Source organism: Micrasema longulum, unplaced genomic scaffold (genome assembly GCF_059751315.1).
Source record: "Micrasema longulum isolate JH-2025_06_02 unplaced genomic scaffold, ASM5975131v1 h1tg001579l, whole genome shotgun sequence".
In the NCBI taxonomy this organism is placed as follows: Eukaryota; Metazoa; Arthropoda; class Insecta; order Trichoptera; family Brachycentridae; genus Micrasema; species Micrasema longulum.
In genome coordinates, this window is record NW_028278762.1 from 48,289 (window position 1) to 192,467 (window position 144,179).

General features: G+C 31.2%; 1 protein-coding gene across 1 annotated transcript; it reads left to right on the forward strand.

Annotated features, from left to right (window-relative positions):
• The first annotated feature begins 18,458 nt into the window (after nucleotides 1-18,458).
• On the forward strand, nucleotides 18,459-74,943 carry LOC148274793 (putative G protein-coupled receptor No18). The gene is made up of 4 exons (XM_088236596.1): nucleotides 18,459-18,999; nucleotides 55,731-55,959; nucleotides 60,797-60,974; nucleotides 74,317-74,943. Exons 1-4 carry the CDS (start codon nucleotides 18,459-18,461, stop codon nucleotides 74,941-74,943), a joined length of 1,575 nt encoding a protein of 524 aa, XP_088092722.1.
• Nucleotides 74,944-144,179: the final 69,236 nt, after the last annotated feature.

Sequence of the window (144,179 nt, forward strand, 5' to 3'; positions counted from 1 at the left end):
CAATTTAATAATATGTATGATTTTTATTTAGAAACTTCGCTGGTCTGTCTTTAAGCCGTATTAAAAAAAAAATGTTATTGTATCATTGTAGACCGTTTGTTTCTTTAAAATAAATAAATAAAGAACACATGAGATGTATAAATAAAAATATTTTTTTAGGGTTTGCTAATCATCTCCTCAATTCAAATCACGATTATAATAAAGATCCGGGAGTTAAAATTTTACATTCAAATAATAAAAAAAGGACTGAAATTAAATAACATGGAAGTATTTCACATTAACAAAGTATTAAAAAATAATATATCTCTATTTAATTCCTTGCGATTGCCTTTAGTACTTTCATCTATGACGTTCTAAGCGGTTATTTGATTTTTCTATTTAGTTTTTTTATTTATTTTTTCTACTTGGTTTGTCGTATTTTTTATTTTCTCTCTATCTATCCTCACCTCTATTGTATACACCATGATCGGTTTGACACACGTTTTGTTTATCCAAATTATGTTTCCAATAATCATGCGTTCATTGTACTATACGACATATCTCAGGCATCCAGATGTTTACTAACTGAGATGGATATGTTCTCATCATCACTATGGCAGCATCATCTGCATGGCATGTGATGTGAATGACCTTATCTCTTTTAGTGGATTTACTACTTTTTTTTTTTCTTAAAAGCGTTTTTTTATATATTTATTCGGTTTGTGTAAGAAAAAGTTTTTGGCTTACATATTGTTGTGTTATATTTAATTATAAAGGTGCTAAACTTGCTTTGTTTTTTTATTGTTCTCAATATGTGTTATTTTTTAAATGTTTATATTATTTATGTCTCGAATTGAGTTGTTGTAACTCCTGGGAATGTAATTCAACGTATTATACTTGTAAAATACTTTGTGTAATATGATTTACAAATAAAAAATATTTAAAAATAATAATAATCAACCGTGTGACATTTAATCCCTTAACTCCGCACTTTCCTTATCTAATAGAAATATAAGTTATTACATCATTACAATGGAATTCCATCAAGAATTGTCAATAAATAATTTAAATGAAATATTTACTTACATTAATTAAAAAGAAGCATTCCTTAAATCTTGTACATATTATATATTTTAATTGTACATCTATTTAAAGAGCTTTAATTAATAAATATGAACATAGTGGAAGCGAGGTCTGTTTGCAAAGACGTAGTGATGTGGCTTTCTCTTTTATCTTCTTAACTCCACGGGGAAACAGCGAGACGGTTTATTGCATTGAAGATGCCATTTTAAAGGCAAAAAGCTTTAAAACAGCTTTCTCTAAATTTTTCGGTATTTCACTGCCATTGTTTGAAAATAAAGAAATAATAAAAACGATATCCGGCGAAGACACGTCTTGAGAAAATTTAACGAACTGTTTTGATTAAATGAAAACATTTATCTTTTGAGCAAAAAGTTAAAAAACGGGGCTGAGTTATTGTTACAAAACAGGAAAACACATTCAAATACTCATTTAGTCTTTGTAAATGTTCGCAAACTTAATTTCCTTAAAAGTTGAGTATAAAAATATAATACAGTACAGCCATTCATATTTAAACCCATTTAAACAGTTTTTTTTACTAAGAGACAAAAGCGTCAAATTTAGAAAGTTAATTTGAATTCTAAAAACTTGAGCGAGATACTAAGAGTTTTTTTGTTGTTTCCTTTCATCAAAAGCAATCTTAAAAATACTTTAATTAGAATTTATTACAATACAATTTTCGAAACATAAAAAGTTTTCATTGTTAGAAGGCCATTTTTAATTACTGGATACAAAAAAATTGAAACTCTTTCTTGAAAATCATTTTTTTTTTATTATTAGACATGTAGGTTTTTTGCTTGTTCATAAATGCTCCTACCCCAGTTAGAGATGACAGAAAAAAATGACGTTTAGCATCGATGTTTATTTACTATCGAGTATTTTGAATAAATATAATACAGGATAGGTATAGGTGAAAGATGAAATATCCTCAACAGATATCCACACTGTAGTTAAAAGTAGTTATAACGCGCCATTGTTCTTGAACTTTGTAACAATGGTGATTGGACTCATAAAGGTAATAAACCAAAATCAGTGATCGAACATCCCATTTCCAAGACAAACAAAAACTTTTTTTTTCCGAGTACCTTAGCCTTGTACATGACACGTAAGGCTACTAAATACAGGGGTCCAAATATATATAAAAAAAATTACAAAATACAGGATAGGTAATAGTGCTATCTGAAGTGATGAACTCAACTCTACTGAATTACTAGTCCCTTAAGGTGCTACTGCTTTTAGAATATGGCATATTTTATAGGCCCAAATTTTTTTAATTCCATTTTTACTGATAATATTTCATTGATTACAAACTTGCAATATCCTGGATTCAAACTAAAGATACGAACTCTTTTTTTCTATGATTTTTTTTGTTGCCCTTTAGTAATAAGGAATATTTTTTAAATATGTTTTATTACCTTTTTTAATTAGAATAAAAAAAACCATGTCATCTTTTACAGAATATCTGATTTTTTCTTTCTTATGTTACACAAAAATATTACAACTGTCCATTATTTATTATAGGAGCAAAAATCAGTAACAATATCTTGTATACCCACGAACAGGCCATGCCTTTGTGGGATTTTTTTGTTTCCTTTTTTTATTATTAATATGAATTTCATTATTATGTAATTTTGCTATATTTTTTTAATACTCTGCTTTATCATTTATGTTTATTGTAAAAAAACAAAAAAAATTCATTCAAAAAAAAATAATATAAAAATAGCATTCTCTTTACATCCGAATTGGGAATAAAGGAAATTTTATATTTCCCTTACTGTCAAGGATTTAACATCCGCGCTAGTTAGTTAGTATTTCGGATGTTTCGATTTATTTTTTGTTTACGTACAGGAAGCGTTGGTTTCCGGGTGAGTTCCACAGACGCATGTTTGCTTTTTTCTCTAAAAATTGATTCTAAATGTTGTTAATTTTTACAAATATATTACTTTAAATTAATAATCTTAAATTACAATAATTCCGTATTTTTTTTTCTTTAATAATATTCGTCTCCCTTCAGTGCGCAGTAATTAACTTATTTATTTATTTAAATATGTATTTATTGTTCCTTTGTCTACACTTGATGGTGTATAGAGCACTGTACTGGTATACCATTTTGTGTATTTCAATTGAAATTTAAATGAAGGTACGATTCTTCACCTTTGTGCCAGTCCAGAGGCAATGAAATATTACATTGTTAAACCAGCCCAAAAAATAATATTTTATATCGTCCCTCCCAGGAATCGAACTCAGGACCTTCAGCTTGGTAGGAGGACTTTTCTCCCCTTGATTTTCCTGTACAGGATTTTTATCTGAGAGTAGCGATGGAGTCAAAAATACCAGTCCAGGATTCTGGTTTTATTTCATCATCATCATCATTCCCATTCCGCACCTAATGGTGCATACGGCAAGGCTTGGCACTCCAATCGCAGTGTATTTTAATCATTTTTTGTTACATGAAAGTAAGAGATCACTCTTACGCTTCAGATACCAGTCCAGGGACTATAAAATATTCCAGCGTGAAAACACCTATAGATCTATTTCATACACATATATATAGAGAATAACACAAAAATAATTTCCATCAAAAATAAAGGTCTGCTTATTTATGTATATATAAGTGTAAGGATTTGAGTTCGCCATTTTCAAAATGAACCAAGTCCGTTAATCAATAAATAAATAAAAATAAAATAAACAAAAAAATTATGTTCATTTATTGTTAGAATAAAGTTGTATGAAAATTAACAAATTACAACAGAGATGGAGAATACCTTAAATAAGGTAATATGGAAGTCTAGGCATTTACGGGGCTTATGACCTGTCATTGGCTGGTTTAAGTGGCCACTTTACACACTGTGTAACATTCACCATTTTGCCTATGTTTGAACTTCCAGTCTTTTGTCTACGAACATTTGGACAAACTCAAATATTGTATGAAAATGTTTCACAATTTTGTAAATAATTTGCCTACTTTGCCATCAAGTTCACTTGTCGTCAACCGACTTCTTCTTAACGAACTTTGAAATATTACATCGTCTCTATCATTTCCCTTACTTTAATTACATTTCTAATTAATTACATTTGTTTCAGAATGATAATTAAAATTCCGCTAAAACCTAAAACAATTTTAATTTACCTTTGAGTGGTAAACGGACGCATATTTAAGTAATTAAACGTTAATCAACTCGTATCTCACACTAAAACCGGATTTATTTATTTATTTTGTTGAAAATGGCATAAATTGCCTTCAACATATACTTTTTTCATTTAAATTATTTATTGACAATTCTTGTCCTGGTTCATATATAGGACAAAGCGGGAGAGCTATTAAATATAGAGTGAAAGAACATTTAGCTTCACATAGATTAAATAACGACTTATCAAACTATGCATAACATTTAAATGAATTAAAACATACTTTTGACAAAGCGAAAAACATAAAAATTTTACATATAGGACATAAAGGTCAAAAGTTAGATAGATTGGAAATTTTAGAAATAAATAGGATAAAAATTAATAGCGATAGAATTTTAATAAATCAGCAGATAAAATTTAAAAACTCACCCTTATTAGCCCCCTTAGTTGGATCCTGTACACTTTAATAAAACAATAAATATTTTTCATGTAGTAAAATATTCTCTTAAAGTACACCGCCGACACATGTTTCAATAATTTGTCTCACTCTGTTTCATTGAAATATTGCGTATTGTATCTTTTTCAACTTATTTTTAAATGTACCTACACTTGAGATAATATTTAGTTTTAAATAAATTATCCTTACACTGTATAATATTCACCAGTCTGAAGATGCCCATTAGAGGGTGAAAGCGCTAATTGGTCAAAATAAATAAGTGGAAGTGTACCAAGTACTTTTTAAATTATAACTTATATGTAAGTATAAGTTATTACATCATTTAACATATACATTGAATATAAATATGAAGAAAAAAAAACATGTGTGCATGTACATATTCACATATATCAAGACATACTGAAAATGATAAAATTGCAGCTATAATAGTAACAAGTAAATCCACATAAATAACCAAAAATGTTAACTAAATATATACATGAATATTAAAAAGCAAAATGGAACAACATTTTTCAATATACGTTAAAGTTTGAGAACTACCTTGCAAGAGAAGAAAAGAAATCAGATTCGTTTTATATATAACTATCAAGTCCAGAACTAAATATATCTGATATTGTTCATGAAATCGGCATTCACTTCGTAACACTTCGGGAGAGACTCCTCCTATCGACGGGTGATATAAAACTGTAGTAGAGTTCTTGTAAAAGAATAAAAATAGTGTAACAGTAATGACAAAGTTTCATTTTCATAATAATTTAAAATATATCTGCCTTATCCTCATACTGATTACCGTTTCTGTGAATCCTAGGGATAGTCAAATGCATGTGATAGTTGGTCCTAGAACATGCAGAACAAAAAGGAGATCTGTGGCGGGTATGTCGACCAGGGTCACGGAAACACATCAACTCCAGAAAATCTGGAAAGTCAATGAATTGATAGATCACTTTATAAAGTAATATAATATTAATAACCAAGAAATGTCAGTAGAAAAACTCACTTTTAAAGAGTCATAATAGGTCGGTTAGAATCCTTCAATGGAAAAGTCATAAAAGATTTGCTGATAGCAACTGATTATAATTGAATAAAGCAGGATCTGAAAAGGCGTGAAACAGGGATTTGGTATGTCGCCACGGTTGTTTAATCTATACATGGACAACTGTATGAAAGAGATAGAATGTATGGGTATTGGAGCAAAAATTGATAATTTTTCAGTAAGCTGCTTGTTGCATACTGATGATGCAGTTCTGTTAGCAAGCAGCAAGGCTGATTTGCAGCAAATAGTCTCTAGAATGTATGATGTATGCCTGGAGAGCAAATTGGCGATGAACGAAAGTAAGTCAAAAATGATGGTATAGTGAGGTTACTGACTGCATAATAAATGTAAACAAAGAATATCTCGAGCAAGTAGAAGAATTTGTGTATCTGGAAAGCATGTTTTCAAGAGATGGAGAGTAGAAAAAGATGTTGAAAGAAGAGTGAATGCGGGCAACAAAATGAACGGAGCACTAAGTAATTGCTTTTAAAAATATGGCAATCGAAGCTAAACTGGCAGTGCACAACGGAGTTTTAGTCCCAACACTTATGTATGGAAGTGAAACATGGAACTGGCAGAGGAAGGATGAAAGCCGAGTGAACGCTCGTTCTTAGACCAATGTGTGGGAAATCAATGTATGACAGGGTTACGAATGATAAAATCAAGCGAGAGTGTAATTCTGTGTCAAGTATAATTGATAAGATTAAGAAAGGGTCTCTGAGATGATTTGGTCACGTAGAACGAATGAACGACGAAAGAATGGTAAAACAAATATATATGGCGAAAATTAACGGCAACGTGAGACGAAGACGACCGAGGAAGACTTGGCATGATCAGATAAACCAAAATCTTAAGTCTGGTCATGTCAAAATCAGACAGAACCGAAGGGCATGTATGACAAGATGTATGAATGTGGAAGAAGCTAGGATTGTATGCCAGGATAGACGTGTGTGGCGGTCCATTCTCTCTGCCTACCCCTACGAGGAAATGGTTTGATGGTAATAGAAGTAGTAGTAGCTGGAATATGTAGCTTGAAAATGCTCCAATAATTATAACAAGCAATTTTAAATTATTCCCATGTTTTCTGCATTCGAAGGTTGATGCCTCAGTATTCAAATTAAAATTATTTAGAAAATGCTGCCATTTTATCAAATTCAAAGATAAAATAATTCTTACAATATTATTCGAGACTTTACAGTAGAGGGGTTATATTGTCTTGCTAACCATTTACTCCAAAAAATTATTTTTTTTTTAAATTCAATGATTGCACATCTAATCAAAACGCATACATCACTAGAAAATTAAGTACAATATATTAAATGAGAAAATTCAATTATTTATAAAAAGATATGTTTTTATATACTATTGAACTTATCCGATTATTTTTTTCACTTTGATATTTTATGGTTTGTAAATTACCACCAACCGACTTTTCTAAGTCTACCGCTTTCGAGACGTACCCGTTTTTTCCTCAAGACACTGATTACACTTACATGCAGATCCTACCATGGTAGTTACACAAAAATATAAAAGCAACTTGCTGATAGGATGCGGGCTATCGCAAGCTTACACATTATATTTTTACAACCTCCTCTACCGTTAACTGTTTTCTGAGTTGTTATGTATAACAAACGAGACGTTTCGAAAAACATCGAAATTTCCGTCACCTAAGTTAATTTTGAAATATCTTCATAAATAAGATATGTGTTTTAGCTATTTAAACTATAAAAATAAATACGCAACAAGTTGAAATTCAAAATTTACAGACTTGAAAAAGGATATTAAAGTAAAGTTTATTGTGTACTCTCATTTAAAATTACATAAATCTTATTTGTGCATTTATTTATATAAACTTTAATGATTATATCACACTTACATAGTAAATATAACAGCTCAGCTTTAAGAGCTTTGACAAAGTTCTGCGAATACTAAGTTTTAGCAAAAGCAGAGCTTCAAAGTTCAAGCTTTAAGCTTGTTTTTCATCCACATGACTAAAATTTCGGAAGAAAACGTATTGTCTGAAAGCATTGTTCTTGTTATTAATGTGTTCTTTCACACACCTATTAATGTGTATTAAACTCGATATATTATCTGAAAAATTAAATGTTCATTTGAATTAAAATAATAAGAATAATGATGAACTTGGATTTTAAAAATATTTTTAACGGGTGTTTGCAGGAAGGTTTTTATAAAATATTTTTTATTAAAAATAAACAACAGTTGAATATAAAATATAAAAAAAATAGTACACGTCAAGTTAAAGTTTTTCACAAATATAATAAGAGAACATGTTGCACAGTAAAAATACATTGTATTAGACAAATGCTTCATTTTATTAAAAATTATTAAAAATTAATGCTTCATTTATTTAAGTAATTCATGTTTTTACCAATTTAAATGCAATTCTTGTCCTTCTGTTAACGTTGAAAGAACATCCATAAATTTTTATATTCATGTTAAAGAACATATGAGGTGTCTTCACAACAACAATTTCTCCAAATTCGCAAATCACCTTATCAATTTAAATCATAATTTTAATAAATATAAAGGAATTAGAATCTTATTTACAAATAATAAAGGGTTAAAACTAAAGAATATGAAAATATTTCACATTAGGAAAGCTTGAAAAAATAATGTTCCTTTGATAAATAATCAAACAACCTTTGAATTTAGCCCGTTAAACGATGTTTCATTGCAATGGTTATCCTAAAATAAAACTCTTCCTTCCTTCCCCTCTCCTTTTTTTCAACTATTTCTCAAACAACATAAAGTATTTTCATAAAATAATCCGTGCGTGGTTGTCCTATTCGGTGCATGTGCTTATTAAAATCCATGTCGTGTTGATTTAATATTTTTGTGCAACAACTATGGTGAAGATGTAAAGTGGGTTTTGCATGTTGATTTAATCGGGTACGTCTCAAAAACGGTAGACATAGAAATGTCGTTCAGTGGTAATATACAAATATTTTATAATATTTGGTAATTAGTATATAGTTTAATGACAATAAGATATAAGTTAATATTAGGACATTCATATACTATTTTTGTACTTTTTTAAGACTAAACGAATTGTAATTCAGCTACTAATAGTTAAGCGTCATTGGAAACCAGGAACTAAAATCCTAGCAGCCTATGCGCTCTGCTCTGTAGCTGCAAGATGGTTATTATGCAGCGCACTTGAAGTGTTTTTCACAAAAATCTTAATCAGAACAAAAAAATAACATAAAATTTGCAATTAGTTTTTTTACGAAACGTCTAGCGTAGTTTTTTCAGCAACTTTTTTAATCTCGTTTTGTAGCTTTTCCAATATTTTCTTATAACTAGCATATCGTGAGCATACAAGGAAAACTGGTTAAGTTTTTTTTTGCAATTTTGAGATTTTTTCTAGTTAATGAACTTGAAAAAAAGTCTACTTATTTATTTATTAATTTTTCCAATATAAAATACAAATACATAGTTTACAAAATAAAATGTTTATTCAATAGGTACATTCAGTATAATTTTATTTTTATTTATGAATGTAGCTACTCCACTGGCCCACAGACACGTTCCAGAGTGACAGTGTATTATCTATTTTATACATAATTGTAAATACTTTCACATCAATTGTTGTGTAAAAATTTTTAAAAAATTTAAAAAAAGATTCTAAAACATACCTACATCAATAAAACGAGAAAGGACTTACAAGAAACTAAAATTATATTCTGATATATAAAACATATTCCTTAGCTTCCTGTCTAGTCTTTTTAGTAATCCATTCATGGACTCAAGCTTTGAAAATTTTGTTTTTCATTTTGTTCACCAATATGTCTTTGTTTAAAAAGTTGTATAGCTTAGGGGCCAGAAAAGTTTAATGCCTTTGTCCGTAATTTGTTTTTTTCTTTTAGAGCAGAAGTATTGTTTTTTGTCTTTGCCTAGTGTCATAAATTTGTTGTTCGTCATTATATCTGTCAGGATTTTGATGTAAATGTCTTAAAATTGTCTTGATGTATATTTGTCTTATGTCTAGTACTGAAAATTCTCAAAAAAGTATGTCTGTAGAGTGTTGGTAAGGTTTTTTGTTGGCTTCTCTTAATAAGGCTTTTTGTGCTTTCATTAATGGCACTAATCTGGTTTTACTTGTTCTTCCCCATCCTATTATACCGTAACTGATAATTGATACTTATGTCTCAAAGTTTTTTACAACACTGATTGCTGTTTATTGATCAAGTAAGTCTATGAATATGTGCCACAGGAAAAATTTACCATATCAAACCACTTCCATACCAGCACAATACATTGCTTACCCTTTGTAAAGCAAAAGAAATTAAAAATAAAAGTGCATTAAATATCGAAATAATTAGTTAGTGACTATGTAAAAAACATCAATCGGGCAGTTTGTCTTCAACGCTTTGTGGTCAAACGTTTTAATTACTGTAAGTAAATTTTAGTATTTAACCACTTACCGACAGACCAGTTTTGAGACGTTCACGTCTCTAAATTAACCAATCGTTTAATGTTCAACAACTTAGCCCCTCCCCTTTATGACTCCCCCCCCCTCACACACATTCTGCGACATATCACTTAATATTGTTAACCTAATTTTAGTCCACGTTTGGACATGGTGGTGTTTGCATTCCTTTTAACTATGCATGTAATTAATGTATTTTTTCGTTAACACTACGTATACTATGGTGACGGTAAAAGTGAGAGTGTATTTTAGTATTTGCACATTGGTGTAGTGAGTGTCCTGACAAAGAGATAGGTACGTCTCGAAACCGGTAGACATAAAAAGTCGGTAAGTCGTTTAACACCAATATTTACAAACATTAACATCAATCTTGATTTGCGAACAAACAAGAATTCTGACTTAGCCAGTTTTCCTCGTCTACTCACGATATTTTGAAGGTGACTTTTTGTATTTTTCATAAACCGATCTAATTTATTTACTGTCTTTATAAAATATGTATCGAGATCAAAAAATGAATTTACATAATTTGAAGACTATCAAATAAAAGAGTGACATAAAATAATTTGTTTTTTAGGCGTAAAAATCTCCAGACATATTTTAGGTGCTACAATTTTTCTTATTCCCATTTGCCGACTTTTTGCATAGGTTGCTTAAAGCCTCTTTTTATATAATACTCATTTGCGTTTTTAAATTGTTGCATTTTATTGCCAAAATAAATTACCATAATTTAACACTGCTCCCTGACTCTAAAGATTTGTTCTGATACGAAATGACTTGTATGTCTCTTACATGAGAATAATTTTAATGTAACTAATCACTAACATATTACAACAGAGATGAAGAACATTTAAGAGAAGGTAATAAAGAAGTCTAGGCATCTACAGGGCTTATGACCTGTCAATGGCTGGTTTAAGTGGCCACTTTACACATCCCTAAACATAGATATGTATGATTAGGTTGTAAAGGGTTGGTGGAACTCCTACTCCAGTTAGAAATTAACAGAAGGTGAATAAATGGTGAATTGTGTTGCTCGACAAAACTGATCTCTAAAAGTCATTTTTTAAATTAATTACTTTAAAAAGGTCGTAACTAGTCACAAATGTACCAACAGTGATTAGTTAACAATATTTTGAGTTTGTCCAAATTTTTGTAGACAGGGTGAATTTCCTTCCTAGAGAGTTATTTAAATCTAAATTTGTTGCAACAGAGATGGAAAACATTTTTTATTTTAGAGCTCTTTTACTTCACAAATTTCAACAGATAGAAGAGTTGAGGAAATGTGTTAAATGTTACACAGTGTGTAAAGTAGCCACTCATACCAGCTTACTACAGGTCTTAAGCCCTGTAAATGACTAGATTTATTCCCTTCTCAATTTTTTTCCTCTCTGTTATTACAAATTTACATAATAATTATTCATCATCATCATCATCATTGGCTTTCTGCACCTAATCGTGCCTAGGGCGCTGTAGTGGTACACCAATCGAAGCGCATCTTGATCATTTTCGTAACATGAAGGTAGGATGACCTGTCTTACGCTTCAGGTACCAGTCCAGGGACTATAAAATATTCTAATGTGAAAACACCCTTTTGAATAAATTTTTCATTTGACACATGTCGGGAATCAAACCCGAGACCACTTGCATGTCAGGCAAACTCTCCGTCCATTACCCCACGAGGCCTACAATAAATATTACTTTAAAATTAAAATACATTAAAGTACCCACCGCACAACCATCTTGTTATTTTTTTTCTAGACAATATGTTGTTTTAGTCTTGCCGTTATTACTTTCTTTGATGTTTGAGTAAAATATTTATGTAAATTCAAATCATGAAATAAAGGGGAAAATTAAAAGTCTGGCTTGCGGATCTTTCGAAAATAAATTGTTTTTTTTCTTCTGATTTTTCATCAGAAACAATCTGGAAGTTTATTATGTTCGCGTTCTACTAATGTCTTATAACCGTATCACACAGATCAGAAAAGAGAAAAGAAATTGATCTGAAATTTTAACCATTGTAATAAAAAAAGATGATGCAAGCCCTTATAATAGAAAAATGTTGATACCAATAAAGGCAAGTAAGCAAGTCATAAAAACGTTAAAAAGATATTGTTATAAATTGAATATTACAACCAAAATAAGCTTTATTTTTAAGAAGAAAAAAATACAATTCTATTAATATAGGTTTAAACTAAAATATTTTAATAAATGTATTTTTTTGAAGTATTACCGAAGGCATAATTTAATGTAAAAATAAAGGGAAATGTCAAAGAATGTATGATTTAAAATGCTTGTATTTCTTTTCAAAAATTAAAAATCAAAATTATGATCCTGCCACTTTCATCTTCAATTTATTACTCGTACCTTAAAATTATTACGACAAATTTTAGTTCGAAACTTAGTATTTATTGAAATCCCAAATACCTAAGTTAAGTCTTAATATAAAATGGCGTAATCTGCCTGTAAAAGTAATTATATTTACATAAAACTAAGTATATTTTTTAATAGAAATACATTTAAAAAAAATGTTTTTATCTTATTTACGTTTTTTAATTTTTTTATTATTGCGCAATTTAAAAAAACCTTCGTTTTAAAATGGCAAAATCGTATTATTTTCTCATTTTGCGTGCGTTTTTCAGACTACAGCCTTAAGTGATATCCTTAGTAGCATGGTTATAAAATGTATTAATAAAATAAAAGTGGATAGGCGTTTCATATTCACGAGCTTAGCTCAAACAAGAGATAAGGTATTTAAAAAATATATACAATAATCAGTTCAATTTTTTATCATTTTGAAGTTTAAAATGCAGAAATAAACGCAAAGAGGTGAATACGTGAACTAAACACCAAAGTTCACTTTTATTATAAAAATGCTTATTAAAATTATTAAAGTCCATTTTGTTTTCATGCAAAAAATATCAGTTTTCCCGGATAAGCTATTTAATAATTATTTTTTTTCGATTGTTTTTTACTTTGCGGTGTCGCAGCAGTCCATCTCAGTAAGGAAGTTTAGCAGCAGCAAACATCTCCCACTCGCGCTACAATGTAAGGAAAGCTGGGTTCTTTTTTTTTCTTTTTTTGTTAATTTTTTTTTTTTTGTTTTTTTTTACAATATACATAAAAGGTAAAACAGACTTTAAAAAAATAAAGGTTAATTACAAAGCAATGAAATACATATGAACAGTAAAAATAGTAAACAAAAAATCCCACAAAGGCGTGGCCTGTTCGTGGGTATACGAGAAATGTTTATAAATTTTGCTCCTATGACAGTTATAATGTTTTTGTGTAACATAAGAAAGAGAAAAGAAAATATTCTGAGAGAAATTAAAAGCTATTTATTTTTATAGTAATTAAAAAGGATTTTTTTTTTTTTTTAATTCTATAACCATTGTTTAAGTAATATTTTCCCCAACTCTTCGTGGGTTGTATGCACACCACAGCTTACTGGTGTATTTCTGCATACGCAGAACTTGAAAAAATCTGTTTTTCACCCCCACGGAATAAAATATGTCAAGGTTTATTTATTTATTTTTTTAATAGAAAGAAACATTTGTGTTTTTATAATTAACCCTAATATTTCAATTTTGGTAACCATTTTCATCGAGTTGTAAATAACTCACTATTAGAACATGAAAATCAAGGAATAGAGTTGGGTTCAAACCTCAAACCTCTGATTCGTGATTTCGCAACACTAGCCACGACCGATTCAAAGTAATAATACGCAAATAAGTAGAAAAGGAGAAAAGGTCTCAATTTTTTTTCAATTTTCTTTTCGTTTCCTTTTTATGTTGTTTTTACGTGTATAATAATTAGATATTTATCACTGTGCATGATTTAACTAATTTTTATTTAACGTGGCAATATACTAATAAAATAAGTAATTCTCTGATCCTTGTAATACGTCCATTACACGAAAAACAATTCAATATCACTCTTAAAGTCGGAGGCTTGAGGAATATAATCGTCATAATTGTGATTTCATTTTTATTGTGAAGACAATATTCAAAATGGAAACGAAATTAGATTAAGCTACTCAGACATAATCTTTTTAACGAAATAAAACCATTGAAAAATGCATAAAAAACGTCATGTTTTATATGTTTATTTGTTCCGCCGTAAACAGAAACATTCCTAGTTCTCATTGATTTTGCCATGCACGATTTTCATATGAATTTATAGATGAATAATATTATTTTCTGTCCAATACAAACTTCTCTTTAAAAAAATTGTCTCAGATTAACATTGGAACCGGATGGACGTCGAGTCTTTTTCTTTACAAAATCGTATTTTCGTGGATCGTACAAAATATCTGACTCGCGCTTTCTGGCGAGCCTATTTCCTCTCTTTCAATCATAGTATACAATTTTTACGTTAACTGTTATAATGAAAGAATAAAAATCACGCTAAAATCACACATAAAAGTCGATTAAACTATTATTCAAAACAAAAAAATAAAAGCTAAGCTTCGCTACATTTCTTTTAAACTCCATTTATATCTTCCTCTTTTATTTTTATTTTTACCGGGTCTCAGCACGTAAACGAATTAGGCTACACGGGAGTAATCCGCTAGGAGTTTTTACCTCCTTTCAAGTATGCAATAAATTTTCTTAAGTGTAATATGTGCCGCGAAAATGTATAAACCATATATATTATAAGGAGTTGAACGTTCTTGTGTTTAACGTAAAGCCTTTGCTCTCTCGGAAATAAAGCCTTTTTGTTTGTCTTTTATAAGAGCCTAGGACAAATTTTTAGATAAATAATGAAGTACGCTTAAATATTTAAGGTTGAATTTAATTCTTTGTAATCAAATAAGGTTAAATAATGTCTGAATCAGATAAAAGTTATGATAAAAGTTTTAGAAGCGGAAAGAAAATTAATGTTAATGCTTACGTTTTCTATTTGGTGGAATTATGGAAAAAAACATCATAATAAAAAAACAAAAAACAAATCATCAAGCCGCTTCCCCGTAAGAGTAGGCAGAGAGAATAAAACCCCACATCACTCTATATTCTCATACAGAGCTCGCTTTCTCTACATCTTCTCATGCACATAATTAAACATAAACGTATAATTAATTATTAATTTGTTTACATTACTGTTACTGTTGTAACGTAAACTGAATCAAACCGTTTCGGTTATACGATATATCAGCGCACATTCAATGGCGGCCTTCGCAGCGTTGTGGTTAAGACGCTTGACTCATACACGTAAAAATTTCGGGTTGGATTCCCGGTGAGGATACAAAAAAATTAATTTAATTTTTCTTAACCCTGAAAATTCTGTGATGTAATTCACTCTTGTAATTGGGCTCCTTATTGTGCCTGTAGTGATGCAATTTTTTTAAATTAATAAACACAAAAAAAAAACATTTAAATTAAGTAAAAATTATATTTGAAGCACTAAGTTTGTGGTTATTCTTTATAATAAGATAAAAAGACTTTAAAAAATCAACTTTGTTTTAACGACTTATTTTTTTTTCTACAGACCGGCTTCAAAGCTTCTCTTTATCAAGGTTTACTTAACTAATGAATTCTTTCCTATTTTTATTTTACAGTGATAACTAAATATGACATTATTGTGTAGTATGTATGAAGTTACATGAATACCACACACACTTTCCGTCATTAAAAGAACAACATAAAAAAAAACACTTGATTTATTAGGTTCATAATATCAACAACAATGTTTTATTTAGTTATTACTGTAAAAATAAAATAGGACAAAATTTGTAACTTAAGTACATCTCGATAAAGAAGCTTGTGTAGCTTTGAAACAGTTTGGTGGAAAAAAAAAGTGGTCAAAAACAAAATTGTTTTTCATTTATTTTACCATTTAAATTACTATTACTAATAGCTATTTAAAAATGATAGTGAAAAAAATATTTGATATATACGGATTACATTCTTTTACAAAATAATTTTTCTTTTTTAATTAATATTTTATTTTATTTTATTTTTATTTTTAAGGAATAACCCGCTAAGCCTCTATTTCAGAGGCTTGTCAGCAGATAGGACAGAGAGGATTTTAAGGAAGCGATGAAAATACAGCACAACACCCAGACCGATTGAGAAAAAAATCTTTCTTGGGTTTTTTTTGCAACTGGCGGGAATCGAATCCGCGATGATAATATTTTTAACATCTTTTGTAAACGTGTTTTGTTGAGTTTTGTCTAATAGTTTATTGTATAATTTCAGTTCTCGACTGTCCACGGTTAGTTTTAGAATGTTGTATGTGATGTTTGTCTGAATTTTTTTATTTTGTAATAGTAATAATAATTTATTAACTAAATTACAATATTTTTATCTATTTTATTTTTTGCGGTAAAAGATATCCCTAAAATATGTGCTTAACTAGGTTCAACCAGGTATTTACTTTGAGGAATAACATTTTAAATACAAACTTAAAACAGTTAATATTTTTATGTCACACGTGAGTTTGTAGAGGTATGTTATTATACTCTACTAGATAGTAGCTATTTGTTAGTTTGTGTAAAACATTATGATTGAATGGATTTAAACTCAAGGAATAAATCAAATAATTTCAGTTACTTACAATTGTTGGTTTATCACACACAAAAATAAAGAGATTAAACAAAGAATACTTTCAAGTGAATTTGAATACTGTTAAAGGCAGAGAAGAACAAGTGACGTGTTACGTGCCCTTCTATAGGTCCATTGGGCACTGCGGCCATAGACAACAACACATCCTCGTCTCTCATTCTCTGGTCCCCACAAGTTTAATATTTAATTAGAACACAAATTTCGGATATTCAGAATGACTCATCATCCGTGTAAATGATATTCATAACATGTAAAATGTATACATACAGTAAAAAGAGTTAAGGGAAAAATGTAATTAGATGGCTGATTTTTCGAAAGAAAACTTTCCGACAGGGCAATCTCTCAGTGATAAATATTTCCTTGAATATTTTGTTTTTATATTATGTTATCAACAAAATGTAACCTTGTTGCAGTATATGAAGGCACTAATATTAGACAATATTTTGAAGAAAGAGTCATTTACACATTTCTGGTCATGTGGTTTTAAAAGGAGATCCCAGCAGAATGCTCGTACGTGGTTTTCCTGTAATTTGAATTATTTAATACCAAAAATAGGTACGACTTTCGATCAGAGAATTTTTTTTTTGTGACCTCAAGAGTGATCAATGTCCTGGATGAAAATATTGAATTTTCCAAAATAAAAGCTTTTTTCAGGAGAAGTGTACAAATTTTGATTTTGTCTAAGGGAAGAGACCATTGCAGGAGACTGCTGCGAGGCATTTCATCGATTTATATGGTACTTGATAAAACAGCAAAAAATATTTTTTTCAAAAATGGAATACATTAAAATATATATAAATGTACAACAATCCGAAATAGATACACAGAATAGTACTTGGGTAAAGTCGTCGATAGATAAGAATGCCTACGTTCACATAGTGACCGCAAGCGCAGTGTAAAAGTATTGCCATAGCAGCTTTGACATTCTTATCTGGCGACGACTATACCGGTATGGTTGAGTAAAGTGAGTAGCAATGTGGTTTAAATATTTGTTTAGAATATTGAAAGCTGAAGTTAAGAATAATAGAAAACAGTATTCTGAATATTTTTTTTTTTAATTTTATTTATCTGTGTTTTTAAATTATTATTCTTTATGTCGTTATACACGGTTTTTCAGGCCCAGACTACAAAACTTCAAAGGAACATTCTTTATGGTTAGCTTTAAAAAAAATCCTAATATAAAAAAATCAAAAAAGTAAATTAAAAAAAAAACAATTTATTTTTGATCTCAAAATGGAGTAAATCTTTAATTTCTTGGACCAGCATCCCTTCCGTGAACTCCTACCCCTCTCCGACAAAAAAAATTGCGATAAAAACGTATTTGACCAACGAAGCGATACGCACCAGACGCGGACAAGGGAAGCGATTAGGTAGGAGAGGGGTAGGGGTTTGCGGAGGGACTACTTGTCCGAGAAATTAAAGACTTACTACATTTCGAGATTATATATATATATGTTTTTTTTAAATGACTATGGAAAAATTTTAAAGGATTTTTTAAAAGCTTACCATGAGGAATGTTCCTCTGAAGTTTTGCGGTCTGGCCTTGAAAAACCATGTATGTAACATAATGTAAAAGTTTACATTGATAACTGAATTTGCAAAACACATTAAAAATGCAAGTTTTAATTTTCATTCGCATAAAATTAATCTTGTCTATAAAAAATTAATAAATCTAAATGATGAAGTGATAATTTTAAAAATAAAGTCATTTAAAAATATATAAACTTCAATTATGTTTTGTTGTTCACAGGAAATGAGCCTTGAGACATCAAAATGGACCCTCCAGAAAGTGACGAGCTTCCACAAGAAGATATGTTTTCAATATCAAAAGAGATCTCTGATTTCGAAGACAATTATTACAATCCACTCCAAGAAGCAGTGCTCCAAAACACCCAGAAGCTTCCAGAAGAAACCGTCTTTAACCATGAAGAAACTATCTACATCCCAGAAGAGACTATTTTCGGTGCAAGAGATACAAACTTGGCTTACACCTTGTACAATCTATCAACATCCACAGCCGACACTACCAAAGTGGAATTTTTTGATAATTCAACTAAAGATTTTGGATTTAATTTGAACTACACTAGACTCAATGAAGAGCCAGAGACTTTGGCTTTTAGTGACGTGAGTCTTGTGGGGTTGTTCTGTATTCTGATTGTCGTGACTGTCATCGGAAATACGCTGGTGATTTTAGCAGTTTTGACAACCAGGCGGCTACGGACTGTGACGAATTGTTTCGTCACGAGTTTGGCGGTTGCTGATTGGCTAGTTGGAATTTGCGTCATGCCACCCGCTGTTGCTTTGCATCTTATGGGTAAGTGAAACTAATTTTATTTATTTATCATCATTTCCTTTCCGCACCTAATGGTGAATAGGGCATTGTATTAGTTCACCAATCGCGACGTATCTTGATCATTTTTGTTACATTAAAGTAAGATGATCAGTCTTATGCTTCAGGTACCAGTCCAGGGACTATGGAATATTTTGGAGTAAAAACACTTCATTATTTATTCAGCGTTTTATTTATAAAAAATAAACTTGATTTGGTCAAAACGTATTCCTCACTGGGAAATTCCGTGCCGAGAAATAAATTTTACAAGTTGTACAAATTTCACTGTATTTGCATTATATTTTTAAATAACTGTATTTGCACATCAATAACTAATATTTTTGCAACCTTCTTAATATGTGCAGTATAAGCTTACCAGCATAGATGTTTATCCAGTGGTACTGTTAAGTAAATAACAGCATTTTTATCGATACTATTCCTGGACGATTACCTTTCTTTCCCATCCTTCCCTTGACCCATCTTTATGGTACCTACCTAACATCAAGATAGAAGATATTCAAAATTAGAAGATTTGAATTTAGAACGAAAACAAAACAACATATTTTACTTCACAAAAAATTGCATAAAAAGTGGTTGGATTCGTCGCGTGTCGTTGAATACATTGTTAAATTATAAAGTTCATTTTGTCATCCAGTGCCCAAAATTGAAGAATATTCACATCATATTAAAGGTAGGTATCCATTCCATGTTCTTTTCCTTTTTTCAAATATTTCCCTATAACAAAACTGAATAAATTCGTTTTTCATTTTCAGTCCGCCTTTTTGTTAACAAGTACTCCTAGATTTTTTTTAGATTTTCTGTATTTAATATTGGTGCCATAGAAATTAAAGGGATTTTGTGAAGATACGTCTAACTTCCTAAGTAATCTTTGACTACCCGCAAACATAATTTGTGTTATTAGGGTTTATAAGTAAACCATACTCTTGTTCATCTTGAAAAGAAAGTAAGTGTATGAAACATCGATTCTATTGCTTCGCTAGTACTTTCAGGTTTGTTGTAAGGATAAAGTTGAAAATCATCTGCATAGAGATGATATATCAAGTAATCCATTATATAGCTCCTGTGACATTTTAGCCACACAAAGGTTAAAGTTAATACTAAATACTACTACTAAAAAAAGACTAAAATTCACTGTTATTTTTTTTTTTTTAATTAAATATAAAAAAAATAAACCAATTAATTTAAAACTAAATTTAAAATATAAAACAAATTATCATTATTAGCAAAATAAAACATGCTAAAAATATACAATTTAATCCTCAACCCTCTATTCGGCAAAAAAATGTATTTTACTTCTTGTGAAAGCAAATAATACTTTCTCTTTCATTTCTGTTTGTCTTGCGGTCAAATTAACTGAGGGGAAGTTGACCCTTAAAATAGAATTGAGGCTCTACCCTTATCCTTAAAGGGCTAAGTCCCAGATATGTCACAGATCCTTAGGAAATGTAGCATATTTTAGAATATTATATTCTTAATAGTCCTTCAGGGAGCAACCACGTGCCTTTCCATTAAAAAACTCGAAGTTTTTTGTTTGGTAATTCAAATATAAATATAGAAAAAAATACATTTTTGCATCGAAATACCCCGTAAATTCAATTACAGTGAGTTATTAAATATTTTTGGTATTGTGCAGTAGCAATAAAGCGAAAATATTTTACTTTTTATTTGTGTTAAATAGTTTTCTATTGCCCACTATGACCTGCGTTTAAAAGTCCAGAAGGCATTCCACTAATCTGTAGCACATTACTTTTTTTTTTAATACAAGAAGGCAAAGTTATCAATCTTTCGCATCATTAAACAAAACAGTCATTGGCACTTATTGCAACAGAGAGGGAAAACAATGTGCAAGTCCACGTATTTAAGTGGCTAACGACCCGTCATTGGCCGGTTTAAGTGTCTACTTTGAACACTGTGTAACATACACCATTCTGCCTATAAGAAAAAAATGTAGAATCTACTACATATTTTGATTTTTCCGGTTCAAATAGTGACCAATTCTTTTTCGTAAAAAGGTCATGTTTTTAAATAGGATAATATCTATTTTGGTTTAACTGCACTTAAGTCAAATAAAATAAAATGCCACAAAATACTTCGCAATTATTTATCAAAGTTTATATTAAAGTGAAGTTGGTTGATTAATTATTATATTTTATTACAAGATATGTAAAAATTTTGTCACTTTTTCTAATTATATGTGTATAATATTTCATTTGTCTTATGAAATGTTTATTATAATGTACCAATTACTTATGTTTTAATTGCTTCCCTGATAAAAAAAAAACCCCCACCGCATGCCCCTGCAATCGAGATTTGGGATTGGTAATATACATCTTTAACTGTGGATAAGTAAATTTAGATTAAATCAGTACCACTATATAGTTTTAAGCTCTAAACTTCTTCATTAAATAAATGACTGAAATTACTCTTTAGAATGGGAGACTTTAGGTCACACACCAAATGTCTTAAGGCTAACGTTTGTCATTTTGGACCCTTAACAAAACCAGAACGATTTGTGGCCAAATAGATTGCTGATTCTTAATCATGAGAAAAGTATATTTTTTTAAGTAAATTGTAACCCTAATGATAACTCACTCGATCTAAGGACCAAAGGCATACTAACCCTCATACTCATATTATCCACTACTTATACAAATAGCTTCTTGAATGTCCTTTAGCATTCATATACTTACTCTTACTGTTCGTAATGAGATATTATGTAAAATTGATGGTTTTTTTTTGCAGACATTTCTAAGAAGTTACTTGGGAAATTCTTCGCGAATTCTTAACATTGGCTTTGATTCTTTTTTGATTCTCATTTGATTGAATAAGTTTTGTTGGTTAGCAACAATAATTCTTTTGACGGAATGAGAAATTCCAGCACAACCCGGAATAAATGTTTTAAAATATTTTCGTGTACACGTGAATATTTAAAAAATTTAGACTAGGATGAAATATCTTAAAAACACACGCAAAAATAAATACAGAATGTTAAAAAAAGTATTCATTTTAAAATCGTAAATAATGACGTCACTCCTAATATCTACGTGTAGTATTTCCGGTTTCCGTTTTAAAGCCCCCGCACCTTGTAAGGAACGTTTTGACCAAAGAAAAAAAGTATAATTTGACATTTCAACCAGAGATTATGTCAACTTTCTAGGTTTTTCTAAATCGAAACGTTCGTAAAAACAACCATAGCATAGAAATGAGCAAATTACGATCAACCAAATGAAGTTATCAAAGCAATATTCCATAGATTATTGTCAGGTCAGTGAAATTAAGAACGCCAACCGTTTCATGACGTCACTACTGAAAAGTGACACACTGATTACAGTCATTTGGCGCGGTATTTGATAAATGTAACTTTAAAAAATCATATCTTTGTAAATAACGCACAAAAAAAAAAAAAATATTTTTGCTTAGTTAAATAGTACGCTAATAGAAAAAAAAAATTAGAAAACAGTGGAATTCCCCATTATGAATACAATAAAAATTAAACTGTATCGATTGCCAGTCTTCTAACAACGCCTATACAAAAAATACGATAGTCCATTAGTCTATCTATGGCGACGTAGCATCGCTATTCTGTTTTAATATCAATTAATTTTTTCACAAAGGATTCTTTTTCCTGAAGTAACGAGATGACTTTTCGGGATAAATGTAACACTTATGAAACCACATTGACTGGTCGCTCCATTGAAAGTAACACAAAAAAACGCACTTCGGCATTTATAATATTTGAGTAGAAGTATGGACAATTTAATAAGAAAAATTTCAAACATTCAATGCGCTTTTATTTATCAATGTTAATTTGTATTGAGAAGTAAAACCGCTGGATTTTTTTTTAAATTACAAAACATACAGATTCACTAACATCTGAAAACAAAAGAACAATCAGCAATTTTTGTGACTTATAGGTTTTCATTTTGTATTTCATATTTGTTTTAATAAACATAAATTTTCAAACAACCTAGTACCGAAATGTATTAAAAGTACGCATTTCCTTGTTATTTATGTATCACATTGCATCATTCATCACCTTACCATTAACTCTTAAAAGACTGTGGCAAACAATTCCTTTGCGCGCCGTGATGTAACACCGTGTTACCACAACCAAAATACAGAATATTCTGAAGTTCAAACACACATATTAAGCCGTGTTGTAGCAAAATAAATTTTAAAAAATCGTAAATGCGCTGGACATCTTGCATGCGCGCACCTCCACTCACTGCCAATAACCAACTGAATTTCTTTCACATAAACACATCTCAAGCAGCCTTTCTGTCTTGAAGAAGTTTATATTATAATTGTTACTTTTAGTGATCTTTAATAATATGCATGTTTCCGCTTTCCATGATGTTGTCTCCCAACTCAACACTGGGCTCTTGGCCTCTTAGAGTACATTAGTTTTACGTTAGTTTTTTTTGTAATATGTTTATTTGTCTGAATAAATAAATAAATAATAACCATCATTTATGAAAAATAGTAAATAAATTAAAAATCTTATAAACAATTTACAACTCTTGGAGATGCATAAAGTAATAAATTTAAACCATATAATTTAATTATGTTTTCTTTAATTTAATTATTAATTTATTCATTAACGGTTCTAGGAACCTTTTACAAAAAAATGTTTTACGGAAATAATAATGGCAGAGAACAATTTAAGATGTAGTACATAATGTGAAATATAAAATATTAATTAAAACTAATAAATTATTTTTTTTAAATATTCATTCAACAATGTTATTTAAAGTAAAAAATAAATATTTGCGCTCTTATAATTTACCCGAATATTTAAGTTTTTGTGATGTTTTTCACTGATTTGTAAATAACTCACAATCGGAAAATAGAAATCAAGTTGAGGTAGAGTAGGGTTCGAACTTCGGACCTCTGATCCGTGAGTCCGCAACACTAGCCACGGGAACAAAACCCGACTCCAAGTTTTGAGTATGTTTAAATGTTTCTAGGCAGGCTGGATTTCCTACCATGTGAGTTATTAAGATATGAATTCGTTGCAAGAGAGGTAAAATATTTTGAGAAGGGAATACAAAAGTCTATGCATTAACAGGGCTTATGACTTGTCATTGGCTAGTTTAAGTGGCCACTTTACAGAGTGAATAACATACACCATTATACCAATGTTTTATCCACTTTGTCTCAACTTTTCCATCTGTTGACGTTTGTGAAGTAAAAGAGCTGAAATCTTTATCATGTGGGTGAGATTCATCCGGTTGAACCTTGTCACCTACTAGGCAACGCTTTAAAACAATTCTCCTTGACTGCTCATGCCTCAATTTCCATACTCTCTTCTCAAAATGTTTTCCCTTTCACTTGCAACAAATTTTGATCCAAATATTTATTCAGACTGGCTGGATTTCCTCCCTAGAAAATTATTCATTGACAGAATAGTGAATATTACACAATGTGTAAAGTGGCCACCTAAACCAGCCAATGATTTGTCATAAGCCCTGTAAATGCCTAGACTTCCATATTTCTTTCTCAAAAATGTTTTCCCTCTCTGTTGAAATTAATTTAAATATGAATAACTTCCTAGGGAGAAAATCCAGCCAGTCTGCAAGCATTTGGACACGATCAAACATTGTTTAATTAACTATCTATTTATTTATTTTTTTATTTATTTTTTTTTTTGCACCACAACAGGCCAGGAGGCCCAATTACAGCGGTGAATTACATCACAGAACACCCAGGCTTGAGAAAAATCACATTTAATTTTTGTGTTCTCACCGGGAATTGAACCCGGAACCTTCCGTCTGTGAGTCAAGCGTCTTGACCACTACACCACGGAGGCCGCCTAGTAAAAGAAGTTCTAGTAAAAGAAGAAGTACAAAAATTGTTTTCAGGCGTTTCCTGGTAGGTGATTTGGTTCAGTCAGATGAATCTCACCCACGTGATTAGGGTTTCAGCTCTTTTACTTCACAAAAGTCGACAGATGGAAGAGTTGAGGAAATGTGGATGTTCGAAGACGGACAGAATGATGAGTGTTACACAGTGTGTAAAGTGGCCACTTAAACCAGCCAATGACATGTCATAAGCCTTGTTAATGCCTAGACTTCCATATTCCCTGCTAAAAAATGTTTTCCATCCCTATTGAAATAAATCTAAATACAAACATTTATTGTTTATTTGCCTAGTAGTATTTCTATTTATTAGAACTTATCATTCCTTTAGGTAAATGCCACCATTCTTGAGGCATTGCAATCAGTTATCGAGGATTTATTGGTACGATTTGCCTAATATCCGAAGATCACAGGTGTTTTAGGGGTTAAATTGACTATTAGCCCAAGATTCGGCTCAATAAATAATACTCTTAAAGACCTAAAGCACGATTTCGTTTCGCCGGGCGTTATAATATATTTTTATCACTCTTTTATTACATAGCTCCTTTTTGTAATGTTCTTTCATACTTTTTTTTGGAATTTATTGTCTCTTAAAGTTATTTTATTTTGTTTCGGTTGCGTTTCAATTACCAACAAATATTCACAAATCACCAAAACGGGATAAAGACAAATTTAACAAATACAAACTTACACTACTTTCGGTCAAAGGGACTTTGAGTACTATGCAATATATAATCTTCTTCCACTGTCCATTAAAAGGGCAATTAAAAAAAATAGTGTCAATTGATAAAAGTATAAAAACAATCTATTTACACTATCTTTCAAAACAATTAGTTACGATAAAATGTTCATAAAGGCCAAAAAAAATGGATTGTCGAGCTAAGTTTTTTTTTTATTAAAAAGTATTTTTTTGAAAATAGTTATAAATGTTTTGTTAGTTAATCATAACGTTTCTACCTTTCTATTAAAGTGAAAAACTCGTGTTTAGAGAGCGAGTTCGTTTTACATTTATTTTTATAATTATACTTATATATATATATATATATATATATATATATATATGTGTGTTTTATTTTATTTCTCTTTTTTTATTATATAGAACAGATTCCTTAAAATTAGTTATTATATTCTAAAATATACACAATTTTCCACTGTGCGGTATAGTTCAGGATAGGGTGGGTCTCATTTGTTTTTTAACATTTATATTTAAGCATTTTAAAATTTGCTATTGATTTTAAGATTTCCGGAAGATTATGAAAGTTTTTTTTTCCAACAAATGAATGATGATTTAAAGCCGCAGTTGTGTTGCATCTGTGCAAAGGTAAATTATTAGGTAGAAGTAAAATAGATTGTCTCATTCGCCCAAACTAATTATGAATCAACTGCTCCACAGGTTTTTAGCTTATATTATTTATTTGTTCATAATTTTTGCTTGCAAACTATAATTAATTATAAAAATAATGTGACCTCACTGGGGTTTACCGTGCCAAAGACACTTAAAAATATACTTTTTTTAAAACACATTTGAGAATAAACAAAGAAGACTAAATTAAAAAAAAACTAAGATAATTAACAAATATTCAGACAGTTTTAAAAACAAGATATTTATGTACATCTATATTATTTATATTACAAAACACACAATGAAAATAACAAAAACCTAACATAAGCTATACACTTGTGGAGCAGTTGATTCAATATTGGTATGGGCGAATAAGACAATCCATTTTACTTCTACCTATTGTGCTTTTGTTCGTTCATTGTGCGTTTTGTAATATAAATAATATAGATGTACATAAATTAATTATAAACTTAAATACGTAGTGTTTAAAATTGACTGTACTTTTGTTAATTATCTCTGTTTATAAAGTCTTTTTTGTTTATTCTCAAATGTACAAAAATATTTTTTTTTTAAATTATATTCTTAAGTGTCCCCAGCACGAGTAACACCAGTGAGGTCACATTGTTTTTATTATTTATCTTAGTTTATAATGAAAAACAATATGAATAATATAAAATAAATATGCATACATTTTATATAAACAACCCATCGATTACTTGTATTGATTTAAGGTAATTTATATACAAATATTGTTATTTCTATTTCTGTTAAGTTTTTTTTTCCTTTTTTATTTGCTATTGAAAACGTTTTGTATCAATAAGACTTGTATTTTATTGGTTGGTTAGAAGAAATTGCCATTTGGCAACAAGCCCGCCAACGTTTAACTTTCATTTTGTACAAATATTACAGTGTATAAAGTGGCCACTTAAACCAGCCAATGACAGGTCATAAGCCCTGTAAATGCCTAGACTTCCATATTCCCTTCTGTAAAATGTCCACCGTCTTTCAGTAATTTGTTAATTTTGATGACTCCCACGGGGGTTAAATCCAGTCTTTTGTCTACAAACATTTGGACAAACTTAAAATATTGTAATAAAGCCAGCTAGTCCAAGAAGGAGTTTAAAAACTGAAAAATTCTTTCAGGCGTTGCCTGGTGTGTAAAATAATTTTGTTAGATGAATCTCAAAAACAATAAAGGTTTCTATGAACATGTTAATTAGTATGAATGTATTATTATTTTATGTTTTTTTCTTTATATATTCTATGTTTTTATTTTTCTCTCATATGTTCTTTTATTCAAAATTATAAAAACTCTTTTAAATAAACAACTACAACAGTGTAAGTCACTTTCCAAGCACAAGAGTTAGTCTCTTTTTTGGAGAGTTACGGTAATAACATTTATTAGATGTATAAAAGTAGATCTGTAAAAAGAATTTTTTTTAATGTAATTTATTTTTGAAAAAATAAATTTAAAATGTAATTCTTCATTTTTATATAGGATCTTATTAAGCAGTGACCGATGTTCAAGAACAAGAATAAAGTACTAAAGAGACAATTTTTTAGTTCTTTTTTTAATTTGTAGATCATCTGTGTAAATAATAGTTTTCGGGAGTTTATTGGAAAATTTGGTTTTTTATTTAGTACGTATTTTTTTTAAAACAACCGTGTTAGAAATGGCAATCGCAAACAAGGCAGGAAGCAAACCTCCGACCTTTTATCAAGAATATGTCACGTGCGCGAAATCACAATCCAACTTCTTTATTTATTTAATAAGCAACGGCGAAGAATTTCCTATAAAAGTCCATTGCTAAAATTTATTTCCTTTCCAAACAGTACTCAGATACAAATAGTTAGGATCCATATGGCAATATAGTAAGCAGAATTGTATCTTCAATTGTCAATAAAGTAAAATTGAATTTTCCGTACGAAAGATTTCATATCCACATGAAATTGTTTATGAGACATATTTAATTACAAGCTACAGACAAAAACACTTGTGATAGGGAAATTTTCTTTTTTTTTCACATTTTTGAAATAAAAAGTATGCATTAAATGCTGTCATTAAAACTAAAAAAATTGCTTCTTAGCGTAAAAAATATTTTTAAATTTGTAATTTTTAATTCCCGCAAAAACAATCAGAACATTGGTTACGCCCCTAATACGTCACGATTCATGTTCGTTTTCAACTTTGTTCCAAGCCATTCAAATTTTTATAGAACATCGTCACAAATCTTGACGTCACAACTATCATTTCGTGTTTTTCTAGTGACATTTTTTAAAAATATTTTCTATTTAACGCCGTGGTGCAGTTGTTTGGACGGCTAACTGTGAAATTAGCGTCGCAGGTTCGATTTCCACCAGTTGCAAGAAAAAATGCAAGAAATATTTTTTTCTCAAGTGGCCTGGGTGCTGTGGTGTATTTTTCATTACCTCCTTCCATATCCCCTCTATCCTACTTGCTGACAAGCCTCAAAATAGAGGCTTAGCGGTTTAAACCTCTGAAAAAAAAAATGTAAATGAAAACATTTCTCCACAATATCCATATTGACTTTGAAAATACAAATTATTTCTAAGTCCATTTCATATATTTTTATCGGTTTTCGTAGTACGTGATATTTCCCAAATGTTGTACAAATATATACATTTTGGTACAGAAATTATATTTTACTGTAAACATAATTGTAGTTACACGTAGTTTTAAAAAAAACACATTTTTATTTTTATTTCAATTTGAGGCACTAACATTTGTCCAGTTTATTTATTTATTTTTAAATATAAAATTATCGAAACTCAACCCTCCTAATATCTCACGCAATACCTTCACAAAAACAAAAAACTACATGACATGAAGACTTAACTTATTTCCTACATAATGTGTTTGGATTTCGATTTAGTATTTCGTAGATACCGTTAAAAATATAAAATAGGATTTAATTTTTTAAAATATTTTTTTATTTTATTTATTTTTTACATATTTATTACAGCAATTTACAATGAATTATTTATGCAACAAATTAATTAAGTAGTAAAAGTAAACATACAACACCTTCCTCAGCCTGGCAATCCCACCACATTTCCATGAATCTGGGATAAGGTTATATATTTATTTATTTATTTATTTATTTATTTATTCACACTCTTTATCAAAATACAATTCCATATTCACTTTGCCCAGCTAACAAGGGTACATACCCCGTTCCAAGCTAGACAATTACATTTTAATATATTACAATACTTAACAAATTAATATAGAGCACAGACAAACAAAATATAAACTTATTCAGATACACATTTTGATTCATATACATACAGACATACACATATTTACACACATGTATATATAAATATACACATATATACACACGTACATACACACACACGTACATACACCCATGCGCATACACATACATACATTCATAAAAACATAGACAATTTATTTATGCGATACTTCATGGTTGTCATCTATAAATATATATTTTTTAAATTATTCCTTATTTTTTATATTTTATTTTTGACATCCAGTAAGGTTCTCCAATCCGTGGCATGCATCAACTTTTCTGACTCCCTACGACCAATGTCATGAAAGAGCGAGGTCAACACCTTCCGTAACTTGACAACACTCCAGTCTTTCCACAATTCTGGCAAAAGGTTATGGACCTTTTTTCCTACGTTATAGTGTTGTCTCGATGCCAGAACAGTGTTGACCCCTTCACTTAGTATCAGATCCCTATTTTTTTTTTTTTTTTATATATATTTGGACCCCTGTATTTAGTAGCCTTACGTGTCATGTACAAGGCTAAGGTACTCGGAAAAAAAAAAGTTTTTGTTTGTCTTGGAAATGGGATGTTCGATCACTGATTTTGGTTTATTACCTTTATGAGTCCAATCACCATTGTTGCAAAGTTCAAGAACAATGGCGCATGATAACTACTTTTTACTACAGTGTGGATATCTGTTAAGGATATTCCATCTTTCCTGCATTCTGCTTCAAGATTATGGCGTTGCAAACTGAAAAATGGGCACTGAAATAACAGATGTTCTATACTCTGTGAAGAAATATCATCGCATGGACAATAGTCATCATTCCATAATTTAAACCTATATAGATAACTTCTCATAGCTCCGTGTCCGGTAAAAATTTGGGTCGTTTCGAAAGTACTTTGGTGATGATGACGGAAGATCCCTATTAGAGTATCTTGTATTATGGTTGTGGTTGACGCTTGGGTAAATGTCTCTCTTTATGTGTGTAACCACTACCGTTCTCAATATATACTGTTGAATAATATTCAGTACTCTGAATTCTTTGAAGAGCAAGTCACTTGGATAGCGAAATGTTTTTTTTAAGATGACTCGGATTAAAGATTTCTGTGCAATTGCTACAGGTTCAAGGGCGGTTTTTGTGCAAGCTCCCCAACCAATTAGACCGTAAGTCAACACAGAATTTGCCAGTGCATGGTATAGGTGTTTCAAGTCCGGGACTTTAAGTATATTTCCAAGTGGGATGAAAAAATGTATTAAGCGCTTAATTTTTGCAGTTATAGTTTCAATTTGTTCATTCCATCTCAAATTCTGGTCTATAATTATTCCAAGATATTTTATACTTTGAACACTACTCAGTTTTTTGCAGTTGCAATTTACCATCACTGAACAATTATGTAGTTGAAGTTCGTGAATTTCATTAGGTTGCCCGGCGGAAGTTGGACTAAAACGTATGAACTTTGTTTTATCCGAATTTAAAGTCAACAGGTTTTCGTCTAGCCATTTTTTAATATAACTTAAGTCATTACTTGCTTTTTTATGAGTTTATATCCTCGGGTCTATATAATATTGCTACCTTTGAGCCAAAAAAAAGTATTTAAAACTTAATTATACCTTAATAAGGAAGCTTGTGTTAAAACTGGTCGATAATACAAATAAAAAAAGTGGTTAAAAACAAAATTGTTATATTTTAATTTGAAAATACCTCTATCAATATCCGATTGTTATCGGCGCCCAGGAAACATTTACCGAAGTTCACATAACGCCAATAATACTGTTACTCCCATATTATAATTTTTAAGAAACCTGGCTTTTATTCACCAGAATAAATTATTGCCGGTCGACCAAATAGTGTCGCACGACAGTATTTATTTTATCGTGTGCGATGACTCTTTCTGATTCTTTAGCAGACGTAGAAATGGATTGTGTTCCAGGCAATATCCTGAGATATTCGGCATAAGAATACTAATGAGTGAACCAAATCACCTTGAGAACAAATAAATCAAACAACTGAACAAAACACACACCGAACGAATTGAATTCCCACATACGTTATGAATCATTGCGAAACTTTCAACTTACGAATCAGACTGAACAAAACATTACTTTTGTATTTGTATAAAAATTTGGAGGGCAATACCTTTTTACCATCATCATCATTGCTTTTCCGCACTTAATGGTGCATAGGCCACTGCATTAGTACACATTAGTAGGTAAGATGATTAGTTTTACGCTTCAGGACAAAAACATAATTAAAAATACATGGCATACCAACATATAAAAAACATGCAATAAAAAACATTTGAAGTACATAATTGAACAAAACACGCACCAAACAAATTGATTTTCCACATACGTTAAGAATAAAACTTACAACTTACGAATCAGACTAAACAAAAAATCACTTTTGGAAAAAAAAAATGGAGTGCAATACCTTTTCATCGTCATCTTCATTCCTTTTTCCCACGTATGGTGCATAGGGCACTTCATTTGTACGCCAATCGCTAGTAAATAAATTTATTTATTTAAAACTAAACGAAAGAAAATGTTTTCACTATGACAAGTTTATTGCTAAAAGTAATATCTTCCAGCTAACCGAAAAACGGTCAGATCAAAAGAATAATTAGTTAAAAATTTTAGTTGATTTTTTTTTAATGGATACATATATTTATTTTCAAATTACATTAAAAGAGATCAGTCCAATAAATAATTATTTGCATTTATTGTTGAATTAAAACATTTCAGTTACTTTCACTACGTCATAGAAATATATGCTTTTTTTGCAACGGCCAAGAGGCCCAATCACAGTAGTAGTAGTAGTAACGCTATGAAAAATTACCTTTTGAATCGTGATCTCAGCGGGAATTGAACTCGGAATGCCTGATTGTGCGACGAGCGTCTTAGCCATTACAGCACAGAGACCGCCTTTATTCTTATGAATCAAATTAATTAACAATATTTGAGTTTTTCCAAATTGTTGAAGTCATGAACGGTATTTCACCCCATAGGGAGTAATTAAGATAAAAATATTACAACAGAAATGGAGCATATTTTAGAAAAAGTCATATGGATGTTTAGACATTTACAGGACTTATGACCGGATATTGGCTGGTTTAGGTAGTCACCTCGCATACTGTGTAAGATTCTTACAAGATAATAAAACATAGATAAACTAACTGTATTACAAAATAAAGCCTTTAGAATCATTTTGAAAAAAAACAGATATACGAGGGTAAAGTCGATGGTAAATGAAATGAAATTATTAACATATAAACAAAGAATATTTTACAATAAAATGATATTTGTTCATAAAATTATAAACTCTAATAAAAAAACAGAATTTTGGAAAAAAATTGATCGGAACCAGCATGAACACAATCACAATACTAGAGAAAAGAACAAAATTAGACTTCCATTTAGGAAAAAGGCAAAGTCACAAAATTCAATTTTATTTAAAGCAATTAAAAAGTATTACGAAATGGAAAAAAATATTTATGAAGAAAAAAACATATTAAAATTTAAAATAATGGTCAAGACATATGTGATAAACAATTTATAAATTAAATATATTTGCAATGTTATTATTAGAACACACATAACAATATGTACGATATGTGTGCCCTATTTTAAGATATAAATAAATAAATAAATAAATAATATTATTTAGATTCTTACACTGTATATAAGGTGGCCACTAAACGCCGACCATTCTGACATTCTTTACGAATACCATTTTGCTAATATTTAAGCATTTATATTTCTATGGTTTCAATTTGTTAATTTTTTGTAAAGTTTAAGAGCTAAAAAACTTTTTTATATTACAACAGATAAAATTATAAGATCATTATCTATTCGGTGAAATATATCCATATTTATATATTTTTTATATCTATTTGGGTCATGTTTTCAAAATAATATTGCATATACTCTTGCGCCTGTTCATGTATGCCTATCTTTTTTTTGTAAACTGTTTTGTAAAATCATAAATAAAAAATACAAAAATACATGTTTTCCCCTCCACGGGACACCCCACCCCAGTGAGGGACACATTATCTTAAATTTAAAAAATCGAATCAAAAATTGTTAAATTAAATATAAATAAAATCAAAATATTCATAAATATATCGTGGATATACAAGTAAAAGTGACCATTTGCAAAAATTACGAAATTGAGATTATTGACTTTTTGACATCGTATTAGCATAATGCTGGACTGATAAAAATGCCAAGTCAATCTGACTCTCCCAAAAGAATTTAGTTTTTAAAACATGTGACCGTTTGATAGAAGCTCACAGATTTTTGACAAGTAAAACTGACCAACACACATAGTCACTTTTATTAGTAAATTTAAGATACAAAGAATTGACCAAGTAACAGTAAGTCAATTTTATTTGTTGGTGATGTTACCAGTGAAGAGTTAGTTAGAGTAAGTGGTCAGTAGTTAGTAAGTTAGTATACGTTTTGTATTTGACAGATACAATTTTTTTATAAAAAGTAAATTGATAAAATTTATTCTTTAGATTATTATGAATCACTTCTTAATTATTTGTTCTCTTTAATTTATTTTGTTTTTCTGTGTTTATTTAACCTTTGTAAATATTAATAAATGGATTATTTCTCTATATTTTTCTCTTGTATGCCCGCGATATATATATGTTTTATTTTTTTAGCATTTAAATATACATTATTACATCTATTCACATACAAAAATAACACAATTTTAAACATTTTAATTAATAAACCGATCTTAAATTTACCTACAATTCTAATTTATGCGGGTGAGAAACATATGATTGAATTCTTTCTCATTGAAAATACTTTCAGGCATTGCTTACTACTAAGATGAAACAAATCTTCGGGGAATGAAATTCAGTCTATGCCTTCAAACATTTGGACAAATTCAAAATATTGTTGATTAAACCGTCTGACCCAGAAAAGAGGAAACAAAATAAAATAATTCAGTCAGATGAGTTTATTCCCTATTATTAAAGGTTTTGGCTCTTTCCCACAAAAGTTGACAGATAGAAGAATCCTTAGACAATGAGTAAAGTGACAACATAAACCAGGCAATGAAAGATCATAATTCATTTTATTGCGTTGACTAATATATCCCATTCTGATGATCTTCATCTCTGTTTCAATTTGTGAATCAATCAAATCGATAAATTCATTTCCATAATTATGTTGATATTAGAAAGTTCTTTGTGTTGTTAGATAGTTAAAAAATAATAAATAAATAATTTGTTCTGAATTTTCCCTTCTTAGAAAATCCTCCATGTTTAACAGACTCTTGCGTATAACTTTACTTCCAGTTATTTGACACCAAGTATCACTTGGCCCCTTTCAAAAAACGCCAGAACCCTAACCGCCCTTAATTTTCTGATAAACGAAACATATTTTTTATTCATTTTCTTTATCTCGTTCCTTTTCCTGTCCATTTCTAAACTAGTTACGTGATTACATATTATTATGATTTTAAGAGAATATCCATTTATTTAGTTTATATGTGCAAGATTTATCTTTTTATTTGAAGTCAACTGTTATCTTTAATTAATTAGGTTTATTAATGCACATGTGTATTTTTTTAAAAACATGTTCATTCCTTTTTTTTCTAACAACCCTCATTTTAACCAGTCTGTTTTTTTTAGCTAGAAGTTATTACTTTTAGCATTTAGCCTATTGAAGTATCTGTTTTTTGTACATGAAGATTTAAATTAAAAAAATAAAAAATTAAACATGTTAAATGCTTAGGACTTACAATAGACAGACAACTGAGAAAGACAATTCATATTAATAATTTAATTAGTAAATTTACGACATTGTCGAGTCTTTGTTTCAAAACCAAAAACTTCATTCCAAAAACGGTAAAAATTATATTAAATGAAGACTATGTAAAAACTAAAATGTGTTATATGAAAATACTATGGGTTATATGAAATCAACATGTCACAAATAGACAACAAAGATATCCAAATAAAATATTTAAATTAGTATTTGACCTCTCTTATCCAACGGCAACTAAAGAACTCTTTAAACAAACCAAACAATTAAATATAACTAAACTTTTTCATAAATAAGCCACTGATGTAATTATAGACGAAGAAACAAAAATCTAACAACATTGTAGTTAACATGGATACAATACGAGAATATCATAAGATATTGTATGCAACATTCTAAACAAGATAAAGACAGTTCGGACTAATAAACTAGGGACTGAAGTTATACAATAAACTACCAGACAAAACTAAACACTAGGCTTAGACAGCCTTTACAAAAAATGTTAAAAATACTATCGCTAAAAATAGAATCTGAGTTTTAAAAAGAAAAATTATTTAGTTTAGTTAATGTAATTAGTAAGGGCTTATAAATAAATAAACTTTAAATAAAATAAAACAAATTTACATGAATATTTTGGCCTGAATTTTCCCTTTTAAGAAAATCCTCAATGTTTAAGGGATCCTGGCGTACAATTATTTAACTAACGGTTACTTGACACCAAGTGTATAATGCTATGCCTTATCTTATTGCGTATATTTTCACATATACGTATGTGTAATTAACCCTTATTTGCTAAAAGTAGCAAGATATAACATGTTCGTGACCGGATTAACTTAAATAAAATATTGCGATACGGGAAAAAACATCTGAAGAAGAAAAAAAACAAATTCAAACAGTTTATAAATAATGAATGTATAATATTATTATTATTGTAATGTAATTCATCACTGTAATTAAGCCTCCTGGCCTGTTGTGGTGCAAAATATATTTATAATTAATTATTTTTTTTATTTAAAAAAAAACATCATCATCATTATTCCATGTCCGCTCCGTTGGAGCATATAGTGTGCACGAAAAGCCTCACGGCGTTCCTCTCTGTTCAGCGCTGGTACCGGTTGACCGACACGACATACCTTATGGCATTCACCGCAAACGTATATTCAATTCGCGTTCATTAACACGGCTAGATTTAATTAGAATTGTCTGCATTTTTATTTATCAATTTCAAACCATTCTTTTGGTTAATTAAGTTACAAGTTTCTGACATATCTTACAAAACGTAAAACTGTTAACATGAAAATGCAAAAAATATTATGGAAATAAAATAAATTTGTTGAAATTTAATATACCCACATATACTAAGTGTATGCGTGTTAAAATTTTTTTCTTTTCCAAACATATTTGAACAAATAATATTATGGAAATAAAATGAATTTGTTGAAATTTAATATACCCACATATACTAAGTGTATGCGTGTTAAATTTTTTTTCTTTTCCAAACATATTTGAATAAATGTGGACAGAAAAACATTCGAATTGAGTTATTTAATCGAAAAAAGATTTTGCAGTTATATTTCATATTTTATTTATTTATAACACAAACAGATGTACAGGTTATATGTTTATGCTTAGAGACCATTTGAAAAAGTAAATAAATAGTAGAGTCTGCCATCCAACAACATGTATTCACTTACTCGTAATTGTAATAAAATAAATAAATAGGTTGAGAATTGCCTAATGGATATTAATTTTCATTGTAAATACTTTTAAATATGTACCTGTGTATTAATTATTGCAGGGTTATTCCAATTTATTTTTCAGTAATTCGCCTATATTTATTTTACAAAACTGAAAATACTTGTGAGTGTTTATTTTTTTATTTATTTATTCATTTTATTCGCAATAAACTTATGTTACATATATTGAGACATAAATTCACACTCCATGGAACCAAAGTCATGTGTTGAGTTTATTTGTTTGTCCGTCACATCTCCAAAACGACAAGTAGTAGCGTAGCGGCCTGAAATTTGGACACGTCATTTTAGATGTGATTTTAAGGTTAAAATTGCTATTTTTGAGTAAAATTTCAATCGACCTCTACTCGATAAAAACTCAAACTTTATATGGATAGTGCAGCCTCGACATATTGCCCGTAATCAACTGTCATTATCAACAGTAAACATATTTTAATTCACAAATGTATCTTCTCAATTGAGAAGAAATAGTATTTGAAGTAAATATTTTGATATAGGGAAAGTTCTTAAGTAGCATGATACACGTGTCGGGACAATAAATGCCTAAAATCAATGTAAATCATGGGTAAATATTCAAAATCAATTACCTGTGAAAACTGACTCCTTTAACACCTTTGACGCTCCTACTGCTGCAACCAAACATACTGCAATTCACCGTAGTCAATATGTATTTATTATAACGTAATTTTTACAAACAAAGCCAAGCATAGCGACAAAAGCATCCTATAGAACCGTTATGCCTATGTTGTCAAACAGACCAAATGGCCGCCAATTTGTTGCTAACCAACGTCAATGCGTTCTATGAAACAAAGTGATAGGGCTTCTCCATAGGTTGACGCATTATTATTCTGAGACTTTTCATTTATTTTTTGTTATACTTTGACGCTAAATATTCAATCCGAAATATATTCTCAGAGAATTGACTTTGTACTTTGGAATTCTAATAAAAAATGGTTATAATGCTGAGTCCTATTTAAATAATGCATTTATTTGTTAGCAGCAAAAATAAAAATTATCCCAATCCGGGTGATCTCCTTTAGATAGGTAGGTAATAGAGTCTCTTTAAATGTTTATAGGCAAGAACTGGATTCAAGTCTCTTGTGAGTTATTAATTTTAATACACTGTTCGATTAGAATGTAAATTTAACTAAAATGATCAAGACACACTTCGATTGGTGTACTTATGCATCATTAAGCGCGTAGTAGCCGCTCAATTGTGAAATAATCTACCCACTAATGTTAGAGACGCCCCTTCTTTATTTACATTTAAGTCAAGATTGAAATGTCACTATCTAAATACTTAACTTGTTCCTTTATCCTTCTTCTTTCCTTCCCATCCCCCCTCCTCTCTTCATAGTATAGTGTTATTTTTTATATATATATATATATATTTTTTGTTAATCTTTGTTTTTGATTTTTGTATAAAATTGTAAGATTCAATATGTCCATGTTTTTATAATTTTTTCGACGATTTCGGTTTCGGTAGGTAGGAAGAAATTGGCTTAATGCAATATGCCCGCCCTTATATGTATATTTATTGTATATGTATATAAAGTGTCAAATAAATATTAAAAAAATGATGATGATGATAAAATGTTCTTCATCTCTGTTGTAATATATTCATTATAAAGTTTGATGCGGCGAACTGTAAAAATTTCAATAAATTTCTACTAATTTTATTTTGCCACATTATAACGAACAACAATGAGAGTTGAAGAAACTAATATTAAAGAGCCAGAATAATAGAGCGTCTAAAAGTGTTAACTGTCAGAACATCTTAGTCCTTTATCACGATTAGACGATTGTTCGATCCTTGGAAAGTTTTTCTTTCATCCTTGATTTGGGTTAATCTAAGATGAAAACAAATTAAAGCGAGCATCAGAATAGAGATATTTTGATTTCGTAAGAAGTTTGGGTGCCAATTCTATTCAAAGAACCAATTCTACAAAGACGGTATTTTTTAACACTTGATAAATTCTCTCGATTAGTTTTTTGATTCGAACGCTGTCGTAACAATGTCATCAATTAAAGCAATCCTTGAATAATTGGGCAATGCTTTGCAATCCAAAATTAGTATGCGCCGTAGCCAAAGTAATAGGTAATTTAATCCAATTTTAATTCAGCGGATCTCCCTGCCATTATAAACGGCCAGTATACTTGAGAAAAAAAATCTTTAATTACACCTTTAGAAAAATTTTATTGGTTTGAGTTTAACTTTAAGATTTAGAAGTATTTTGGATATTTTATGGTTCTTAAATCAATATCGTATTCTGATATCTATTCTTCTTCTTCTGGTGCCTTGCTGGCCCCCCCGGCGTTGGCGATCACTACGGCGAAAGCATATGTATCTGTCCTGCGCTAATTTTACCTTTCGCAGCCAGGACGATTGCTTATTGATGTACTCGCCATAGTGATTCCTGGGAAAAGATAACCAGAGTGGTTTTCCGTTGCCTTCTCTGGTGGATTTTCTGTCGGGATTACTTTCCCTTAGCTGGCTGGTTTTAGTTTTGAGGCGCCAAAAACTCACCTTTTATCCTCTCTTTAACTGCTGCGATCACACCGTTATGAGTGTGATCCCATTGCCTAGGGTTCGCGACGTGGACGCTAACGAGTTGGACTAGTCAGTAGTGTTAACGGTGGAATGCAACTGGGCGTAAGCAGCATTTTATAGAATCACATCCTCCAGCTAGATGTGACTTACTGCGACCCTACTGACAGTTCGAGACCCTGAAATCTATAGATATTATATAATATATTACAATAGAGCAGAATAGATTGGAGTGGAGTTTAGCAAAGAAGAGAAGCAGGGCAAAGTAAAAAACAAAAAAAATAATAAATAATAATCCATAATTTGGTAAGCCGATTTTAATAAGCCGATAAATACATAGCGCCATTTTCGTAATACAATACCTCAAGGGCGCTTTACATAGTGATTCAATAGTTAAATTTTTTTTTAAATATTTATGCTTTTAAATTTGTAATATAATTAAAACAATTTACTTTGTTGACACATGCTACGGATTTATTCAAATGATTTTGAGAACATGTGGGTTTTAAGTTTTTTCCGAAACATCACTTCACTTTCACAGCCTCGGACCTTTGCTGGGAGAGCATTCCATGCCATAGGGCCTGCGACCGCAAATGCGCGCTCACTAAATTTAGTGCGCTGTTTGCGTAGAGGTATAATAACTTTTCCTCTCGCCGTAGATGAAGCTGATCTAAGCGTGAGACGCCTGTCAGCTAGTTCATCTGGAATGCATAGTTCCCTTAGATATTCCGGAGCAGAGTTGTGCAGTGACTTATATATAACTTATATATATACTCATATCAAATACACACTTACCCTGTCCTTAAACCTACCCTCACACCCATATACAATCACACACATATTCACATACCTACCAAAACCACACTCCACTTTTTTACACACGCATCCTCACACACAAAAAAAAACTCGCACACATGCACTTCTATAAATTATATTTAACTGAACTGGATTTTTATAATTGTATTTATGTGAAAAACTGATTTGGCTTTATTTTATGTTTTTTTTATTATGTTGTGTATATTTCTTTGTATTGCTGTTGTTTTTCTTAATAAACAAAATAAAAAAATAAAAAAAAATAAGCCAACAGAGTTTGTATTCGACCCTCTGTAGAAAACGTAGCCAGTGTAGTTCCCGAAGTAGTGGAGTGATATAACTGAACTTAGATATTCCGAAAATAACTCACGCTGCGGCATTCAATACAAATTGTAGGCGAGTCATTTTGGTTATTTGTAGACCTGCATAGATACCATTACAATAATCGACTCTAGACACTACAAAAGCATTTACTCATTGAAGTAATGCTTAATAATTTTTAAATATGTATTTTAACTATTGCTTATCGAAACGTAAAATTATTTATTAAACGATTTATAAAATAAAAGATTTATAAATGTAAAATATTAATATAATTGTTTTCATCATTTTATTAAATAACTTCTCTTTGTTGTATTTCTTGACAAGTATAAATTTTATTTGTATGTTTTATATATTAATGTGTCGTTATATTTATAAATGTATTGATTTTAGTACAGAAGAGTCCCGACTTAACACGGAATTTTTTCAAAGTCAGGACACAAAAAAATATAATTGTCTGAAAATAAAACTGTTTATTGTGAGTATTAAGCAAATGAATATAACTGTTGTCGTGGCTTAGGCCGTACATAAAATAAATAATTATCTAATTCATGTACTTTTAAAATGAAGTTTAAATATAAAAATGTATTTTTATTGTGACTCAGAGATGAAGATTACCATAGTAAGCTTAAAAAAAGCTTATCTTTCCCGAAAGAGTTTGGTCAGTAATAAAAGTTAACGGCGGAACATACAAACAAAAAATAAAAAGTTAATTGAATTAATTTTATGAACCTGATAAACATGGAGCATAAAAAGGTAAAAACTTTAAATTTATTTCATCAGAGAGGGAAAACATTTTTGAGAAGGGAATATGGAAGTCTAGGCATTTACAGGGCTTATGACCTGTCATTGGCTGGTTTAAGTGGCCACTTTACACACTGTGTAACATTCACCATTCTGCCCATGTTTGAACATCCACATATCCTCAACTCTTCCATCTGTTGACTTTTTGTGAAGTAAAAGAGCTGAAACCTTTATCATGTGGGTGAGATTCATACGGCTGAACAAAATCATCTACTAGGCAACGCCTGAAAACAATTTTCCAATTTTTATACTTCTCCTTTTACCAGGTAGTTCATTCAAGAATGTTTAAGTATGTCCAAATGCTTGCAGACTGGCTGGATTTCCTCCCTAGGGAGTTGTTTATATTTAAATTTATTTCAATAGAGAGGGAAAACATTTTTGAGATGGGATGTTCAAACATGGGCAGAATGGTGAATGTTACACAGTGTGTAAAGTGGCTACTTAAACCAGCCAATGACAGATCATAAGCCCTGTAAATGCCTTGACTTCCATATTCCCTTCTCAAAAATGTTTTCCCTCTCTGTTGAAATAAATGTAAATATGAACAACTCCCTAGGGAGGAAATCCAGCCAGTCTACAAGCATTTGGACATACTCCAACATTGTTGAGGGAATAACTTATTCACTTTATACTGAGTATTTACAAAATAACTGAGGAAGACAGACGAATCTTTTTTTTTACCAAAATCATAAATAGTATTGATAAAAATAAATGTTTGAGATTTTAATATTTGTTGAAGTACTTTATTTTATCAACAATTTTTTGAGTTTGTCCAAATTTTTGTAGACAAGAACTGGATTCAACTCCCTGGGGAGCTGTTTATATTAACATATTACAACAGAGATGAAGAATATTTAAGAGAGGGTAATATAGGAGTCCAGGCATCTACAAGTCCATCTACTGCTCCATGGAGAAGTATAGAAATTGAAAAAATAACATTTTCAGGCGTTGCCTAATATGTAGGTAAAATAATTCAATCAGACGAATCTCACCCGCATAAATAAAGGTTTCAGCTCTATAACTTCACAAACATCAAAAGATAAAAGAATTGAATAAATAAAGATGTTCAAATATGGGCAGAATGGTGAACGTTACACAGTGTGTAAAATGGCCACTTAAACCAGCCATTGACAGGTCATAAGCCCTGTAGATGCCTGGACTTCTATATTACCTTCTCTTAAATGTTCTTCATCTCTGTTAGAATATGTAACTTAAATTTATTTAAATGTCCAAAATAAGTTTTGTAAAAAACATAGGAATCAAGTGGTAGTAGAGAAAGATTTGAACCTTAAGCGTTTGACATCAATTTGCTTAGAAAAGAATGTCGTTAACGTATTCAAATCACTTTTAAATTTAAATTCATAAGTTCAAAAACACATGGCAAAAATACGTCGAGAAACTTAACTGAATTTTTCCGAGAAAACAGGGCGAAAAGCTAAAGAAATTTCCGTACGTTCACCTAGGATATTGAAAAAAGGGTCGTCGACGTTAACATATTTAGATTCTTACGTGAAAATGAACTCGTGTAAGCCTTCGAAGGATCACGGTGAGAATTTAAGCTTTTTACTTCCTTTACGGGTTCCATTTAACAATTTGCTGACCGCTCTGACCATTTTACCCCGGTCGAAAGGCTGAAAAGGGTTACAAAGGCGGTGTTTAAACTCCCGTGCATATTTATTCACAGGAAATAGACATTTCTACAGAGATGGAGAACGCTTAAGAAAGTAGTGTGGAAGTTCAGGCATTAAAATAATTTTAGCAGGAGAACATTTTCAAGAAGGATATGGAATTCTAGGTATTTACAAAGCTTATGACCTATCGTTGGGTGACTTATATGACCAGTTTACATACTGTGTAATATTCACCATACTGCATACCTTTGGATATCCACATTTCCTCAAGTTTTCCATCAGTTGACTATTTTTTTACTACCGTGAGTGAGATTCACTTTACGCCTAAAAATACTTTTTAATGTTTATACTTTTTTCTATACTTGTTAGTGTTATGAATACTTACATGCAATTTCTCAAGTCAAATGGTTTTTATCGCTTTATAGTACAGGCATTTATGTTTATTCAATGATTAATGCGCTTTGTAGCAGCACAATGTTTTATAATAATAGCTTTCATATTATGTAAAAAAAAATAGTAAAATTATTTCTCACTTTAACTGTAAATAGGGTCTAAATTTCTAACTGTCCATACGCTCTGCATTTGCAGAATATATTGCAATCATCGAATCAAGAATAGTCCTGAAACCACATACGCGCATCAAACTGAAGGCGATTTAAGCACTCTTAAAAGAGTAGTTGTACGTTTTATTTATTTATTTTTATTTTATTTTATTTATTTGGATGACCAACAGCTATAACTATCTTTTATAAATATTACAAAACAAATAACAAATAAGCCAATTACAGGTTTTCACAAGTAGCATCACAATGAGTTAAACAAGATTCTCGAACATAAAATGAATAGTAATTCAATGTAAAGCAAATCACAGGTCATAAGCCCTGTAAATGCCTTCACTTCCATACTCCCTTCACAAAAATATTTTCTCTTTTTGTTGCAATAAATTTCAATCGAAAATCGGACTTCGAGGTGTGCAAAGGGTCTGATTGAATTAAATTATTTAAAGAAAATTATAAACGCTATATTTTCACATAGGTTAACTATCTAACTTCCACATATCATTATTTTAAAACATTCGTTTATGTAATGTATAAACATAAATGCACGTGTCTCTTTAAATCGGAAATTTCGGGTTTATCTCAAAGTTGCTTTAGGCTAGTTATATATATTTTTGTATTGCAAGTAAATTTTAAATGCTTTTTTTTATAAATGCCGCATTTCAGCACTGAAAATAAAATAAAAACTAAATAAATAAATAAAATAAAACCGTATCGAAGTGTAGTCTAATTGAAACGTTCGCAAAATTAAGTCGGACCAAATCTGATTTGAATACAGGGGTGAGCCACCCTCAAAACCAATTTCAGCAAGTCAGACATAATATTATTATGTGGTCTACAAAAGTAGACCTTTGAATGATTCGCTGTATGATTTCATATTGTTGGGGCACAAAAGTCGTGGGTCAAAGCTTTTTGTGCTCCCGTGAGGTAAAAGTTGATGTCAAAGCAAAACTTTTTAACAATATTTTTTGTAAATAGATTTTAAATTTTCATTTTCAAATGCGCATCTGAATTAAATCTGAAGAATTATTTATTTTAAACGTAATATTAGATTTTTGTTTAATGTCATAATATGATTTAGATTAAAAATTACACTATAAATACATTTAAGCTTTTTAAAGGCTTCAGGCTTAAAAAAAAATTACATAATTTTTTTGTGTTCTCACAGATAAGTGAACCCAGAACCTTCCATACGTGGGTCAAGTGTCCTTACCACTCTACGGAGGCCATCATATATATATACATGTACATACATATGTATATATCTGTACTTCAGAGGCAGAGGGATGCAAATCCTAACGTCAAATGTTCAACAAAAGCCTTAAGAATCTACTTTCTCTGATTTCTAATAATTTATGGCAGCAACTTGTATTTTCAGTATCAAAATACATTAGATTTTTTTTTTTAAAGAAAAGAAATATTAGCGTTCTTGTGATTTACACAAATATTTTATTTTGAGGGCCATTTTTGACAAGTTGTAAATAACTCACTATTAGAAATTGGGAATCGAGTTGGGGTGGAGTGGGGTAGGTGATTTGGTTCAGCCGGATGAATCTTACCCACGTGATAAAGGTTTCAGCTTTTTTACTTCACAAAAGTCAACAGATGGAAGAGTTGAGGAAATGTGGATGTTCAAACATGGGCAAAATGGTGAATGTTACACAGTGTGTAAAGTGGCCACTTAAACCAGCCAATGACAGGTCATAGGCCCTATAAATGCCTAGACTTCCATATTTCAATCTCAAAAATGTTTTCCCTCTCTGTTGAAATAAATTTAAATATGAACAGCTCTTTAGGGAGGAAATCCAGCCAGTCTGCAAGCATTTGGACATAATCAAACATGATGATAAGTGTTTAGTGAAATAAAAAAAAGTAATTTTAAAAATCAGTATAAAAATAAGACTTAGATTACAACACGTCTTGCAGATACTAATCGCATTGACGGTTGTAATTCTAGACCCCATTTACAAAATTAAGATCTTTGATCGTTTATTGTATTTTCTTGTGGAATTTACGATTACCAATCGTCTTGACAAAGCGCATGGATGAGTGGAATTCTTCACATCCCTCTTCCACACACAGTAGTGCACGGGGCACGGTATTAATTAACCAAATAAAGCACTGTTTGATCATCTACAACATGAAGGTAAGATGATCAGTCCTTCACCCCAGGAAAAAAGAAATATTGCAGTTTAAACAACTTTTAAAATCGATATTTCACGTCCACCCTGCCATGAATCGAACTCAGGGCCTTAAAAATCATAAGCGAACTAGCCAAACTCAACACAATGAGGTTATCTCTACTTGATTTTCATATTTAGGATTTTTACCTGAGAGCAGCCATCGAGTCGAAAACACTCGTCCAGGTTCTGGTTTAATTTCACTCAAAGAAATGTATTATTTATCCGCCAGGACTCAACTAATGAATCAAAAAAGCTATCAACAATCAATTTAAATTAATGGAGTTATTTTACACGCAGGACATCGCATCTTTATCGCGTCTCTTTTCTAAAGATATTTTCCATTCTGTTGAATATCTGGCAATAAATTCACCGCTTAATTGATCAACCTTTCAAATTCACGTTTTATTTAAAGAATCTCTTTGTGTAATAAAATCGGAATCTCAAACCAAGAATTTCATCGCTTGAATTTGCTTTTCAAATTTAACAATACGCGAATTTAATGTATGCATACTTAGCCACTTAAAATCATTTTATATCTTTATCGGGTCGCTTACTACAAAAGTAGGCAATTTAAAAAATTTACTACACAGCAGTTCCGACTTTTAACAAAAGACGACTTTGACACCATTGAAAATCTAAAAAGCAAAATTACTTTTTGCCCCAAGGTGTAAAATAATATGTTCCCAGGTATTATTTTAACCCCATATAGTTCCCGTATAGTTCCCAAGTATCAATTTAATGTGTCCCCAGGTATTTATTTAATTTTCAATAATTTCAATTATTGAAAATCATTCAGTGTTAATAATAATTACAATACTTTGAGTTTTTCCAAAGGTTTATAGACAAAAGACTGGATCTTACCCCCTAGGGATAAATTAAGATTAACAAATTACAACACGGATGGAGGACATTTTAGAGAAAGGAATATGGAAGTCTAGGCGTTTTTTAGGCAACTTAAACCAACCAATGACAGGACTTAAGCTTTGTAAACGCCTACACTTGCATATTCCCCACCTTCTCTAAACTGTTCTCCATACCTGTTGTAATTTGTTCATGTTAATAATAATATTTTTAACTTACCAAATTAAGTTAGAAAAACATCATCATCATTATTCCCTTTCCGCACTTGATGGTGCAAAGGGCACTGCATTGTTAAACCAAACGCAGTTTTTCTTGATTGATTTGTTATATGAAGGTAAGGTGATCATTCTTGCGCTTCAGGTATCAGTCTAGGGACAATGAAATATTTTAGTGTAAAAACACCCTTCTAAATATTATTTCATATCAACCGTGTCGAGAATCGAATCCGACACCTCTTGCATTGTAACCAAATGCGCTGACCATTACGCCACGAGGCCAGAGAAGAGCAGAGAGTTATTACCATTAATTTTTAATTTTCAAGAGTGCACAATTTTGACTAAGAGAAGAGACTTGCAGGAGACTGCTGCGAGACATTGCATAAATGTACATAAACTGGTAACAAGACAGACATAACAAGAATACAAAGACAACAAAATAAAATTCTTGAACTAACATACAACCTACCCTACCTGACCTCTACGACTGAACTGTACAAAAAAACACACCAGTTTGACATAAACTACTTGACTAAAATTGAGACCTTAAAAATTGTGCACAAAATAACACTGGGAAACATACAAGACGACGACATAATATTAGTCAAAAATGCTGACATACATAAATATAACACCAGACATCAAAAACACTATCATATTGAAAAAGCAAAGACAAACACAGGACAGTCAAAAATACTACATAATGCATTTGAACACTACAACGACCTACCTTACTACTTGAAAACTTTTAATGGACACAAATTTAAAATCAATCTGAAAGAGCACATGATGACTGAACTAATTAGACTAGACGAGACATAAAATGACTAGACAATATTAAATTTCTAATGTAACCCTAACGGGTTTTTTAAAATTGTAAATAAATAAAAAATACTATTAGACGTGTTGTCGAGATGTTCATTAATATTTATGTTTATGTAATAATTTTTATTTTTATTATTATTAAAAAATATGCATGCTTTCATTTTCCATTATTTTGTATTCCAACTCAACACAGGGCTCTTGGTCTCATAAAGTTATGGTTACGTTATTATTACATGAATAAATAAAATTAATTTCACGCACGGTCGAAAGCTTATTTTTATTGGATATTAAACTTTATATTTGGTAAAGTTTTCTTTATTTTTTTATTTTATTAAAAGAATGCGTGGTCTTATTTTTCTGTATACAACCGTATTCACGTATTTATCCCTTGATTATGGCATTAAAGCATTGTTTAAAATATCCACCACTGAAAGAGTCTTTACCGTTTGTTTTTTGTTGATAAATTGCTTTTTATAGGAACAAGGACCAAAAAAAAACTGCCTGCCTAGATAGGCATAATCAGTCCGACGTGCATGTATTTTTCGCACAGTATTTAAAGAAGACGTCTGCTAGAAAATGGTGTGAGAAAATGTTGAACAATCAATTCATCAAACCGTTCTCGGGCTGCATAATCCTATTAACTCTTAAAAAGCTGCGAAAAAAAATCTTTGCGCGGGGTGATGTAAAATTGTGTTACCTCAAGCAAAAAACGAAATATTCTGAAGTTAAGACATTTGAAAAAAACAAACTTAGACATAGTGTTTAATAATTTATTTTACATATTTTCTATGATTTAAAATATAATTTAGCACTGTTAAAGCAAAATAATAATATTTTGACTTTGTTCAAATTTCTGTAGACAAGGGCTGGATTCAACTCCCTGGGGAGCTGTTAATATTAACATATTACAACAGAGATGCAGAACATTTTTAAAAAGGTATTAAAGAAGTCTAGACACCCACGGGGCTTATGACTTGTCATTGGCTGGTTTAAGTGACCACTTTACACACTGTGTAACATTCACCACTCTGCCAATATTTGAACATCTGTATTCCTTCAATTCTTTCAACTGTTGATTTTTGTGAAGTTAAACAGCTAAAACCTTTATTTATGCGGGTGAGATTCATCTCATTGAATTATTTCACCTACATACTAGGCAACGCCTGAAAATCTTATTTTGTATATTTCTATACTATGTCTATGAAGAAATTTAGAAATTGAAAAAATAAGATTTTCAGACGTTGCCACTAGGCCACTACCTACATACTAATGTAGGTGAAATAATTCAGTTACATCGCTATTGCGATGATAAGTAGAACTGATTGCGATTGGTCTACTGAGTGACTGCGCTGAGCTGACTGAGCTAATGTTTTAGGCTGATTAGACTGACTGGCGTTATCACACCTTGTGGTCGCTTTATAGGCCACGTTCCTTCGTTCTTCGTGTATGTATTTAATATAAAATGATAACATTCTTCATCGGTCGTTGCTGTATATTTCAGGTGAAATCATTGCGCGGGTGTGTTTCATCCATCAAAAGACTATGACCCCCACACTTCTAAGGACATTTTTGTAAATTCATATATTACATACCATATTTTTTATTCCATCATCCATTATAAAAGTACATTGTTAAAAATTTTACTGTAACATTTTATTGAAAATGGACAAAATATGATACAGGGAAAGAGGCAAGATCATAATCATATTCAAATATTTACGGTAGGCAATGAAACAATCAAATTATTCGATCCTCATAACCGGTTGTTCTCATCTCTACCACAAAGAAACGTAAGTCCATTTAAACCTGTCCACATTGTAAAAGACACGGTATAAATAAGCCAACCCCTACGTGACGTCACGATTTATTATTTTCCGCCCTTGGAAAGATGAGGGTAGCGAAATTGTGAAACGTTTGGATAATTTGTAATAGATTTTTCCACCGAGGTGGCATTTTTTCAGGAAATGTCCTTTCTTCGTACGGCGTCTGTTAAATTTCATTTGTCAGACGAATTTCTCCCCAATATTACACTTTTTGTATCTCTTCGTTCAATCAGTCTTACTGGGATCTGTGTCAATTATTATTTTCATCTCACAAAAGGATCCGTAAATGGTAGTAACATTTAATAAATATACACGCTTTCTAACAACATTGCATATTCAGCTAATATTGCGTTGAATTAATCGTCACGTAATTCCTATAAGTACTAGTTTCTACAATATGTTTGCGTTTTAAAGAAAATCATATTATTTACTCGGTTCACTCCGTATAAATTTATAAGAAAACCGTGCTTAGCGAAATCAACGAAAATTTAAAATGTTTAAATAAATGACAGAAGAAAAAAAAAAAAAAAAAATTACTTCTTTAGTAATATTTTTTCATATAATCCTTAGTATTAAGTAAATAATTCGAAAATAAAATGCTTGTAAGACGTTATGAAAAGGTTATTTTAAAAGAATCTTAAAATTTGAAGAATGTACAAAAATAATAATTAAGAATACAGATATAAGTTAATAAAAGGTTTTAAATATCAAACAACATAGTATAATTTAAGTTTTTGAATTTTGAGATAGTAAATTGATACACTGTTTTGCATTAAATATATATAAATATATCATTTGACATATTTTATCAAATTAGTTTTAAATATTTCAACGCTTTCTTTTTCTTCTTCTGCTAATTATTCAAGTAGTTCATTGTACAGCTTCAATCCACTGAACCATATTGAGTTTTGAGACTGTTTTTCTCCTTATTAGTAATTTTATGTTTTTTTAGTCCCTAGTTTTATATGTATGACATTGTTGACTAAACTTGAATATTCATTTTATTTTATTTATCCCTTTAATCTAAGCGTACATTTAAATATATATTTTTTAAAACTTTATTATATGTCAGTAATTACGATCAGAGTATTCGGTGTTTGCCTTTTATGCACCACTAAGAATTTTTTTTTTCTTGGGTTTATTTATTGTTTAATTGCGTTATTTAATTTTAGATTATTTGGCAAGGAATAACGTTTTTAAGAAATGGAAGAGAAGAGAAAGTTGCTAAACGGAGAGTGAATGCTGGCAACAAATTTAACGACGCACAAATTGCAGAAATTGCCAATAAAAAATGTCAATTGAAGCCAATTGGGCAGTGCATGACGGAGTTTTAGTTTCAACACTTATGTTTGGAAGTAAAACATAGAATCGGCAGAAGAAGGATGAAAGCAAAATGAACGCTGTCGAAATGCAACTCTTTAATTAATGTGTGGGAAATCAATGTATGATAGGGTTACGAATGATGAAATCAGATGAGAGTGTAAATCTGAGTCAGGTTTAATTGACAAGATCAAGAAAGGGTCTCTGAGATGGTTTGGTCATGTAAAACGAATGGATGACGAAAGAATGGTAAAAACAGGTTTATACGGCGGAAATGAAGGGTAACGTGAGACGAGGATGACCAAGGAAGACGTGGCATGATCTGCCACACACGTCTATCCTGGCATACATTTCTTGTTTCTTTCATATTCATACATCTTGTCATACACGCCCTTCGGGTCTGCCTGATTTTGACATGGCCAGACTTAAGATTTTGGTTTATCTGATTATGCCACGTCTTCCTTGGTCGTCCTCGTCTTACTTTACCGTTCCTTTTCGCCATATAAACTTGTTTTACCATTCTGTCGTCGTACATTCGTTCCACATGACCAAACCATCTCAAAAACCCTTTCTTAATCTTATCAATTATACCTGACTCAGATTTACACTCTCGCCTGATTTCATCATTCGTAACCCTGTAAAACATTAATTTCCTACACATTCGTCTAAAAAATAGCATTATATAGATAGTCAATAACAGGTCACAAGCACTGTAAATGCACAGATTTTTATATATCCCTCTCATAAATTTTCTCCATCTCTGCTGTAATTTTTTAATCTCAATGGGGAGTGAAATGCACTTGTTTGTCTACAAACAATTGAACAAACACAAGAAATTGTAATTCATATAACCTCTAGTAGCGGTTTAATGCCATATAATTAATTAAATTTAACATATTGTAATCTCAGATATTTATATAATTTATAAGTAATATGGATAACTCATATTATAGCTCATTGTTCCTAAAATAATACCTCAATGGCGCTTTACAAACATTTTTCTGTATGGTATTTATTTAATATAACTCAAAATTTAAATAAAACGAATTACGGTTTATTTTGTCATTTCGTTTTAAGGTTTTATTTAAATGATTCACAGAACACGGCCTCAATTAAAATCGGAATTTAACAGAGTTACATACCTTTGATTGTCTTTAAAGTCGAATTGAATTTTCTAAACGAAAATATGTGTATTTGCGTGACTACTTTTTGAAAACATGTTCAATTGTAGTTAACTAACGAAAATACTTTTAATTTCTATACAAATATTAACATTTTCGTACAGAAATTCTGATTTACTTTGTAGACAATTGAAGATAACTTTGTTATCTTCCCTTTGTAATCGGAACCCGGATGGGTATTAAGTTTTCTTCGAAACATCACTTCACTCATACAGTTTTGCACTTCCGCTCGGAAAGCATTCCATGTCATAGAGCCTGCGAACGTAAATATACGTTCACATAATGTAGTATGCTGTTTGCGTACATGTAAAAGTTTTATTATTTCTCTATTTTGAGATATTTGAGCTAGTAAGTCTGAAATGCATAGTTTTTTTTATATTCCGTAGCAGCGTTGTATAGTGGCTTACACATAAGCAGCTAGCTTTTTTTTAAAATTTAAAGTTTAAAAAAAATCTGGTGAACCTGTCATTGTAAGTTCTTTCTCCTGTCTTTCTGGGAGCAAACAAATACTTTCTTGAAAAAACCTTCTCATCTTTTGAGGTTATCCACGAATCATGCCCTTTTAGGCATCTTCATAAGAATGGAAATGCTGCTCAGATAGGCTATGAGTCATCGACTGAAACAAGTAGTAATCGGAATTGAAATTTGCCTTAGTGGGATTTTTTTGTGTTAACAACAAAGTTTTTTTTTATTTTTGCAACTGATGTATACATATTGGTAAATGCTCAGAGTAATAATGCGTGAACCTATAGAGAAGCCCTATCTCTATGTTTCATGGAACGCAAGCGATGTTGGTTTGTTGGTTAGCAACCAATTGGTAAACATTTTGTTTTATTTGACACGGTTCGATCGGATGTTTTTTTAGCTGTGCTTGGCTTTGTTTGTAAATATTTTTTTTACGTTGATATTTATGTTATAATAAATAAAACTTGACTATGGTGAATTGCAGTATGTTTGGTTGCATCAGTAAGTGCGTCAAAGGTGTTAAAACAGTCAGTTTTCACAGGTAATTGATTCCGAATATTTTTCCATGATTTACATTGATTTTTGGCATTTATTGTCCCGACACGTGTATTATGTTGCTTAAAAACTTTCCTTACATCAACATATTTACTTCAGATACTATTTTTTCTTAATTTAGGAGATAAATTTGTGAATTACTCGTAAAGTATGTTTACTGTTGATAATGCGAGTTGATTATGGGCAATATGGCAGGGCACTAGGCATCCATATAAAGTTTGAGTTTATATCGAGTAAAGATCGATTAAAATTTTACTCGAAAATAGCAACGTTAACTTCGAAATCGCATCTAAAATGACGTGTCCAAATTTCAGTCCGCTACAACTCGCCATTCGGATATGTGACGGACAAACAAACAAACTCAACACAGGACTTTGGTTCAATGGAGTTGGGATTTATGTCTCAATAAATATATTATGAATAAAATGAATAAATAAATAAAAAAATCAACACAAACATGTTTTTTCTTGAATTGATATTGGAATTATAGAAAAATAGATAGGAATAACCGTGCAATGATAAAGACACAGGTACATATTTAAAAGTAATTACGGCCAATAGTCATAAAATGGTTTTCCAACGTTTAAGCTCCTCTCTAGGTTACGCATTATACTCTGAGGGTAAATGCAAAGAAAAAAATTGATAAATAACAAAAAAAAAAAAAAAAAATTTCTTTCTTATTATTTGCATAAAAAAACATACATAAAAATATTTTTTAGTCAGAATTAAGAAAAATTACGCATTGAAGGGTTACGCAAAAATATTCTAGTTTAAAATTGAATAATAATAATCAAATTAGCTGTACGATCAAAACTCCAGTATTGGTAGTTAATAAAAATTAAACCAAATCCTCTCCCGATGTTGAAAAATGCGGTACGTTTACTTTTCAGTGAACTTTTTACATCTGAGTGAGTTTTTTTTTACCCAATCATGTGAAACAGGCTTTTACACGTGTACCTAATATTAAAGCGCGTTCAGTTAAAACGGTAGGTGTTCAAATGTTATTACATTGCACGTATTTTTCTGACATTTTCAATTTCTCATTTCTCAAAATTATATTGCTGTGATAATTTAAATTACGTGTTTATAAAATTTATGTCTGTAGCATTAACTTTGTGTTTCATTTAGGATAAAATGTACGTATGTTAATACAATATTATTTCACAATTTTCTTCCCGGTAAACTAACTATCACCAATATTTTGAGTTTGTTCAAATTTTTGTAGACAAGAACTGGATTTAGTTCCTTGGAAGTTATTCAAATTACTATATTACAACAGCGATAAAGAACATCACAAAGAAAGAAATATAGATGTATGACTGTATGTTTTCTGAATAAAATGAAATAAAATAGAAATCTGGACTATTTGGCTGTTTTTAGTAGCAAAACAGAAATAAAAGTCATGTAAACTCCCGTCAAATGTCATTATTAGTTTGAAACACATGAAATTTGTTTTTTTTTTACACTTTATATTTGCACATATAAGGGCGGCCATATTGACTTAAGGCCAAATAACACCGCGAGGCTGACAAAAGGGCATATTTTATTTTGTCGGCCTTGTTGTTTAATGGTCAGCGCTTTTGCCAACCATGCAAGAGGTCTCGGATTCGATTCCCGACATGGTTGATATGAAATGTTTATTTACAGGAGTGTTTTCACACCAGAATATTTCATGGTCCCTAGACTAATAGTCCCTGGTACCTGAAGCGTATAAGACTGATCACCTTATCTTTATGTAGCAAAAAATAACCAAGATACGCTGCAATTGGTTTACTAATATAGTGCTCTATGCACCATTAAGTGCGGGAAGGGAATGATGATGATAATATTGCCTTAAGGCATTTTTTTCCTTCCTACTCGAACCGTTAGTTTGAGAAAATTAGAAGTACATGGTATGTAGAATCTTATAATTTTATACAAAATTTGGAACAAAAATAAACAAAATATCTATTCTTAACGATGGTTAGAGGAAAGGGGGTGAGAAGGAAAGAAGAAGGACGAAAAAAAACTCAAATATTTACATAGTGACATTTCAATTTTGATTTAAATGTAAATAAGTTCTGGCATTCATTCTTTATATCCTGTACCCTTCAAGTATAACAGTATTTTCTTAACAAATTACAACAGGGATGGAAATTACCTTAAATAAGGGAATATGGATGTCAAGGCATTTACAGGGCTTGTGACCTGTCATTGGCTGGTTTAAGTGGCCACTTTACACCCTGTGTGTAACATTCACCATTTTGCCTATGTTTGAACATCTATATTTCTTCAATTGTTCCATTTGTTGATTTTAGTGAAATTAAAGAGCTGAAACCTTTATTGTTGTGAAGAGATTCATCTGACTGAATTATTTCACATACTAGGCAACGCCTGAAAACAATTTTTCATTTTTTACACTTCTTTTTCGACCAGTTGGTTTCATTAGAATATTTGAGTTTGTCTACGAACATTTGGACAAACTCAAATATTTTATTATTATCTTTTTTGTTTTGAATGCAGTTCCGCTTCAAAAAGGGACAAGCTCTTGCGCTTGGAGATAGACTTACTCTGAACTATCATTAATACGATTATATTTGAAGGTTTTCATATTTTTGCAGGCACTTGGCGTTTGGGTTGGGTGCTTTGTGATATCTGGATATCTATGGACGTTCTTCTCTGCACCGCCTCCATCCTGTCTCTATGCGCCATCAGCGTGGATAGATATTTGGCCGTCACTCAACCTCTGAAGTACTCCAGAAGACGGCGATCTAAAAGACTCGCTTTGCTGATGATATTGGCTGTATGGGCTGTTGCGTTGGCAATAACCAGCCCCCCGATGCTGGGATGGTACGTAACAATTACGTTTAACAAATCATTTTATTTATTTATTTGTTTGTTTATATTACATAAGTTTACAATTTCACGAACTTTTTATTAATGGCCGACCAAAACAAGATTTTCAGCCGAAATCGGAACTTATTGAAATCAGTCAAAAGTCACTTCAAAACGCCCAAAATTAGGCGCTTACGAGTAAAAACAAAAGGTTACAGGTAATGCGACTGAATCATGAGCCATAAGATGCACCCGACTACAGCCAAACATAATTACATACATCTTCATCGCAGTTTTCGTCTAAGCCGAAGTTTCGGTCAAAATTGACGCCAGTACCACAATAAATATTTTTTACTGTATACGAAAGAGCACGAGAATAGAACTTGTAATAAGGAAAACAGAGATTTTGTTCTGTGTCCGGTGTTTGTGTGAAAAAGACAAAAACAAAAGAAGAAATTCGTTCAATTAGTTAATTATTGTCAGTAAACGGAAGTGCATGGTTAGTCTTATGACCAGCGTTTTTATGGATTTTAATTTATTTTGCTATAACAGGCCTTAATTATAATACATTTTTTATAAATTATGGAAAATTAATTATTAAACAGTATGTACATACCTATCTACGTTTTTCTTTCAATGTCTGACAGGATATTCTGTCTTTTGCTTTAGGTAATACAATGTTACATCACTACGTGTTAAGGAATTTTATGGCAAAGCCTTTTAAGTCTTAATACATTGCACACTACAAACGGTAAAAAGTGACGGATTTAACTATATTATAAGAGTCCATTGCAGATAAAGTGAACGTACTCTTTTTTAAAAAATTAAATAATAATAATTTGCCTAACTTCTGTAATCAATATAATCCAAAAATCTTTTTTCCTGGTTCTTTGTTAACGAAACATTCATCTTAATTAAAATAATCCAAAAAGCTTTGTTGAAAAAAATGCGGAATAAAACTTAGTGTATAAGCTTTGAATACAAAATTTTTACTATTTTTTCAGTGGTTCACTTAAATGTGGCCGTAGATTATATTGATAATGTACGTATGTATCCAGTTGTATGTCGTCGTTCCATAACGAAATAAATAAACACTGAAAAACAAAAAAAAACTAAAATTAACATTAACTCGTAATGGTTTCATTAATGTCTCAAAATTACTTAATTTAAAATATCTTGTAATAAACCTTTGAAATTAACTGTCAATCTTATTATTTGAGACATCTGTCTTTCTACGTAATATTCCGAGATTTCTTAGCTTCCGTGAATGTAACAAAATACGAATCCTTGACAATCTGACGTTTAAATTAAAATCCAAATACCCGGTATTCAGACATGAGCTTGATATCATGTGCCGCGCGAAAATTTATTGAATTATTTGAAACAGTAAACTTGTTCATTTTTGATGTGACACGCACTGCGTCTTAATTGGAATTGTTAAGTGTCTACTGATTTATTATTATTTTCATCTATTTATTTATTAAAATCAACACAGTCATACAAAATTAAACAATACATGTGTTAACGAAAAGGCGGACTGTTAATGAAAATCGAATTTCATTCAGTTTTGTCTTTGGATAGGAACATGAAATGAATACCTACCTTTAATATTATCTGAATGTTCTCCAATTTCTGGCACAGGATCACAAAATGAACCATAAAATATAACAATATTTTCCACGATGCGCGACGATTCCAACCACTTTTTATCCGATTTTATGTCAAGTCAAAAATGTTGTTTGGTTTTTGTTCTAAATCCGAATCTTCTAATTTTGAATATCTTCTATCTTGATGTTTGGTAGGTACCATAAGGATGGGTCAAAAGAAGGATGGAAACGAAAGGTAATCGGCCAGGAATAGTATCGATAAATGCTGTTATTTACTTAACAACATGCAAGGTAACAAAAAAATCTCTCTCTCAGATGGCGCTACAGCCCATATCAAGCTTTTGACTCCTGCATTTTTCGCTTCCAGCTCTGTCTGTCGTCAGCCGCCGTCTTCCAATTTGCCACCTGGAGAAAATGCGCTGAATCCTTTCTCACAGCATTTTCCCATCTCAGCCAGGGCCTTTCCATTAATCTCATTCCACCCGGGTGTCCATTCATTAATCATTGTACAAGTTGTAGTTGTAATTGGCTTTTTTTATTTTAAGTGGCTATTTTTTATAAAAATAATTATATTTTTGAAAATGTCATTCTTATAATTTATCCAAATATTTAAATTTTGGTGACCATTTGCAATGAGTTAGAAATAACTCACTATTAGAAAATAGAAGTCTATTTGAGGTATATTGGATTTCTAACCTCGGACCTCTGATCCGTGAGTCTGCGATACTAGCCACGTGACCACAACCCAATTCTTCGATTTATACCAGCCGAATTTGTCTAGACTTTCATATTTCCCTGCCTAAAATTTTTACCATCTCTGTTCAGTTGAGTGCCGAAAATTGGCGTTTATTTAAGTAAAAAATAAAATAACTTCTATATGCAAAACCGTCAGAAAGGGTACAATTAATTCAAATTTGTTTTATTTTATATATTTAATGAAGGCAACAGAATACAACACAATAAATATATCAAAACAACAAGGAGAGAGAATAATGCTTAGGTATAAAATGACATTTTAGTTCTATTCCAATTAGAGCCTAATTTTTTTACTAAGCATGTCAAAACTGGGTGTGTGTGTGTGTGTGTGTGTGTGAGTGAGAGGGGGTGGGTGGGAGGGTGTGTATATGTGTGTGTGCAAGTGAGGGTGTCATAAAAAAAGATATAAGTGAGGATAATTGAGTAGTGTAGTATCAAAGACGGACATCTGTCATTCTGGTGGAAATTTAGATAACAGCTGATTCTGATAGATTTTGACTCATTCTTTTGAATGGTACTATCCATGCGTTACAAAAACGGATAGAAAGTTTGAAAAACGCCATCAAAAATCGGTGTTTATTTCCAAATCGGACTCCTACACACTAGTTTACTTCCAAAATCGGACACCTGTACAACCAACCAATCAGACACTGGTATTTGGGTAACGTGATTAGTAAACTGGCATGGCTGATAGTGTGCTGCCGTCAGTTGTTCGTTGTGATAAGCTTCGCTCAAAATTTTGTTATTTTATTGTAAAAAACAGTTTATTTTACTGGAAATAATATTGACATGGATCAAGCAATTAGACCTGCTAGCGACAATAACGTTAGGAAGAGAAAATCTAAACCAGAAAAGTGGAAAAAGAACATCGATTTAGAGGGCGGAAGAGTTGATGACAACATAGTAACCGTTGTTTTGTAATATTTAATGGACTAATTATTTAGGTTTTAATTTTTTTATAAAAATTAAAAGGTTTCCAAATAAAATTTTGCTGTCATTTATGATATAAAAAAAAAACATTACCACAATACCAAATCCGCACCTGACAATGAATTCGAATGGTTGGATCAAAAACAGACATCTGTGACTGAGTTTGTGTCAAAGGCGGACATCTACAAGTTTGTGAATCAAAAGCGAACAACTGATTTTTTTACAACAATATTTTGAGTTTTTCCAAATTTTTGTAGACAAGGACTGGATTCGATTTATATTAACATATTACAACAGAGAACATTTAAGAGAAGGTAATATGGAAGTCTAGGCATCTACAGGGCTTTGTCAATGGCTTGTTTAAGTGGCCACTTTACACACTGTGTAACATTTACCATTCTGCCTATATTTGAACATCTTTATTCCTTCAATTCTTTCATCTGTTGATATTTGTTAAGTTAAAGTGCTGAAACCTTTATTTATGCGGGTGAGATTCATATAATTGAATTATTTCACCTACATACTAGGCAACGCCGGATTTTTTTTTTCTCTTTTTTTTCAGCTCTTTAACTTCACAAACATCAACGGATGAAAGAATTGAAGGAATATACATGTTAAAATATAGGCAGAATGTTGAATGTTACGCAGTGTGTAAAATGGCCACTTAAACCAGCCATTGACAGGTCATAAGCCCTGTAGATGCCTAGACTTCTATATTACCTTATCTTAAATGTTCTTCATCTTTGTTGTAATATGTTGATTTTTTACAGTTAAATTTCAGCAACTAGTAATGAAATACTGATATTTGTAATTCGAAATATGTGTTTTGATATTTATAATTAAAGTATTGGAATAGAAAACAAAAACAATCTATCAATAGATATATCAGGGTTAGAAAGTGAGTGTAGATAAAAATTATCTAGATGACAGATGTCCGTCTTTGATACTACACTATTCAATTACAGTTAAAGATTTAAAGATTTTTCCGAATATTATTTTTAAACAATGTTGCAGAGTAAAATGTCGATGTCAAAAGTATCTAGTTGATTGTACAAGGTAAGGGCACGATCAATGAGTGAATTTTTTTATGCATTCGTATTGTATTTTGATATATGAAAAAGTTATGTGTGTCTTGTCCGCCTAGATGGGATATTGAAATAAATCGAGTTGTAATACAATTATGTAAAATTAAATTATAGGCTTATCTATCCTCACTAGGTATTGTAAATACCTGCTCAGAGGTAGGCAGCATTTATTTATTTGTATACAATTCAGAAAATTTAGTCTTATTTTTAATCTGTTGAACTTAATAACTCCCTAGGGTGTGAAATTCAGTATTTATCTACGAGTATTTTGACAAACTCAAAATATTGTTGATAATTATTATACAGAGCTATCTACGTACTCAGGATTCGTATTGTGTCACGGTCATAGCGTATACAGAAAGAACTTTTTGGAGAATAATTATTTTTGTGCGTTGGAACTTTGCCACCTCACCACTGCATTACAACATTTACATCAAAAACATGATGATAATTATTTTATTTGTATTTTTTCAGGTATGAAATCGAAAGAGGAGAATGTCGGTACAACCAGAATCCGGGATATGTGGTTTTTTCTGCTATGGGGTCCTTCTTCATCCCCATGGTTGTGATGTTATACGTATACGTCAGGATATCCTGTGTTGTCGCCAGGAGACACCAACAACTATCCTCAACCACCATTAAAGGACCCAAGGTAACAATAATAATACAACTGTTTTTTGTTTATTGAGACGAGTTGTTGTCCCGTGACCAGTAATTTGTTTAATTTTTGTAATTTTATTATTTGTTTACACGGGATTTCTTCAATCTTTAGTAAACGTCAATGACCTAAAATTATGAAATCCAATTTGTTCGCACTCAAACCATCAGTGGTACGCGAGAAGCAGCCAGCACGGACAGAATTTTCAGACGAGGGGGTTGCCTTCACTCCTTCAATCAAACAACCGGCGAACTTTCATTTAAACACTTATTGTAACAAACATCGTTCAAAATAAAGCGGTAAATAGAACAGAATACCCGGCTGGTGATGTCCAGAACTGTGCAGCGTCCCAGCGGGTGGTCTCTCTCTAGCGGCCGCTCGGAAGAAACCCTCTCTTTTTTGCTAATACCTACCCTTATAACACAAAACAAAGATCACATCTGAGACCGTAGGTGCTGTTTGCTTACGTAAAAGGATACCTCCACGTAGAAGCGCACGAAAGAAATAGCCGGCTATATCTTGCCTACTTTACAAGGCATCAGGTTCTTGACTTCCTGGACGTTCACTGCTGACTGTTCGTTGGCAGTTCATGTCAGAACTACGGGACGTGAACCTGATGTGGTAGGATGCACAGGAGCTGGCAGCTGACAGATGCTTGGAGGATCTTCGTGGACACAATATACTCCAACTATAGAGTGAACATGGGATGATGATAATGATAAGAACTATGGTTTCCTAATTATATAAATCCTATAATGATTAAATCGGTTAAACCTAAATTTTTGAAATCGTTAAAATTTTTAAATGGATAAAATACTTTTATAATTAACTATCATGATCGTCTAGAATTCATTATCAGTTAAGATTTCAGAAGAATTTTAGCTGGTTTAATATTCTCAAACAAAATAATGTCTAATTGAATAGATGCCCATGATATCCTTGCTCAGATTAAACTTGATGTACTTTTCTGTAATTTGCGTACAAATGCTATCTTTGATGTGCGAAACTTTTCGTCAAATTTTTTCCCCTCTGTCAACGATCCTTAGAACAGTTAACAAAATCTCACTTAACAGTACTGTCTATGTGTTTAAGTAATAACACTGTACAAACATGTATTAGGGACAGAGACACAGTTTTTAGCGACACAATCAGGAACGACCCATGCCTGTAAACTTGCCCTGACTCGCTAGAAAGTCCGTGTTGAGTCGGGACTTTTATAATGTACTGTATTACGAATATATTTGCATATACATATTCACATTATATTTTATACATACGTATTAAGTTTATACATATCATTTATACTTAATACATTATACCACTTTTTTTTTGTAAAGGGAATTACCCGCTAAGACTTTATTTTAGAGGCTTGTCAGCAGGTGCGAAAGAGGGGATATGGAAGGAGGTAGTGAAAAATTCACCACAACACCCAGATCAATTGAGAAGAAAATCTTTCATGGATTTTTTTCTTGCAACTGGCGGGAATCGAACCTGCGACGCCAATTTCACAGTCGGCCGTCTAACCAACTGCGCCACAACGCCTTACATTTAACATTTATAAATACATATTGGTCGTTCACCAGTAATTCCGCATTCTTTTGCAGTAATCCATTCCCGTTCGAGCAAATCAAATACTCAAACCAGATTTGAATTTTAAAAATGACTCTGACTCCTTTGTTACCTGATCCAGTAAATTAAAAATCCTCGGACCTGCCACAGAGAAATGCCTCTGAGCCAAAGTTGTTTTACTTTTTGGTACGTAGTAATTTACGCTGGAGGAATATCTTGTTATTATTTTTTTGATTAACTAACTGCATAGACAAAAAAATCTAAAGTCTGCTGATTGTCTTGAAAAAAAAATAAAAGAAGTATAATTTTTTTCTTAAATAGAGTAACAAAATTATTTAAGTTCTTCATATTATTTATTTGTAGATACGTAATTATTGTTTTTATTATATAGTAATTAAATAAAATCTCGCTAAATTTCAACCCAACGCTAAACGTATGTCCACCCATTGAAATTTAATACAAAGGAGATCTATTGTTACAAAAAGAGAAATGCCTCAATTTTTTTCATTTTCTTCCTTTTATAATTCTTTCCATTTCGGGAGAGAATGGAAACATTTTAAGACAAAACTCGTCCCTATAATTACAATAGTAATATTACAATATCACTTTCAAAGAAAGACTTACAATTTTTATTGAAATTTTCGTTATCGTTTAAAGATTACCGTTTTTTTCTTGGCCCGGCATTTTGTTTTTATAAAAATAGGGTTAAATCATGGATTTCAGAAATAAAAGATTGATTTACATCAAAATTCTAAATTATACGAAAAAATAAAGTATTAGGTATTAACATAAGTTGTGTTAATTTTTTCAATTTAATAAATAATCACCAAAAGTAAAATAAAATGTACTTTTTCATATTCATAATAGCTTAGAATATAGAATATAAGTTTGTTATAATATGACTTTTTTGAGATTAGTTGTTCATTTTTAATGTATTAAAGATTATTTTTTTTATCCTTTCAGATATATTAAATTACACATTGTTACAAGTAAATTACGAACTTTTGAATTACTTCTACTATAAATTTTTAAACATGTTTGTATTAACTTATTTTTTTAACCTCTGTACTCGTTTAACTGCTAGCTATTTTTGTTTATAAATTTTATTATGTATTATGTTTTATAAAAGCAAATTTGTATTTTATAAGCCCTATGGGCGTTTAATGTATAAAATTTTTTTTTTTTTAAATAAGTATTTTAATTCTGCTTTTGTATAAAATATGATGGTTTGAAATATAAATACGTCTAAAAATAAACATTGTTATCTGCATGTCTCTAAAGTATGAATTAAAAAGATAAACTCCTTGGGAATATTATATTAAATTATGTAAAACATGTTTTCGATTTAAATTTAAAAGTTACGTCAGTCGAAAAAAAAATTTCTACTCAATACGATATTGTTTTTGCTTTTAGGTAACATTTAGTATTTTATTTTATTACAAGCCTTAAAAAGAGAAAATCGATGAGTTGTCACTTTGTTCATCTTCACCGTACACTGTGCAAAAATCGCGAGCCGCTTTAGCAGCTTCGTTCCCTCGATAGAACGAGAACATAAGGTGTAAAAAATACTCACTTTCGTTTGCTCAATTCCATTTTGAAGGCTTGTATTCAAGTAAAATAAATAAATAAAATTAAATTCAAGTAAATACATGTAACTTCAAAGCAAATACAAAATCTTGTAGAGCAGAAAATTATGCAGTGTTAGGACACTTGCGCTATTAGATTTGAAAAAGGAAAATATGATGATGTTGATTTTATCCAGTGAGCTATAAAATTATGTTTCTTTTTTTTTAAACTTTAAATTTTACAAAAATTTGCTGGCCTATCAAATGATCAAACAGAAATGGTTAAAATTTTCACTTTAATTTAAATAAAACACAATTACGCTTGTTTTCAGTGGGCAGATAGAGCTTGAACATATAAACTTATTAAAAGTAATACTTTTATTTTACACATTATAAAATGAGGAGTGTGGAATCAGATTATGAGTTTGGTAGAAGATTGGAAGAATTGAGGAAAAAAAAGGAATTTAAAAAAACTAAGTCGAATTAGAGAATCTATCGGTATAATAATGTAACCAAAGAATTTGCATTTTTAAATTAAGAGACTGCTCATTATAGAGTATGGCACCTTATAGTATTTTTGGATGTGTGCTCGTGAGTTGATTCGATATTAAATGAGTAAAATAGATTACAATTGAAGTTATTTATTCAGTGGCTACACACGGGTTACATCTTATTATTTTGTACAGAAGGAATTTACAAAAGTGAGCACTAGCGGAGAGCCGGTGGCCAGGCAACACAAACTGTCAAGATGAAATGTGTCGAGTTCTTTCGATGTAAGGTGTTTAGTAGCCTCGTCCAGGCTGAAGTTGCAGCGAACTACGCGTTGCGGGCTAAAGCAGTGTTCGGATCTGCCAATCTCACGGCTGTTGCTGTTGCCCGCCTCAGTATAACTAAAATATTCACCTGGAAATCCATAAATACCGTAATTCTAAACAAATTTATTATTTCAAATTGTAAAGAATCCATACGAAGGATTTTTGTCCAAATATAAAATATTCAACCATAGCGCTCAATTTTATTATACTCGTACATCTCAATATTTTTACATCCATGGGTTGAAATAATGGTTTTTCTTGTCTGCTTTTCTTCAAGTAATTTTCAAATACTGAAAGTTGAATACAAAAGCTGACTGGCCATATAAATCATTGAAAGAAAAGTCATTATGTAAAAAATGGGACTTATATATTTCGAAACAACGTCATTTGGAATACTCGGGTTTCCAATCAAAAAGTAATGAATCGTCGGTGGAGAAAAATAAGGCCTAGGCATTTACAGGACATATGATCTGTTTTTGACTTTGTACAATATATAACATTCTCTATTATATTATTTGTATTTTCAAAACAAACTTTAAAATAATCAGTTCTTTTATGCAACATGAAGATCTAAAAATATAAAATTAAAAAAGAAATCAAAAGCAATGTCTCAGAAATGCATTATGTACAAAGGAAATAAAGTCGTTTGAAGAAATGCCCAAAAAATCATCAAAAATAAAAAAAGGTGTTAAAAATTACATATTTTGAGTAAATATGTAAAAAAATACTAGGTTAGAAAAATTATAAATAGTGAATATACTTATGTGTACGTATAAAAAAAAACTTTAAATATTAAAAGTAAATATAAGTGTACAAATAAAGAATAGATTCAATATTATAAATTAGGATTTATTATCTAACTCCTGAGACTTTTGAGTTCCAGCTGTCACTCTCTCTCCTTGGTGGTCTTCCGGGCAGACGGCGAGCAGCCTGGATGTCATAGTAAAGGGGTTTTTGGAGCTGTCCAGCATTTACGTAATCTCTTCATAATCTTTTTACTTTGCCCGAGGTATCGCAATTTCGTCTAACTTCTTGACTCCGGATTCTGCCTCTTTGGCTTTTCCCTGCGATTGCCCTTAGTCCTTTCATCTCTGACGTTCTGAGCAGTTATTTAGTTTTTCTATATGGTTATTCTATCAAGTTTTTTGTATTTTATTATCTCTATCTTTCCTCGCCTCTATTGCATACACCATGGTTGGTCTGACGCACGTTTTGTTTATCCGAATAATGTTTCCAATACGCCAGTGTTCATTGTACCATACGACATTTCTTAGACATCCAGATTTTTACTAACTGAGATGGATATATTCTCATGATCACTATGGCTGCATCGTCTGCGTGGCACGTGGTGTTAATGACCTTATCTCCCTTGGTAGATTCACCACTTTCTTCATTCTTAAAAGCGATTTATATATTTATTCTGCTTGTGTAAGGTTTTTGGCGTAAATTAAATTAAAATTAAAATAAAATAAAATAAAAAAAATAAAAATATTGTTGTGTTAGATTAAGTTATAAAGATGCCAAACTTGTTTTGTTTCTTTGTCGTTCTCAATATGTTGGTGTGCTTTATTAGATCAAAAGCAAAATTTTGCGAGTACCCTTTTATCAGTTCCTTCGCATACCTTAAATTATTATCAACAAACCTTCTAATTCTTCACGAAATTGATTTTTTGCATTCTTTTTTGCTACCATCTTAGTATTTTAAAGAAATATAAGTTTGGAATCCATCATACACTTAAATATTTCATTTCACTAACTTCATTCAATGTTTCATTATCTACTCCAATTGACCGCGTAACTACTGTTCTTTTGTTTCATATATTTTGTTTTGATTATATTTAATTTGTCGGCCTCGTGGTGTAATCGTCAGCGCATTAGCCTGCCATGCAAGAGGTCTCGGGTTCGATTCCCGACATGGTTGATATGAAATTATTTATATAAAGGATGTTTTCACACTAGAATATTTCATAGTCCCTGGACTGGTACCTGAAGCGTAAGACTGATCATTTTACCTTCATGTAACAATAATGATCAAGACACGTTCCGATTAGCGTACCGATGCATTGCCATATGCACCATTAGGTGTGGAAAGGGAATGATTAATTAATTAATTTTTAGCCATATAGATACATTATTTGGATCATGATTCAATTTGTCCATCTTTATTTTATAATTTTTTCCCGATATATATTAAGGCATCGCCTGCAAAAAGTTTTATTTTAGAATATTTTTATGTCTCTTCAGTATCATAAATGTATATAATAAATAGAACCGGTCCGAGAACAGATTCTTCCAAGATTAATTGTACCTATACAGTGCCCTTTGCACCATTGAGTGCAAACAGATGTATGACGATGAAATATTATCAACATTTAGACATCAAAGTAAAATATCTATTTCCACTATTTTAGCTATTTTAAAGTTTGAAAAAAGGTTAGTGTGAAAGCACTTATATTAAGAGGATTTAAAATAAGTTTTGTTTTACAATTTTTCAAATCTTTCCCCCAAAACTTTTCTAATAAATAATCTCTTCGAGAAAAGAATAATTTTGAGGAAATTTATCTTAATAAAAGTAATATGAAAACTCAGTATGAAAGAATAATCAAGACCAAAAGTTGGCTCTCTCATGGTTATTTGAAAAGGGGGACTTTGGTTACCTAATTACATTAAAAGAGTAAATAATTTTAACTGCGACTGTGAAATACTTTCAAAAAGAAATTTCCATAAATTATAATCAATTTTACATAAACATTTTTGTATTTCACGCCACCAAATTCTCATAAAAACGGAATTAATTATATTTTTTTCGCAAAACAATTATATTAGTTTTTTTTGTTTTTTATTTATTTATTAATTTAACAATAAACACGGCAAGTAGTCCCTTTTACTTTACAAAAAAAATCCATTGTGTAGAATTAAACACTTACAGTAGATAAAAGAGGGAAAAAAAATAAATAAAAAGTTTATATTTACATATTTTATCACAATGGTTTCATTCATTAAAAACGCTCATATATCGTGTAAAAAAATATAAAGTCATATACATATACATAAGGAACAAAAAATTTAAAAAACATTTAAAGGAATTTAAAAATAAAAGTGTACGAAAATTTTTTTTAATTATTTTGTATTTAAATTTTTAAAAAAAGGACAGTTAGGTATATTTTAAATCATAATTACTATGAACAAATACATGCAAAATTATAAAATCTAAGTTAAGGAGAAAAAATGTTTTTTTTTAAGTTTACAAACAGCATTTTTTTATTAAATTTCTTATAATTTCTACCTATTTATTTCTTTTGAATGGACTTTTGGAAATACCAAAATAATATCAAATTCAATACATTTTTAAAAATCGTATTCCTACATTAGTACACCCCTCTCTTGGTGAAAAGACCGGAGTTTTGACGTTTGCTAAAAGAATACCATGTTTGAAAAAATATTTATTTTATGTTTTGGAATTCAACCATAAACAAGTACCTAGGTACCTACTTGAATTCAATATTTGAATATTAACAATTTTCAGTTTTGGAATTTAATCACATAAGTATTTAGGTACCTACTTATCAATGAAAAGTCTTTTGCCAACGTTTGGGAAGGACAACGTCTTTTGGGTCCGCTAGTATTAATAAATATCCCTTTTAATGCAAAATGATTATTTCTAGTAAAACTTTACTTTCACTGACTCGTTTGGGTAAATTCATGAAGGTACTGGACACTAGATATTTTTTTTAAAAAGAGTCATTGACATTTTTCTGGTCATGCGGCTACAAGAGTAGATCCCTGCAGAATGCTCGCACGAGATTTTTCTGTAATTTAAATTATTCGATTCCAAAAACACGTATGACATTTGCAGAGGGGAATTTCTCTTTTGTGGCCCCAAGAATGCTCAATGTCCTGGATGAGCATATTAAGTTCTCTAAAACGAAAGCCATTTTCAGAAAGAGTGTTTGTCTAAGAGAAGAGACCATTGCAGGAGACTGCTGCGAGATATTGCATAGATTTAGATATAACTAAGCGTGTGGTCCAGATGTTTATTAAACAATACGTATGTTGATGTAATAAGATTTCATTTTTAATTTTGCTATTATTTAATCATGCACATGCTTCTACTTTTCATAACGTTGTATCCCAACTCACCACAGGGCCCTTGGCCTCATAGGGTTTAGGATACGTTATTATTTTTTCTTACATATATGTATTTAGTATTTTTATGAATAAATAAAATAAGGATATGAAACAAGTACGAATATATAACTAGCATTGTCTAAATTAAAATCGGGCAAAAGTCAATTAATCCAATTTTAGCCACCTTACCTCATCAAATTAGGTGCATATAATATGCATTTGAATCAACGTCCGCGTATTTTTTTTTTTTTTTTTTTATTCCAGTAAAATGGCTATAAAGTGCAGAGCCAATTCTACCATATGAACATATAAACATGAACATAAATATAAATATAAACAAAAATATAACAACAAACATAAATATAACAATAAACATAAATATAACAATAAACATAAATATAAACATAAAATAAAATTTTATATTGCAGCACTTATGGTGGTCTTAACATATCGCGCCATCGCTTGAACAACGGTGATTGGATCCACTCTGCAGTGGCTTGGAGAATTTCGTTATTAGATTTTTTTTAGGCGTTCCCATAAGCTCCAGGCTCTTTGGCGAAGCAGGGCAGCGAAGGTGTTTATTCGTCCAGCTGTAAACATTTCAGAGGCACTGCAGTACCTGGGCAATCCGAATAATTGTCGGTATGAGTTGTTATATGTGATCCTTAATTTATTCCACGCTCCTTGCGTATAGTTGTTCCAAAGTTCACCTGTATACATGGACGTCAAATACGAAGTAAATATGATTTTCTTCACTTCGTTACTGCATTGAAAGAAGCGTCTCGCTAGCATAGAGGCCCTGACATTAATGGCTCTTCTCTGTCTCTCTATGTCCTGATCGTCTTTACAATTATCAGTCAGTATGTGCCCTAGATATTTGACTTTTGCAGTTACCATTAAACTGTTGTTGTCTAGGAATACAGGTGGTGATGGGTTCACGAACTCAGAAAGTGACGTCTTGTGTTTAAATATAAGTACGGCAGATTTTTTTGCATTGTATATCATATTGTGGTCAATTGCATATTTTTCGCAAATATTGAGCAACAATCTCATACTATTAATAGATGGAGTCAATAATACCATATCATCTGCATAACTAATATTGTTAGCGCAGACGCCGTTAACATGACATCCGACTTTGGATAAATTAAGAAGCACGGTGAGATCATCCATATATAAATTAAAAAGTGCTGGAGACAGACAACCTCCTTGTCGGACTCCACATTTCAAATAAAAAGGCGAAGATGTAGCATCTCCCCATTTTACAATATTTTCCTGTTGTGTGTGCCAGGCTGCCAACGTATTAATAATACAAGATGGAATTCCTTTCTTCTCCATTTTATTCCATAATATTTTATGATTTACGCGGTCAAATGCTTTACTCAAATCCAGAAAGCATGCGTATGTATTTATTTTTCTTGATTTATAGTAGGCCACTGTTTGTTTTAAGGCAAATATTGCCATATCTGTTGACAAAGCTGCTTTAAATCCGAATTGGTTTCCGCAAGTATTTAATTTCTCCGAAATAATTCTTAACACCAATTTTTCGAAGATTCTGGATATCATGGTTGTTAGTGATATTGGCCTGTAATTTTGTTTTTCCGACAAGTTTACCTGCCCAGATTTAACTAAAGGTATCACAATGTTTTTGTCATATCTCTCGGTAGGTGTGTATGGTTTAGTATCGCCGTAAAAAGAACACAAAGATATTGTGATATGTTTGAGCCGGCGTAACGTATATGTTCTATTTTGATACCGTCGTGTCCAGCAGTTTTTCCTGGTGAAATTTGTTTTATGGCAACATCAATGTCTTTACTATTGATTGCAGCGAGGCTACCAAATTTAGCTGACAGATAAATCGAGTCTGGTTTTGTATTATCATTACAGCCGGAAGTTTCAGAGAAGTATTCTCTGAATAAACTGGCTATAATTCCATCACCAGTAGTTCCGTTAACACAAAGAGGCATTTTTGTTTTATTGTTAAGTATTGCTGATGATTTTCTCCAAAACTTTTTGAAATCTTTATTTTGTAAGGCAATTGTCATACTGTCCATTTGAATTTGATTAGAGTTACGTTGGCATTGTTTGAGAGATTTTTTAAATATTTTTTTTAATCTTTTTCTGGATTCGAAAATTTCTCCTGATCTTGGTTTTCCTGCTTCTATCCATTTAATAAATGCACTTCTAGATTCTGAGTAGTCATTTGAAACTCTGTCGTTCCATCCCGGGACTATGTACCTCGGTTGATTGACACGGTCCCTTTTGAATGCTGTTGTCGCCGCCTCGCGAACCGCTTGTATAATATTTGTATACAGTATATCAATATCATTTTTATGTGAAAAATCTTCACATTGATCACAACATAACGTGATCGAATGAGGGATTATAATATTTTTTATAGTAATATCTGCAAGACGTGTATAATTTTCAATGTTTTGAATTGATCTTGGATTCCAACTGGCAGGATCTCTCGGGTTTGTAGTTCTATCTTGTATACTAGGAAGCTTGCTTACGTCTAGACTAACCTCTATAGGCAGATGGTCCGACCAAACTACATCGTATATGACTTTAATTTCCCTTATTGGTATATTAAGACTTTCCTTTATAATACAATGATCAAGCCAACTGGTAGTTCCATGAGCATCACTCACATAGGTAAATGAATCCACAGGTAGACGTTGCATATCAAGGCATATAAAATGTTCATCTGAGCAGAATGCATTTAGTTCTCTCCCAAATAGTGTTCTCGGGTCTGCGTTGAAGTCCTTTAGAATCATAGTATTGTCAAACCTTATTTTATTGTTGTCATTATTTCGTATTTACTGCATTTTGTGGTTACCTACCGTATTGCATAGGACTCGTCGCACATTTATTCGATGTGTATCAGTTAAATTTTAAAATAAAATGCTTTTTTTTTCAGAATACGGTTTTGAAATTTAACATACTTAAAAAAAAAAAAATACAATTTATATCATTTCGTCATTTGAATTTTAACAAAAAGGTTTCTAACTTTTTACTAAGCTCTTTATTGTACCATTTTTAATACAATTTACAAGTTTTAAACTAATTTTTTTTTATACTTACGCACCCACACACACGCACCCTCTCCCTCATTCATTCCCACACGCACATGTATCATCTTCCTCATTCATTCACGCATACACGCATTCACATACACATGAATACAAACGTCACACAAATACAATTACTAAACTTCTTTTCTTATATATTATGTGTCATTATATTTACAGTGGATTTTTTTAATTGGCTTTAGTATTGTTAAGATTTTTCTACTTATTTTGTTTATGTAATAGCTGTAAAAATCCCAAATAAAATAAAATAAATAAATAAAAACATTCGAGATTTTTTTTAATGTACTTTAAGGAAAAAGTTATCACGGAAATTTATTTAAATTCATGAATGAATTATGTTGTGTACATAAAACCTTCAAAATACAAAAATTAAGTTATTCCTTGGTCTCCAAAATTTCAAATTACGATTTTCTCCTTAGGAGGAGTTCTCCTTAGAGGAGTTAAGGACGCTGTGGTTCGAGAATTCGAAACCCAAATATTAAAAAAAAAAATGCCATCAGGAACAGGGAATTATCACATACTAAAATATTTTTAATGGACGTAATTAATTCTATTTTCAACATTTTCTAATTCATTTTTTAAAAAATTCAAAAAATTGTATTTTAAAAATCAAAGACAGTTGTGCCGTCAAGATTTGTGAGAGTGTACTGAACAAATTTGAATGGTCACGACCGTTTTGCGCGAATCTAAAATTACAAATTTTAAATAAATTTTATGCTACAAATAATTAACAAAAATTTTATTCAAAATGTTAATTAAAAACAAAAATTTTAACGGGACCGTATTTTATAAACCTTTATTCCTTTTGAAAAAAAAAACCTGACATTTCCCTATGGCCACTACCGCACTGAACTATGGTTGCATCGTCTGCGTAGCATGTGACGCTACCGACCTTATCTCCCTTAGTTCTTAATTTGCCACTTCCTCCATTCTTGAAAGTGTTCTAATATATTTGTTTTGTTTGCGTAAGAAAAGTTTTTTGTTGAACTTGCTTTGTTGTTTTGAATATGTGCTTTACAAAAATATTACAAAATAATTATGTCCCGAATTGAGTTGTATTAACTCCTGGGAATGTATGTATTTCAAATATGTTATACCTTGTATTATTTGACTTTTTTTTTCGTTTTGTGTTTTTATGTTTATTTTCAACATTATCTAAACGCAAAATCTAAGATCGTCAACATTGCAGTTAGAGTACTTTACGTAGGGCACGTCCCTATGTAACCTATGTTTTGTATGTGTGGATGGTTATTTTGATATTCCGGCGCGCAACACGGAGAAAAATTGGCAATCAAGCCGAGACTAGAAAAAGGTTTCCCGTGCCTAGTATACATATTCAACAACTCTAAATAACTGAGGTACAGACCACGTTCCAAGTCAGGAAGGAGTGCATATTTTTTTTCAAAAGTTAAGACATGGGGACTCGAAAAATAAACTCAACAGTCGAAATATTTAAATTCATTTATTCAATACGTTTTATTTCAATTACATAATATATATTTTTTAATTTAAAGACTGGTTATTCATTGTAGTAAAATAAATAAAACAAAATTTGTTTTTAACCACTAAATTAGTGTTGATATATTACAGCAGAGATGAAGAACATTTTAGAGAAGGTAATATAGAAGTCTAGGCATCTACAGGGCTTATGACCTGTCATTGGCTTTCTGACTCTTTTTTTTTAAAGGAATACCCGCTAAGACTTTATTTAGAGGCTTGTCCACGGGTGAAATAGAAGGGATATGAAAAGAGGTAATGAAAAATACACCACAACACCCAGACCGATTGAGAAAAAACCGTTTTTGGATTTCTTTCTTGCAACAGGCGGGAATTGAACCCGCGACGGCAGTTTTACAGTTAGCCGTCTAACCAACTGAACCACTACCCCTGTTGATAACATATTATTATATTTTTTGAGACATACGAAAAAAAGTAACAAATGTGTTTTAATATAATGCACTTCTCACTCTTTCATTATAAAGTGCATCAAAAGACAAAAAAAAACACTTAAAATTAAAATATCATAAAAGGTTATTATTCAGATCCCAAAATGTGTTGAAATAACGGATGTTTTTTTCTTTTACAGCGGTTCTCTCGCTGGGCATGCCTCCGCGCAGAATCTGAGACCTCAGAGTCCCTCAACCAAGCGTCAAACCCTGCTCCTCAGAACCAAGCTTCCCAGCCGCCCACCGCTGACACCGGATCCCCCGCAGCCAACAACTCCCAGAACAAAATCAAAGAACCCCCTCAATCTTACGAGCTCCTCCCGACGAGACAATGCTGCTACAGTTGCGAAAAGAAGAAACACCACCACAGAAACTGCAACTCCATGAATAGAAGCGTCACCAACTTCCAAATTCAGAACGACAACGAGGAAGTCAAACTCAAAAGAAGTGCAACAGTTACTTACAAATCCAGTAAAGTGTCGAGAATCTCCATAAGATCCAAGCAGCACTTTGTTAACGAACACACAGTTGAACACCAAAACAACAGAGTGTCATCATTACGCCGTGAAACTAAAACTGCTCAAACCCTCAGCATTGTTGTCGGGGGTTTCGTAGCTTGTTGGTTACCTTTCTTCGTTTACTACCTTTTAACACCCTTTTTACCCAAGGAGTACGTCATCCCTGCTCTTATGTCTTTCTTAACTTGGCTGGGATGGTTTAACTCGGCTATTAACCCATTTATCTACGCGTTTTATTCGCCGGATTTTAGGGTTGCATTTTGGCGTTTGACAGTCAAAGGGTGCTCAAAAGACAGTCGGAAAGCGGACTTCGCATTCCAGCACAAATAAATCCAACATCTATGTAATTAAATTAATATTAATTAGCTTACTTGTACATTTTAAAAGATATTTCTGGGGAAAACGACGCTCGAATAGATTGAGTAAAATATTAGCTGGTTTTTAACTGATGCTGAAATTTAAATCTAGTCACAATCTGCAGTTATTAAAATTAGTTTAAATTATAACATATTTTATAATTTATTTATACAACTGTACAATACATGACTATTGCCAATTACAATGTATATAAATGATATAATTAGGAAACTACAAAAACATGATAAAAAAAGCACAATAGACTATTAAGGTCCTTAAAAACAATGACGAATAAGTCATGAAAACACATTATGATACATAGATAGAGATGAAGCGTCTTAAACTGGTAATCCCATCATGGAAATGATCCACCTCTCTTGGTAGGCTGTTAAATGGACCAGTCATTATCCCCACTGGCATCATGAATCGAGTTGTGGTCCCATATATAGTATCTCGCACTCATGGATAAAATGTCCGTGCTTCGAAGCCCACTCTACCTCAAATTTATTCCCATTTTCTAATAGTGAGTTATTTGAAAATAGCCCTCAAAATCAAATATTTGGGTATTGTATTTGTATCAAGAGCACAAAAATTTCTAATCAAAAAAAAAAAAAACATTAATTTGTCCTGCAGTCTGGAAGAATGAATGGTCTGTGTTGCCTAGCTCTTAAATAGTTGCTCGGTACATATAATTTTATGGGCTCCAAAATGTTGGGATTAACCCATTGAGTAGATTAAATGCCATCATAAGCAAGGCAATGCTCTTTCTGGCCCGCAAACTTGTGATAAAAATTTCAATTAAGGAGCAAACTTATTATCAAAAGTATTGCTCCTCAAAACTAAGCCGTAGATAATTTAATGTTTATCAAAAAATAAGACCATAAAAAATAATTGAAATGTGCACAAAATTATTTATTTCTTAAAAATATATCACTCTGACTAAATCTCAAAAATGCGACTGTAGATTATTATATAATAATGATTCTACGATTCATTATTTGGTTGTCCTTTTTCTATTGTTAATATAAATGTGATGGTGTTGGCGTCCCGAATACCACACTATTCCCCCACCTTTCCACATACTTTATACCGTACACCATAATAAACAATCAGAGTACATGCACATCAAATCGCAGCACGATGGATTATCAATAATTTATTCTTAATTACAACTAACCAATAACAAAACCTCTGAAAAAAAATATATAGACGGCCTCTGTGGTGTAGTGGTCAAGACCCTTGACTCACGCACTGAAAGTTCCGGGCTCGATTCATGGTTAGAAAACAAAATTTTTATGTAATTTTCTCAAGTCTGGGTGTTCTGTGTTGTAATTCGCCACTGTAACTGGGCCTCCTGGCCTATTATGGTGCATAAAAAAGCAATGTGTCGGGAAAACGCGTAGTGGGTGGTAAAACTAATGACGATAGATGCCCACTGCTGTGCGCGGAATGCAAGATTGAGAAGAGAATAATCGATAAAAATAAAAAGGGTGTGCAGCGTTAATTTGGACATGTGGAACGAATGGACAGGGACAGAACGGATAAAATGTTTACGGTGCGAAGGTACACCGATGCAAAAAACAAGAAAGACAAAAAAAACGTGGCATGATGAAATTCAACAAATAAATGTGACGCCCTTAAAACGAACTTAGCATGCCTAACGGAGGCGTTAAATGCCTTGATGGATAAACGTATTCAAGTCGATGTCATATATACTGACTTTTCAAAAGCATTCGGTAAAATTAATGACAAAAAACTCGCCCAAAAACCTTGAAGTTGTGGCATAAGAGGAGAGAGGAGAGAGGATGGATCATATCATATGTAACGAGCAGATCGCAAGCGGTCACTAGACCAACTCTATCGGGTATCCAGCAAGGTTCCCATCTATATTTAAGTAATACTCTGTTATTTATTTTTCAAAATTTGAAGTACAAAATACAAGTACTTTGGAGGACTTACTGTAAGAACCAATATCCTTCAGCCAACCAAAAAACAGACTGGTCAAAATTTGTACTAAAAAAATATCAACAAATGTAAATAATAAAAAATAACAGCTCTTGTGAGTTGGCAGATTAAGCTTGCACATATAAAATTATTAAGAAAATATTTTGTTCTAATCATCAAATGATGAAGAATGTGGGATTGGACATAATTTTTATCATATACGAATTTGGGTTTAAGTATTTATATCAATTTTCCCTATGCACCACCTCTACCAATTATTTAATCCAATACCTACAATTATTGATACTTAGTGTCAATACTTCATTAATATAACTGTTAATCAATTTTAAAATAGTTATATCTGACAGCGTCAGCGCAGACTGTTTTACCTCCCGGCTTCAAGAACCAACTTGCCTTGGTTATGCCGATTGGAAGAGCAATCAGGCAGCTGAACATTATCACTTTGGATAAAGACATCTTTCACATCAGTGAAATTTCGTTTATGAAGCAAAAACTTTGGCTATTGGATAGATTATACCTTAATAATGTTAAACCATTGCCCAAGGGTTCCTGGTTTGATATGTTGTCTCAATATAACGGATTAAACACCATATGTTATTTGTAATTTTCGCATTGTTAAAATAAACAAACTTGAATTCGAAAAAAAAATGTACATTATAATATATTTATGTACCTATACATTTTATATAGATTCAAATATGTAACAATATTATTATATACTTATAGATATCTTGCACGTAATCTTAAACTTAACAAATATCGAAAATCTTCTCGTACATATATGCTACATGAATAATTTGTAAATTAAAAAAAAATTGTCAATGTACATTTTTATCTAAGGTAAAAATCAATTAATGAAGATTCCTCTTATTCATTGATAAACCGTCAGTTATAATAACTTTTACGCAGGTACCGTAGGTAAAATTGGCATATTTATGTAGGAAAAGTTTTGCCCCAAGTGATTTGCGAAAATTAGAAAACTTGATAGAATGTGCTTTTTTCAATCGCGTATATGTACCGACGAATAGTTTATAAATATTTCAATTAGCTTAATTGTTAGTAGATTATACTAGTACAATTTGTAATAATGACAAAATTTATTAATGAACGCTAATATTGTATAAAAACAGTAACTCAATCACAAATAACTATCGACGTGCTAATGAGCGACGTGGTAACAATTTCTCACCGTGGTTGTTTAATGTATTCATGCTATTTATTGCATTTAGCCGGCGCGGCGGTTAGCAAGCTTGGCAATGTCAAGATAAGCAGTCGTCTTAGTAATTGCAATTTAATTTATTTTTCTTTGTATTAGATACTCCTTACTATTTTGCAAATGCAATAAATTGTAATATTTTTTTAAGTAAGATTTTACGCCAATAAACTGTATTTATTTACGAGAAATACAAAAAACACACCGACACGGGCGTTGACTTATGACTGCGATAACTTAAGCATATTCATTATTGTTCATTGTGATCGCTCAAATGCTTAGCATGTTTTTAAGCACGTCGATAGTTACTTGTGGCTAAAGCTAGGGTTTCCTAGGACAGCGGTGCCCGTATTTTAACGGCCGTAGTGAACGGTGATGCAGTGGACAGCCGTCGTAAAGGTGACTAGAGTGTGGTTTTCTAGGAAAACGGTGTTATCAACACCATTTAACACCGTTTTTCTAGGAAACCACTCTCTAATCACCTTTACGACGGCTGTCCACTGCATCACCGTTCACTACGGCCGTTAAAATACGGGCACCGCTGTCCTAGGAAACCCTAGCTTAAGCCTGGTATGCTTTTTCTGATTCGACGAGGGAGAGAGTACAACAGAAATGATCCTGTGAAGTATGTACATGTACAGTGTTTGTCCGCCGCTTTGTTAAATGGTCACTGTGTTTGTCTAACATGCAAGAGGTTTAGGGTTCGATTCCCGATATGATTGACATGAAATATTTACTCAAAAAGGTATTTTAAAACTTTCATATTTCATTATCCCAGGACTGGCACTCGAAGCGTAAAACTAATCATCTTGACTTCATATAACAAAAATGATCGAGATACGCTGTGGTTGGTGTACCAATGAAGTGCCCTGTGCACCATTCAATGCTGAATGAGAATTTTATCCCATATCAACTGGGTTACGTCTAAGTCTTGGATTTGACCGATTTTTTTATCTTTAATGCAGAGATGCAGGAGGATTGACATGGCGAAGCTCGAAGTCGCTTAAAACTTTCCGAAGTTTAAGCTACAGAATCTTGGCCCTTACATATAAACCTGGTATAAAATTACGCCAAGACATAGTGGTAAAATAAGAATGGAAATACCATCCTTATTTTACTATTATATTACGGATTGTATTCCCATCTGAATTTTACCACTATACATAGGCGTAACTTTATGCCAAGATTAATAATAATATTATATATTATTTCCCATGTTTTGTCATTACTAAAAAGATATGTTTTTCCTATGTACAAAGTATTTATTGTTGGTGCAAATTATATTATTATAAAATCTTTACATCCACATATAGAAAACATGTAAATAAATTTAAGGTTTTGAATGTTTAAAAATAAGTTTTAATCTATTAAAATGTTATTATAAATATCAAATAAATTAACTAACTAACTACTTTTCGCTTTACCGGTGATTTTTTTATTGTGATATAGATATTAAGTTTAATTTTATTTATTAAATTAATAATGATGTTGTTTATAAGTTAATAATTATATTTTATATTGTTTATGTAATTGTGAATAGAAACTGTCAAAATAAATTCCCAATCGATTTGTCAAAATAAATTGTTAAAAACGTATTGTCAAAAATGTGTTGTTTTATTGGTAATCATATATATATTCATTTACTGATGAACACGGGACTTTTATGAACATAAATATTTATTTATTATGTCTATGGGGATATTGAATAAACACATGAATATGGTAAGAAACTTAAAGGTTGTGCTGTATCCATCATAAAGCCTCTCATAATTTCACTAAAATTATTGATAAAGATCGTATTCTGGCCGGCCATTATGTGTGAATGGAATTGAAAAAACAAGGATAAAAGTTGGCTGAATGTTGTCGAAATACGATCTCCCAGGCAAATGTGTAATAAAACTACTAAAAAAAATGCACGTAGCATTATCAACAAAATTAAGAAAGGAGTTCTGCTTGGACTTTGAGATTAAAATGTAAAGCAAGTGGACGGCAAAAGAACGGCTGAAAAAAAATCAATGTTAATGCAGAAAACGAGAAAGACCGAGAAAAACATTATCAAATAAAATTTCACAAATACTTAATGATGGACATGGCAAAAATTTTAATAATCAGCGTGCAAGCATGAGAAGTATGAATTTAAAGAAAGCGAGGTCTGTATCTAAAGACATGGAGTTAGGAGCAACAAAATACTATAGTGTAAAACCAACTTTTAAACTAATTTTTCAAATCAACCTTGCCTTGGCTTGGACTTTTGAATCAAACCCAGACCTTAAGCATATGTAATGATTTTTAATGAAAAAGGCGCGATATAACTCAGCATCTGGGTAGTATGGTGAAATGATAATTAAATGTAGGTAAGTCGTAAGTAATAGTGGGCATCTTAAAAAAACAAGCTTTATTGCCATCTAGCGAATAAAAAAATAACTAAGTTACGTTTTGATTTCTAAGGGCTTTTATTTTATGTTCATAGATGACCAAACAACAAAGATCAAATTAAAAGATAAATGAAAATTTAAAAGAAATAGAGTTGATTCGAGTTCATGGCCTTACACCTTGTATTTGCATATATTATGTATTCTGCCTTCTTCCTGAATAAAAAATTGCCTAAAATGGCGTGTCTTTAACATACAACTAGCATTACGTATGGAGCATTATTACGCACGATTTCAAGGATAAACAAATTAAATTTGTCGATAAGCTAAGAAAATAAACACTCCTTTTACAAAACGTCTTAAGGGGCTCATAATTTAAAACCATACTATCGAGTATGGATAAAATGTCAAACTAAGGAAGAATTGTAGATCACATTAAATCACGCGAAAGGTTGTAAGCACTGTTCAAAAGGAGATTTATAATAAGTAATTTACAGTGTTATTTTATTATGAAAATCGAAAGTTTCATGTTACTGATTCTTAAACGTCACTAACTTCATGTCAGTGCGAAAAAATACCGGCACCAGTTTTACCAACCTTACCCAAATAAACGACGAGAATGTGGTTTGGAATAAAGAAAATAATGCTTATCTCTCACTAATAATCAGTCGAAAAATAGGAATTTATAAGTTTTACTGTACCTACGGGAATCATATTTTAAAAATACTTTTTAATAATAATAGTAAAAGAAAAGCGTTTGTATCAATTAACGCCATCTATGTTTGAGTAGAGAAAAAGAGCAACTGTTACTTATTTTGACAATTACATCTGACTGATATTTTTTATCTACTTAACTACAGATGTCCGTAGTTATATCAGTTCTATAGAAAACTTTAAATTTATGTAAAATTAAATACAAATACTTATGGTAAAATACATTAGGTAGGTACATTGCATTTATAATTATAATCGACTTATATTTTGTACTATTAATTAATTTTAAGAAATGGGATATTAAAATTAATTAGTGAAATTACTTGGTCGAAGTTCATGGTAATAATTTATAAATTTTTAATCTTGATCAATTATATAGCTCTAAATTTAACGATCTCGTGAGAGGGATAAAGTCGGTTATCGGTCTATTCAACTAAATGGACTAAAATGGCAAATTGTCATTCATTATTTTTTACTTTGACTTTGTAAGGAATGAAGTAATAAGAGAACGGACGCAGCAAACTCCGGTGACAACTGTTATCAAGCGGAGGCGATACAGTTGGCCTGGCCATGTGGTGCGGTTGCCTCTTGAGAGCCTTAACCACGCTTGTCTACTTTACAATTCAATCATCAGGTTCTCGACGTCCTGGACGTCCACTGCTGACTGTTCGTCGGCAGTTCGAGTCAGAACTACGGGACTCGTACCTGACTTGGGAGGATGCACAGGAGTTGGCAGCCGACAGAGATGCTTGGAGGATCTTTTTGGGCGCCATATGCTTTAACTAGGGAGCGGACATGGAATAATGAAATGATTTTTTTACTTAATAAACTACTTTCAGATGCGTCTGTCAGAGATATTTTATATTTATTTATTTCTTAAGTTAGCTTTTTGTCGCTTAAGTTCGTTTTTGCCTAACAGACCATTATGAACAAAATTAATTTAAATGTACAGGAGTCAGAACTCAGAAGAAAGATTTTTTTAAATTCAAATGACAAAATTGTTGAAGGAGTTTTTTAAACGATTTTTTTCTCAAGTTGTGGTCATTATTTATGCCTATTTCGTAAAAAAAACTTTAAGGTCTATTTCTGCAGATTTGTGTTCGGGTCAGTTGAATAAAAACAAAATGAAGCGACGTTATATTACATAGAATAAAAACAAATATTTTCACTTACTTTGCTTAAATATGTATCTATTTCCACCATCTTACAGAAAACTTAACATTTCTATTTAAATTAATTCAAACTATTTTCATTCGAAATACATATTGATATTATGTGTCAAAAAAATTATCTGGGTAACAATACCCAGATAATTTTATATCGATAATAGACGAGTTATATATGAACATTATTGTTATTTACATTATTATTGATAAATCCACCTGGTCCATGAAGAAGTATAGAAATTGAAATAATAAAATTTTCAGGCGGTGCCTAGTACGTAGGTGAAATAATTCAATTACACGAACCTCACTCGCATAAATAAAGGTTTCAGCTCTTTAACTTCACAAACATCAACAGATGAAAGAATTGAAGGGGTATAGATGTTCAAATATTGACAGAATGGTGAATGTTACACAGTGTGTAAAGTGGCCACTTAAACCAGCCAATGACAGTTCATAAGCCCTGTAGATGCCTAGACTTCTATATTACCTTATCCAAAAAGTTCTTCATCTCTGTTGTAATATGTTAAAAGTTATATATTAGTTAATAGTATCAGAAAACTTATTTAGATCAATAAGATTTACAGTGAAATACTTATGCCATTGTATATTTATTTTACAAAACGGCATCATTTTTTGGGGAGGATGCTCTAGATTTTACATAACAAACCTTTGTCATCTTATTGCTCAAAAAAAAATATTTCTATAATAATCACAAAAACCAGGACCAATAAGAACCTCCCCCTAGAACTAAAAATATTATATAATTCCTTATATAGGGTTATTATATGTTCCTTAGTATCTGCATAAGTGCAGTGCGCTGCCAAGTAAAATTGTGTGCAATCAAATGAGTAATTTTATTGATAGTAAAAATGTGTTGTAGGTAACTACAAAAAAACCGGGGTTCGTTGCAATATTATACTCGTAAACATCATAATATTCAATACTAGCGCCAAAAGATCTGGCGAGATCGACTCTAGCGGACGATTTTCACGTCTTGTCTACGCATGCGCAATCGTCCCTGTGCATGTTCTGTTTTGACCCTGAATTTGTATGAAATATGTCATTTCTCCTAAGATCGTCATTTGAGGGAGATAGACAACGCTTCATACTGGTGAATCGTGCGTTTGAGGGAGAAGATAATATACATACTCCGAGCATTGCCAATGCATGCTCATATTTGAAGTTTAAAGTGCGTTTGCAATGTCACTTTGAACATGCGTAATGACATGATATTAGTGCGAATTTAGTTGATTTAGTATCCTATAACGTGCGTATAAGTTAGACGAATTTAGCGTTCTTAGTTCCGATGCGCGGGCTGTCATTTTTCATACTATTTCCCGTTTATCACGTCAGACCAGCCATATTGTTATAATACGAGTATTATTGAACTTAATATGCAAGTTACAAGTTGACAAAATGTAAAGAAATGCACTGCCAATGTTTTCGGTCAGGAGCCGCCAGGTGGCACTGACTTATACGACACAAAGGAGAATGCAATTATTTGAATTCTGGATATTTATAAAAATGCTTAAGACCACTTGGAGAGGCAGAGTTCAAAATGTGATTATTCTACAACGTACGATATGGGGTCTAGATTTATTTAGCAACGTGAAACCTCGGAAATTTCAATAATTCAATAAAGAAATAAATGAAAAATCAGTAATGAAAAAATCACGGCGGAAGAGGACCGGGTCGTCGAAGGGTTTTCTGGCTCCGAAATTTGAGATAGGGGTAAGGAAAGAGTACCAAATCACTCTTTAGAGCTGCAGCCAACAAGATGTAGATATTTTTACTATTTATTATCATATAATATTACAAACACAAAATTATTATTTATTCACAGTTGCTTTGACTACCTAACGAGGGTTATTTACTCGTTCTAAGACAGTCAAAAAATAATTTTAAAAAAACAGTAATCAATACATGGAAACAGTTATAAAATAGTGGACAAAGTGAAAAAGAAAGTAAAAAATGGAGTAAGAACATGGTAAAAATGTAGTAAAAACATAGTAAAAACAAAGTAATAAATGCAGTGAAAACATAGTAAAAATAAGAAATGATTTAATAACAAAAAAATGTAAAGCTATGATGATCACCAATCTCCGCACAGGAAACGGCACTTAAAGAAGAAGAAATACCCATCCATCAAATTTAATATTTAAAAGAACTCAGGGTACGAAAAGTTGATAATATATTTGAATGAAATGCTGGAAAATGCTGAAGATTTTAATTCTGTTTTTATGCTGCAGAAGAGGGATGTTCGAGCAATGTACAGCATGAATCCCAGAGAGTCACTTAGAGATAATTTCGAAGATGTCAACAAATTGATCACATGTCAGGTCCAGGTTCCAGGTTCCAGGTTCTTTATCACACACAGAACTGTAGATATTATTCACCCGCCTGGACTCAGAAATATGATTACATGTTAACTATTATATTATTTTTTCAAATAGGTCATTAATTTATAGTATTTTTCGCATGGAGTGGCTTGTAACATAGATACAACCTGTTTCGAACATGTAATTAGATCTCTCAACTATAATCCAGTACAGCATTACTTAACTCTTATAATCCTCTATAATTTGCTTATACAAATGTTCACTAACGCAAAAAGCCATCAATAATGTTTGATGGACTATTTAATAGGGTTTTATCGCTGTCTGTATTAAATTTCATCAAATTAATATGCATGTTTTCAACAAAGAGATTTATTGCGCATCCTGTAAGCATATTTGTGATTCGAGTTGAAAAATGGCTTTTGTTAAATTTAAATTATCGTTCTAAGTAATTTGTTATTCTCGTTAGCATAGATAGAATGTCGCTAATACTGTAGGTACCACCTAAACTTACTTATATAATCTACAAACATATATTTTTTTAAAACATTTCGTCGTAATATGTAATATATCATAATTAACCGATGGTGTAAAGTCAATAAATTAGAACTAAATATTAAAAAATGCAAAATAATGTCATTTCATAGAACAAAACAACCAATTTCCTTCGAGTACCTATTAGAAAACTCCAAAATTGATGTAGTCAAGTCCATCAGAGATTTAGGAGTTGTTTTGGACTATAAACTGACATACAACGAGCATATAGATAATACAGTAAATAAATCACTGAAATTACTTGGCTTCATTAACAGAATATCCTCTGATTTTACTAATGTCCGTACAATCAAAACTCTTTATTGCTCAACTGTTCGCCCTCTTCTTGAATATGCCTCAGTGGTCTGGTCTCCATTCTATGTCAATCGCATAAATCACATTGAATCAGTCCAACATCGCTTGCTTCGAAAAATAGCGTGGATGCTTGGACTAGAGAGAGATAATTATTCTTATGCTGAAATAGAGTCAATGTTAAATATTTCTAGTCTACAAAAACGTAGAACCAATATTGACTCCATATATATGTTCGGCATACTAAATGGTATAATCGATGTTCCATCATTACTGGGACAAGTAAAATTCAATATTCCGACTCGTAGATTGAGAAACAATGAAGTACTGTTCATCGATCAGCATAGAACAAACTATGGCCTAAATTCTCCAATGACCCGCCTTTGTCGTATTGTTAACTCAAGACAGGATCTGGACTTTTTTGGTTTAAGTTTACAACGATTTAAACGAGCTCTAAATAAATAATCCAGATCTTGTCTCGATGTCCCTTATGTTTGTCAATACTTCTTTCTTTTTTCTTTAAATGTTTTAAACTACTCTTTTATTGTAATATTTAAACCTTATAAATTGTATACATGGACAATGTCCGTTAATAAATAAATAAATAAATAAGTTATGCATGTTTTTATGGATAACTTATTTGTATAGCGCTGTTTTCGCAATATATAATAATACCTCAAGGGTGCTTTACTGAGAGATTGAGATGAATATAGATGTAATTTTATCTTTATAATTTTGGCAAAACAGTTAATTCTGTCATCATCATAAAACTAATCAAATTCATTTACTGTATTATTTAAATGTTTTTTTTTTCACGAAGTAGTAATATTTGACAAATTTATTATTTGAATATCGAAAAAATTTTTTTTTGGAGTAGAGAGGAAAAACATTTTAGAGAATGGTTGAAAAAAATTATGGAAGTCTGGGTATTAATTAAATGGCCTATGAACTGTCACCCTAACTTGTAAAAGTTGTTAAAATCTTTTTTTCGTGGCTTGTTGGTGGATATTTTTAGCTATTTAAAATTATCCTACTTAAAAATAAATACGTTTACATTCACACAATAACAGCCCTAGTAAAAAATAGTAAAACTTGTATCTTCTTAATCTATAAAATAATTATTACATCGTAACATATACATTAATTACATACATTCAACTATATTCATATACATTAACTTTGAACACACTATTTTACACATCGTTAATATAAAAAACCACTTCCTTATTTTACTCTTAATACGTGTAATATTTAATTTTAGTCCAATCGGAATTGAATGAAAAATAAAGGGGACAATATAATTTAAAGTTCTACGACCATATTTACTATAAATTTTAGGGATCACTTAACCATGATCATTTGCCTCGAAAATTTTACAGTTTTCAAATGATTTTAAATGGGATAAAATTATTTTTTGGTGATTTCTGTTAGGAATTCAAATAATCTACATGTGTGTAAAGTGTATATAAAGGGTATGAGAAGCAAACTTTAAAATCTCCATTGAAGGAGTTACTGAGATATTCGCGAAAAACTTTGAAAAAATAATTGTGAGATTTCTAATAAAATATGCTTCACTAACTCAATTCACTGAAGAATTTTTTTGAACAAGTGTAAGATGCATTCAATTTTAATTAGTATGAATGTAATATTATTTTATGTTTTTCTTTTTATTTCCAATTAGTTTTTTTTTCTCATGTACTAGTTATTCAAAATTATACAAATAAATAACTATAACAGTGTAAGTCACTCTCCAAGCACAAGAGTTAGTCTCTTTTTTTGGAGAGTTACAGTTATAACATTTACTAGATGTAGAAAAGTAATTTTTTTAAGAATAAAACAAAAACATATACCATTTATGGAGTACATTAATTAACACTTTTTATCCCGGAGCCGTGTAAATACGTGATTATATAACCATGCGTTGTGTCCCGGTCCCGTGTTTTCACGTAGTTTACCAGCTGTCTAAAAAGGTGCATTTTATTGACATCTAGTGACTTTTATTAGTACTTTTTCGCTGCTGGTAATTCACGTGAAAACACGGGACCGGGACACAACGCATGGTTATTATAATCACGTGTTTACACGACTCCGGGATATAAAGCACAAAAAAAGGAGTGAGGCCCTGTATATGTGCGAACATAGCAATGCGCAATGTGGCTTTCCATAAAGGCCAATGTTGGCAAAACTATCATACAAAAATGACTTATTTAATGATTTCAAATAAATCTAAAAAGTTTCAATTGATTTAACTTTGTATTTTCATAATAATGACACTTTTAAGAAACCCTTTACAAAGCATAAAATTTCACAAAAATGGGCCGGACACAGGGTAAATTCTATGTGTATTCGGCCAGTGCTCAAAGTGTTAATAAAAAATTAGAAAAAAATTGAGAAAGCTAAGTTTTCGGTGTCAAGTAGTATAATTGAAATCTGGCTGTGCAAGATTTTGAGACGGTTTTGAATTACGCTATTATCTATTTAGGTAGGTAGCTTTTTATGTATAGTTTACTTTGGAATCAGTTACTAATTTTCCGTTTTTGGTGGAGATTTTTAAGCTTGCTTCGAATATTCGTTAAATGTACCATTATTTAAAAAAATATATGATATTGTTTAAAAAACTTCGCTACCATTTGCTACTAAAGTAAAAACTGTTTTTACTCTCCCCTGAACAAAACGTAAATTTGGGACTTGCAAGTTTCACAAGCTAGGCCGACGATATCTAATAATAATAATATAATATTGTTTGGATAAATTTTATAGCGCCATTTTTGTGAAAATCACCTCAGGGGTGCTGTACAATAAATAAATATCCCAGCACGTCTCGCAGCTACAGAGCGCATGGACGGTTGGGATTCTAGTTCCTCGTCTCCAATTATGATATATTAAAAATATGATATATTGGACAGCACGTCTTGCAGCTACAGAGTGCATGGACAGTGAGAAATCTAGCCACTATTTACATTTTTATATTTAAACATTTTATTTGACAATGAAGTTTAGAGTTAAAGTGATATTTTAAAAAACGAAATAAAAAGCAGATTTATAAAAACAGAAGTTAGATTACAACAAGTCTTGCAGCTACTGAGCGCATGGACGGTTGAAATTTTAGACCCCATTTACTAAATCTAACAATGATATATTTATTTATTTATTTATTATTTATTTATTAACGGACATTGTCCATGTATACAATTTATAAGGTTTAAATATTACAATAAAAGAATAGTTTAAAACATTTTTAAAAAAAGAAAAGAAGCATTGACAAACATAAGGGACATCGAGACAAGATCTGGACTATTTATTTATTGCTCGTTTAAATCGTTGTAAACTAAAACCAAAAAAGTCCAGATCTTGTCTTGAGTAAACAATACGACAAAGCCGAGTCATTGGAGAATTAAGGCCATAGTTTGTTCTATGCTGATCGATGAACAGTACTTCATTGTTTCTACGAGTCGGAATATTGAATTTTACTTGTCCCAGTAATGATGGAACATCGATTTTACCATTTAGTATGCCGAACATATATATGGAGTCAATATTAGTTCTACGTTTTTGTAGACTAGAAATATTTGACATTGACTCTATTTCAGCATAAGAATAATTATTTCTCTCTAGTCCAAGCATCCACGCTATTTATATCAATCCAAAATGTTTTTACAAATATTTGAACACACACAGGCACCTTTAATATTGTCAATGAAACGAATTGAATTAATTTATTGTATGAATTAAATTAATTTCTCACGAAATAGCATTATTTGACAACTTTGTTAATTTGAATATGTAAATGTGGACTTGTGTTTTAAATTGCAACCATTATGGTATGGAACAAACAGTAAATTTAATGTTTCTGGCCTGCGTACTTTAATGTTACGAATAATGACAAAATCTCCAGAGATTTCCCCGCGAGGACACGAAATTAATAAAAACATAATTTAATCATTAGATTTAATAGGCGTCTATCATAAAGATAATATCTAGCCATGTTCAACAGCAATTTTTTAGGCAAATTAAAATACATAAATACAATTTGAAAAATGCAGTGCCTTGCTTTAAACCGGTAACAATTGCACGGAAATCCTTAATCCGAGTAATTAAAAAAATACTAACCTATTACAACAGAGATGAAGAACATTTCAGAAAAGGCTCCCCAGGGAGTTGAATCCAGTCCTTGTCTACAAAAATTTGGACAAACTCAAAATATTGTCAAAAAAATACTTTTGCGTTATCCAAGTGACTTGCCCTTCAAAGAATTCAGAGTACTGAATATTATTCAACAGTATATATTGACAACGGTAGTGGCTATACACATAAATAGAGACAAATACCCAACCGTAAACCGCAACCATAAGACAAGATATTTTATTTATTTATTTATACTTTTACATTGTTTGTATTCTTTTTTTATACGGAATAATGAATAATAATTGTTTTATACTGGGGTCCCGTGCCGAGGGAAATATTTTACAAAATGTGAAACATGCCTAAGATTAGATATTTAACAAAATTAACATAAAAATAACAATAAATAAAACGTAATTAATCCAATTAACCTAATTATCTTTAACATAATAAACAATAAAAAACTCAAATAATCATAAAAAACATCACCAGTTTATATAGATCAATATAACAAATTTCATTAACAGTACACACATTTTACCTATTTGGCTTGACCCACTCATCGATCCATGCGCAACCCACCTCCACTATCCATTTCTTAACAGCAATTTTATATTGTGAGAACTTACTAATTGTCCTTATATATAATGGATGTAGATTGTACACTTTAACCGAGTAGTAGGCCAATCCTCTTTGACCTAAGGCTGTATTTATTTTTCTATTTTTTTGCAGCAGCAGGGTGGAGTATCTAGTAACTCTTGTATTTGTAACGGAAGGTAGAGAATACTGTTTACGTGCGCATAGTAACAAAGCTTTTACATAAAGTTGTTTTATAGATTTTACATTAAGTTTTTCAAAAATACTGAGGGAACTCCAATTGTACTCCAATGTACTCCAATTGTGTTCTGTAGCTCAATCACAAATAACTATCGACGTGCTACTTGGCGACGTGACAACAATTTGTCACCCTGGTTGTTTATCGTATTCGCGATCACAATGGAACATCCGTGAGCACATAATATTAAATGTCAAAATATTTACATTTCGCGACGAATAATCCTGGTGCGCGAAATCACATATTTGAATTTCACCGGTGTAAATATGGAAAATATTCCAAAACTGCTATTTTTATTTATTATGCTATTTATTGCATTTAGCCGGCGGTTAGCAAGCCAAGAAAAGCAGTCGCCATAGTACAGGTAATTGTAATCGCATTTTCACTTTTTTGTAGTAGATAGGTACTCCCTACTATTTTGCAAATGCAATATATTGTATTATTTGTTTTAGTAAACGCCGTTTTTTCGCTGGTGAACTGAATTTATTAATGAGAAAAACAAAAAACAAACCGACACTGGCGTTGACTTAGAGATTACACACGCGTTGACTTATGACTGCGATAGCTTAAGCATGTTCATTGTTTTTCATTGTGATCGCTCAAATGCTTAGCATGTTTGTGATTGAGCTACTGGTACTAAGATAAGAGAAGGGGTCAACACTGTTCTGGCATTGAGGCAATACTATTACGTTGGCAAGAAGGTCCATAATTTTATGCCGGAATTATGGAAAAGCCGAAGTGTTATCAAGTTAAAGAAAATGTTGACTTCACTCTTTCATGGCATTGGTCGTAGGGAGTCAGAAAGGTTGATGCATGCCGCGGATTGGAGATTCATACTGGATGGTGAAAATAAAATATGAAATATAAAAAATCGATTTTATCAAAATTTAAAAAAAAAATAACAATCATGAAATTTCGCCGATATTGACTATATTATGTATCTTTTATGTATGGGTGTATGCGCATAGGTATATGTATGTGTGTAGGTATACTTTGTCTGTTCTTTCATTTAAATCAATTTACTTGTAAATTATAATTATGTATTAAAATGTAATTGCCCAGCTTGGAACGAGGTATGTCTCCTGTTAGCTGGGGAATGTTTTTAATAAAATAATGTTAATATGATAAAATTTACAAGTAAAAATAATACCAATGCAGGTATGTAAATAAGCTTTAATGTTGTCCATAGCCAAAGTTCTGTAATGTGTTTTCGGCGTCCGTGTTCAACCCAGATCTACGCGCGCATCCTACGCCTGTGATATTGTCGACTGTCAACAACAACTGTCAACGCGTATTTGTTCGCTCCTCGTTTTAGTTGATACGTGCATTGAGAGGAAAGGCGGTTAGACCTTTCTTTATACAAACGTATTCCCATATTTTCTCCCTGGATTATGGTACTAAAGTAGCTTTTTTTACAAACTATTGATGTTAACCATTAACGTATTTCTATTATTTTGCTTTTTAGATTAGTTTCAAAAAATAATTCATAATAGGTTTAGTTTTGGGGTGCAGAAAACGGGACGACAAAACCTTGATTTTGTCTATTTCAGTTAGGTATAATCAGTCCGACGTGCAGCTGTCTTTTTCGCATAATATCGGGGAGACATTTGCGAGAGAGTTATAGTAAAACTATGTTAAAATACCTATTCACCAAATTTTTCTGACACCGCCAATCCTCTTAAGTGTAAATAAATTTAAATAAAATAAATACTTGTAGCATTAACTTTTTGATTTTCTATGTTTAAATATAAATAATATTAGTATGAATAACAGACACTGAACAAATAATATTAGCAGACAATACATTTAAGATTCTTACTTGTTATTTTTGAAGTAAATAATATTAATTGAATTTTTTTTGACAAAGGAACAGTAATGGTTTGAAACTGGTCGGCAAATAAAAAATATAATTAGTGATTGTACATACAATGTGAAAAAGACAAAAATAAAAAAATATTTGTTCTTAAATAAAACAAAGGTACACACAATTAAATGGCGGACTTATTGCCAAAAGTAATTTCTTACAGTTAGACATACAGTAATAAAAAAAAAGTTTTTTTAAAATGTAAATAAATAAAAAGTTAAGAAAATACAAACAGTAAAAAAAGTATAAGTTACGGTGTCTATTGCTAACTTTATTTACATTTTAATTCACTCAATTACATCTTCCAAATATTCATTTATACTGTAGAAACACTTTTAACACTCTTGAAAATTTATTTCTCAATTTTTTTCGGTAGCTTATTATGGATTTTTACTGCCACGCATATGGGCCTTTTTTGTATAAATGATTGTTTCATCGATGGAATTTTTAATTTACGTTTATTTCTGGTATCATGAAAGTTGCTTTTTTTCTTGTGTACTAAAATATTTGGGTATTGATTTAACAATAAGACTAAGTTCCATTATGTAAATGGCCGTCACTATTAATAAATACAATCTTATAAAAATAGTGTACATGTTGCCAGGTAATTGGCATTTACGATTTTTCTATTTATATTAATTTTAAATAAATTAATACTAACAACTTTGTTCCATTTCTTCTAGACCAATTTACCTGTCAAACATAACTCGTCAAGTATTTCTGTCTTGTGGACATTTGTATTGTGTTTTTGGTGATCAAACCATGTCACCGAACGCATCTTGTGTGAAATTTCCTTGTTAAGGGAATTATTTCACTTATAAATCACCGAAAACGTGTTTCTGAAACTATTACTTTTTACGGGTCGTTATTTTATTTAGGGGTAACGATCGCTCATTCGTTCTTAAAACGTTTTCGTATTCGTAAAGCGACACAATATTTTTACTTTTATAAAGACACTGGAACCTTTTTTTACATGAGAAATACGTTCCTCACAAACTGATTAAAAAATATATAGATACTGAAAAAAGAACAATGCTGAAGAGAGTTATTTTTATAATAGTCTAAGAAAGAAGTTCAGTGGTGTTTTTTATTTTTATTTTTTGTTAATAGACTATCAAACTAAGTGAAATTTAAAAAAAAAAAATTATGTTTCGTACTATCATCGCTAGGATTTTGTAATTTTTAAATTACTCCGCACGTGACGCAACTAGTTATCTTCGGCAAGTTTTCCTGATTGGTGAGTTAGCTCCCTGGAAACCGGAAATCTATCCCAACACTGTCATTGTTTGATTTAGAAAAACTTGTGACGTCATTTTCAATAGATCAACAAAGAGAGAAAACATTTTTAAGAAGGAAATATAGAAGTCTAGGCATTAACAAGGCTAATGACCTGTCATTGGCTGATTTAAGTGGCCACTTTACACACTATGTAACATTTACCATTCTGCCTATGTTTAAACATTTACATTTCCTCAACTTTTCCATCCAATATAAACCAGCCAATGCCAGGTCATAAGCCCTGTAAATGTCTATACTCCCATTTTACCTTCTCAAAAATGTTTTTTCTCTCTGTTGCAACAAATTTTAATGTAAACAATTCATTTGGGAGGAAATACAGCCTGTCTGCAAACATTTGGACATAATCAAAACATTTCAATCTATTTTTGGTATATATATTTATTTTACATTTTTTGAAATTTAATTTTTGTAACGAGTTGTTTCGAAACTGTGTAAAAAAACCTTATATATCGAGGTTCCAGTATATTTCATCAAAATATTACGTATTCGTAAAACGACACAATATTTTCTAAATTTATAAATATTCTATAAAAACAAATTAAATGAAAAATTAATTTAAAAATATCAAAACATACAACTAGGCAGCAGTGGCGAATGGTGATTTTATTTACAGGTAAGCTAAAAAAAATATAGTTTATTTTTACCTACATAGGTACATAATATAATGTAAGTAATATAAACTATTAATTTATATTTTTCTGCGGTTTTGTGTGATACAACAACACTTATCCATGAAACCAACTCAAACGACATATATTTGTGATATTTTATATTATATAGATATATTATCATTACTTTTTGTATGGCTCATTAAAAAATAAATAAAAAATAGCACTATGAGTTCAGTCGATATTAGATATTCAACTAAAATGTCAACTGGCCGAATTGTCTTAGAAATTAATAGTGCTAAAAACGGCCGCATCGAGCGCCATATGTCCTGCAATATGACACGTGAAAGTAATTATGGTATTTTGTCAAAAGTACCGTCTCAAAGAAAAATAGCCCCTAAGAAATAATGTTTGAAATACGGTTTTCCAAATCAAGAATCTTCAAATAATTTGTTTAATCTGCAAGTTTAATTTAGGAGAAAAAACCAGAACTGGGGTTAAGACATTCAAAATAAAGTTTACTTATTTGTAAGTTTAATTTAGGAGAAAAAACCAGAACTGGGGTTAAGACATTTAAAATAAAGTTTACTTATTTGTATGAAAAAATAAGCTGGAATAATTGGTTGGCTTCTTGGCTCGCCGCAGGCGCTGTGCGCGTTTTATTAATATTAATAATAAAGGATTGAAATACAAACGGTGGAAAAGATTTTAAATAAATAGTAATTATTTATAACTTTTTCAGTAAATAAAGTTAGAGTAAAACATTATTATGGTTAGTCAAATATAATGGTAAGCTGCGCATAATTGCTTCTATACACGGTTCGCCCCTGCTAGGCAGGCACCCCATCGACGCTCAATTTCATTAACGTTTATTTGGGGTAAAGAGGACTAGTGTAAATTCCACACTGGCCCCCATCAAATTTTGACTGTGTCCACCTTGGAAAAAAGCACGCAGTTCCTTTGTTTTTGGTAAATAATCCCTCTGCGCGAGGTGATCTGACATCGAGTTACCACAAGCAAAAGACGGAATATTCTAAAGCTAAGACATTTGAAAAAAAACATGGAGACCTACAGTTTAATAATTCTTTTTCCATAACTTATAAAAATAAACATATGATTTAGCCCTGTTATAGCAACAAAAAAATAATCATGAATTCACCGCTCATAATTCACACGTGCGTCTCTCATCACTTTCAACAACCGAGTGAATTTGTTTCATAGAACACCGGCATCGAACAGCATCTCAGTCCTCCTTATTATGTATTCTATCTTCGTGCTCTCTCTAATACAGATGTATTGCTGTATTTGCAGACATCATTCTTAAAAATCCAGTTATACAAATTAAACATTCCAAATCCAGTGTGAAAATGTCCATTTGAATATTATAAAAATACAACTTCATCATTAGAAAAAATAAGAGAGATATATTAAGTCTTGTATCGTATGTCGACTAGTATGACATTACAGCCACACAAGAGTTAAAATAAAATACATGGAGAACACATTGAAGTAGTTTGAGACCCCTGAAACATTATATACAAACAATCAATGTCAGGAATCAAACCCGAGACCTCTAGCATGGTAGGCAAACGCGCTGACCGCTACACTACGAGGCCGACGACAGCAAAGTACCTACCTATTTATTATTTATTTATAAACTCTTGTGTGGCTGTGATGACACACTAGTCTACATACGATACAGGCCTTGATATATCTCTTTTATTTTTTAAACAAAATAGTTGTATTTTTTGTAATCTTTAAATTGATATTTTCACACCGAATTCGGAAAGTAAAATTTGTAAACTTTTCTGGATTTTAATACAAAAATATTCATCCTTGCTACGCGAAGAATGAACGTGACGCCAACACAGCAGTAAATCTGTATAAGAGAGAGCACGAAGATGTAACTCATAACAAGGAAGACAAATATGCTGCCCTGTGGCCGACGTTTGTGAGAAACAGATTTAGTCGGTTACTGACAATGATGTAAAATAACCGACGTTTTTATGATTTTTTAGCTATTTTTCTGCAACAGGGTAAAATTATATGTTTTTTTTCATAAATTATTGAAAATGAATTGTTAAACAGTATGTTAATAATTACGTATTTTGCTTGTGATAACACGTTGTCACATCGCCGCGCGCAAAGGAATTATTTACCACAGTCTTCTAAGAGTAAAAACGTATAAAAGAAATTATAAAATAAAATCTGACATTACTCAGTTTGTACGTAGTTAACCCTTTTATGGACGGCGAGTGGGTGAATCGAATGAATTTGTTAATAAATTCATTAAGCGTTTTAAATAAATATCTCCGACACCACTTAATTTATTTTCGGTCCAGGCTTGACGCCTGAATCAAACAAATAACAAAAAACGAATTCTAGATTTAAAATTACTGCCACCAATTTGTTTAGCCGTCCCATTCCCACTCGCACGGTCCGCAGCGGAGTGAGTGAGAAAGAGTCTTAACTATTTTAAAAACGTTCGAATATCTGACACCTATCGACGAAGCATGCTGTGATTTTTAAACGGTTTCAGATTCTAAGATACATTTTGAAATAGATTACTTTAGCCGTCAAAGGGTTAACTATTAAAGGGGTATTATGCATATATCAATAAATAAATTAAAATGAACATATCACAACAGAGATTGAAAACGTTTTAAAGAATGGAATATGGAAGTCGATGCATTTTCAAGGCGTTTGACCTGTCATTGGCTCCTTTAGGTGGCATTAATACACACTGTGCAACATTCACCATTCTACCGTTTGAATATCCATACTTATCTAACTATTGTTTTTTGCAAAGTTGTTAGAACTTTCATTGAGAGGCCGGGCTCTAACAATAAGCAATTATTTGTTTATTTTAAATTAATTTTTAAACGGTTTAGGTAAGACAGGTCAGGTGTATCCAAAATAGTTATTAGAAACAGATGTGAATGTTGATGGATACAGAAAACGAGAAAGACCGAAAAACACATGGCACAACCAAATACAATATTTGAAAGTTACAGTCTATAAAGGATGGACATCAATTTTTATGTGATTTGAACCAATAATGGCATCACGTGATTTACGTTTCTGTTTAAAAAAAATTGAGATAAAGGTTTGAGATTATAAAGATAATTGAACAAGAATAAAAGTGCATACAGGGGATATATGATGGACGTCAGTTAAATTTTTCAAATAAAGCGAAAGTTGAATATTAATAAAAACCAGTTTAGATTATGCAAAACAGTAGTTCATTTATATTTATCAGTTAATTTTATTGTCCGTGAGGTTTGAAAACTTAAAAAAAGTCTATCTCAAAACTTCACTTTTTGACAATTATCCTTCGTATCCTGTACCCTTTAAATACTGGAGGACAAGTTAAAAGTCTGATTAAATAATTACAGATGTACGAATTTTGAGGAAGCGAGGTCTGTATGCAAAGACATTGTGGCGTTCTATTCACTCTGCCTACACCTACGGCGAAATGGCGTGAAGTTTTGCTTGTTTTTTATAAATCCGCCGATTTTATGAACGTCGTAGTGTTTTATGTAAACGCCAAAATTTACGTTCGATGTTCATAGGTGACGGCTCATACGACGCAACTTGAAATTCCGAAAAAAGTGTTTCTTTGCAAATTTTAGTTATGTTACGTTTTCAGAAGAGAGCAACATTTTCAATTTTTTTCAAAATATAAACTTTGTTTTTAATATTTGGTAACTATTATTCGTGTTGCTTAAAAATGTACCATTATTTTATATGTGTGACTTTTATTTAGAAACTTCGCTGGTCTGTCGTTCAACCTTATAATTATTGGGTAATTTAATCATTGTTGACTTTATGCTTCTGTAAAATAAATAAATAAATATTTTAATAAAGATATGCCTGCAAAAAGCTATGTTCGCCGTTTGATAGGATTTTTGACCTTTTCTTTTACTTTTTGTATTTAATTTTGATTGTACGTTGGCGGGCTTATTGAAAAATGGCAATTTCTTCCAATCAACTAATAAATTAAAAGTTTCATTTTTATAATTCAAGTCGCAAAACTTCAATAGAAAATAAAAAAGCGAAAGATAAAACAAAAATATAAATAATAGTATCTGTATGTGAACTACATTCAATCAATACTCTTACTCAATGGGAAAAAGGGAAAAAAGGGAAAAAGAGGAAAAAGGAAAGGAGGAGAATTAAGGAAGAGAAAGGAGATGTTTCTTCAGACGTGATTTAAACAGAGATACTGAAGTAACATAATTTATAGTGGATGGGAGATGATTCCACAGTCGAGCCGCATGGACACCATATGAGTTAGAGAAGAAAGAGGAATTTATTTAATTTACGTAATAAATTTTTTAATTAAAAAAATATGAAACTCAATTTTTCACCATAAGGAAACATCAAAAATACTTCGTCTTTTTACAGTCAATAAAAAAATAATTTGATTGTTTGCTCTAAAAAACTAAATTAATAAAAGTAGGTACTGAAAATAAATAATAACTTTAATAAAAAATAACAAAGGTGTTCAACATCAACAATAACAATTACTAGGTTCTATCTACAGTTGTTTAATCACGTATCAAAATGTAATCACCCATTTTCTTTTATGGGCAATTAATTCTAAAACACCAAATGAATGTGCTTAAGTACGGAGGAAATATGTTCAAATTGCCAATAGTCGTAATATCCATTGCTGAGAATCGTGTTTCTTCAAGGTGCTAATCACTATGATCGCATATAAGAACGCTGGCCTGGTCGATAATGACGATCCTATACTATCGATAGTGACTTAATGATAGCTTTTTATTGATAAATTACCCAAAATACTCAGTTCCCCTCTGGCGAAACGTGAATACAAACATACTCAACCCTTTGAACGCAAATGCTCATAATTTTAATATATCAATAATTCATATATATATATTCTATATTCTTCTTTCTTCTTCTTCAGCCTTCTGTCTTTTCACTACTAGATATATGCCTTTTCCATTTCCTTCTATTTTTTTCGGTAGGTTGCTACTTGAAGCCAATTTTTGCCCTCAACAGCAGTTTTTACCCCCCATGTCATCGGACCATCTTTTTTTAGGTCTTCCGACGCCTCGCTTATTCTCCCAATCTCCATCTTAAAAATTTAGGGTCCATCTTGTAGGATTTTGTCTTGCAACATGTCCTGCCCGTTGCCACTTCAGTCCTGCTACGCGATCCATGATATCCGTTATTCTGGTTCTGTTCTTAATTTCTTATTTTGTCTCTTAGGCTTATACCAAGCATTTATCTTTCCATGGATCGCTGTGTGCATTTGAGCTTTTCTGCATTTCTTTTTGTGAGTGCCATGGTCTTGAATGCACATGTAGTCACTGGCAGTACACATGATTTATCATGTTTTCCTTTTCAGACAAATCAGAATCTCTTTATTTGCAAGTATGCGCCTAAGTTTTCCGAAATCTGCCCAACTCATTCCTATTTGTCTCGGCAGTTCCGATGTTTGATTTTCTTTGCCCAGTTTTATCTTATGTCCAAGATATATATTCATCTATCATTTCGAGGTTTTTATTGTTAACAGTGATGATTTTGTTTTCTGGATTTTTGTAATGTTCATATTCAGACCGATTTTACTAGAAGCTTCATACAATTTGTTGATAATTAGACTTAATTCATCAATACTCTCACTTATAACTATTATGTCATCAGCAAATCTTAGGTGACTCAGATTATATGCCATCTATCTTCAGCCCCTTGTTATCCCAGTTGAGGGTTTTAAATATATCTTCTAAGGCTAACGTAAATAGCTTTGGTGAAATTGTGACACCTTGTCGCACACCTTTTTGTATTTTTATTATTTCAGTCTTAGTGTCGTCATCGATTTAAACAGTCATTGTTGCATTTTCATTTATAAAATTTATTATTATGCTTTATTGATGATTGATTCTACATAGGATGCAAGACTTGACATATCTTTCTTATTTATTTAAATGATGATGTTGGATTTCAATACTTCAAGTATTTATTGTTGCTATGAAGCATGAACATTAAATATAGGCATGAAAGTGTCGCCAACACCACAGTAAACCCGTTTTAATGTGTAAGAAGTATATAGATAGATTTTAGTACAAGGAAGACAGAGACGCTGTTCTGTGGTCGGTGTTTTTGTGAAAGAGACAAAAACAAAAGGGAAAAAAAGAAAACATTCAGTTATTGGCAGCAGGCGAGAGTGCACGCTAGTTTAATGACCATTGTATTTATGATTTTAAATTATTTCAACAATGTTTGATTATGTCCAAATGCTTACAGACTGGCTGGATTTCCTCCCTAGGGAGTTGTTCATATTTAAATTTATTTCAACAGAGAGGGAAAATTTTTGAGAAGGGGATATGGAAGTCTAGGCATTTACAGGGCTTATGACCTGTCATTGGCTGGTTTAAGTGGCCACTTTACAAACTGTGTAACATTCACCATTCTGCCCATGTTTGAACATCCACATTTCCTCAAATCTTCCGTCTGTTGTCTTTTGTGAAGTAAAAGAGCTGAAACCTTTATCACGTGGGTGAGATTCATCCGGCTGAACCAAATCACCTACTAGGCAACGCCTGAAAACAATTTTCCAATTTTTATACTTCTTCTAGGGAGGAAATCCAGCCAGTCTGTAAGCATTTGGACATAATCAAACATTGTTGAACTACTACCTGGTAAAAGAAGAAGTATAATAAATTTAAATTTAAATTATTTTTTTAAAACAGGCCTAAATTATATTAAAATTTTTATAAATTATGGAAAAGGAATTATTTTACAGTATGTATATTTGTTTTCTTTTTCGGATGTTTGAACTTAGTCCTCCTGGTCTTCTAACAAGCTAATGAACTAACATACCCTATCGCTGTCAAGATTTTGTGATAGTGAGATTACCAAAACATCATTACTTTTGAACCAAATGAAAAAAAAAAATCTAAAGAGCTGTCAATGTAAAAAAAGGTTTTTTATATAAATAATAATAATACATATGAAAATAGTGTATCTGGAACTACTGATGTTTTTTGCATGAAAACAATCTGGACTCCAGATTTAAATTACAAACTAAAAAAACATTTTTAAAACGAAAGTGGACTATTCAGGTATACTTATTTATTTACATTTTTTCGTTTATATTTCAAAACATTTCCTATGACATGTATCACTAGATTTATTAAAACGAAAAATCTCACATAGGCATACTTAATCTAGAATATATAATGTATACTTAATCTAGAATATATAAGGTATACTTAATCTAGAATATATAATGAAACATAAAATAACTTATTGCGATCATTCCTGCATTTTTAACTTCAAAACGGCAAAAAGCGGACTCCCGTGTTTCATCCCCTAAGGTAGGTTCAGAATATTGAATATCGAATAAATCTATGATCAAATTAATTTATTGAAAGAATTTATGTCCCTTGTTGAAAAAGTGTCGATATCTGTTTCAACAGTGTTTCAGTATCTTAATATCTTTATTGACTCACGAGAGGCGAAATCCAATACATATTTTTTTTAAAGATTTGAAGGTATGCAATAAAAATATTGCTGGCAAACATTAAATTTATTACGAAGAAGAATGGTTGAATGAGAGTTAACGGGTTAAACTAATAATTTGTACTAACCGGATTGTCTAAAGGAAAGTTATTTTTAACTGATAGTTTCCTTTATTCATTTACTAAATGTAATTCCCTAGTTACGGATTTAATTAAAACCAAGCGTACAGGAAAAGGACAATTAACTTTCGTAAGAAAACTAAATGTTTAAAAGATAACATTTTGTCTGATTTAATTGGATTTTTTTTCTGTTTTATAACATGATATAGTTACTATAATAACTTTTTTGCTCTATAACTTCAAATAAATTAACCAAACAATGGCAGTTTGTAAGCCCTGTCATTGACGTTGGAAGGCATTGTCATTCTAGAAACTACATAGACAAAATACCTATACTAGAAAGTTTACTTTCCATATTCATAGTTGTCCCATAGTTTTGGTGAAACGACCTGACGTTCTGAACAGTTATTTGGTTGATCTTTATCTTTGTTCATATTTTATCTACCCTCTTCTCTATTACATACAGTTTTTGTGATTTCAAGAGTCGATCATTGCAATGGAATATATGCTGACTTACCTAAATATAAAATGGAGCGATTGCAGTCCATTCTGAATGCAGCTGCCAGGTTAATATTTGGCGTATCAAAGTTCGATCACATTACACCGTTGCTTCAAAGTCTTCACAGGTTACGTTTTCCAGAAACGGTCGAGTACAAGCTGTGTTGGTTAATGGACAAGGTGATGCATAACACGGCTCCTCAATACCTTAAGGCCTCGGACATTAATTTGTCGCCCCCGCCACAGGCCTCGTACTATGGCCATGTGTGGCGTTTTTCATAAGTTTTCGTATGTTTGAAACTAACGCCTTTGCTGTCGCTACCGCGTAAGGCCCGCACTGTGGACGAGCCCTGAGGAACTCTGCGTTCCGGACGAGCTGGCAAATAGGCGCCTCACTCTCCGCTCAGCCTCCCGTTCTGCTGTAGGGAAGGTGATGCAACCACATTCACGCAACCAGAGTTCCAAATTTGGCGATAGGGCTTTTGCAATAGCCGGACCTCTGGCTCGGAATGACCTACCTTCAGAAGTTCGAAATTGTTTAACAGAATCCCTTTTCAGAAAAAAAATAAAAATTTGTTTATTTGTGAAATCGTTACCTGACTTGAAAAGTGCTACTTTTTAGATTGAATTTTTCGAAGTACCATATTATGTGTATTACATAATTTGTAAAATTTGTCTGTTAGTAAATAGTAATTAAGAGTTATCCTGTAGATAGACCTTATCTTTAAAAAAAAAAAATTAAGTATAATATACAGCGCCCTTGAAGTGATTACTCACGAAAACAGCGCTATAAAAATTGTCGAAATTTATTAAAATTATTATTTATGACTGGTCTGATATGCGTTTGGTATCCGAAATTTGCTTTCAACCCGCATGTGTTTATCGCAGGGGCGAATCGTTCACATAAGCGATTATGCACAGCCTTTCATCATATTTGCTTACAACAAATGGAAGAATTGAAGAAATATGAATGTACAAACATAGGCGAAATGGTGAATGTTACACAGTGTGTAAAACGGCCACTTAAACCAGCCAATGACAGGACATAAGACACGTAAATGTCTCGACTTCCATATCCCTTTCTCTTAAATGTTCTCCATCCCTGTTCTAATTTGTTAATCTTAATGACTCCATAAGGGGTAAAATCCAGTATTTTTTCTACAACCATTTGGAAAAACTCAAAATGTTACCTTTTTTTAATATCATTATTTTCACTCATTAATGTGGCCACGGATTTTATATTTTTCAAAATCAAATCTTTTCATTTTAATTTATAATATTGTTACAACATAGAAAACTGGGATAATTATAGTATTTCTAGAATTGATTGAAATAAAAAAAAAAAATCATTTTTTTCTTGCTTTGAAAAAATATCATAACCATCATCCCCTCTCAGAACTCCGAACCTTTTGGTGCATAGGGCACTGCATTGGTAAACCAATCGCAGCGTATCTTGATATTTTTTCATTACATGAAGGTAAAATGATAAGTCTTACGCTTCAGGTGCCAGTCCAGCGACTATGAAATATTCTAGTCTAAAAAAACATTTTTTATATAAATATTTCATTTCAACCGTGTCGGTAATCCAATCCGAGACCTCTTGCATGGTAGGCTAATGCGCTGACCTCCACACCGCGAGGCCGATAAAAAAATATAATACATTAAAACTTTTTCATCAACTTTACTATACGTGCTTCAATGAGTTCCCTTGTTTTAATAATATGCACGCGAAATGTTTTACTATTGTAAGTTTGGTAATTATTTTAGTTACTTACATTATATTTATGTTATTAAGTTCTACACAGCCAAACACAAATCGTGAGTGATGGATGTGTTTGGATTGCAGTATTTCATCAACGCTTTATAAATCCGTGAAAACAAAATCAATGTGATGTGGAATACCAATCTTATCGTAATTTGTCAGCGACTCTAAAACTGGTTTACATTAATAAATGACTAATTTCGACGTGCCCTACGTAAAGTACTCTAACTGCATTGTTGACGATGTGAGATTTTTCGTTTTGATGTTATTTATTTATTTATGTATTTCACAGTTTTAAAATGTACAGAGTTTCTTTGTTTCAGGTCCCGACTAGCTAGGAAATTCCTGTGTTTAGGAAGGACCTTCTTTTTTACAGGTGTTTTTGTTTATTTCAGTAAATGATGCTTAATAAATTCAAAAATTCAGCATTTAAAAATATGAGGGATGATCATTCAAATATGCTGGATAAGAGGGCATGCTGGTATCGTAGGAAATGAGAGAGCGGATGAACGAGCAAGAGCCGCAACTTGTAAAAGAACGGCACCTTTCTTCTCAGAATTTCCCCTCGGCTTTGCTAAACGCTGTATAAAACAAAATACGCAGCAGCGTTGGGAGGATCATTACCGCGCTTCTTCTGCAGGTAAAATCACTAAAATGTTTTTCCCAACGCTGGCTGATGCAGCAAACTTCCGTCATCATCACCAAAATACTTTCGAAACGACTCAAATTTTTACCGGACACGGAGCTATGAGCAGTTATTTATATAGGTTTAAATTAAGGAATGATGACTATTGTCCATGCGATGATATTTCTTCACAGAGTATCGAACATCTGTTATTTCAGTGCACATTTTTCAGTTTGCAACGCCATAATCTTGAAGCAAAATGCAGGAAAGATGGAATATTCTTAACAAATATCCACACTGAAGTTAAAAGTAGTTATCACGTGCCATTGTTCTTGGACTTTGCAACACTGGTGATTGGACTCATAAAGGTAATAAACCAAAATCAGTGATCGAACATCCCATTTCCAAGACAAACAAAAACGATTTTTTCCGAGTACCTAAGCATTGTACATAACACATAAGGCTACACAAATACAGGGGTCCAAATATATATTCTAAAAAAAAATAATCAAAGAATAATAATAACATTAGAACAAATCAATATAAATTAGAAAACATGCAGGTTATAATAATAAAAATTGAATCATAAATATAAATTAGAAAATTTGTATACTTAAACTTACATTCTAACTTAACTATAGTGACATATAATATTTTCTGATTTAAAATTGAGGGTATGATAATCTAAAGAAGTGAGATTTTAGTTAGGATCTGAAATGACTAGGACTGTCGATGATTTGTAAGTTTGACGGTAATTGGTTCCAGGCAGAAGGGCCGGCAATCGCAAAAGCACGATCTCCAAATGTAGTGTTAGAGGAGCGCCGGATTTTGACTTTATTTATTGTTTTCCTCTTCCTAAATCAAATGCTGACCTAAGAGTATATTCATTGACCCGTATTTTCCCTAATACAAAAGCCCACAAACAAATACAAAAAAAAACGTAATAAGACATTTACGTATAATGATCAGCGCGTTTGCCTACTATGCAAGAGGTCTTGCGTTCGATTCTCGACGTGGTTGATAATAAATATTTATTTAAAAGGGTGCTTTTACATTGGTTAGTTACATTAGTCCTTAAACTGGTACCTGAAACGTGAGACTGATCATCTTACCTTCATGTAACAAAAATAATCAATTGGTGTGCCGATCGGAAGCACGTTGGGTCAATATTATGATTTGCTTAAAACAGCCAGGCCGCTTTCATACAAAACTCTGTATATGTAATAATCACCTTCTGAAAATAGTGTCAATCACAGAAACAGCATTTTTTAATTTGCAGAAAACACCCATAGCACTAGAAAAATCTTACGGTACTTTAAAAATCATTGAAACTAGTCAAATAAGTAATTAAATCCTTGTTTGTAATATAAAGAAAACTTTTTTTTTAAAGAAAAACACAGTCGACAATGATATAGAAACATTAAAAAAAATACAGTTCAAAGACAGACCAGCAAAGTTTCTAAATAAGAATCATACATATTATTAAATTGTGTTACAACAAAAGGGTGTGTTTATGTGTATTTGTATGAAAGTAAGTGTAGATGTGTGTTTATGTGTATTAGTGTAGGAGTAAGTGTTTAGGTGTGTGTAAGTGTTAGCATCATTAAATAGTAAGTGGGATCGTATCGCAGCCAGAAATAAAGAGTCTTAATTTATTTTTAAATAAATTGAGAAGCATGTAAAATATATACATATATAGATGAAAAAAAAGCATTATAGTTAGAGCAAGAACGATAGAGGAAAGAGTGTTGAGCATAGTTTAAAGTTATCATTTGTCAACGTCAAAATTATTCCAACTGTTGTGCAGATTTTTTTATTCACCCTTCTCACAAATATCCTATAATCTCAGTTTCACTTTTCTATGGCTGCCTGCTTTCTGCAAAACTACTTTTAATTCAAAGGCATATACAATTGGGATACAAAAGTTACTCGATTTTTTTAAAATATAAATTATTAACCTCATATTTAAACTTAACTAAATGATTGCCTACAGGAAAACCGATAACAAGACAGACATAACAAGGATGCAAACTCAACAAAATAAAATAATTGAACTAATTTTTAACAAACCCTCCTTGCCTCCTACAAATCTTACGAAAATACACGCAAGTTTGGCTTAAAAATTTTAGGCAGCACTATTTTAAAATATTTTTTACTATTTAAAAAAAATCATTTTATTTTAAAATTTAAAATAAAATGCTTTTTTTCAGAATACGGTTCTGAAATTTAACATTCTTTTAAAAATTCAATTTGTAACATTTCTTGATTTAAATTTTAACAAAAAGGTTTCAAAATTTTTACCTAGCTCTTTTTTGTACCATTTTTAATATAATTACAAGTTTTAAACAATTATTTTTTTAAGAATACGAAGTGTCACAATTTACATTCTTCTTTTCCGATTTCCCAAAAAGCTGATTTATTTAGTTTATTTAGAGTCGTTTTCATCCTAAAGGTGCGATGTGTCCATTGTATTTCAAGAGCCACATGTTTGATAATTCCATGATATCTGATAGCTTCTTAAAAAAATATCGAGCTTCGATTTTGCTCTCCTGTAAACCTCGCAAAATGCAGATTTGATTTCATTTAATTTTTTTTCATTTTCATTGCATTTCATTATTTTTTTTGCACCACAACAGGCCAGGAGGTCCAATTACAGTGGTGAATTACATTACAGACAAACCAGGCTTAAGAAAAATCACATTTTAATTTTTGTGTTCTCACCGGGAATCGAACCCGGAACCTTCCGTGCGTGAGTCAAGCGTCTTGACCACTACACCACGGAGGCCAATAGCATACGTAGGGACCGTGGAAACGTTTGAGAAATTTTGAGCACCGCTGGGAGATTTGATGGAGGTGATTTCGTATAGATAAGTAATGTGAGTTTTTTCACGATTTGTAATCTGATGATTTATTAAAATTTGTTTTATCCGATAGCTGATAGATTGATTGTTAAAACTATAATATGTGCTTATTCGCCTATAGCTATTTATTTAAGTACCGTGGGTGGTATTTTACTGAACCACATTATATAGGAACACACGTAAATAAAAAATGCTGATATTCTATTATTAACTAGTCTACATTCTAATATACCTACCGGACCAACCTTCCGATGGTTATGCCTTTTAGAAGGGCTACCTCAATGCTGAACAATGTTTCATTGGAAACTGATATTTTTCACGTCTCTGGGTGAATTTTCCACTGCACTTTTTTTTATTTATTTAATCAATACACACAATAAACTATTTTATTAAAGCACAATCATAATTTTTTTTTATGTCTTGACTTTTTAGAAAATTCCGTATTAAGTCGGGACTCTTCTATACTTAAATTAATAACATTTAAAAATATTATGACACATCAATTTACAAAATAATTTTTTTAAATATATTAATGTCATGAAATACAATTCTGATGACCTAATTAATGATACGAGGAGCACCAAAGTTAAGATCATGTATTTATTTTTTTTAAACTATTTTTTTATAATTTTATAATTCAATTTTGTAATTAATTTTGATTGTAAAAATAAAAATAAAATAAAAATAAGAATGATTTTTAATATAATAAATGTTATTAAATATTTGTGTATAACCACTTACCAACTTTTCTATGTCTACCGGTTTTGAGACGTACCCGTCTTTTCGCATGTTGATTTGCATGTTGGTTTAATTGGTGTCCTGACGAAAAGACGGATACGTCTCGAAACCGATAGATGTAGAAAAATCAGAAGGTGGTTTTATACAAATATTTAATAACATTTGTTAAAATGTTTGTCCACAAAGCTAATGCTTAAAATATTAATAATAGATTATTAATAATTTTAAGTTTTGATTAGCTATAGTTAAAAATACATATTTAGAAATTATTAAGCATCACTATTAAGTTATTTCAAAGATGATATACATATGTACATTAAAGATTATCTTGCTTTTTGAATATTTTATAAAGATTTATTATAATATGTCGCACCCCCAAAAGTACACTATGGTATGTCTAAATCGACCATTTTGCGGGAGAGCAAATTGGAAATGCTCGTAACTTATATAATGACATTATAGGGTAAAAAAAAAAGTTCTCACTTTAAGAGATGAACAGTTTTGTGTAGGTAATTACTCATTTAGATACATTTATGAAATTTGAATAATAATAACGTTTTTATATCAAAATGGTTCAAACTCCTTGCATGAACATATTATTAATGCTCGGATAACAATTTAAATAGAACATTAGAAAAAAATATCAGATATTATCCATACCAATAAGCAAATTCATTTCATTATATGTTTTACGGATATTTGCCACCATGCCCAAATGCTAAATTTAAACAAAAGTGCTTAAATAATTTATGTTTCTACAGTTGACATCAAATTTTCATTGAAATAAAAACTAAAAACAAGATTTAAATTTTGATTTAGTAGATGACGACAAAAAACTTTCCCCAACACCTTTGGATTCTCTCCATAGTACGAATATGCTGCTCTCTAGCGGTAGACCACATGCAAATTATTTATAGCAAAAGCTGGAAATATGAGTCTAATAACTCCACAGGACTGTCAGATGTCAAACAATTTATATATTGAATGCCAGAAAACTGGGTAGTGCCAGTAAATTGAATACTTTATTTTAAGGTCCAGTATTTTATGCGGTATTTGCTCATTTGACTGTCAATATTTGGGAAGAATACTGTAGCATCATAATAATTTATGTATTCTTTTCGATATTTTACTTAATTGATTTACAAAACTAGAGATGCGTGAATTTTCTCATAAAAACTAGATTTTTTTTTAATGATACTGCATTCATAAGTCAAAACAACCAAATGTAGAATTACCACATTGGAGGTGCGATTATAAGTACGTTTTAGTACATAATACATATAATTTTTTTAACAAATATTTTTTTTTTTTTTAATATTTTTAGTTATTTTTTTTAGTTTATTCATTTCATATATTTCGTTTTATGTATTTATTTTATTTATATTATTTATTTATTTTATTTATTTTATTTATTTTATTTATTTTATTTATTTTATTTATTTTATTTATTTTATTTATTTTATTTATTTTATTTATTTTATTTATTTTATTTATTTTATTTATTTTATTTATTTTATTTATTTTATTTATTTTATTTATTTTATTTATTTTATTTATTTTATTTATTTTATTTATTTTATTTATTTTATTTATTTTATTTATTTTATTTATTTTATTTATTTTATTTATTTTATTTATTTTATTTATTTTATTTATTTTATTTATTTTATTTATTTTATTTATTTTATTTATTTTATTTATTTGTTTTATTTATTTTATTTATTTTATTTGTTTAATTTGTTCTATTTGTTTAATTTGTTCTATTTGTTTTATTTGTTTTATTTGTTTTATTTGTTTTGTTTGTTTTATTTGTTTTATTTGTTTTATTTGTTTTATTTTTTTATTTTTTTTATTTTTTTTTATTTATTTTATTTGTTTTATTTATTTTATTTATTTTTGCGCGCAACCGGCCAGGAGGCTCAAATACAGTGGTAAATTACATCACTGGACACCCAGGTTTGAGAAAAATCTAATTTAAATTTTTGTGTTCTCACCGGGAATCGAACCCAGAACCTTCCGTGCGTGAGTCAAGCGTCTTGACCACTACACAACGGAGGCCATTTAATGTTGTTTCCTTTGTATTAAATATTAAAGTATGAATTAAGATGTAATATTTGGTAATGTAAATATATAATATATTAAATAAATAATATGGATTAATGGAGTGCGGATGCTCAGCGCACTTTTAAATATTTTAGTTGTTGTACGGATAGGGATTGCATAGATCTAGGGTGGTATTCTGGATCTTGTCTACCCCAGAGAGTTATTGATATAAATGTTTTTATTTTTTTAATGTGACGACACTTTGCTTCATATAATGGCCACACTGCTGATAAAACTCAAATAGTGGATAAAACTGCTTCAAAAACGGAAATAAAACAAATACGGTTTAGTCAATACAACAAGTTCTTATGAATCAAACCTTTTGAACTTTTTCAAAGACGGTGAGTAGTAACTAAGCCTTTAGTATAACTGTTATATGAAACAGACCTTTATGATTTTTTTGTTATATTTACCATTAAAAATATTTTCCTGTTTAATTTGATTTTTACATTTATTTTTAATTTTTTTAAACTTCTACTTCTATTATATAATTTTTAGGTTTGATTTTTGTTTCTAAATCCTAATAATGTTTTTTTTTTCAAATAATAATTTAACCAAATATGTTTTTTATTATAAGTTTTGTAAAAGGCAATTTTGCCGTATATATCTATTAGTAAAATAATAATAATCATAATTAAGTGTTTTGGGTAATGCTTAAGGTCGCAATAATGTTCATAATAAAAATCATCAGGTTCGATTTAACGAGTTCATATTTTTTGACGTTTAATCATCGGTGTGGCCATATATGTGACTTCTTAAAGGTGACAACTTCTGACGATTTTCGTCTACTCCAAGTGGATATATCTAATATATCTGAATGGGAAAGGCGAAAAAAACGTAGGTTTAATGTTTCCAAGTGTTCGGTCACGTCCTTTACTAGAGCCCAAAAAACTCAATTTTTTCGCTACAAAATGAATGACCGGAATCTGATACGAACATCGAATGTTAAGGATCTGGGCATTGGTTTTGTGAGCACCCTGACATTTAATTTCATAAAAGGGCTGATTGCTAATTGTCCTCAACTTCAGTCGTGTTCCTACGAGTAGGTCTCCATTTTTGTGGGTCCCTGCAGTATCAGAGATCTCCTGATTTTTATTTCAATCTTCCAAGAATAAATTTCTGCAGAAAAGTTACTCCAATCCCTTGCGAGTATTTAAGTTATTCTTAACGTCCTGATAAGAACTCATCCTTGGAAATTAATTCCACTGATGTGTCTGCAGAAGATTAGCAATGTTTTGAGGACCTATTACCTATGCAGGTACACGAAATCTTCGTATACAGACAGGTATTTGATTTAAACCCTTGAGGATTTAGTCAAATCTTATTCGGATCAAAAGATAATAAAAAAAGATAGTAAAAATACCCATGTAATTTAAACAAATTATTATCCGTGTAAAAATTGAGGGAATGATGGACGAAAAATATTTTTAATGTTCACATAAAAATACTCAATATTTATCATAATTTGTTTATTGAAAAAACTACACAACGTAGGTGTTAAATATAAAATTTATTACAGTAAATTTTTCGATTACAATTTATGTGATTTTTTTAGAGTTAGTGTTTACTCGAAATGAATGTAGATACGCATGTACACCGCCCACGCAAATTGATCCCAATCGCTAGCTGCATATTTTTGTGGCTATAAAATAAACTCTCAACAAAACACCCGGCTTTTAACTAATCTCCATAAACTTCGTGAACGTTTCACATCTCACAATGCTCTTCCAAAAGCCATAAACACATCAACACTTTGTATCACTCGGAACATTATGCTCGAACGAATTATTATACCACCTTTCATCCCATCAGCATCTTTTCTTATAACCAAAACTGTACATGCTAAATCTATAATCATCATCATCATTCCCTATCCGCACCTAATGGTGCATAGGGCACTGCATTAGTACACCAACGCATGATTAGTCATACGCCTCAGGTGTCAGTCCAAGGATTATTTATTTATATATACGCCCAATGGGCATTTTTAAGGACATATTTATTTTTTTAAATTTTATTTTATTTATGAAATCAACCGTTTACATACATATTTACAGTAAACAAACAGAACTCAGAACTAATAACAGATTTTCACAAAGTATACAAAGTAAGTAAAGAAAATATAAAACATTAAATAAATACATTTAAAAATGTTATTTTCATGTACTCGTAAATATTTTTTAATAATCAAAGATTTTTTTAATATTTTTTTAAGAACAGTAAGTTATTGTAAATTGTGCGGGATTAGGACAAGAATGCTTGAAGAGAGGATAAGGAGGGGAAGGGAGATGTACATTTTTATTATTATAATGTCTACTAAGTTACGAAATGCATTTTTAGTGTAAATTTTTAATCTGGCAGAGTAATGCTTGTGTAATCTATATCTTTAAATTTTGTATGGTACACTGAAAAAGTCCTACGAAAAAAAGCATTTTTATCATACGATGTTTTACTTATTATACATAGAAAATTATTTTTAAAATGTAGAAAGACTCAATGGTATATAGTAGACTTGGTAGGAGTGAAAGCGACAGAGAGGTGTTTATAATTGAATTTGATTCAGTGATCGTTTGAAAGAAGACAACTTGTTATCAAAGAAATCATGACTGGTATGTTTGTTGGCAGACCTAAGAATTCTGGGCATAGGGGAATAAAAACCATAGTTAGTTCTATGGTTATCAGTATGAAAGAGTGTGTTTTGTCTGAGGTTTCTAGTTGGGATATTTAATTTTATTGATCTCAGTAGTTCAGGCGCATCAAAGAGAGAGTTGAGAATTTGAAATAGGACTAGAAGGTCGGATTTATTTCGACGGTCTTAAAGAGAATATATATTCAAGGTAGTGTCTAACTCATTATACGTATATAGGTCTCTGGATAAGCCCAACCTCCAGCCTATCTTTCTCAAAAATCGATGTTGAACTGATTCAATATTCTTGATGTGAACATCATAATATTGAGACCAGATAACAGATGAATATGTTGGGTGCGGGCGAACTAGGGAACAGAAGAGAGTTTTAAGGGTATTGATATTTTTGAAGTCAGTTGTGCTTCTCATAATAAATCCAAGGAATTTTAAGGATTTACTGATAATTATAAAATATTAATGTGTTAAAACACCATTTTCAATAAAAAGTTATGTCAACCAAGTCGGGAATCTAACCCGAGACCTCTTGCATTGTAAGGAAACGCGATGACCATTACATAAAATTACAAAAATATTCAACAATGTTTTGAGTATGTCCGAATGTTTGGAGTAAGGCTTAATTTCCTCCCTAGCGAGTTATGAAGATCTAAATTTGTTTTAGTAAGTAGTTTTGTAACAAACTTAGATCTTAATTACTCCCTATAGAGGAAATCCAGTCTCTACAAATATTTGGACATACTCAAAACATTATTGATGAACCTAACTGGTAAAAGAAGTATAAAATTGAAAAACTTGAAAAATTTTAATTTAAAAAATGGGAAAAAAATAATTCAGCTAGATGAATCCCCGCGACGGATCCAGTGAATAGTTTTCGCCCTCCAAGCTCGAGCCTTTAAAGAGTCTGGCTATTGTGTGGAAGACGATAGCTCATATCGGACTATTGGGTGGGAGGCGAAACAAAAAACTCAATGTAACAAAAATGGATAAAAATCAAAAATATTTACAAATATACAATATTTCTAATTAAAAAAAAAAAACATTTATGGATAATTGTTTAAGTGAAGGGGGTTAGCATCGGTTTTGTCTTTTTTTTCCAGGTTTAAAAATGAGGTCAAAAGTATTACAAAATGATTACGGTCATGCACCAATCAAAAGCAAAATTTTCGCACATTGTGAAAGGCTGAGATAAGCATTATCGACAAAATCAAGAAAGGAGTTCGGCGCTGGTTTCGGCATGTAGAGCGAATAGACAGCGAAAGAAGGGCTAAAAATATTTTCATTGCGAATGTTTATTTATTTATGCTTTATTAAGTTAGTTCATAACTTCTTAAGAACTAATATAAACTTTTAATAACATTACTTTTTTTTTATCAAAATTTCTCAATAACATATTTTTAAAAATTAATTTGAAATATTTCAATATTTTCTATCTCCTTTATTTCTTCAGGTCACTCATTGAACAGCTTCAATCCCCTGTACAATGAGTTTTGAGAATGTGTTTTTCTCCTCATTGGTAATCTTTTTTTTTATCCCTTGTTTTATATGTATGACATTGTTGGTTAAATTTAATGTTTTTATTTTATTTTTTCTCCTAATTATTTTATGTATAAACTTGCCACATTATATTTAATTTGCTGCTTTACTATGAGCAAGCCAATTTCTCTGCGCATTCTTTCTACATTAGAATATATATTTCTTTTGTATATAATGATTAATTTATTTTGTATATGTTGATGGATGCAGAAATAGAGGAAGATTGAGAAAGACATGGAATGACCAAATCTAACAAATACTTGAAGATGGACGTGTAAAATGTCAGAATAAACGGCGCGCGTGCATGAGAAGATGTATGGTTGTAGAGGATACGAGATCTGTATGCTAAAATAGAGCAATGTGGCGTTCTATCCTCTCTGCCTACCCTAACGGGGAAACTGCGTGATGATTTGTTTGTTTGTTGTTTCTTTGTCTAAAATATAATGTGTTTGATTTTAATTTAAATAAATTATTTTATTAGATTACAATCCTGTAAAATGGAATGTCAAGTAGACAAAATTGAGCATTTTCGACACCTCTTTCTGTTCGCTTTTAATCGCGGGAGTAAAGTTGCCTAAGATGCTTGGAATATTTGCGAATAATAGACTAATTTGTTGTAAAATAATAAAAGAATACATCACCATGAAATTAATAAATTATCTCCGAAAGGCTATGCAAGCGTTAGGTTTTGTTATTCGTAACACTCAGCACTTTCGACAAAAATATGTCCCTCCAAAAACGCGACATGTTAGGCCTTGATAATTGTGACATCATGATTCGTGACGATGTTCTATTTAAATTTAAACGATCACAAACAAAGTCCAAAATGTATCCGAATCTTGATGTATTAGGGGCGTGGCCAATGCAATGGAACGTTCTCGCGGGTATTCTAAATTTAAAAATATTTTTATGCTACTAAGTAGTAAAAAACCTTTTTCTCAACTCGACAGTATTTCATAAACCCTTAAAAACTTTTTAAAAAAAGGTGATATTTTCCAATTAGTACTTTTTATGTTCAAGATCTTTATCGTACCATGTGGATTTATACGAACGTCCGTAATGTTCCGTTTTGTTTAAAAGTCAGAACTCATTGCCAACTCGACTAAAAGGATTTTAAATCAAATTAAATTAATTTTGTGTATAATATTGTAATGTTTTCCATAAACACTTTAGTGTTACAAATAATTTATAATACAGAGTACAGGGTGATGATTAACACGTAGATCATCGTAATAAATTAATGGAAGATGAATTTGTATTGGTAAAATATACACGGCGGCACAGAGCTGTGAGTGCCTTTAATTCTATATTTTTAACAAAGATACGTATAAAAAAATACGATTTGTAGATATTCGTCTATACAATGAGGCAGGTCAGTGGTTTTTAATATTTTTTTTATTTGTTAATAGACAATTGAACTATGCCAATTTTTTTTTAACAATTATGTATCGATTTTTTAAAGTTTTGCATATCTGAAATTACTCCGCGTGTGGCGTTTCAAGTTCTCTTCTGCTTCTTCTCGGTAAGTTTTGCCAAATTTTCCGTTGACGGTAAGTAAACTGGAGAACCTTCCACAAGTCTCTTATCATTGGTTAAATCACATGAACTAGTGACATCGTTCAAAGTAGTTCGTTTTTATTAAAATATTTTATAATATGTTTTTGGTACGTTTTTAAAAACTTTGCCACATAATTTAATTAGTTTATTTTTACCGCGCATAAAGAAACATTTTTTTCCATACAATTTCCGAAAGGGGTTTATGTTCTTCAATTCACGTGCAATAAATTATGAAAAGAACAGAACTAGGCTCAATATTATATTTTTGTAGTTATGTTGTTCGTATATTTTAATTTTAATTTTCAGCAATTGAAAATTCATTATTATTTATTTAATTATGGACTACATGGTCCGTTTTTTCCCTTCTTGTTTTGTAACATCCACTCTTGAGTGGAGCATGTGGACATCATCGATACTTAAAACACGAAACATCTGAGTTTTGAGAGTCAGTGCTTGAGGAGAATATTAGGTTTAAAGTGGTTTGATAATTGAAACTAACACTGAAGTCCGAGAACGGACGCAGCAACCTTTTTTACGAACGTACTGAGAGTGCGGCGGTGAATATGGCATAGACGCGTGCTGCGGATGCCTCAGGAAAGCTTTATTCCAAGTTGTGTCTTCTTCACTTCTGTGTCTGCGGCGTCATTCGGCGGAAGTAAGGGACGCTAGGTTAACGTAAGAGTAAATGAGAGTGCCTGCTGACGATAGGGTCTTCCGGAAGCATCTGATGATGCCTACACGGACGTAAAAGAAAAGAAAAAAAGTTATTTTTCCGATTTCTAACTTTTTTTTCAGTGCTTAATTTTGAGATTAACACGTATTTGTATTTTTTTTTAATTTTAGGAAAATATGAACCATTGGTGATTTTGCAATACCGCGTAACCTGCTTTTTATACGTAAATGTTTAAATATTTTTTTTACAGGGACTTAGGCCCGTTAGTTATACTGAAAATAATTTTAGTTGTCCAGATTCTCCAGCGGTACTGTTGGTTGATTAACATTATATGTAATACTCGTATATTAACAGAGCGCTTTTTAGAGTCCGCTGTCAAAAAACGAAACTGATAGTTACGTGGGATTACAGTATCATATATGCAAAAATAAAAAATGACACATATCAATTTATTTATTCATTTCTTTCCATTATAAACAATAATAAATATTAAAAATAATGTGACCTCACTGGGGTTACCCGTAAAAAGCACACTTGTCAATATACTTTGTTTTATATTTTTACATTTGAGAATATACAAAGAACACTTAATTTACATAGATAATTAACAAAATGATCAGACAGTTTTAAACACAACGCCATAGAATTAAGAATAGTCCAGAAGGAGCGTAGAATCATATTTGAATACATTGGACTGTGTCCAATAATTCCCCCACTTCGGCTTACTTTCACCGCGCGTATTCGGAAAGACGCCAGGTAATGTTGCTTGATGGAAAAAAAATCATAACACAAATGTAAGGTAAAAAAAAAGTAATCTGTTAATTTCTCTAAAATTTTTTTGTGCACGCGGAAACATTGATTGACACAACAGAGTAGATATGTAAAGGGTCATTTAATAAGAGTAATTGAATTAATGAATTTTGAACTTAAAATATAAAACAAATTTTATTTGACATAAAATGGATATTTTTATATCATGTAAAATAATATTTGATGTTTTAAAGATAATGTCGTTCAAATGTCCCCCATGGCGTTTTTTAATCCGAGGTCTAATTTTCATTAGTTATTTTATTAGACGGGCAAAGTAGGGTAAAAAAAAATCTACCCTGGCAACACTAACGAAATTTCAATTTTGTTTCTTCGACAATCTGACAGATGGAAAAATAATTCAATTTTTAAGTAATGCATTTGTTAAATACACATTCATTTGCAAATTACAGATGAAATGTGATTGCATCCTGTTTTGTTAAGATCCTAGCAGTATTTCTAAACTTTAAATGGACACAACACGGCATAGTTGAATTCAAATCAGGAGTTGCGTACTAAGCGACGTCTACAATGAAACTAATTGTTCAAAACGTAAACCTACTCATTTACGAGTAGTTGAGTCGCCTTCTGTTTGATGTGCGCATGCGGTTTCTTGATTATTCTTAATTCTATGCACTACGTATTTATATTCCTATTTAATTTACGTATACCTTTATTATATATATTATAAAACGCACAATAAAAGAACAAAAACATTACATAAATTATATATTCGTGGAGCAGTTGATTCAATATTGGTCTGGACAAATAAGAAAATCTATTTTACTTCTACCCAGCTCAACTATCCATTTTTTATGGCCTGTTTAAACATTTTCTTGATACTAATTGTTTGTATCGATACATAATTTTAAATTTTCATTTTTAGGTTTTGTTTTTTTTGTTGATAGTGCTGGTTGGCGATAAAGTTTTCTGGAGGTGGCTGGTGATGTGCACATGCTCCACATAGGGGCAGATATGAAAAAGTAGATGAAAAATAAAGTTGGTCCATTACAACGTTAATTTTACCTCGAGTGTCTGACCACTCTGTATGTCTCCTTTTCTATTGTAGATACCTTTCTTATTGCTAAGAGCTTTCGTGAAAATGTGGTGTTTAACATTGTTTATACGAGTTATAATGAAAGATAACTAACGTTTCCACATTACATTATATATAATAACTGTTTTTATTTTAAAACGTGCTAAGAAATGTATTTAAGAACGTAATTCAACTCATCAGTTTTATGCTAAAAGCTTTTGATCATAAAAAAAACTTAAAGCCGAAAAAAATAGGTACGCTTTGTATTTATCAATTAAACTTGAAGTTCAAAAATGCAAAGCGTTGGGCGGGCTTATTGCTAAAAGCATTATCTTTTAACCCTCAAAAAAATAGACAAGTATATTTTTTTTCATATTTACTATTAAATTACAGCAGTTAGTAAACAAATAGAGCATGCATACTACATATAAACTGATTTTAAAAAATACTTTGGTATACACATTAAGTGGGTATATGATGAGAAATGTGGGATCAGATGATGAGTTTGAAAAGAGAAAGGAAGATGATCTAGGAAAGAAAGAGGAATAAAAATAAAATAAAATAAATTCCAGAAAATACGGTTCTAAGTATTTATTATAAAAATAGCTTAATACGGGCACAGCCAAAAAGCGCGTAAATTTGTCAACAAATATAATTTTAAATAAATAAATAATTTTAACAAATTTCATCATAGACGGAGAACATTTTGAAGAAAGAAATATGGAAGTCTAGGCATTTACAGGGCTTATGTAATGTAACATTCACCATTTTGCGTGTGTGTGTACATCCTTATTTCTTCAAATCTTTTTATAAACCAGCCAGTCATAAGCCATTCAAATACATACCTAGATTTTCATATTAACTTATTAAATATGTTTTCTATCTCTGTTGAAATTTGTTTATCGTAGTGACTTCCTGGGGGATAAAATCCAGTATTTTATTTATAAACATTAGAAACGTTTAAGTATTGTAATAAAACTAATTGGTCCAAGAAGTGTAATAATTCAATCAATTGAATCTTTTCACAACAATAAAGGTTTTAGCTCTTAAACTTCACTTAAATCTTAAAAAACTTATTTTTAAAATGCAATTTTGAAAAAACAGCGTTTAAAAATGACTTAATCTTCCATCTACTTTTTGTGAGACTACAGCCTTAACTTCCCAATACAGTCACGGTCTAGTCTTACGCTTCAAATGGTCTATAAAAAATAAAATATATCGGTGAAGAACCACTTTTAAAACCAATTCTAATATTTAACCATCATTTCCTTTTCGCACCTAATGGCCCATAGGGCATTGCATTACACCAGTTGCAGCTTATCTTTTTTTTGTTACATGATGGTAAGATGATTAGAATTACGCTTCAGGTACCAGTCCAGGGACTACGAAATATTCTAGTGTAAAAACACAATTTTCAATCAATATTTCATATCAACAATGTTGGGAATTGAACCCTAGACCTCTTGCATGGTAGGCAAACGCGCTGACAACGAAGTGAACCATAATTTGCTAACGTTTGTCCAAACACCACGAGGTCGACATACTCATATTTCACACTGCCAAAAATGGATAAATAAAGTATCCGATTGGGGTATTCGAAATAAACTAAGTTTTGCTCCTCAAAAAACTCAATTCTCACTTTTAAAAGGTAATTTTGTGTGTCCCCCTTCAATCAAATTTATGGGCACTTCTATTCGAGCGTCAAATTCGGTTTCAAACCTTGGTGTAATCCTTGAAAGAAATTTATCTTACACTTCCCATGCTAGGAAAGCCGTAAATTTGGGAAAGATGGCTTTCCACAAAGTTGCACGCTTGGCCAGAGCCAGCTGGGGATTGTCTTTTGAAACTTCAACGGTCTATTATAAATCCATTTTCCTAGGTATCGTATGCTATGCAGCTGGCTGTTGGGCACACCGATGTGAGTTGCAATATTTCAGGCGAATTATTTTAAGCGGACAAAGGCAACCTCTTCTGGCTCTTTCTAGAGCATATAGGACATGCTCAACGGATGCACTCCCGGTTCTAACGGGCTTGTTTCCTTTAGATCTGGAGGTTCAGCGACGATCTGCAAATTTCCACCTAAAAAGAAGGCGTTCCTCTGTTATTGGTGGCGTCCGTCTACTCCCAACTGAACGAATGTCTCAATCAAATATTAAAAAAATGACTTTAAATGCTCTTCTTAATGCTTGGCAATCGCGATGGGAATCTTCCTCTTCAGGGAGGGTTACCTTTCTTTTTTTTCCTTCGATCCGTCAGCGCCTAGAATCGTCTTGGGTTATCCCCGATCACTGGACTACGCAGTTTTTATCAGGTCATGGTAAATTTAATCAAAAATTATTTGTTTTTAATATTGTTGACTCTCCTTCGTGCTGCTGCGGATATCCTAACCAATCTTCTGAACACATCCTGTGGTCTTGTCCCTTTCCCCTTCTCTATGATTACCGAATGGAGCTTCTCGCTACTATCCGTGGCCCTGTTATAGGTCCTGTCGGATATACAGATCTGGTGGCTTCTAAAAAGAATTTCAAGGCTTTTAAAAAGTTTTGTCATCATTTCGGCGAATTGATCATGTCCAATCAATTTAATCCCAGTCAGTGAAGAATTCACTTCCCTCTCTTCTCAATCCAATGAAGTACATATTATGTACTTCTGGATTACTTTCTTTCAGCACAAAGATGCTAAGGCTACCAGATTTCAGAGAGCTCCTTCGGGCAGCTTTTCTCGTTTGACAACGAGCAAATTTTCCGTGTATGTGGGCACCGCCAAGGAGACTTATGTCCTCAGATGCGGTGTGCGGTATGTGGTGGGTAAGCTGCCAAAAATGGAATCCACACATCAATAATGAAAGGCAATTGCACCATACAATACACAAATTGGTGGAATTTTCTTCACTCAATTTCCTATTTTAAGATTTTTACCTCTATTATTAATCCACCTGGATGCAGTTATGACATAAATTAAAATAAATTAATGATTTTGGATGAAATCCTTTTCAAGTGATTTCTTACAGATGTCAGAAGTGTGGCGCTTAATTTTACTTACATAAGTCTTAAAAAATGTTTTTTTAAGTGGAAGATTTTTAAAGATTAGGGGAACGTTTTTCTAGCGTTGCGGATTTTAAAACAAGCATTGATTGTGTTTCGTCAGCGGCGACGCGCGGCATATGAACCGATTATAGTAACATAATATACAATTATTTAAAAATAGCGTATTGAAAACTTTTGAATAAAACTCCCATTGATCCCTTTTTCTCTTACATCACTTCAAATTACATGCATTAATATTATTATTATAAATCAAATTTCTCTTTTGAAATTCGTATTACTACTAAAATCGCTTTAATGAAATTTTATCGACTTCTCTTGGTTTAAAATCTTCTCCTTGTATTGCTTTTTCAAACTTTAAAGATTACTTGCTGTACTTGTTATTCTTTCTTTTTTCTCTGCTACATTGGCATGTATTTATACTTTTAAACTACTTTTAATTACTTATATTATAAATGTATATAAAATCAATATATTGCTGCTCTTACTATAATGTGTCATTAATTTTGAAGATGTTTTTTAAATTGACTTAAACTTATTGTCTTATATTTCACTTAAAGATTCTTCTCATCGTTTCTTTAAATCCCTTTAAAAAAATTTAAATTTTCTTCATTTTAAATATTATTTCCATTTTTAAATACTCACTACAAACTTTAAAATATCTTTTTTAAATTAAATTTTAATTTTTAAACAACTTTCATTTATGTTTCTTTTCCTTCTCTTTTTTATACTTTCATAATTAACCTTACATATAATTGCTTTATAATATGGAAACTTCACTGGTCCATTAGAGTTAAGACTAATTGTGTAAAATATTAAACTTTGTAACTGTACTGTTTGTTTCCTAAATAAAAGAAAATTAAAAAAATATTTATATATATATATTAAAACAAAGATGAGAACGCTTTAGAGAAGGAAATATGGAAGTCGATGCATTTTCATTACTTGTGACCATTATTGGATAGATTATGTGGTTACTATAAAACCATTTTAAATTAGATACAGAAAAGGCACAGGCAATAAAAAGCAATTTGCAAAATAATTCATTATTAATAATTCATTAAAAATGATTGGCTTTATTTTGAAAAATACATTATTTTCAAGTCCATCCGATCATTAAAAATATTTTACTGTTCTCTTGTATGAAGTTATTTAGATTTTAATTTATCAATATGGGCACCCTGCTATAATGTTCATGTTTATAATATAGAAAACATTCAACATAAATTTCTACGATATTCTTCTTTTTCCAAGTCAGTCCCTCAATGTTGAGTATCGTGATCACCATGAACACTTCTGATTAGTCTGTTCCACTCCAGTCTGTCCTCAGCTCTACGAAATGATTCATCAAATTTTAGCCCCGTATGGCTAAAGGTGGCCCTTTATTTGGTCAGTCCATCTATGTGGGATTCTACTCCGGCTTTTCCTACCTTCAACTCGGCCAGACATTATAACCTTTTCTAGATTGTCTGGCTCCCGTCTAGAAATATGTTCAAAGAATGACAGTACTCTTCTCAAACACACCACTGATAGACGAGTTGTAATATGATGCTCTTCCAGTATCGATGCATTCGTCCTTCTGGCTAACCAAGGCACACGCAGCAGCCTTCTCCAACACCACATCTCGAATGCATCAATCCTCTTTCTCTCGAAGGCACGCATTGTCCACGTTTCAGCCCCATACAGGAAAACGGAGAATACCAGGACTTCCATCAACCGCTTTTTTGTATTTATTGATCTCGCCAAATCTCCTCCAAACGGTTCATTACTTCTTTGGCCACTACGATATATAAACTATAAATTAAACATTCCAATATAAAATGTGAATTATGACTATTCATTAACAACCTCATAACACTTTCTGAAAGAAGAACTATTAATGATCTCATTGTACTGTATAAAATTATAAACTCTCTTTTTGACGTACCAAAAATACTTGAATTGATTAATTTTAGAGTACCTGCTGTCAACACTAGGAGTACTTCATTGTTTTATTGCTCCAATACTTCTTCCAACCAACAAAACAATTCATTGATACCGAGACTGCATAGGTTAGGTAACACTTATGGAACGGCTGCAGCCATTCTGTCCAATACTTTATTATCTTATAAGTCCGCAATATCAAGTTTATTTGTAGCTGCTCGTCCAACTATTATTGACAACTCAATTCCCTAAATTAAAAAATACTTACTTGTTTATTTTTATTATCTTATACTTGTTTTTTTTTATTTTTAACTAATATTTCAAATTGCATTGTAGTGTTGGCAAATATGCATTTCATACATACATATTTTTATTTTTTCTTTTTTCGCGATAATATATGCTTGTTTGGTTATTAACCAAACTTATTTTTTTCTTTCTTGCTTACCGTAACACTTTATTTACTTAGTTTGCTCGACGGAATTTATTTCATAAGCTTATATCTTTGCATTTTTTGTTTATATGCTTACTGTTTTTTTTTGCATACCATTGTTATTATTTTTTTTTTTAAACTTTTTGTATAACTTTTTATTATATCCTTTCTAACTAATTTCACATATTTTTTCTGTTTACTCTGTGTTTATTCTTTAGTATGTTAACATGTATTTTTATTTTTTGTAAATGCTCTTTGGGCGTTAATGAAGAAAATAAATAAATTATTACGTTTGCAATGATCGTTATTAGAGTAAAATTAGGGTTAAGCAATATTTATTCTCAATACTACAACAGAAACGGAGAAAAGTTTAAAGAAAAGTATATCGAGGTACAGGCATTTACAGGACTCATGACCTGTCATTGGCTGGTTTAAGAGGCCACTGACGCATTTTTTAACATTTACTATTTTACCTACAAGATTTATTTTTCTTCAATGTTTACATCTCCTTATTGTTGTGGAGTCGACGAATTGTAATCTTTATTGATGCGGTAGAGATTCGTCGTCTGACCAGTTTGTTTAATCAACAACCAAAAAGAAGTCTAAAAACTGAAAAATGTTTTCGGGCGTTCCTTATTAGGTGACCACTGCTCTACGAGACAAACTTATCTCCCCCTGATTTCATTTTTCAGGATCTTTAGCAGAGAGTGGCCGTCTTGCCAAAAAGACGCGTCATGGGTTCTTTTTCATACAGAGAACTGTATTATTCATATGCAAAGACCCACGACACGGAATACTGAAAATACGTTTATTTTTTTCTGTTTCTAATTTGTTTCTACGCCACTGTCATATCTTTCAGTGAAGGTGTTGATTGCTTTAATGAGCTAGAGTGGTGCGTAGCTTGTTCACTATGACTATCGAATACCTACTTAATATTATTAGAACATGGAGTGGCTCCCAATTGTGTGCGGTTAGCGTATCCACGGGCGCCAAAGTGGCTAAATCACTATTTTTAGAATCGTATTAACAAGAAAAACGAATGTTTTTTTTTGGGGTAGTGATTCAATTATGAAAACGGTCGTAGGAATTATTATATGCTGTGTTAAGTGGGTCCTAGAAAAGATAAGGCAATTAACTTTTGTGGAGAATCTTTAAGGAATAAATTTTAACCCAAAATATTCTATAAATACACAACAGTCGTGTAGGTAAAACTAATTTCATTAATTATTATAAATATATTTTTTAAAGTCTATAATGAAAATATTTGTAACTAAAATAAACATAAGGAATTTTACCGACGAATATTCACAAATGAATAAAATGGGTTTGTGTTTTTTGTTGAATTCTCTAATAAAAAAATATAAAAAATAATAAATAAAAAAAACAAAATAAAATAAAATAAAATAAAATAAAATAAAATAAAATAAAATAAAATAAAATAAAATAAAATAAAATAAAGTAAAATAAAATAAAATAAAATAAAATAAAATAAAATAAAATAAAATAAAATAAAATAAAATAAAATAAAATAAAATAAAATAAAATAAAATAAAATAAAATAAAATAAAATAAAATAAAATAAAATAAAATAAAATAAAATAAAATAAAATAAAATAAAATAAAATAAAATAAAATAAAATAAAATAAAATAAAATAAAATAAAATAAAATAAAATAAAATAAAATAAAATCTTTAAAAGTACATAGAACACTGCATTGGTTCACCAAATGCAGCTTGTTTCGACCAACTGTTTCATGGAGGTTAATTAACAGCTGACCGAAATAAGCTACATATGGTTTGCAAATACAGTAACTTATGCACCACTGAATACCTACATAAATTTTAATGATAATGACGATGATGAATACTATTTGAAACGCAGCGAAACAACATTCTCCTAAATAATAATAAAAAACAATAATTAATAAATTAATAAAATAAAATGAACGCGCGTTCGTACCTAGGCATTACAATATTAATCACAATCAACAGGTAGATAAGTACTTATAAATTTAATGCACGTAGAAGCAATTTGGAATTTAAATAATGTGTTAGCACTCGATGCTATGTCTACAATAACCCTTTCACTGAGGCAATTTGTAGTTTCTTCGAAAAAAACCGTCTCACATTACTAAAGAATTACAAGATGATTGTAGCACCCAGAACATTAGTACAAAAAAATACACAACGCATGCGCACATGCGAGGAAAGGGGACGCAGCCGTACGGAGAGAACGGCGCGGGAACAATATTCAAACATCACGAATCGAACGTTAAAACTAATGACAGTAATTTGTCCATACTTCGATTGGCTGTTAATTTGCAGTTTACTTACAAATTTTGCCCGTAGGGGCGTAATTATCGATAAATTATGGCGGGAAATAAAAAATAAACAAAGATGGCGAACAGTTCGTTCGTGTCTTGTTTATTTAAATAACCACCCAACAATGTGGACGCTTTTAATTCTGACGGGTTGCTAGCCATCCACACTTCTGAATCCGTTTCTTTTGTTGACTAGTTCTACTGCTTGGTTATGGAAATATAATTAATTATTGCGTGCATTTTATTTTAAACTAGCGGACCTGACAGACGTAGTCCTGCCCAGCGAAAGCTTGCCTGCTTTAAGCTGGTTCACCAAACGTATTTGAAATATTCGAATTTTCGATAAACTATAAATATATTTTACGTCGAGTTCGACATTTCAATCTTTTCGTTTTATTTTATTATATAAATAAAACACGAGTGATACTTTAATCCACAAATTTGGAATATCCAGTGACCGGTTTCATCGCTTTCACGACATCTTCGAGACTGGTATCTTTATTAAAAAGTTAAATGTATTTATACAGAACAGAGGTAAGGATACATAATTCAAAGTTATATGTAAGTAAATTAAATAAAGTTATTTTTATCTTAAGGATCATTATCAACAAATTTTCTATGGGTTAACTAATGAATTGTCGTGTTTTGTTTATATAATAAATTACAATGAACTTCCATCAAGAATTTTCACTTACAAACTTATATGTTTTCGTTTTATCATTGGGTGATTTGCAGCTGCCCAAAAAAAATATTTTTAAAAAGTGCAAATCACCAGCCGTATGCATAATATACCTAGGTACTTGTTTATGGTTGAATTCCAAGACAAAAAATAAATAATTATTTTTGCAATTGTCAAACTACGCTCTTCTTACCAACAGGGGTGCAATGTAGGAATACAATTTTTTTTAATGTATTCAATGTCAGTCAGTATTATTTTGCATAGAGTTCATTTTTATTTTAGAAAAGTTTATTGGACAAATACTGAGGTTAAACTTATGGTTAACATATTACAAAAGACATAGATGACATTTTAGAGAAAAAAATAAGAAATTTAAGGCATTAACAGGACTTTTTGCCTATCATTGGTTGGTTAATGTGGCCAATTTATGCACTGTAACTTTCACCATATTGCATACGGGTATAACATAACATGCGTATTTATTCAATTTTTCAAACAACTGTTTGTTTTTGTGAAGTTAAAGACCTGAAACCTATAGGTATTGGCGAAGGAGATTTATCTGTCTGGATTCCACCGACATTGCGTTACGAAATTATTTGTGAATATAATTTATTATTTTAAACCTCGCACTCGTGAAAATATCTAATAAAACGCAGTTAATACTTCAAAATATAAATTTCTCCATTAGGACTATGGAGTTTAAAGTTGTCAATTTTGTCTGACAAACAAAGACGATCACACATTACCAATTGTCCGAACGTCTCCGGAGAAGTGCAGGTGCCTTGGCTTCTGTTGGAGTATACGGAAGATATTCTTTATTGTGTGAAAAAGACAGAATTATTGTTTTTGGGAGAGATGTGAGAAAAATATGGTAATTCATTAAGCACGTGCAATTAAGGACTCGCGACTGGTGACGGAAATCTGAGATATTTGCTTGTCGCAAAATTTTAATGTATAACGGAAAGTAACACTTTTACTGATCCCAACGGATTTCAGCAATATAAGTTGGTTCAGAAAATATGTTACTTTATAAAAAAGGAAGGTTTAAGATTATAAAATATTACAAAGAATTTTTTAACAATAGTAAGACACGGCTGATTTTTTTTTTCAATTTTCATACTTCTTCCAAGAACAGTTGATTAGGACAATTATTTTTTATTATTATTCTAGTTTATCCAAATGATTTTAGATAAGGACTGGATTCAACACCTTGGAGAGTTTTTATTTTTTATGTAGCTATGGTTACTCATGAGTCTTTATAAGACACAATATTCAATGTACAATTTCTTTAAATAAAAAATATGAACGTTAGCGGTAGTGAATTTTTCGAAAATTCACCTCCTCTGGATACCTTACCTTCATGTAGCATATAAAACGAATGAGAAAAGAAACTTGTTTGAAACGTCACAAGTTCAAAATGATTTATTTCACAGTTTTAAAATGTACAGAGGTTCTTTGTTTCAGGACTACTGGGTAGAGCTAGGAAATTCCTGTGTTTAGGCAAGTTCTTCTTTTTTTAAATTATTTTTTTTAAATAAATGATGCTTAAAAAGTTCAAATAAAAATAACAAAACCAGAAAATTAAAATTGTATATAAATTAGGAAACAAGCTGATAATAATAAAAAACTAAGTATGAATATAAGTTATTTGAACACGTGATTAGAATAATCAATCAATAATTGTTATAGGTTGGGATAGATGTATCCGGGTAGCCATGTTTTTCGACGATTTGTGTGTTTCGACGGGTACGAGTTTCTTCCTTTAAATGTCAAAAAAAGTCACCGATTTGAACGCGTGACGTCACGGGTGGTGTAATTTCAAAATTACAAAACTTTCAAAATTCATAGCGATGATAATACGATAAATGATTTTCTTAATTGCTTAGTTTGATAGTCTAATAACATTTTTCTTTTAAAAACACAGAAATTCCTTATTAGCTAGCGACACATTAAAAAAAATTTTAGCCATCCTCCAAATTTGGCTGACAGAACATGCATAAATTTTCTACCCGGGGCGGTCTAATAACGCATGCAGCTATCTCACCACTCTAGCGCCTTTCTCTTTCCCTCCCCTGCAATCTCAGTCTGCCTTCATCAGCTTCTCTTTCTCTCGTGTTTTGCCGTGGTATTTGCAGAAGCCACGAAATTTGGTCCATCGTGAGTCGGACCATAGCGGCGTGTTTTCCTTGCACCGTTGGTGTTTGTTTTCTAACCAGGAGATGAGGTACCACTCAACAGCAAGATGCACGGTGGAACGAGCGCACACATCATAAATTTAATAAAGTTTCAACCCTGGACTTGTTTAACCAAATTGCCAAATGCCAATGTCATCCCACCTGCGCGCATGCGTGTAGTGGCCGCGTAATGCTGCCAAACCGCGAACAATATATTATCGTAATACAAATATAAGACAATTTTGTGTTATGTTATATTTTACCAAAAAAAAATTTTAATGACTGAACAGGAAAAAAACTTCTACTTTTAATAGGCAACCGTAAAAAAAACATTAATTGATCATGAACTATTGAAGTAAAATAACATAGTTTAATATTACACTTACGCTTATTAATAGAAAGCCGGAAAAATATTCGACAACCCTGGCAGTTAAACAAAATGTCTGCCTTGTTTTATTGAGCAATCTGACAGGCGGTAAAATAATAGAATTCTTAAATGTTATTATTTGTGAATTCACTACTTACACATGGAATGTGATTCCACCATACCTATTCCCTTTTAATCCCGACAGTATATTGACACTCAAAAACGACACAACATGGCGTAGTTAAATTTAAATTGGCTTGCGTACTAAGTGGTGTCTACAGAGTAACCAATGGCCGAAACGCGTCGGCTTTAGTTTGATGAGCGTACGCGGTTTCTGGATTATTATAATTCTTGACCCAGTTTTGTCTTCGAATCCGTATTCAGAAACTTCGTAGTTTTGATTATTCGTGATGTATTGAGTATTTGTAAGTACAGTGAATACGGTGGCTGGTACATTAATGCGGTCCGTATTTTTAAAAAAAAGTCGCGATCGAGCCGCTAGGCGTGAGTTAGAGCTAGGCTAGAGCGTCGTTTTCATCGTGAAAATTCACCGATCAGACTTAAACGAGTCTTCCTAGTTTTTCTGTTGAAAACCAACTACGCATCCAAAATGGCCAAAAATGAACAGATTAATACATCTTTTTTTATTTGGATTAGTTTGATAGTCTATTCACAATTTATTTATTTTTAAACCACTAAACTTCCTCATCTAAACTTAAGGTTAAGGCATGTATGTTATAAACAATTTAAATAAGAAGATTTATTGATAAGGACTCCTGCAAAACTATTTACAAAGCAATTATTGAACCACACGTTAACTACTGTAGTAGCATTTTATTTTTATCAAACAAAGAAAACATAGATAAACTAACTGTATTACAAAATAAAGCCTTTAGAATCATTTTGAAAAAAAACAGATATACGAGGGTAAAGTCGATGGTAAATGAAATGAAATTATTAACATATAAACAAAGAATATTTTACAATACAATGATATTTGTTCATAAAATTATAAACTCTAATAAAAAAACAGAATTTTGGAAAAAAATTGATCGGAACCAGCATGAACACAATCACAATACTAGAGAAAAGAACAAAATTAGACTTCCATTTAGGAAAAAGGCAAAGTCACAAAATTCAATTTTATTTAAAGCAATTAAAAAGTATTACGAAATGGAAAAAAATATTTATGAAGAAAAAAACATATCAAAATTTAAAATAATGGTCAAGACATATGTGATAAACAATTTATAAATTAAATATATTTTCAATGTTATTATTAGAACACACATAACAATATGTATGATATGTGTGCCCTATTTTAAGATTTAAAAATAAATAAAATAATATATATCTGTATTAAAAAAATGTACAACGTTATTATGAGAGCATACATAATATAATATGTGTGCCCTATTTTAAGATTCAAAGTAAAAATATATAAAATATTTAAACGCCTTTAAAAACTGTTGTATTAACAAAGTAATGTAAATAAGTTTAGATGGTGTGTTTCCGTGTACCTGGTCGACATACCCGCCACTTATCTCCTTTTTGTTCTGCAAGTTCTAGGACCAACTATCACATGCGCTCGCCTATCCCTAGGCTCCACAGATATGGTAATCAGTATGAGGACAAGGCTGATATATTTGGTTCTAGACTTGATAGTTATAAAACGAGTCTGAATTTTTTTCTCTCGCTAATTATTCTTAAACTTTTTTTCATATTTAAAAATGTTTTTCTTTTTTTTGTTTTTTCATATTTATGTATTTATTTCGTTAATATTTTTGGTTGCTAATGTGTATTTACAGACTTGTTACTATTGTTATAGTTATGCAATTTTATAATGTTTTGTTATGTATTTATATAGGTATTTTTTTTTTATATTTATATTCAATATATGTTAAAGGCAATTTATGCCGTTTATGTAAAAATAAATAAATAAATAAAAAATATTTCGATGATACTTGATTGCATTAATATAAGTATATTGTATTCAAGGTTTATTCTGAAGAAGTTCTGATGACATAAAAAATGTATATTTACAAAATGGAGTGAGGATACTTTTTCCTTCAACAATCGCGGCGGATCATTAAACCCGTGTGCGAACATTCACTTCTACAGCGCGTCCAACAGCGGTCCGTGGTGCTGTAGCTGTAGAGTGCGCATCGCCTAACCTAGCCCCCTATCATTACCAATATCGGATTGTAACCAGATAAAACACATTAGCCGTCCGATTAAACCATCTGATCGCTTATTATTATTCGTTATTATCGCATTACCGGGCCTGCGAGTGTTGACTCTTCCTGCTCCGTGATGGGTCCTAAATAATACGTTGGACGGTAATGTGTTAACGAAAATCGTGAATAGGAAATGGTGTTAACAATACGGTGGGTATTTGATTAGAAACTTTATAAAATTATCTACTAGTACTTGTTTTCTCTGATCAAATTTACAAGAAATTATACTCTAACGTCAGCAACGGTCGCAGTTCAACTAGCCATACAATTTATTTAATCATTTTAAATCAGTATTAAAATCATAAGAATTATGCAATAATTGCGTTTATATACCATGGGCCAATTTTTCAACTATTGATTAAATTTTTGTTTATTATTTTTGATTATTAATTCCTAAAAATTTATTCATAAATTAGCCACCGATGTAATTGTATGATGTATTGTATTGTGTGATGTTAAAAATATGTTAATTAACAGTAGAATATGAATTTTAAAAGTGAAAATATTTTGTTAAATGTATGTAACCCGCAAGGGTTTATCAATGAAATTTTAATTAAAAAAAAATTAAAAATTAAAATAAAATAAAAAAATTCATTACCTACGTACAATTAAACATGCACACACAAATAATGTGTCCTCACGGGGGTGTCTCGTGCCAAAGACACTTTAACAATTACTCTTTTACAATATACAGCTTGTAGAAATATTCAAAATATTGCTGATCAACCCTTAAGCTACCCTGAGTATTAGTTTGTTTTTCAATTTTCTTAAAAATACAATCGTACCAGTATATGCGGATATTTTCATTAAAAATATACTTCCTCTTTTTTTCCGAATTTTCCGACAATTTTACAAGTGTTTTACGGTATATGCTTTCACGGATATTGAGGGGATTCTTAAGTCCACCATCCACCCGCAGATGTTATAGAGTCCTGAGAGACTCTCTGTCAGCTGCGCATGGAGGAAAGTTATTATAAAATCAACAATTGTTTGAGTTTGTCCAAATTTTTGCAGACAACGACTGGATTTAACCTCCTAGGGAGCTGTTTATACTAACATAATACAACAGACATGAAGAACATTTCATACAAGGAAATATATAAGTCTAGGCATCCACAGGGCTGTGTTATATTTATAATTCTGCCTATATTTGAACATCTATATTCCTTCGCTTATTCAAACCGTTGACGTTTATGAAGTTAAAGACCTGAAACCTTTGTTGTTACGGGTGGCAATTTATTTATCTGTTAATTATGTGGCATTACTCAATAACGACAGTTATATGAAGAAACTTGTGTACAAAAAAATAAACAAAAATAACATAAAACTATGTAGCAAAGACAAACAAGGGCAGTTAAGTAAGGGTACCCATACAATATATAGAGATAGATTAATGGCGAAGAGATCGACGAAACGCCGGAAGATCTACCCCAAAGAATAGCAAATTGGGCGACAATTTGACTAATCTACATTTTTTTTTAATGCTTATTGAATTATTTTTTTTACAAAACTGGTATAAAATTAAATAATAATATTTTGGCTATGTATATGTATAGAGTTGACATTTTATTAGGTGGTTTTAACTAAAATGGTAGGCGGACACGCCAACCATTGCACTTTAAGGCGAATTTTTTATCGAGACAAAAATACTCTTCCACGATTCTGGTCCTGTTTCACACACATAACTGTATATTTCATTAGCCCTGACGCATTGACTAAAATTATTCCTTCACTAAGACGTTTTTGCTACCAAATTACTTTAATTTTACAGCCGTTTTTAAATTCGTATCAAAAAATCAATTAGGAATTGAGGAACGCTTTTCAGAACACGAAATTCATTTGAAACGTATATTTTCAGGAGGGTTTTTTGTGATTCGGGTGAGCAATATTTATTTTTTTAAATACACCTAAAAAGATAACGTGAAGGTAATCTAATTGTGTGTTAAAATAATTGTCTTTTATGTTTCATTAACACTTAATATAAATTATCGAAATTAGGGATTAATATGCACGATAATATATTGTTTTTTCAAAACACGATATTTTATCGTAAAAGAATTAGATATTTTTTTAAGCCAGTTTTTTTCATGTTTTATTTTGTTTTTTTCATTGTTTTTATCATGGTGTGTTTTGTTTTTATTGTTTTTTTCATGGTGTGTTATTTTTTCAAGTAATCGATATTTCTCAACACAACCAAACCACGATGCGTAGCGAATATCGTGTTTTGATAATACGTTCCTTAATAATTGTAGGGACTGATTGAAGTTTCGATTTCGGTTTCAGCCAGTTACGGCGAATAATACTCGTTTCGGCCGCAGTTTCGGCTTGTTGAAACTTGCGCTCAGCCAAAACCTGCGGTCAAGGTGCGTCGGATTACGTTTGGCTATACTCGGATGGAAAATTTACACAATTAGAGATATTGGATTGTTGTCAATTCAAATAATTAGTTATTTATTTATTTATTCACACTCTTTATCAAAATACAATTCCATGTTCACTTTGCTCAGCTAACAAGGGTACAAACCCCGTTCCAAGCTAGGCAATTACATTTTAATATATGTATTATAATAGTTAACAAATTAATATAGAGCACAGACAAACAAAATATAAACTTATTCGGATACACATTTTGATTCATATACATACAGACATACACATATATACACACATATATATAAATAAACACATATATACACATGTACATACACACACACGTACATACACTCATGCGCATACACGTACATACATTCATAAAAACATAGACAATTTATTTATGCGAAACTTCATGGTTGTCATCTATAAATATTTTTTTTTGGAATTATTCCTTATTTTTTATATTTTATTTTTGACATCCAGTAAGGTTCTCCAATCCGTGGCATGCATCAACTTTTCTGACTCCCTACGATTATTGTATTTATTTAATTAAAACTTCACGTGAAAAGAATAAGTACTTTGATGGACTTATTTTTAAAGCCATATCTTCCAGCCAACCGAAAAAAACAGACTGGTCAAAAAAAGAGTTGGTCAAAAATTTGTACTAAAAAAGAATTAATTTATACACACGTGATAAAAAAAGAATCAATTGTAAGTTTTTATTGAGGAGATAACGCTTGCACATATTAACTTTTATAAAAGGACATATTGTTTTACATATTAAATGAATATTACATATTAAAAGAATGTTTAAGCAATATGTAAATATGTATTTAAAAAAACAAAAAAATACACGAGTTCCAGGATTCTAAGAATATATAGTTATGTTTCAGGCGCTTCTTGAAGGTAGCTAGAGAAGGTGCATTTTTTTATATGATAGTTTATTTCAAAGTCTAAGTGCTTGAACAGAAAAGCAATTACTGAAAAATCATGTGCTATGTCGAGAAATGCAAAATGTTTTCTCCTGAGAGGAGTGAAGCGTAAGACCTTGATCAGAAAGGTAAATGAAATTCTCAGCAAGATATTTTTGAGCGCAAGGGTTGTGAAGGATATTATAAAAAAGTGAGAGAGATTGAAAGTTTATGCGCTGATAAAAACAAAGCCACTCGAGTTCGGAGCAAAAGGGTACATGACCATTCTTTTTGAGATTGAAAATAAAACGGATGCTTTGATTCTACAAACGCTCCAGACGATCTATGAGTTCCAAATTGGTGTCAGGAAAACAAATATTAGCACTGCACAGAGAAGACAAAAGAATAGATTGGGACAGATTTTTTTTGGTCGTGGTTAGAAGACAATTCGGAAGTCTTTTTAGTGAATAGAGGGTGCGATAAAACTCGATCAAAGTGTATTGCCATTGTCTAACATTAAAAAAAACTAAACTGATTTTACGATTTGTTGACTATATTCTTATTTCTTAGAGGTCAGTGCTATGCAAGTTCCTGACGTCACTGCGACCTGTAACTATAGTAATAGTAAGTAGATCCAAGATCTTTTATATTTCTATATTTTTTTTATACCCAGTCAATAAGGTAATATTCCAATAGCGTACATTTTTAATTTTTTTACAAAATACATAAAAGGGACACAGATTATTAAAAAAAATAAAGTATAATTACATAGCAATGAAATACATTTATACAGTAAAAATAGTAAACAAAAAATCCCACAAAGGCATGATCTGTTCGTGGGTATACAAGAAATGTTTATGAATTTTTGCTCCTATAATAAATAGACAGCTATAATATTTTTGTGTAATACAAGAAAGAGAAAATAAAATATTCTGTAAAAGATTAAAAGGTTCTTTTTTATTTTATAGTTTTTAAAAAAGGAAATAAAAAATATGATTAAAACATAAAAATATTCCTTATTAATAAAGGGAAACAAAATATATCATAGAAAAAAGGAGTTAATCTCTTTACTTTGAATCCAGGATACTTCGTATTTTTTAAACGTATGAAAATTTTGAAAGCTTGGGATCCACGAAATATCACCGGTGAAAAAAAATAAAAAAATTTGGCCTATAAATTATGCATGTCTCTGTGTTAGTCTAGTTTTACGTATATTGAAGAACTATTACATATAAGTTATATTTATTTATTCATTCAATATTACACTCGTTTAAATATAAGTGAGTTTATCAAGGCTTTTTAGGCTGTGCCCGTGTCAAGCCATAATAATTAACAATAAAAAATAATTATTAAAATTAATTGGATTTAAAATAAATGAAAATGAAATGAAATAATAACATTCCAGAAAACAAGGTATAAGTAATTAATAATAAAATTCCAAAGAATACAATTTAAAATAAATAATTAGACATAAATCTTAAAATGTAAATTATATAAGTTTAGATTCATACATAATCAAAATCAAACATATATATGTATATAAACATAATATATGTATCCCATAACAGGCGCCAGGCGCCGTGGTGCAGTTGGTTTACGGCCAACTGTGAAACCGGTGTTGCGGGTTCGATTCCCGCCAGTTGCAAGAAAAAAAGAAATATTTTTTTCTCAATTGGTCTGTATGTTGTGGTGTATTTTTAATTACCTCCTTCTACATATATGCCCCCTGTCCCCACCTGCTGACAAGCCTCAGTATAGAGGCTTAGCGGGTTATTCCTTTAAAAAAAAACAACGATCCAAAAAGTGCTAAAAATAAACTAATTTAGTCATTCAATTTATGCCTTTTATTTCATTGTGTACGTTATTTAACACTTTTTTTAATGAACTCGTAAGGGTTAACAATAATAACGCATAGTTAGTGACTTTTAACTTAGTTCAATAGTTATAATAATAAAAATACGTACATAGTTTTATTCCACTTTTTAAGAAAAACTCAATCTATTAGTTAAATAAGTTTCGGTTTCAGCCGAAACTAGAAAAGTAGCTGAAATTCAGTTACAATAGGTTACCACTCAATTGCATAGTAGTAAAGCGGATAAAAACCTCGAAATCTGCAATATTTACCACAGGACAATAAACTGACTTATGCCCCGGGTGTAAAAAATAAAACAAAAGTTAGAAAATTTGCAGAAAATAAATTATCCCTTAATAAGTTCACTTTGGTACTAAATCTTCATTGCAAGCTCACTTCCAATTATCCGCCCAGCATAATTGGATACACGTGATTGCATATATCACTTCCCCTTTCACTCACCCCCACGAATCTCCCTATACACGTTTCTCTTTCTCGTCAACGGGTGTGAACGGCAGATGATGAAAATATCGTAAAATTTTACCGAGAATATGTGAAAAAATCAGAGCATTCGTAAGGACAGTATAATATATTTTGTTTTCAAATGCGTCTTTTTACTTAGTGCTGTAAATTTACTGACCTGAATAGTTACTAAGAAGTAAGGCAAGAAAGAGTATTACTGCCAAATACCGTCCATACATTGTACGATAGTTTTTTTATTTAAAAAAAATATATTTGAGTCTTTACTTATCCAAACATTTGAATTTTTAAACCATTTCCTAAAAGTTGTAAATAATTTATACTGGAAAAATAAGAATTGAATTGTGGTTGAGTGGGGTTTGAACCTCGGACCTTTGTTCCGTGAGTCCACAAAACTACCACGTGACCACAAGTTTTTTTTAAATTATGTATTTATTTATTTATGGCATTTCTCTCATTGTACATCAAACTATTTTATTTTTAAATTTAAACAAAAATTAACAGTCTTTAGAATTTATCTTAGAAAATACATTAAAAAAGCAGTTTTAACAGAAAAATTTTTTTTCAGGTAATTATGCATTCATACCTACAAAGGCTCGTTTAAAGTGACATAATTAAAAAGGCATATTACATGCGCGTAAAAAAGGAAAAGATTTTTTTTATTTTAAATTTATTTGAATACAAAAAAGTTACAAGTTGACGACAAATACATTTTTAAATTCGCCAAGCCAATATAGATCGTTTGCAATAAAGTATGTAATTGAACTTATAATATAAGAAATCAAACACTGATAGTCAGGACACCAATTATTGAGGAATCCCTCAATAATTGGTGTCCTGACGAAGAGAAGGGTACGTCTCGAAACCGGTTATAAAAAAATAAAAAAGACCTAGAAAAGTCGGGAAGTGGTTATATACAAGCATTTCACAACATTTATTTATTTTTACATTGAATTTTTGTGGTTCTTAGTAGAATTGAGAGTTTCAAGAATAGAGATTCTTAATATGAACTGACACAATTTTGTCGGTGGTTTTTTAGAAATATTTTATTATTTTTTGTGTCGAGAGCTGGTCCAAATACCCTTACCCAATTAAGGTGCGGAGTTTGTAGACAGTATTTGCGCTGAGGAGCGATCACGATACCAAATTACGGGCAATTTATCGGGTGAGTTTACTAACACATTGATCGGGTATTTGATGCCTGGCGCGTCCCTTTTTAAGGATTTCACAAAAGAAGAAGACAGGTAATGACGGTTTCATATTTTTACCTGGTCATCAAATAAAAACGGATTAATCAAGTAGAGATTGCAGAAGATATGGAACTTTTTTGAGAAGGTAGTTAATATGTACAATATTCATTATTTAAATTTTATTTATTTAATATCTAGGCATTGTAATTGACAGAAATTTGCGATGAGAGACACAGGTTCAGTCCCTGTGTCATGTCTTTACATGTCTACTTTGCGCTTTTCCAATCGGTGGCTGCTTATGGCATAATTGGCTGGGGAGGTTGCTCCACAATTGTCATGAACCCCCAAATCAAGACGCGAAAACAAATTCTTAGAGTTATGCTTCGGTGTCCTCCGACTTACCCATCTGAACCATTATTTCAATCATCAAAAGTACTTGATATCCGTCAAATCCATATCAAGAATGTATTGACAACTTTCTGGCCAGGCGACTACGGAAGGAGGTCCCAACAGAATGCCCCTACGAGGTTTTTTCGTAACCTAAACTACTTAATACCGAAAACACGTATGATGTTTGCTCGGAGACATGTTTTATGCATAACTCCAAGAGTGTTCAACGTCATGGATGAACATATTAAGTTCTCCAAAACAACGTCTATATTTAAGACGAAGATCTTTAATTGGATTATATCGAGGGGTAGAGACCACTGTATAAGATAGATTCGGGAATAAATATATAATATCGATGCTGTCTTCATTATTATCCATATACGAATATATGTATATCATCTTTGAATAAACTTAATAGTGATGCAATTATTTGTAAATATATATTTAACTTAATTATTATCTTTATTAAATTACATATTCTTCCATATATGTAGATATGTTACAATTATTACTTTATTGTATTATTTTCCATTTATTTTTACTGTCAATTAATTACCGATTAGAATTATAATATTACTAAAAACTATTTAAAACATATTGCCATGTATTATTATATAACTTTTCTGCATTCCATTTTTCGACATGCATAAATTTTTATTCTTTTTATTTTTCTATTATTATTTTGTATATTGTGTAATATGTTCATAAATGTTTTTGATTTATATAAAGACGAGTCCTGACTTAACATGGAATTTTCTAACAAGTTGGGACATAAAAAAATATAATTGTGCTCTACGATAAAATTGTGTATTTTGTGCATTAAATAAAAAAAAATTAAAAAAATCTTCAACATAAACATAATACGAGTTTATCGTTGCCGTGCAGGCTAGTCACAAACCTTAAAAAAAGTAGGTTTTAAGTTAATTATACCATTCAAAGCGTTATATCATCTTCTTTGAGAGGCACAACCAAGGTTACATAGAAAAAAGTTGCTTGATTCAAAATTATTTGTCGTTAGTGAAAAACAGTGAAGCGACTGTCAATAAAATCTCAACAAGCATAACTCATTAAAGGCAGATATAAATTATTGTCAGTTTAGGCAGGTTTTTATAATTTTTTGAAATATTACGGTTTATATCCTAAAACTACGTTTTGTTTTTGTTTAGGTATTTGTATAATAAAGCAATTAACACGCTCAAACTTTTTTTTATTATTATAATAGATATATTGTCTACCTATGCGCAATCGTCACCGTGCATTTTTTGTTTTGCACGATCTTTTACCCTGAATTCGTATGAAAAATATCATTTCTGCTAAAACCGATATTTGCCCGAAGTATGTATATTGAGAGGACAATATAGATACTCCGGGCATTGCCGACGCATGCGCAGATTTGAAACATGAAGTTGGTTAGTAACGTCACTTTGACAATGCATAGTGGCATAATAATAGTAGCATGTGCGGTCCGGTCCGTTCATAGAACGCACGGAACCATCGGTTCCCCTAAATTTAGACAAATAATGTTTATTCAATAGCATGTTTAATAAATTAATTATCAGTCATAATACCTAACATTTAGATTACGAATGTAATAATAATTGTATTTATAGTCGCGGTAAATTGCGGAGGAATTTTAATATTGTCTTGTAAAAAAAAGTGATAAAAAGAAACAACCTCCCAGCGCGTCTATTTACCAGCGCTGTCATGCGCGTACTACTTGCTACTGGCTGGCTGGGTATCGATTTAAAGAACGATCGCGATGGAAGCATATTCGGAATTCCGTTCCAGCGCCGCACTGAACGCGCAGTCCGGGCGCAGGCGCAGACTTAAATTCTCACTAGGCAACGGAAGCAATCGAAACATAACAATACATTATTTTCCATGTAGTTTACATGTGATGCGAACACAACGCCGCGCCGCGCCGTTTCAGCACAGATGCAATTTTGGTATTTTGACGCTGAACATAATATTATTATTATTATTTTGTGGTTGAGTAGGATTACTAAACAAAATGTAGAATTTGTTTTAAGAAAAAAGTTTATAATCTACTAAGTACATATTATGTTGATTTTTCGGGTTCAAATAATGACTAATTCTTTTTCGTTGAAAATTCATGTTTTGTAACAAGATAATATGTATTTTGGTTTCACTGCATTTTAGTCAAATAAAATATAGCGCCACAAAATACTTCGCAATTACTTATGATGGTATATATTATAGTGAAGTTGTTTGATTTGTTATTACAATTTATTAATTGATATGTAAAATTATTGTTACTATTTCTAATCATATGTACATAGTATTTAATTTGTCTTTAATTTCTTAAGAGCAGTGCATATTATTACGTACTATTTACTTACATATTAATTGCATCCCTAATCAAAAACCCCACCGCACGCCCCTGATTAGTAGGTACTAATTTAGTTGATTCAGTTACGTAAAATGTGCGTCTTATATTGGTGGATATAAAGCGGGCCCTGACTCTGTCAAACCGAGTCATCGAAAGGGTCGAGAGTTTCAAATACCTGGGAGTATATGTTACGGAAATTGGCAGCTTTGAAAAAGAGCTGAGAGTACGCCTGGGAATAGCAAGCTCTTCATTCAACAGTATGAAGGCTGTCAGGAGATCGGATATTTCATCATAGCACCTAGTCTCCTCTACGGATGCGAATCGTGGGACCTCACTAGAGCCCAAAACAGCAAAATTCTGAATTTTGAGAATTGGTGTCTCAGAAGAATCTTGGGTGTGCGGTGGTTTTTTTTTTTTTTTTTATACAAGAGTTGCTTTATTGTTTACCTTGCTTATAATATATAAGGTTTATATTTCGAAATGTGGATTTTTCTGCAATTAAATATCTTAAAATGCATCTAAACTATTGGGATCAGGAGGGATATATTAATGTGGGATAATCAGGAGCTTCTCAGTATTTGCTCACGTGGAGAGGAAATCAATTAAAACTCTTCAAGAGAAGCCGGCCTGTTGGCAGTAGTCAACAGGCCTTCCGTTCCACTAGAGGAGTGTTCAGCATTTTGTTCCCTACTTTGGTTTATTTTACCAATTGCCTGCACTATATTGACCATGTATTATACTACCTCTCGTGTGAGTTTTTTATTACCTATCACCGATGGAATATAGCATGGATCTTCAAAATTGTTGTCTTTGAAAGCTGAAAAAGGGGCAACGCATCAACGTCTGCGGTGGTTCGACTCTGTAAGGAATGAAGTAATAAGAGAACGGATGCAACAAACTATCGTCAAAGCGGAGGCGATACGGTTGGCTTGGCCATGTGCTGAGGATGCCTCGCTAGCCTACTTTACAGGGCATCTGGTTCTCGACCTCCTGGACGTCCACTGCTGACCGTTCGTCGGCAGTTTGTGTCAGAACTTCGGGACGCGAACCTGAATTGGGAGGACGCACATTAGCTGTCAGTTGACAGAGATGCTTGGAAGATCTTTGTGGACACCATATGCTCAACAAGGGAGCGGGTATGGAATGATGATCTCATAATAATAATAGAAAAGTTTTATGACCAGAAAGCCCAATTACAGTGGTGAATTACAGCACAAAACACCCAGACTTGATTTTCACATGTTTTTTTTTTGGGTTCTCACCGGGAATCGAACTTGGAACCTTCCGTTTGCGACTCGAGCGCCCTGACCACCACATCAAGGAGGCCACAAGATATTGTCAATAATGCTTGGCCCAGCCATACATAATGCACAAATATCGTCATTTTACTAGGTGTTCAAAGTTTAATTGTGCAAATATCTAAAATAAATACATTACATTACATTTGTCAACATTATACATAGTTTTACCCCACTTTTCCCAGAGAGATCGCATTTTGACATTGACCAGCCTACTTTCATCCTTGTTTTTTTATATTCCATACTTTATTCCCAATTCCCATACATGAAGAAATTTTAATGTTTACTTGGTTCACCGACAGGCACTAACACATACCACGGGCTTATTAAACTTTCGAACGCACTTTACATACATAGGTATAAATTATTTGTAAAAATTATCACTTCATCCCTCGTCAAATTAAAGCATTAAAATTATGTACCATTAAGGGTAAATCGTGAAATATAGGATATTTAAAAATACGCTCTACCAATCAAAAATAATAAATAATTCATTTAACGCAAAATCTTTCGAAGGCTTTCAACCCTAACTTTTCCCCTAAGTATTGAAAATTCCACGTCACCCTTATGAAAAGGAAATACACGGTCACTGCAGAGTGGAAAAACACTTTAATAATTCTACAAACCTTTTATCTAAAAGGTTAAATATGAATCGTTTCACTAGTTTAATGGAGACCGGGTGTATTACATTAATGAATGACCATAAACTTCAACAAGAACTAAATTGGTAGGCGTTCCCAAACAAAGTACATATTTTTCATTTCTTTTCTTTCCATTGAATATAAGCACAACCCATCTCTCTCTTGCTTAAGAAAACTATGCATTACCCGCCTCTTTTCAATGAAATCTCTGTCTCTTTTACACTTGCTGACTTGAAAAAATCCACCAATGCAGATGAGATTTTCAGCAAATAAACTTGCAACTCATTCGAAAAGGGAACATTCATAATTTGGCATAAAATATAAAAGAAATATTCAATAACTGCCCCTTTTACAAGTGCCCTGAAAGCCTATTTTAAATTTTACTCATAATAAAAGGGGTAAATCTAAAAAAATGTTTTAAAAGCACGTAATCGGTTCCGACTTCAACCTTCTTACTTTTGTTTTTCAATTTTGTTTGCCATGTTTGTAAAAATGTGTTAATTTTATTAAGCCCTTGATAATTGACGCTGATGTATGGTAGATTTTAAAGTTTACGAGATATTTTAATGTGTCTTTATGTATCCTTTACTTAAATAATTATTTCCTGTTACAATTTAGTATTAAAATGTTTTAATCAAGATAATTAAAATGGAGCAGAAATGCACTGGAAAACTTATTTTTTATAACAATTTCAATAGTCTAGTTCAGCGGCTCTCAACCTTTTTGAAGTAATTACCCATTTATCGGGTCAAATCCCATTTG

Coding starts and splice junctions, on each gene's coding strand:
- LOC148274793 (XM_088236596.1), top strand. CDS start 18,459: ATGGACCCTCCAGAAAGTGACGAGCTTCCACAAGAAGATATGTTTTCA. Junction 19,000..55,730: donor TGTTGCTTTGCATCTTATGG/GTAAGTGAAACT, acceptor ATATTTTTGCAG/GCACTTGGCGTTTGGGTTGG. Junction 55,960..60,796: donor AGCCCCCCGATGCTGGGATG/GTACGTAACAAT, acceptor GTATTTTTTCAG/GTATGAAATCGAAAGAGGAG.